Here is a 144,179-nt window from a genome sequence, read left to right as displayed (position 1 = left end):
AAAGTCGTGAAAAGACTTTAATACTTTTTAAGGGTCTTAATTTTCCCAAAATTGATTTATCACCTTTTAATACTTTTCAAGACCCCGCGGATACCCTGATATAAGTCGCAGTTATTTTTTAAACATTTAATTACCGTAATAGCCGGGTCTCATATAATGGCCGGGGCTTTGTACGTGAGGAAGATGAAGATAAGCTAATAGATGACATAGCATATATTTTTGATGTACAAGTCGTTTCTGATTATAGGTCGCATGGCCAGACAAACGACTAAAAAAAGCACGACTTATAGTCCGGAAAATACGGTAAATGTTTAAGACACATTACTGTTGAATCATGGGAACTGATATTTTCACCTCGTGCACAGAGCTCATGTGATTTGTGGTTTAATTAATTTTCTATATTTATGACATTATGACATCTCCATGTATGTGTAACATCCTGTAGAAACTGAATTGCCTTTCGGGGACAAATAAAGTTTTCTCCATCTATCTCTGATCCGTGGGTTCACACTCACACTTGCACTTCATGTCCCTGCCAGCGTTGACGCCCTCGATGTCCAGCTGGAAGACGGAATGAGAACGAGACGAGCGCTCGTTTTGAGCCGTCTGGGCCGTGGCGCGGTTGTGGTTCGCCAGGGCGATCAGACCGAGGACCTGGGGGCGGAGGCAGAGAGGTATTTTATTTTGAAATAGTAAAGAATGTGCATGGTTCAGATTAGTGATGTCACGATTAGACATTATCTTGGTACGATTATCGTCAGAGAAATAATCACGGTATTACGATTATCACAATTATTTAATTTCACAACAAATCAAGTAGTCAAAATATATAATTACACTAATTATTTACACAAAATAATTTAGGTAATATTGAAGTCATTAATTGTCATCGATACCAAATCAAACCACATTCCCACCAATTCAATGTTACATTAGGTAAATTATCTTAATTTAAAGCTGCCCTGTGGAGTTCTGCTCATTACGAGCCATCAGCCGTGTTTTTTTTCGAGTAGGCTACTGCAACAGTCAGCCTGCGCCGTTCGATGACGTTAACCCCCCCTTCCCCCCCTCCCTCCCCGAACGGTAAGTGCAGGTAACCAGGCAACCAGGTGACTGGCGAAGTAGGAAGAGAAAAAAAAGTTGTGGTCATTCAGCTTTGGCATTTATTTAGGGGTGTGACCTTATACATGTGTAAACGTTTAGTAAAAAAAAAAAAAAAATCCCTAAACGATATCTAGGCCTACACGCAATTTATTTTCATATTTTTATACATAGGCCTACATTTTGGGGGGGGGCTGGGTGAAAAATAGTCCCGCACACTGTCTTAATTTAGAGAAAACTATGATTTAATAAAAATGATGCTGTGACGCGCTTCCCTCCTCCAAAATGTGTGTAAGTGCGTTTTTTCTTTCCTTTTTTCTTGTCTTTTTTTTTTTTTTTGCGAGCGAGTGTGATGGCGCCGCCACGCCGGGTCAAACATTGCTTTTCTGGTTGCCAAAAAATATTCTAAGCAAATATAGCCTCCCTAAACACAAACAAATAACCTTAAACGGATTGAAAAGGGGTCTCGGGACATTGAAGACGGCCGAGGACTGACGAGACGTCAGCTGGTTGCTCCTGCCCGGTCTGTCCTCCTCTCATCAGCACTTCAGCACCTGTCCTGGGCTGCACCGTGTCGGCTCAGCTCAGCTCGCTCCTCGTTTTAAATGACTTTACTCCTCTTAAAAGTAGCGTAAACAATTTACTGTTCTGATCACTCATACGCGTGTATAGTTAGGCTATACGTTGCATTATTATTAGTTATAGCTACTTCAAAAGTAAAGGACGGTGGAGCGAGCCAAGCTGTAGCCCAGGACAGGTGCTGAAGTGTGGGAGAGGAGGGAGAGACTGGGCTCCGCGGGGCTCTGGCAACTAGCGGCGGATCAGAGAGGGTGGAGGACCGACATGACAGGGGGTCTGGGTCTCCTGGTACCTGTGCGGTCCAGGACCGCGGAGGTCAGCGAGAGGGGGGGTACGGTGGTCGACTCTGAACGCGCTCACCGGGCGGATCTCTCCAGTTACGGTGCGGTGCGTGTCGGGGGGAGGGGGGCGGGACGAATCCGCCGTCGGGTCTCCTCCGCTCCGGTGGCTGCAGTGTCAGTGCTTCCACCGGCTGCATATCAGACTAGACAAAAATAAGATCACATGTTCTTCTTCTCTTCTGTTTACCAGCGCTCTAAACCCTACGTCAAATCCGAACGTGTTGCGTTGCATGCGTAATTCCCTGTGCGACAGCGCGGGAAAGTCGCTCCTCAGAGGCAATTGCGCTCCTGGGTAAACCAGGGACTGTTGTGTGGTGGAGATGCGTTCAATGATCATCCTAATAAGTCGTTTGGCAGTGGCTGCAATGTAACGGACATTGTTTTATATGTATAAACTCCACAGGCCAGCTTTAAACCAGTATCTGTGCATTTCCCTATTTTGGCGCTTATTTGCCTGATCCACCTTTTTCCGAACGTCAAAAACGTAGCCGGTTTTGCTCTTCCGGTGGAATTTTATGTTTACGTTTCCATGGTTTCGGTAGTCGCGGTAAATGCATGGATTTCTTTTCTTTTCTTTTTTCAATGAAAATCTGTAAAACGCATGGATCATCACACCGGCTTTTAACAGTGGATATCACACAGACTGACATCCGTGTTAAAAGCCAGCGTTAATAGATCCATGCGTTTACCGCAACTATGACAACGACTGAAAACCATGGAAACGTAAACGTACAATTCCACCAAACCGGCAAAACCGGCTTCGACCACAGATGACGTTCGGAAACTTGTGGATATGGTTCCAACATAATCTTTTTTGTAAAGTGGCGGTATTTAGGAATCATGACGATGAATTAATTGTGGCGTTTAATACCGTGGTTATTTGTGAAAACAAGTAATCGTGACATCCCTAGTTCAGATGTGTAAATTAAAAAAAGAGAAGAATATCTGCCCGTCGTACCTGATCCTCGGTGACGACCTTCTCGTAGGTCAGGTTGGTGACGGTCGTGTCGTTGTTGCTGAGCTTTCTGATCTCGTTTTCTGGCCTCTTACCGGCCTTCCCAGTGTAGAGCAGGTCCCGTAGAGTATCGTTGTAGATCTCTACAAAACTGGCCGTGAAGGTGAACTAGGGTGAAAACAGAAACAGGATTACATCTCCATCTCTGACAGCCAACAGGACAGGCTTCCTACAGCTTAAGCCAAGTTAAATTTAAGACTTTAAGACTTTTTTAAAGCCACTTGAAATGAAATTTAAAGCAGAAGTAAGCAGAATATTTGTGTTAATATAAGTCTTAAATAGTTGTATCTTCCGACAGCAATCACTTCTATAGAGTGTTTGGTCTGAAACACGGGTCTGTCAGTCACTCTGCTCCGAGCCGAGGAGAAAACTTTTCTTGTATCCTACAACCTTTATCCAATGAGGAGAGAGAACGGCATAAAGGGGCAGTCCTCTCTGTGTGTGCAGCCAAGGGATGCGCCTGAATGTGGTGACGTAGGGACGAGGACTGTTATGGTGCGTTCAAGGCAACCCGTAACTTGTGTTTTTCCGACCTGTGAAGTCGTACCAGTTCGATCTGGTGCGAGTTCACGGGTCAGAAGTTACGAGTGGCCGTTATAGTGACTTTCACAGGTAAAACAGGTCGGAGAAACACGAGTGGGTTGCCTGGAACGCTACAAAGTCGTAAGTTGTGACTTGAAGCTGTAATTTACGGTTTCAAAAGCCTGCCTGGAACGCAGCATTAGCCAAAACCACCGGATCACTTACTTCTGCTTTAATAATGACTTACAATAAACACAAATGCAGAAGAAAAAAAAAAACACCACATCAATTACATAGGGTTAGGGACAATTTTGCCCACTTCCAAGGTAAAGCGACTGCTACATGAACATTGGATTGTGTTTCTTTCCAGCTGTCCTTTCAAAATAAATGCATAAAAAGTCCGGAAAAAAAAAAAGACTGACTTTTGAAAACCGTAAATTACAGCTTCAAGTCACAACTTACGATTTTGTAGCGTTCCAGGCAACCCACTCGTGTTTCTCCGACCTGTTTTACCGGTGAAAGTCACTATAACGGCCACTCGTAACTTCTGACCCGTGAACTCGTACCAGATCGAACTGGTATGACTTCACAGGTCGGAAAAACACGAGTTACGAGTTTCCTTGAACGCACCATAACAGTCCTCGTCCCTACGTCGCCACATTCACGGCGTCCCTTGGCTGCACACACAGCCCTGCATGCCGTTTTCTCTCCTCATTGGATAAAAACTGTAGGATACGATAAATGTTTTCTCCTGGGCTCAGAGCAGAGCAGAGTGACTGGGAGACCCGTGTTTCGGTCCAAACACTCTATAGAAGTGATTGCTGTCGGAAGATATAACTATTTAAGACTTATATTAACACAAATATATCACTTACTTATGCTTTAATGAATTCAATGCCTTTTAAGACTTTTTAAGGACCCTTAAGAACCCTGCAGAAACGGATCAGAAGCAGCCAATCACCTCCCAGCCTTGTGATCCCAGCTTCTCCGCTGCTTTGAAGATCTGCTGCACGGCTCGGGGAATGACGCCTCTGCTCTCGTCGTGCTCGCTTCCCTCCATCGTGTAGGTCTTCCCGCTTCCCGTCTGGCCGTACGCGAAGCAGCAGACGTTGTAGCCGTCGAGCGCCGACTGCACCAGCAGAGAGATCTCGTCAAACACCTGAAAACGAAGCCAGAGAAAACTCAGTGAAACTTCCTGCTTCAGTCACAGCTGGATTTTTTTTTTATATTGTGATGTTTGTTTCTGTTGATTACCTCCTGCTGTGAGGCCTTGGGGCCAAACACTCGGTCAAAACTGAAGTTGTAGTTCTTCTGGGTGTCGGCCGTTTTCCCTGTGTGAGACTGAGCAGCAGAGAAAGAGTTCAGTTCTGGATTCATTCACTCACACACAGAAAAACAACCGTCACTTGTTCTTTTATCTGTGAATGTGATGCCACCGCAGGCTCCTCACCTCCTCCGTTTTGGCCAGCGTGATGGTCTTGTCATCACTGGCTGGGAGCTGGATGTGTCTGCTGAGGCCTCCATCCACCAGAGGGCGCACTCGGCAGAAGACTCTGATGTTACCCTGCAAGAGAAGAGCCATGGACACACTCAGGTTGTGTCCGAAATCATTCCCATCTCCCTACTCACTATATAGTGAATTCAATATAGTGACTCACTGGTCAAATAAAACACTTTCGGACACTACTCCGCCGCACAGTTAATTAAAACGTTCCGACCGCGATCGTAACGGCCGGCGTAGAAACCATGGATATAGAAATATTGAAAAAATTGAAGCAGTTCAGAGACGAGTAACCAAATTAATCCCAGGTCTGAATGTGATGTCATATGAAGAAAGATTAAGGCACTTAAGACTGCCAACTCTTGGGTGTAGCATAGACCTACGGATGTACCAACATAAAAAGAGGAGTAAAGCAATATATTAAGCGGTAATATATATATATATATTTAAGCATCAAAAATGTTCAATCAAACCCACATAGTTTGTGTCACAACTAAGCATAAAGTCTGCTAGCTTAATGCTAACGTATAATGTAAAACCTCATAGACGGGCTAACATAAATTAGCCTCGCTATCCAGAGTCTGTGGTCAGTTTATAACGCTTGTTAGGAAATTAGCTCCGATGTTTGTTGTGGGAGTCTGTGGAAGCCGCGACCGGACAACTCTGACAGCTGGACACATTTATTGAGGCTGCTGCACTACTGCATTTATTTGGTAGCTACACCGGTCACTACTGCATTTATTTGGTAGCTACACTGGTCGCTCTGGGCCGCTGTGGTAACGGCCATCCATGACCACCCATCCGTGCATGATGGGATATCTTGCTCCGGTTAGTGGCCATCGGATGTTCACTACATTTCGCGGTGAATTGTGGGATAGATTCAGAAGGGGATTTCGGACACAGCCTCAGTGTTCAGTCGGAGAAGGGAAACCGTGAACCCAGGGACCGGACTCGAGGACTCACCTTGAGCTCCTGGATGGTGTTGTGCAGCCGCCGTCGCTCCATCTCTCCAGCGTGAATCTCGTCCCGCTGCTGGGCAACCGTCTCGGTGAGGGAACGGACCTCCTGCTCGGCGTCTGCGAGCGTCACCTGCACCCGGGACAGAGTCGACTCCTGGACGGACATCTTCATCTGGAGCCGAAAAACAAACAACAACTTCTGTCACATTTTGAATTCAATAAACACCGATGACACCCGGTGATTCATCTGAATGTGGCCAGTTAGAGCAGAAGTAAGCGATCCGGTGGTTTTGTCTAACTTCCTGTCAGCCGATGGAGTTAGCAGCCCCCGCCCTCGTCCCTACGTCACCACATTCACACGCATCCCTTGGCTGCACACACAGAGAGGACTGCCCCTTTATGCCGTTCTCTCTCCTCATTGGATAAAGGTTGTAGGATACAAGGAAAGTTTTCTCCTCGGCTTACAGCAGAGCAGAGTGACTGACAGACCTGTGTTTCAGACCAAACACTCTATAGAAGTGATTGCTGTCGGAAGATACAACTATTTAAGACTTATATTAAAGGGACAACGAGGAGTTTTGTTAAAGTGAAGTGTTTTCACTCTACATTTATGAGCCTCCGCACCGTGAAATTCTTTGACCGGCGCAAGACAGACTCATGTTTTGATTCACCAAGAATTAAAGTCAGAGGTTGGAAGACGATCACATACCGTCGTAGTTCCCACCATAAACGGCGATTCGGCGGCGTTATTCTCATGACTCGCCACGAAACCGAAAGTAAAGAAACGCTGGTCGGCTCGCCCAGCATTTCCACCACCACTAATAATAACAAAATAAAACGATATATTTATCGAAAATGGGCCCATTAACTCATTGAGTGCCAACCACGTAATTTCTCGTTTTTCGTTCCCATGCGTTGAGTGCCAAAAACGAAATTTTTCGTTTTTTGCTTTTTTTTTTAATTATGAAAATAGACACTTTAATACACATTATATGTAAATTTGGGGACTCTACGACGAGGAGAACTGAAATAGATGACGATCAAAGTCACATGACAGCTCATGATCTGGAAGTTTTTATCATAACTCAGCTTCTGCAAACGGAGTTCTGCATGTGGATGCAGCAGCTGCTCCGCTGCTGCTCCGCTCTCACCCGCGAGGCTGCAGCAGCTGGGAGCTGAACCAGGAAGCTCTCAGCCCACTGTCCCGCCCGGTCTTCATCTGGAGCAACACCGTGTCCTCCCCAAAGTCCTCCCGCGGTAAAATCTGATGGTCTCTGGACCAAAGCAGACCGGCACCACCGACCCGTACCACAGAAGGACCGCGACCACCGGCGGGACCGGTGTTCGCGAGCCGCTGTGGCCGGCAGAGCCTCACGTTCCGCGGCGAGAGGCTGTGACACGGCACGGTGCGTCTGTGTTATTGTTGTTTAGTGGCGCCCCCCCCGCCCCCGATGGTGGTTTTGTGAATAGAACAACAATTGTTGTGTATATTTATCTTATACGAGCCCTTTGATCCAGAAATGCGAGTGTCTGAAGAGCGACAGACACAAACAGCGCACCTTTCATAAAAGACGCTCTATCTCCTTTTCTAGAAAAAAAGGAGGGATTTTGGTGAAACCCAGCCATGTTTAGCTTGACTTTTCTCAGGAACGGAGGCACGTAGAAACAAACGGTTTGTGGCCATTTGAAGGATAAAGTTAAACCTTTCAAATGAGCTACAGTATGTGTTGGTGGCAATAATATAGAATACACTATGGCTCTAAAATAAAAAGTCAAATATGGTCTAATTTGCCGGTACACTTGACTAAAACTTTGGAAAGGAGCGCGGCACTCAATGAGTTAACAAGTGTGGGTAGCGTAGATTCATCCACATTAACGTGAGACTTTTTTATAACCAAATAGAAACTCTTCGTTGTCCCTTTAACACAAATATTCCGCTTATTTCTGCTTTAAGACGGACAAATCATTTTACGTAACGATGCTGCACACCCAGAATAAAACGACTCTTGTGATTTGACGTGGTACCTTCAGAGTCTGCAGCTCGGCCTCTTGACTGTCTCGCAGCGTCTCCATGACTTTGTATTTACCCTCCAGGGTGGAGAGTTCCTTCTGGAGACCGTTTCTGTCACTGCTGACTTTGGTCAGTTCCTCCTGTACTCCCGACAGTTTACGCAGCTCCTCCTCATACTCCCTTTAATCAGATTATAAACACATGGATTAGTAACATGAAATGTAACGGGAGCATGTTTAGTTGAACATGAGAAGCTTCTCGCACCTGATCTGCTCCTGCCGTTTCTGCAGCTGTTTCTCCACCTCGTGCAGTTTGTTTTTGTTCTGGGTGAACGAACCTTTCAGATCCTCGTTCTCCTGGTTGACAGATTTGATCTTTGTCTCGTAGTTGCGGACCTTGTCCTGCATGTCACTCACTTTGCCTTTTAGGTCCCATGGCGGCCGGCGGGAACCTGCGCCCCCACCTGGAAACAAAAGCATCATCACCGGGTGTGACAGGACTCCTCCTTGTCACTTGTCAGAGTCAAACTACTTCCCCTCTGTTGTATATTCAGTCATTAAAGGGACAACGAGGAGTTGTGGAAAGCAGTGTGTGTTTTCATACTACATTTACCATGAGCCTCCACGCGCACTGTGAAATTCTTGGACCGGTGCAAGATGGACGTCGTGCCAAGAATGTTTTTCATTCATCAATAATTAAAGTCAGAGGTTGGAAGACGATCAGATACCGTCATAGTTCCCACCATAAACGGCGATTCGGCGGCATTATTATCATGACTCGCTGGGCAGCGTCCGCGAAACCGAAAGTAAGGAAACACTGGTCGGCTCGCCCAGCATTTCCACCATTAATTAAAGCAGATATCAGTGGAATGTTTTTGTTAATATAAGTCCTAAATAGTCCTATTTTCCGTCAGCAATCACTTACATGAAGTATTTCAGCCTAAACACGAGTCTCTCCGTCACTCTGCTCTGCTGTAACCCGAGGAGAAAATTTTCCTTGTGGGATACAAGTGTTATCCAATGAGGGGAGAGAACGGCATGAAGGGCTGTGTGTGCAGCCAAGGGATGCGCGTGAATGTGGTGACGTAGCACGAGGACCAATTGATGCCTGACAAGGGCGGGGGCTGCTAACTCATGGTGCGTTCAAGGAAACTCGTACTTTGTGTTTTTCCTTCCTGTGAAGTCATACCAGTTCGATCTGGTACGAGTTCACGGGTCGGAAGTTACGAGTGGCCGTTATAGGGAACTTTCACAGACAACAGGACGGTAAAAACACGAGCTACGGGTTACCTGGAACGCTACCAAGTCGTAGTTGTGACTTGAAGCTGTAACTTACGGTTTCAAAAGCCTGCCTTGAACGCAGCATTAGCCGAAACGGCCGTGCCGATGATATCTGCTTTAAAATAACGATAGAGGCAAAACAATATATTTATCGAAAATGGAGCCATTAAGTGTGGGTAGCGTAGATTCATCCACATTCATGTCAGACTTTTTTATAACCAAATACAAATTCCTCGTTGTCCCTTTAACTAAGCACCAAACATTCATGTAATTGCTATGACATGATTTCATGAGGACACAAACATGTGATGTGGATTTCTCACCTGCTTTCGTACCAGCAGATGCAACAGGTTGTTTCACGTTTCCATTTTTTGCTGCAACCGAAGCTACAGACGGTTTCAGGACACCTGAGACAAAAAGCAGAAAATCTTTCACCACTGTCAGGAGGTAAACCTGTGCAACGCTGCTTTACACATCTAATCAGTCACTGCTCCACATATAATATAAAGGTTCATGAGCACAATCCTGACTTGAAAACAAACTGTTAAACATCCAGCAGTGACTTTACTCCCGCACCGAGCCAACAGATCATCTCACCTCTGGAGGGAGCAGCAGCCACGGTGGCAGCTCCCACGCCTCTCGCTGGCCTCGCTGTGACGGACAAACAGAGATGAAGAAAACCATGTATAATAACAGCAAAAAGAAATCTTGATATAAAAGGAAAATATACAAGCTTGGAGAAATAAAAGAGATCAAACTGTGCCGACTCTGAAATGTTACCAGAGATGAATAACACCAGATATAAATCCTGAGAAATCCCTGCATGAAATGTTTTGTGCATTTTCTGGTCTTTGTGAAAAACTGAAATATTCTGAGACTAAATTTGGAGCAGGTAACTCACAGATCGGCGCCCGGGAAGAGGCCAGAGGAGGCCGTCTGCTACCAACGACCGTAGCTGCTGCCTGGGGTTTGACGGTCTCCGGGTCCTTGCGGAGCTTCTTCTGCAAAAAAACACAACCAGCGGCGTGAACAAAGAGCTGTGGAAATGACTTTGCATGTACAATCATCTCAGGGATGAACATTTACCAAGTCTGCTGGATGTGCATGTGGACAAAAGCTCATTTACAGAACCCAGAGAGCAGCGTAAATCTGACTGAATCCATTACCAAGCAGATGAAGATGTTGGTGGTTTTTTTTGGTACAAACCTGAGCAGGCGCAAAGTCTTGGCCGCTCTCTGAGGCGCTGCCGGCAAGGGCTCTCTTGCCAGACATCACTGGTAATCGGGACATGCTCTGCTGAGAGGTCAGAGGTAAACCATGGTCAGATCAGGACAACATGTCAATCTTTTTTCTTTTTTTTTTAAAAACAACTTTATTGACAACAAGAGTATACACAGGACTGAATACAGTTAGATGAAATAAGTGTATACAACATTAATACACAACCAAACAATCATAAATACGCCAGGGGATGACAGCAAGACAGAAAAAACATAAACTTAAATAAATATTTTGTAAAGCTTACAAAGATCATAAGTTTTAACAGCTTTTTTATTCTCACAATCACAGAGGGAGGAGATATATTGACCAACATATGCAGACAGTTCCAAGAAGTTTGGCTTCTTACCAGAAAATTTAGACCTATGTATATAAAATTTGGATAAGATAATTAACAAATTAATCATATAAAACTGAGAATTTAGTTTTTTATCATATTCAGTGTAGCCAAACAAAACATTTTTCCAGCATAAATTAAACTGGGGATAAATATGATCACTGATAAAGCGTGCCAGTCTGCTCCAAAGTTGTCTGGTGTGTGGGCAAGACCAAAATAAATGAACCAAGGTTTCATTGACAGAGACACAGTGGGTACAGTTCACATCAATGTCCTTCTTAAGCCTTTGTATATAATGATTAGTTGGGTAAAATCTATGAAGCATCTTAAATGAAATCTCTTTGACCTTGTTGGTTAAAAAAAACTTATTAGGTAGTAGCCAGACTTTTTCCCAATTAATATTTCCAACAAATGTAGACCAGTAGGATAAAGCAGAGGGTGAACTTACAATGTCTTGTTGAAATAGTTGACGAATAAACTTATTTTTATTTTTATTATTACCTGTGAAACAAGCTTTCACCATTTCAGTAATGTTTAAAGACATGGGCAAGTTGTTGTTTACATTAAGATTTTTAAAGAGAGAAATAATACCCGAGGGCACAGCATCAAAAACAATAGAAAAATCCTTGGGTGTGACAGGGATTCCATACCGTTGCATAAATTCAACATAACTGTAAAGACGCCCATGTCGGTCAAACAACTGACTCAGTAAAAGTATATTGTTATCAAACAACATGTCAATCTTCTGCCAACAAGGAGCACAGACTGTGACCACCATGTCTCTCAGATCAACAACAAGTAAAGCAAAGACAATGCTGGAAACCATCTTTGTTTTTGAGCAGGAATAACAGGTTTAAACTAATTTCAATATTCGTCCTGCTGTTAGTCTGATGAAGACCCGCTGCCTTAGATCAGATGTAACATTATAATAAATGTCTTGGTGTGTGTAATTAGAAGAGAGGAGGAAAATCTAATTTCAACGTTAATCTCGTTAGATTCAGATTCACAAAGACAGTTTACGTTAAAATGCTAAATCTAATATGAGTTAGCGTTAGGACAGACACAGTAACATAAATGATTCTCCAACATTAATCAGTGAAGAGGATCGTTCGGATTCATCTGTTGATTCACATTTAGCTTCTACTTTTACAGCAACAACAAACCAGAGCTACGTTAACGTTAAGTTACAGCAGAGATAAGACAAGACAGACCGACACGACACTATCTTTTGAAACGGAACCAAACATACAGTAGTGCTTCTCTAACTTACCCAAACATAAGATGTGTCGTTTAGATAACTTGTAAAATAACAATGACATTTCATTAGTTTGATTTTTGCCACAAAAACGGCGAATCAAAGTTCATGTTATTAAGTTACCGAACTAACGTTAGCTCGAGCAAACACAAACAGTGAATGGAAAACAGCAACGATAAACCGCTGAATCAACCGTTTACGTGTTGAATATAAGCAGATGTTTGTAAAAACCGTTTATCAACCCGGGAGATGTGAAAGTATTTGTTTTAATTTATGAAAACATTTCATTTACCTGAAAACACGGTTCTGTCGTCTCTTCTTGCTGCTGTGTCTTCCACCGTCTCCGACCGTTTGAATTTGAAATCCAACTGTTTTGGTGGGCGCTTCGGATGCGCTGCCGTGATTGGTCGAGACAGCACAAACCGCTTCGAATCCGCTGCCGTGATTGGTCGAGACAGCACAAGCCCCGCCTCTGTGTTTTTGTACGCTCGTTGTGTTGTATGGAGTGTCCCGCTCGGGCGGCTTATACACTTTTAGCACTGTTCACAACCCTGGTGGTGGTGGTGGTGGTGTTGTTTTAAGTATTGAACGCCACAGTAGGAGTCACTCACCAACCGTTAAGAAACGTCGGGCGGCTTTTTACGATACACGACATTTTGTGAACGGTCTCATTAAAAGTTATAAATACATGTAGTATAGCCGTTAACTCTAATTTCGGGGTTTGATGAGCTGTAAATCGACCTCAGTTTGTTGTTTTCGTGTTATCGTAACAGCGCAATGTGACGGAGGTAAGCTTTATCTTTTATTTTTGAAATACACCGGAAGTACAACAAGCTAGTAACGTATCTAGCATCTAGCTTGACTTGAATATGTTTCTGTGGACTTGAAGATGAAACCATTTCTCACTTATTTTTATCATTGTGCTTACAGTAAAACTTTTTTGGAATGATGTTCAACACTTTGTGCAAGTGAAAACAGGAAGAATGATCAGTTTCCAGGAAAAACACATCTTTATTTATTATGAATGAAGACCAAGACAAAGACTTTTGCTTTTTCTGTCAGTTAATCTTGAATTTGGGGAAATTTCACATCCACAAAAACAAATGGGCCAAATCCAGACCGAACATTGTAACTACCTACTACATGAACTGCACTTTTTTTTTTCTTGTGAACACCCACACAAGAGATTAAATAGTGAGTCTCCACACCAGATAGTTGGACCAGTCGCAGCCTGGTCAGGTGCTACATGAACTGATGAAGCCTCTTGGATGAGAGGTGAAACGTCTTCCTAGACAAATAACTAAGTCCAGTTGCTTTCGATTTAACCTCCTTTGAAATACTATGACCTGGAAAAATGAGAATATGCACCGGCTTCATGAACTGCACTGTTATGCTGCCACAATCAAGGACATAACAAATAAGAAAGCCGCCAAAACGTAGCTACTCTATATGGAGAAATTTTCTGTAAGTGACTTGTAAAGGCCTCTGGCTGTCTTTTGTTTTTTGTTGTGTTTTTTTGTTTGCTTTATTGTCTCTCTTTCTGTTCCCATGGATGTAGTATACTGATGTATGCAATTTCTGTGTCGCACAATAAAAGAAAAAAAACAAACAAACACCCACAACACCCCAGATATTAACACAACTAGGGATATTTTTTAAATGGTAGCAATGTATGAATTAAATCTGTTGCGTTATGCATTAAAAAAATAAAAATAAAATCTAGTTTGACAGTGCTGGGGTAGTTCCCCGATGTGGCCACAAGATGGCAGACAAACACACCACTACGTTGCACGTACACGGTGTAGTGAGCTCATCCACAGACAAAGTACACCTGTACACATTCAGGCCGAAGTAAAAACAGAATAAGACGATGTAGTAACGGTAAAACAACTTGTTATTTATTATTTTTCAGAACTTAAAGAAGGATATAAGGACCAGACCAGAGTTTTGTTGTGATGAAGAGAAGAGGACAGTCACACCAGGTGTGTTCAGCAGCACTGCAGGTGAACTCCAGGTGAAGCAGTGAGGTCCCAGAGTGGATTCAACATCACAGGTGACCCCTTCTTCTGTTTCACATCCAGTGTTTGGGAGGAGAAGGAGGAGTAGGGGGAGCTAAATGTTTTTTTTCTTCTATATAAATAAGTGGTGTAAAACCTCAGTCCCCTCTCCCTGCTAATTTGGGATGAATCATACATTTATTAACATCCCATAGGCTATTGATATATTGTAATTACATCTGTAGTTCACAATTGAGGCTCTTATTATGGGGGAATTCTTATCATTATCCGACATGAATTTATTTCCTTGCAAGGAAAGGTCAGTTCTACCAGAGTGGGTGATGGTAAAGAAAAGACCAAGACAATGGGGAGACCGAAACACTTATACCTGAGGAAACGCCCCCTCAGGTATGCCACACCCCTTCGTCTGCTGCAGGGGCCGGTCCAATACTCAGACAGTGTGTTTTCAATGCTCTTTTGTCTGTTGCAGGTATTGGCACCGACCCCTGAGGGTTTATTTTCACACCTGGGGCATCCTGCAGGGTTACATGTTAAGAGGTCTAGACATTAGAATACACAAATGGGTAACAAACAAAGGAGTTCTGATACCCTGGGAGGAAAGCAGGGGGTGGGGACGTCTCAAGTGATTAAAACAAAAGAATATTCAAATTTACCATTACAATTGATATGTTTTATTAGTTTATAGCCTCATGACTTTGACTTGACAAATAGGCAGTCATATTTACACTCATCTTTCATCACTTTATTATCATATTGTGGCCAGATGCAATGCTTTGCTTCTTTCAATTCCTTGTTTATTTATTAAGTAAAATAAAGTTCTTCGAGCCCTTCACTACCAGCTCCAAACTATGGAGAGCAGAAGATACCAAAGAGCCACACAAACAAGCTGTAGAGGAGAGACAATGAACAAGAGTGGAGGGAGGGCATCATAGGAAATGTACTGGTTGTGTTGTATGTTTATTAGGTCTGTCAATCAATGAAAAAAAACAAAAACGTAATAATCGCACAATTTTCTGTAATCGTGATTAATCGTGATTAATTTACCAATGAATTAATTGAATTTTCTTTACTTAAGACTGAAGCTTATAACAAATATGTATTTATGTAAAATCATCAAATTAATGTAGATTAAACACAAAGGTAGTATATTTAAATTCAATGACTATTTTAATGACTTTCTTTAAACTTCTTTAAACGCAACACTTTTGAATGGTCCAAAACACACACTATGGCCCAATTCCGATTCTATTTTTCATCCCTACCCCTAGCCCTTGCCCTTAACCCTTGCCCTTGAAACGGAGCTACAAGGAGTAGGGTTGAAAGTCAACCCCTACGAATTGGGACACCACTTCAACAATCACATACGTCATCAGTCGTCTCTGCTGGCTTTCACATAAGCAGACGTGACGAGCTTTTGCCACAAATCCTCTAGTCAGAACCACGTTAACTTAATAAAATAAAATAAAATTTAATGAAGACTGATCGGTTCATTGTAAAACATTTATTTATTGATGTAAATGTGGTGATTTCTGTATAGGCTACAGATCCCCCAGGCAGCTGCTCCTGTGTCCAAAACACATGAGGCTTCACTTTTAATTCAAACAAATGAATGCGACAATTGTTACATTTCATCAATGAGACTAGCATTTATCTCCTAAAAAGAATGTAACTACGCGGCGGTAAACCTTTAAAACCCTGCGGGTAAGTTAATTAGCGGTCGTCTTTACTACCGGGACGAGGTCGGGAGGTTGGCCGGCTGACAAGCTCTCCGGACGGGTGGTGTCTCCGTGACGAGCCGCTGATCTGCTCTGGAGCTTCACTTCTCCGAAAAACATCGGAGCAAACGTCTAAACAGCCTCATCTGGATAAACCGACCGCACATTGGAATCTAAACAGCTCCTTTCTCTCATGAAAAAATATTAAAACTTAACAAAATGACGTAATAACAGCGCTACAGCGAGAAATAAATCAGCTGCCGGTTGCCGCAAGATGCATTCTGGGAAACTTGCCATAGCCCTCGGTCCGTAGTGTGCCCCTGAAAAATCTCCGTTTCGAGGGCGAGATAGCCCTACCACTTCCCCCTAACCCTCGTCTGAACCAGAATCGGGACACCCCTACCACTTCACGTGAACACGCAAAACGAAGGGCTAGGGCCACGGGCTCTAGGGCTGAGGGGAGAATCGGAATTCGGCCTATGAAACATCCAGATACCTCCATACTGCTCGTCCGTACTGACCCAAGTGTCCTGAAGCCAAGACATGAAAAAGTTGTTCTGAAAAAAATAATTTGATCCCAGTGGTTCTGTTGATATTTGTGCACATGCGCGACATTTGCTGTGAGATGTTCTTCTGTGTTTACATCCACGGTTTATAACTATAGGCACTCTAACAAAGATGAACGAACATCTCGCGCTCATGCGCACAAACGTCAACAGAGCCACTGGGAGCTACTGCCACAACAAGGCTGAAAACAGAGATCAAATTAATTTTTTCCGAACAGCTTTTCATGTGGCAGCTTCAGGACACTTGGGTCAGTAGAGAGGAGCAGTATGGAGGTATCTGGATGTTTCATAGTGTGTGTTTGGACCATTCTAAAGTGAACTCTATCCGCCGCCATTATATGAAAACCCGTCACCAGCCGGACCCCCCCTGCAACTCCTAAAGCATTTTGATGACGATGAAAGTTCTCCAAACCCTTCGTTGGCATGACGGTGAGTAGAAAATTGGTGAGTTATTTATTTTGGGCGAAGTATCCCTTTAATTGTTAAAAATGTGTTAAATGTTTGAAATATTTGCAAAAAATTAACATGTTAACTTTGACACACTAATGTTTATATTTTCTTATATATATATATTTATAGACAGTGAAGCATGAAGCAACGGGGTAGCTGTTATTAATGGCTAAATAAACTATTTACATATAGTCAGGAATCATCAGGTGACTTGTATGTGACAGACGGTTCATACAGATTTCCTCTCTGCTGTTCATTCTCAGATTCAGAAAGTCCCAACAGTCCTGAAGACGATGATCCAAAATCCAGGTGTTTGCTCTTTGCCTTTGAAAGCATCGTCACTGTACTTTCAGTCTCTAAACCAAAAAATACGTGTTGCAAAAACCTGTTGATCACATGAGACTGAGAGGAGAGATGAAACCACAGATGATTTCCTCCCGCAGGATCTCAGTGACACTCTAAAGGGAACATCTGAGGGACGATGCTGCATCGTTGACTGAGCTGATGGACAGGTGTGTGGCAGCCGACGAGTCCATGTCAGACAAGTTGCTACTCTGCAGCCTGGACTCCTTCTTCTTCAGCTGGCCCTCCCTCGGCTGTGGAAAAACCCAGGTTGAAAGACTGCAGCTCTTTGGCCTCCTGTTGGCCCGGCTTCTGCCCCCTGGTGGCCTGGAGAGATGTGGCAGCACACAGACAAGAGACTTCAGTTCAACACACAGGAGCTGAGAGCTTCATGTCAGACAGAGCTCAGGTCAACAAAGGAGAGTCTGGTACCTTAAGGATGAGACAGATGACGGTGATGAGCAGCAGCAGCAGACCAAGAGTCAGGACGACCAGTCCGATGATACGACCCGTTGGATCTGATGGATCTGATGAGACACATTCAGTCATCACGTTACATCACATGACATGAGTACAACAGCTTCATTAACCTGGCAAATCCAACCTGGTGCTACAATTTACTAATATTTTAGGTCTAATAGAATATATCGGAAGATTTTCTTTTGAATTGCTCCTGTTTTGCAGCAATGATGAATGGGAGCAGACCGATCTTACGCTGTTTGGGCTGTTTACATCCCACAAAACCACAATTTTTTTCCACAGACAGCGTCAGATGGCTGTTCAAACATGCACAGGGATTTGTTTACTCCAAGAAAGCCAACATTTCAGTAAAAAGAGCTGCAATACAAAGTCTTGTTGGATGTAAACAGTACTATACAGAACTACTGCATAACAGTCTGAGACATTAAAAAGAAAATCTTCAGGGGCGGTGTTTAGCTCAGTTGGTAGAGCACCCGCCCCATGTGTTGAGGCTGAAGTCCTCGCTGCAGGCGGCCCCGGTTCGAGTCCCGCTTCGGACGGCCCTGTCCTGCATGTCATTCCCCCCCATCTCTGCCTCCCATTTCCTGTCACACTCTCAAATGTCCTATCTAATAAAGGCATGAAAAAAGCCAAAAAATATACTTTAAAAAAAAAAAAGAAAATCTTCAGATTCATTCTTTTAGACCTAAAGTATTAGAAAACTGTAGAACAAGGTTGAATTTGACTGGAATTGTCCTTTAATCGGACCTCTGTGATGTGTCTGAAGTGACCTCAACATGTCAGTTCTTAGAGAATAAGCACAGACAGGTGAAATGTGCTTCAACTCACCTGAGACGGTGAGGGACAGTCGACGGCTCTCAGAGGAGAAGTTGTGAGAGAAAACGTAGAGGTGATAAACACAGCTGTAGTTTCCTTGGTGGGCGGGCTCTGCAGCAGGAAACAGGAAGGAGGCGGAGTGATTGACAGCTGGCTGGGTGTAGTTGTCCGTTGTGTTGGAGGAGGTGAAGGTGAGCTGGAAGGAGCCTCCTGGGTACTGTGGCTGGATGGAGCAGCTGATGGTGAAGTTGGAGCCCATCAACACTCCTGAATAACCCTGCTGCTGGGCCTGGGAGACCCCGTACATGGAGGACACAGAGATGATTGGCTGGACCAGCAGGTCTGTAAACAGAGAGATGAAATCAGTTTCTAAAAGTACTCTAATCTTCACTGAAGAGATAACAAGACAATATGTATATTTTGGGGGGCTTTTGCCTTTAATCAATAGTGTAGAGAGACAGGAAATGGGGAGGCAGAGAGAGGGGGAATGACATGCAGCAAAGGGCCGCCCGAGTCGGGATTCAATACGGGGCTGGCTGCAGTGAGGACTGTAGCCACTGCACATGCAGCACCGAGCTAAATGACGCACCTAACAAGACAATATTGATCTTAATTTAGGGCTGCAGCTAACAATTATTTTCATCATCAGTTAATGTGTCGATTATTTAAACGATTAACGATTAGTTGTTTTTTTCAATAAAATGTTAAACATTTTTGAAAAATAAAAATCAGTATTTCCCAAACCTCAAGATGACGTGTCCACAAACCAAAGAGATGCTCAGTTTGTTGTCGTAAAGAAACAAAGAAACCAGAAATATTCACATTTAAGAAGCTGAAATCTGAAAAATTTGACTTTTTATTCTTAAAAAAACGACAAACCGATTATTCGAATATCAAAATAGTTGACGATTAATTTTATAATTAAGTATTGTTTGTTTGATTAATTGTTGCTGCTCTATCTTAATTATTCTATTATAAATCAACAGTAAACTGAACTCCCGGTGCAGTTATAATTAATTATTAATTTTTATTACTGTAATTTCCCATCAATGGGATCAATAAAGTATCTATCAATCAATAAATTAATACGAAAACAAATACAAATGAGGTGCACGAAAAAACAAGCTAGTCGCACCAAATTTCCCTCTGTTGTATTTTTATTTAGATTTAATTAAATGTAGACCGTGTTGATTGAAGCTGCAGCCAACGTGTCTGGCTGTGGTAAATAATCCTCAGAATGGGTTTCTCATGGCTCCAATCCCGTTCTTCCTTTGGAGTGAGCAGCGTGTCAGACACACAGCCAAAAAACATCCAGAGAGCATCGTGGTTCACCGATGAGTATGATTTATGGTCAGACAGGAAAATCTAAATAAGATGTAATATGATGCTTCTGGTGGAGAGACTATGTGTCTGTTCAGTCCAGTGATGCTGCATTAATTGGATGGACCAATTTATGATAAAGTTGTTCTACAACTTAGGTTCAGTGGAGACGACCGACTGTCACTGTAGTATACGGAAATATTACTAACTGAAGGACTTACCTGAACAGGTGATCTCCACAGTGGAGGAAGAGGAAGCTGAATCTGAACACTCCCTCAGGGTTGATCCATACTCAACACAGCCAGTGTCGATCTCCCACACAGACCTCTCTGTGGACTCCTCTCTTCTTCTTATTGAAACAGCAGAGCCACAGTCCAGCTCTCTACAGGCTACAGATGCTGCCTTCAGGTTCCAGTAGCTGCTGTCCACTGGTCTCCACTCTCCTTGTTTCATCTGCAGTTCACCTGCACAGCGACTGGCTCCTCCCACCAACCTGACAGGCTCTGAACACAGAGAAGAGAGTGAAGAGTAAAAGAAGTGAGTTTAATTAAAACAGAAATGAAGCAAATCCAACCTGTAGCTCCACTTGTACCTGAGCAGGTGAGTCCAACAGCTTTGCCAGGTGAGCAGCTGGTTCTAGTTGAGCCTGAGCTTCTACAGTCCAGGAGAGCTGACTCGTTGCCTCCACACTGGAACTCTTTGGTCCACATTGGAGCCTCCACTGCTCCATAGAGCGCCCCCTGGAGGACTGAAGGAGCCCCACAGCCAAGCTCCCTACAGACCACCTCTGCATCCTGCTGGTCAAAGTCATCTTCACACACTGAGGACCACCACTGGTCAGACTGGTTGGACTTGACCTCCAGTCTGCCTGAACACGCACTGGTCCCATTCACCAGCCTGACAGAGTCTGCAGAGAGAGACACAACATAGACAGGACAGATTATGCACTGCTGATGTTTGTATCAAAAGAGTTCATATATCATGAAATATTAGAAAACAAAGAAATTCTATATAGAATCAGATGTTCAGCAGCAGTGACCACCCCCATATAGTCAGAATGGTATCTTTTTTCATACGCATATTGTGCGACGATTTGACAACAAGGTTGGCAGAATCAGACTCAACAAATCGACAATTCAGGGTCTATCCTATAAACACTGTATACAGTATACTGTATGTATACACAGTATGTGTATATAAAAAGTGACTTCCAAAAATTCACACCACTTTTTTAAACACGGTTTGAAGCTAAATGTGACAAAATGTTGCTGTTATTTTCAGCATGAGCAGCTTTACAAACGGCACCTCATATACACATAACAAAGATTAAACAAAACAGTAAATGATCGGCTCTGACCTCCCTCAAGTGAGACCCTAAAATGTGGACATAACATGGATACACAATATAATATGCGTGTTAATCCATTAAACGAGGCCCAATTAAACACAAAGGAGAATGGAACAAGGAACATTGCTGATCTCTCCCACAGAGCACATTGATGAGAGGGAGAGTTTTGTTGGGACAAGGGCCTTGATAGAAACGGGGTTACCCCAAAAAGGAACGCAGGGAATACAGGCTCATTAAAGAAGACCTAAGCAAGATTTTTACCATGGCTATGCTACATTTTTACCTTGATTAAAAAGCTCCGGAGTAATTGTGATACATGACCTGTAACTTGTTACGAGTGAGAATGTAGTTTCTTTGCCTTCCACCTGGTGTCTCATGGCTGAAAACCAACCTTGCAACATCAGTGTACCTGGCCACCGCCCCGGTGTCCCGCTCTCATCTCTGCGGCACCGCGATGCAAACGCTCTGTAACCCGCAATCTTTGGTTTATGACAGTAAGACTACACAAGCATACACGTCATAACATTGTAGGCCTATATATTAGGGATGGGACTTTTTGTCGACAAATCGACAAAAAATCGACACATGCTCCCCTCGACAAAAAAAATGGAGTGTCGAAATGTCGAGGGGGCGCGGCTTGTGGGATTTCCATGTGTAAATTGCCTTTTGTCTTTCAATATTTCCTATTCAAATAAACAGCAGAAATTGCCACTTTTCCCCTAATGAAATAAAATATTTTAAATAAAACAAATCCACTTTTTCTAAATGGGATAGCTACTTGACCCTCATTCTGCTTCACATGTGACGGGAGCGTGCGCGCATGCTGACAGGCGACAGAGTGAAGAGATCAGCTGTCCAGGCTCCCTGCAGTCTAGGTGATGGTGCTGTTGATGACGAGTCCGGCTCCGCAAAAAGGGCAAAACCATCGGCAAAACATGTGGATGCAATGGTTGCATTCTTCGTAGAGGACCGCGGACATGCACGGAAGAAAAAAAAAGAAGAAAGAAACCGAATGCGTGCTGCCTCGTCCGCTCGTGCCGACAGCAGCGTTAACAAACCACAACAAAAGCACGTGTAGCCCCCCCCCGTCCGCATATCTGCTGCTGCTGTTAAAAAAAAAAGGGCCGACAATTCGACAAAAAGTCAATATCGTCCGGCTGCGGACACAAATGGGCGTTACTGTCGCCCCGTTGTCGAGGCCAGGAACGCCCCCTTCGCAGCCAGGAACGCCCCCCCCCCTCTCCCCTTCTTCTTCGTCTACCCGTGCTTGTCAACATCCGGGGGTTAATAGCTGGGTTAACATAGCCACATCCGCTAGTCAGTTTATACGACAGGTAGCGTAGAGCTACCATTAGTAAGCTAAGCAAGATAAAGAACGTTAATTTTAATTTAATCTTTCGTTTGATTTACATAGTCAGTTTGATTACGATCGAGATTTTTTTTTAACTTGATTTAACCTAATGGATTAAATTGACCGAATCTGTTCCCTTCGTCTTGACTAGGCTACTCGTTCTGTCCTCTTTTGATCCTCCTCCATGTTTTTCTTTCCTTTCCTTCATCCTTCCTTTTGACCCATCTGTTCAACTATCTTACCTCCATTTACCTTCCTTTCCTCCCAGGTTGGCATTTCAGTCTTTCCAGCTCACATTCGTTACAACAGTAACAGCTGTACAGTATAAGTAACTTACTGAAAATAAAGTTGTTTTAAAACAGTATTTCATTTCAAGAGTTTATTTCTCCACGTTTTGAAAACACAACATCATTTATTTCATTCAAAAGTATTTTTTGACAGTATTCCAAGAGTTCATATTTTTTCATTCATCAATAATCACACCCATTAACAAACTGAAGTGTTCTGAAAGCTCTGAATTTGCTGTTCATATCATTTACATGGAGCTGGTAAGCTCGCTGCTGAAAGGTCACCACTAAGAACATCCACTGGAAAATGAAAACATGAGTCTGTCTTGTGCCGGTCAAAGAATGTCATGGTGTGTGCTTTTCCAAAACTCCTCATTGTCACTTCAACTAAATTCACTTTACAGAAACTGAAAACACTAACACTGCCGGAAGACCTGAGGTCCACAGAGAATGGGTTATGTTAATATTTTTAAAAGCAGACTCAAGACCCACCTCTTTAATTTAGCTTTTAACTAACGTCTTAGTTTTATAGTCAAATGATATTTTAGCCAATTTTTATCCTCATTTTCTTTTGAGTTCATTTTTAGCTATTTTTAATAGTAGTCCTTTTATTTTATTTTTCTTTTTACTTTATTTTATACATTTTTATGCTCTTAGTCTGTGTAGTTTTGTTTAAATATTTCCCAACTACAGTGGTTTTATGTTTTATTTCATGTCTCCAGTGTTTCCTCAGCCATCTGTGCTGGGGGCTGTGATCGGCTCTCGCTGGGATGTCTCTGACTTGTGGTGCTTGTGGTCAACCCGATGGAGGATCTATATTCAGCACATCCTCCCTTAATTCAGGCTGCAGATTGCTGAGGGATGGTGGGCAGTACTGCAGGGACTGCAGATGGATGCAATCAAATGATACAAAGCCACTTCTGTGCATTACCTCTGTGTTGCGCACACAGATATCCAACTCGCACCGTACCTGATGGTTGGGCCCCGATGTCAGCTTCTGCACATGAATGGGGGCACTATTGCTGCTAAAGGATTTTACGACAGCGAAGATGCCCCTTTCAACATCAAGAAGCTGGCATGGCAGATGACGGGTGGCTGTAATGTCCTGGACTGTTGTTGGGTGGCGTCGTCTCATATGTAGCTTCATATTTTTTTTATTCATTACAACCGGGCACTTTGTGCACTTCACCTTCCTAACTCTTGAGCGTTTACCAACAGATTTTAGTGGCTGAAACTCGTCCTCTATTGGGGCATGCAAAGTGTACAGTGGTCCTCCTGAAGGCGATGGAGGAAGAGGAGGAGGTTGACCTGGTGCTGGCTGCAGTGGTCCTCCTACAGGCGACGGAGGAAGAGGAGGAGGTTGACCTGGTGCTGGCTGCAGTGGTCCTCCTACAGGCGATGGAGGAAGAGGAGGAGGTTGACCTGGTGCTGGCTGCAGTGGTCCTCCTACAGGCGACGGAGGAAGAGGAGGAGGTTGACCTGGTGCTGGCTGCAGTGGTCCTCCTGAAGGCGATGGAGGAAGAGGAGGAGGTTGACCTGGTGCTGGCTGCAGTGGTCCTCCTACAGGCGATGGAGGAAGAGGAGGAGGTTGACCTGGTGCTGGCTGCAGTGGTCCTCCTACAGGCGATGGAGGAAGAGGAGGAGGTTGACCTGGTGCTGGCTGCAGTGGTCCTCCTACAGGCGATGGAGGAAGAGGAGGAGGTTGACCTGGTGCTGGCTGCAGTGGTCCTCCTACAGGCGACGGAGGAAGAGGGGGAGGTTGACCTGGTGCTGGCTGCAGTGGTCCTCCTGCAGGCGACGGAGGAAGAGGAGGAGGTTGACCTGGTGCTGGCTGCAGTGGTCCTCCTGCAGGCGACGGAGGAAGAGGAGGAGGTTGACCTGGTGCTGGCTGCAGTGGTCCTCCTGAAGGCGATGGAGGAAGAGGAGGAGGTTGACCTGGTGCTGGCTGCAGTGGTCCTCCTGAAGGCGATGGAGGAAGAGGAGGAGGTTGACCTGGTGCTGGCTGCAGTGGTCCTCCTGAAGGCGATGGAGGAAGAGGAGGAGGTTGACCTGGTGCTGGCTGCAGTGGTCCTCCTGAAGGCGATGGAGGAAGAGGAGGAGGTTGACCTGGTGCTGGCTGCAGTGGTCCTCCTGAAGGCGATGGAGGAAGAGGAGGAGGTTGACCTGGTGCTGGCTGCAGTGGTCCTCCTGAAGGCGACGGAGGAAGAGGAGGAGGTTGACCTGGTGCTGGCTGCAGTGGTCCTCCTGAAGGCGATGGAGGAAGAGGAGGAGGTTGACCTGGTGCTGGCTGCAGTGGTCCTCCTGAAGGCGATGGAGGAAGAGGAGGAGGTTGACCTGGTGCTGGCTGCAGTGGTCCTCCTGCAGGCGACGGAGGAAGAGGAGGAGGTTGACCTGGTGCTGGCTGCAGTGGTCCTCCTACAGGCGACGGAGGAAGAGGAGGAGGTTGACCTGGTGCTGGCTGCAGTGGTCCTCCTGAAGGCGATGGAGGAAGAGGAGGAGGTTGACCTGGTGCTGGCTGCAGTGGTCCTCCTGCAGGCGACGGAGGAAGAGGAGGAGGTTGACCTGGTGCTGGCTGCAGTGGTCCTCCTACAGGCGACGGAGGAAGAGGAGGAGGTTGACCTGGTGCTGGCTGCAGTGGTCCTCCTACAGGCGACGGAGGAAGAGGAGGAGGTTGACCTGGTGCTGGCTGCAGTGGTCCTCCTACAGGCGACGGAGGAAGAGGAGGAGGTTGACCTGGTGCTGGCTGCAGTGGTCCTCCTGAAGGCGACGGAGGAAGAGGAGGAGGTTGACCTGGTGCTGGCTGCAGTGGTCCTCCTGAAGGCGATGGAGGAAGAGGAGGAGGTTGACCTGGTGCTGGCTGCAGTGGTCCTCCTGAAGGCGACGGAGGAAGAGGAGGAGGTTGACCTGGTGCTGGCTGCAGTGGTCCTCCTACAGGCGACGGAGGAAGAGGAGGAGGTTGACCTGGTGCTGGCTGCAGTGGTCCTCCTACAGGCGACGGAGGAAGAGGAGGAGGTTGACCTGGTGCTGGCTGCAGTGGTCCTCCTACAGGCGACGGAGGAAGAGGAGGAGGTTGACCTGGTGCTGGCTGCAGTGGTCCTCCTACAGGCGACGGAGGAAGAGGAGGAGGTTGACCTGGTGCTGGCTGCAGTGGTCCTCCTGAAGGCGACGGAGGAAGAGGAGGAGGTTGACCTGGTGCTGGCTGCAGTGGTCCTCCTACAGGCGACGGAGGAAGAGGAGGAGGTTGACCTGGTGCTGGCTGCAGTGGTCCTCCTACAGGCGATGGAGGAAGAGGAGGAGGTTGACCTGGTGCTGGCTGCAGTGGTCCTCCTGAAGGCGATGGAGGAAGAGGAGGAGGTTGACCTGGTGCTGGCTGCAGTGGTCCTCCTGAAGGCGACGGAGGAAGAGGAGGAGGTTGACCTGGTGCTGGCTGCAGTGGTCCTCCTGAAGGCGACGGAGGAAGAGGAGGAGGTTGACCTGGTGCTGGCTGCAGTGGTCCTCCTGAAGGCGACGGAGGAAGAGGAGGAGGTTGACCTGGTGCTGGCTGCAGTGGTCCTCCTACAGGCGATGGAGGAAGAGGAGGAGGTTGACCTGGTGCTGGCTGCAGTGGTCCTCCTACAGGCGATGGAGGAAGAGGAGGAGGTTGACCTGGTGCTGGCTGCAGTGGTCCTCCTGAAGGCGATGGAGGAAGAGGAGGAGGTTGACCTGGTGCTGGCTGCAGTGGTCCTCCTACAGGCGACGGAGGAAGAGGAGGAGGTTGACCTGGTGCTGGCTGCAGTGGTCCTCCTACAGGCGATGGAGGAAGAGGAGGAGGTTGACCTGGTGCTGGCTGAGGGTGGCAGGTGCTGAGGTGTGTGAGCAGTTTGCTTCGCCTTGTAAACAGCAGACCACAAGCACAGCAGTGGTAGTGGGGCTCTTTTTTACATCCCAGTCTGCATGTATACATTACTAGATCTGAAAGAAGACAAAAAACAAACCAGGCTTTAATATCTGGTCCAAACACATGCTTTCTTGACCTCCGTGTGATAACAACAATGGTTATGACAGCAATGTATGAGCAAGCAGTAAACATACCTCCATGCTGTACCACTGTTTTTAGGTGTGATTGTAAATGGGTCTCCACTTTAGCAAAATCACCCTTATAAAGTGGGCAAAAGGGGCAGCGAAAAAATTGGCATCCATCCTCTTGACTTCCTCTTGTTGCTTGGAGCTTGTGGCCACTCGACAAAACTGACAGATGTAGCTGTATATTATAGACATATGAAAAACATTGGTCAGTTTCAATTTAGTTTCATCCTTCTAACACAAACACAAAGTGTAATGTTTCTTCAATGATTCGATTTGTCTAAACAGTGATAGGGCGTGAAAAATATGATTTATATAGCTAAACTCTCATTCAAATTACGTGCAGGTTTTCTTCCCGGACATAGAATGTAAACAACTTGACGATTCGGTCTATAAATAATCTACTTGTAGAAGACTGTTACCTATCACCACAATGTTCTAAAAAAGCCATGGTAACGGACTCCATAATAAAGCAACGTGGACACCACCATACTTCAAGCGTTTAATGGACAGAGCAGCGCTACCTGGAGGCTCTGCAGCCTAACGTGTGTACATATCACCAGTTTTATATCAATAAATGCATATTTTACAATGAACCGATAAGTCTGCTTTGAATTTCCCTTTCTTATAAGTTGTATAACCTGGCAGCATTTTTAATTTGTAAATTTTATGACCTACATATTTCCTAGAAGTTGCGCTTCCGGTTGTAAACATGAAACACATACGCACGTAATCAGAAACCGGGATACTTATCATGTATACAAGGAAACTGAATAACCGGGTTTCTCTAAGTTCATGTAAACACCCATACCCCGAATTTGATCAAAAATCGGGGTACATACAAAACACAATTAAAATCGGGGTACTGAAGTGCATGTAAATATTAATTCAGACTAAAAAAAAAAAATTATGGAGAAGCAATACTTTCATTCTGTAACGTTACACCTCAAAACGCACCGTGGATGTATTATTATTATTATTGTTAAATATAGCTTTCAATAAATACTCTACATATTCAACCTTTAAATTTAAATAAATGGAGCAACAACAATTGACATTGTTAAATGGTTTTTTATTATTTTGATCGCAATTATGAGTGCAGACCTCCATGAATCCGTGAAAAATAAGGTGGATAGGCTAACATAGCCGCGTTGCTTATGGACGAGATAAGGATTAGGCTAGCTGCTAATGAGCAATGCTTGTCGCTATATCGAATTTGGATACAATAACAACACAACAGTTACGTAAGTCACAAAAATGAGAATACTTTCCAGTAAATGATGTAAAAATGAGCAATAATCAACTTACTGGCGGGACCATTACGTTTTCTCCGGGAGACAGGACAGAGACGTTCGGATAGGAGAGTCTACCTCGTGGTCTACCTGTGCTTGAACGCGAAATGGCGGCGTTCCCGACCCGATCAATGTTGGTCTCTTTGATGAAATCTAACAACTGTGGCAGTAGCAGAAGTTTGTTTGAATAAAAAACCATGGTTGGACAGTAGCAGTGCTGCCTTGGGGTCAGTCTATGCACAGAAAACACCACATTTACATAAATAAATAAATACTTTAAAACGAGCCAGGCCTGTCTCAGAGCTGGCAAGACTCTCCGGTGGCATATTGAACGATTACTAAATGCCGGTAACGGGACGAGAGAGCAGTCAAAACGGCAGCTCCAAGCTAGCTACAGCGAGGGTAGGTTCATTTCCTGTTTACAAAGTAAAAGCACCTAAGCGATAAAAGGCAACGGGTATTTTATTTTGTGAAAATAACCGGAAGTGCGTTGCTCACTACGGCTAGTTTTACTAGCGCCAGAGAACGCCGACTTCGTCGGAACAAATTTGTAAACAGCGGGTATTTTGTCAGATTTTCAACACAGTGGGGATCTAAACGACCACTTTCTCGCCTGAAAATGTTTCAAATGTTGCTAAAGTTATATATTTACAGAGTTTAGCAGCAGCTAGCCGCTCGCTAGAATGCTACTTCAACCGGAAGTACGTCACATGAAAGGCTACCAGCCAGGAACGCCCATAGGCGTTCCCGTGTCATGACGGGAACGCCCCTGTCCGCAGCCAGACCCTTCTCCAAAAAGTCGACACATGGGCCTCGACTATCGATTTTCCAAATCCTGTGTTGTTCCCATCCCTACTATATATGTTATATAACGTTATCCACCACTCCATGGCGGAGTTAGGATTAGCTCACAATCACCAGGTGTGTAAACATGGAAATAAAATTTTGTGTAATTATATCATCGTTTGCATAACCCATATATATATATTAGGGGTGCAACGGTACAGGTAGCCCACAGTACGATACGTACCTCGGTTTTTGGCCACGGTTCTCGGTACGGTTTCGGAATGTGTTTTGTGCAGAGAACTTTTTTTTTCTCCCAAAATAATGTTTAAAATTTATATTATTTCTAATATTAGGCTACTACTATTTATAGTATTTCCTTGTAGAGCTCCCCTCTCTCTCTCTCTCTCTCTCTCTCTCTCTCTCACACACACACACACACACACCTGGGGTCCGTTTCAGGAAGCAGGCTCAACAAACTCTTGAGTCAAATCCCGAGCTCAGGGTTGATTGAGCCTGAGCTGGAAAACAGAACAGCTGATCAGAAATAGTTCAATCAACCCAGAGTACGTTGAGCCTGAGGGAGGCGCGTTCACCGTGAGCACAAGAAGCCATCATCAGCCTGTCAGGGAGCAGGTTTGCTTCACAGCACATGTTGCCGTAGCGACTGACTCAGCATTACGCTGATCCTGCTCTCTGAAACAGAAAACTCTGTCAGTCAACTCCTCCTGCTCGATATCGTCTTTCTATCGCACGCGAGCACGCGGATATGCGACCACACACGTGCAGTGTGCGTGGACAGAGTCCTGCTGGAACTCTAATAAAAGCTAAATGTGCTAAATCGCGCTAATAACTAATTAATTTCCCCCACGAACGCGATCAGCGACCGCTCATGCTGCCGCCTGTGTGTGTGTGAGCTGCTGCACTTTCAGGGAGTCACTGTGAGTGTATGGAGGCTCAACAGTGATTGGACATCAACTCGCGGGGGCGGGCTTTCGCCTTAAACGGCCAGGCACACACATACACGGCACAGCTGCCTGTAAAGCAGTGAGAGCTGATGCAGCTGAATCTGAAATACCGCGGTCCAAGAGCGTATTGCACCGTGCAGGCCGTACCGAACGGTTCGGTATTTTACCGAGAACCGTTGCATCCCTAATATATATATATATATAAAACATCTTATGAAACATCTTATTGATCAGCCATTTGAATGGCATCAAAGTATGGAAGTTGATTGTTTTTCTGTTTCCTGTTTCCTGTTTCCTGTCATGATGTCATGATGCAGTGAGATTGCATGCTCACACCACTGGACACTATCCACTAAATATCTTTTGAATCCTACTTTTTTTTCTGGCTTATATATTCTTTTAAGCAAGTTAAAGCAGAAGTAAGTGATATATTTGTGTTAATATAAGTCTTAAATAGTTATATCTTCCGACAGCAATCACTTACATAGAGTGTTTGGACTGAAATACGGGTCTCTCAGTCCCTCTGCTCTGCTCTGAGCCCAAGAGAAAACATTTATCGTATCCTACAGTTTTTATCCAATGAGGAGAGAGAACGGCATGCAGGGCTGTGTGTGCAGCCAAGGAACGCCGTGAATGTGGTGACGTAGCGACAAGGACTGTTATGGTGCGTTCAAGGAAACTCGTATTTTTCCGACCGTGAAGTGGTACCAGTTCGATCTGGTACGAGTTCACCGGTCAGAAGTTACGAGTGGCCGTTATAGTGACTTTCACCGGTAAAACAGGTCGGAAAAACACGAGTGGGTTGCCTGGAACGCTACAAAGTCGTAAGTTGTGACTTGAAGCTGTAATTTACGATTTCAAAAGCCTGCCTGGAACGCAGCATTAGCGAAAACGACCGGACCACTTACTTCTGCTTTAAAGGGATAGTTCAACATTTTGGCAAATTGGCCCATTGCCATAATTGCTATAGTCATAGCAGTAGGTTCGTTACCTTTAATTGTAGGTGTAAGCTATTAGTACAGCGGAGCGCAGCAGCTGGCTGCTCAGAGCTACGCTATGGAGGCTAACGGAATTTCTTGGTTTCCCTCATTAAACTCATCAAATACAAAATCCCAAAACTCCACAGCGCTTTTGTAGACAAGTTGTGACCTGCACAACCACCACGCTATGAGATAATGACGGAACGATACGAAACGGAGCCGTTTTCGAGGTAAATTCATACAAAACCGCTGATGCGCGTTGCGTTCAGGGACAGTTTTTCAGCAAGCAGTCTCCGTATTTACCCTGTATTTACCTCGAAAACGGCTCCGTTTCGTATCGTTCCGTCATTATCTCATAGCGTGGTGGTTGTGCAGGTCACAACTTGTCTACAAAAGCGCTGTGGAGTTTTGGGATGTTGAATTTGATGAGTTTAATGAGGGAAACCAAGAAATTCCGTTAGCCTCCATAGCGTAGCTCTGAGCAGCCAGCTGCTGCGCTCCGCCGTACTGAAAATAGCTTACACCTACAATTAAAGGTAATGAACCTACTGCTATGACTATAGCGATTATGGCAATGGGCCAATTTGCCAAAATGTTGAACTACCCCTTTAAGCAAAGGATTCACAAAATTCTTCATCAATTTTGGCCAGAAGATCTCTTTTTGAGGTGTATATCTGCTTGGCTTGCATCAGCCAGGCTTCCGGCCTCGCAAACTCAATCCTCACCTGATTCTATTTTACCATGCCGCCTAAAGGAAGCTCCAACAACAGCTCAGAGGAGACCATCTACATGGCTCAGGTGCGTGAATTACTTGAGCAGCAAAAGGACTTCTATAAAACACTCATTGAACAACAGGAGAAAAATTTCAGATCATGTGTTGAAATTTTTATTGACTCATCAAACAAAAGAGTCGGGGAGTTGCTGAAAGAAGTCCAAGACCTCAAGGTTAGCCTGGAATTCACCCAAAAGGAATTTCAGGACTACAAAAATTATTGCAAGACATGGTGTGATACCTGTAAAGAAACTAAGAATGATGTTGAAACAGTCTGCAAAAGCCTCATCTCACTCAATGACAAAAGTGACTACCTGGAAGGACAGTCAAGGCGTAACAATATTGTCATTGATGGCATTATTGAGTCAGCTAACGAAAAATGGTCTGTCTGATTCTGAGGACAAAGTGAAGAAACTACTATCTGAGAAGCTCCAGATTGACCCACACAAGATTGAGTTGGAGAGGGTCCACAGATCGGGGAAGCCGTCACCATCCTCCACCAGGCCTAGGCCTATCACTGTCAAACTTCTACGTTATAACGACAAACTGGAAGTCATCAGCAAAGCCAAAGCCCTGAAAGGTACGAACATTTTTATTAATGAAGATTTTCCTGAAGCTGTCCGACAGAAGCGAAAAGAACTCCTCCCGGCCATGTGGGCTGCCAGAGAGCGGGGGGAGATTGCCTACCTACGGTATGACAAACTTATTGTTCACCCACCATCCCAGAAGCCTGCACCAGGTCAAAGAAGTAACAATGCCCCAGCATCAAAGCATTAGAAGCCATGTACTTTATGCATACACATTTACATATATTCACATCTAGAGTACGCTTACACTTGCCCTGACATGCATACACACATACACTCACAACCCCCCCCCTCTCTCTCCTTCTCTCTCTCTCTCTCTCTCTCTCTCTCATTTTATTTATTAACCTCAACATGTTGTTCAGTATTTTTTTGTACCCATTAACACTCTCATTCTTATGTCTATAATGCACCAAAGCTCTCTTTGTTATCACTGTCAGACTCAAACTTCCTCCTCCATCATCCAGTGCTCTTGTTGTAAAATGTGTTACCACCTGAGATGCACACCTGTCAGTGAACATGAAATGGACAAATGGAGTTCCTGGACTTGTGTAAACTGCGTATCTATGTTTCCTTATCATGATGTTAACGATGATGGTCTGATGGCTGATATAAATCCTGATTACAGAAGGACAATTACTTTTGATCATATGGTCTTTAATCCTTTTGAACTGAACCCACAGAGTGATACAAAATTTATGGAGCCTTTTGATCCTGATTCTAATTTCTTTAACTCACTAAATTCAAAAGTTTTATCTTGTGATTATTTTAATATTAATAGATTTAATGGCTTATTATCTGAGCCCCAAACAAAAATATTCTCCACTTTTCATCTAAATATCCGTAGTCTCTCCAGGAATTATGACTCACTCTGTCAATTTTTGTCTTCATTAAATCATGAGTTCTCAGTGATAGCTTTTACAGAAACTTGGTTAACTTATGAATCCACATCTTTCTACAGCATCCCAAATTATCATGCTCTCCATCGTTGCAGAAAGACTAGAAGTGGTGGAGGTGTATCTATATATTTACATATTAAATTTAATTACAGTCTTAGAGATGATCTTATGTTGAATTCTACCTGTAATGATGTTGAATCCCTTTTTCTTGAAATACCCTCATGTGATGATTTTTCTGGTAAAAATGTTATCATTGGTTGCATCTACAAGCCTCCTGATACAAACATTGGGGATTTTAATTCTAGTCTTGCTTGTGTCCTAGAAAAAATTAACTGTGAAGGTAAAGTATGCTTCCTCATGGGTGACTTTAACATTAATCTCTTTAAAAATGTGTCTCATTCCCTTACTGCTGATTTTCTGAATTTACTCTATGCCAATTCCCTATACCCTCTAATCACTAAACCTACTAGGATAACTCCCTCATCAGCAACTCTGATTGATAACATATTTACCAACTCTCTCAGTGATATATGGAGGTCTGGTGTCTTTTACTGTGATATATCTGATCATTTTCCAGTATTTCATCTTACTACAACCACTATAGAAAAACAACAGAAAATAGAGAAATTGCCAAGGATGCGAGTCTTCAACAAAAGAAATATTGACAAATTTGGGAAGCTGATTGGTGATGTCCCATGGGATAATGTGTATATGCACGATGATGTTGAACTTGCTTATCAGTCATTTATGGCTATATTCAACTCTGTCTTTAACAAATGTTTTCCACTGATTAGTATGCTCACCAAAAAAGAAAAATCATTCAGCAAACCCTGGTTTACTCCAGGTCTTCACAAGTCTGCACTAAAAAAGAATAGAATGTACAGAAAATTCATGACAAATCCATCTCCTTTGAATGCTGCTAACTATAAGAGATATAGAAATAAATATAATCATTTAATTAGAATTGCAAAGAAAAAATACTACACTACTAAATTTGATGAGGCTTCAGATAATATTAAAGAAACATGGAAAGTCATCAATCAGCTCCTGCATAGGAAAAAGACATCAGCCACTTTCCCCTCTCAGTTTACTGATGAAAATAGAGTTTATACAGACTCATTTGATATTGCACGTGCTTTTAATCATTATTTTGTCAATATTGGGTCAGCTCTGTCAGAGAGGATACCTCCAACCGGGTCTCCATCTGAGTAGCTGAGGGGTTGTTATCCCTCTCTCCAGAGTTTTGAACCTCCTACTGAGAAGGAGATCATGGACATTGTTGTCAATATGAATGATTCTGCTGCTGGTCATGATGAGGTCAGGACATGTGTTATCAAAAAATTTATTCCCTCATTTATCAAGCCCTTGACCTATATATTTGTCAAATCTGTAGAGTCTGGAATGTTACCTAATGACCTAAAAATTGCTAAAGTAACCCCTGTATTTAAATCTGGTGACAAAAGTTCTTTCAACAACTATCGCCCAATCTCTGTCCTTCCATGCTTTTCTAAGATTTTGGAGAAATTGATTTACAATAGAATGATGATCCATCTGCAGAAGTTTAACATCCTCTATGAACACCAGTATGGATTTAGGAAAAATTATTCAACAGAAATAGCTGTGCTCCAACTAGTAGACAAAATTCACACTGCGCTAAATAATAACGAATATGCTTTGGGAGTTTTTCTCGACTTATCCAAAGCTTTTGATACTGTTAATCATAATATTTTACTACTAAAACTGTCACACTATGGCTTTACTGGAATCACTTATAAATGGTTGTACAATTATATTCATAATCGTCAACAATATGTTATCAATGGATCGACATCTGATAGGGCGACTATAACATGTGAGGTTCCACAAGGTTCTGTTTTAGGACCACTCCTATTCCTTATTTACATCAATGATCTGATTGCAGCGTTATCCTCCATGTTCCCTGTACTTTTTGCTGATGATACCAATTTATTTGTTTCACATTCTAATTTCTCCACACTGATGGCCAAAGCAAAGTCTGACTTAGAAAAAATCTTCAAATGGTTCCAGACAAACAAATTATCTTTAAATTTTAAAAAATCTAATTTCATTGTATTTTCTTCAAAGAGCAAAAAATACTGTATATCCAACTCTTGTCTCTCCATTGGTAATAACGCTATCTCTCAGGTTTCATCTACACTCTTTCTTGGAGTTTTAATTGATGAAACCTTAAGTTGGAAGACTCATATTCAGTCTATCTGTAATAAAATATCCAGATCTGTTGGTATCATTGGCAAGATTAAAAGTTTGGTTCACCAGAAGTGCCTATTAACCCTTTATTATAGCTTAATGTATCCTTACCTCATATATTGTAATGTAATTTGGGGAGCTACCTATCCCACTCATTTACACATGCTTTATATTCTACAAAAAAAGTTCTGTAGAATTGCTACCAATAGCAACCACTTTGAACCCTCTGCCCCTCTCTTCAAACAGCTCAATATCTTACCAATTTTTAATATAAACATATATCAAACTTGTACTTTCATTTATAAAATTGTTTATATGCCTGTATCATTCTCCATGCCTTGTAAAGATTTTTTTCTGACTAATAGTGATGTTCATAAATATAATACTAGACATGCCAAAGATTTACACCTTCCTATGTTTCGTACCAAGCTTTGTCAATTTTCTGTTAGATATAAAGGGGCCCAGCTTTGGAACAGCCATATTCAAATTGTATTTCAATCCACCTCCCTGCAGAATTTCAAACAAAGGCTCCGGTCATATCTGATGAACCAAACTCATACCTGACTGCAATTGTCTGTTCTTCTTCCACTATAGTGATTTTTTGAGCACAAGTGCACACACACACTTACCCCTTGGACGCACTGCACGCGGAAGCTGGGCGCGCGCACTGCGCGCGGCTTCTCGGGCGCTTGGGTGGTCGCACTGGGAGCATACTTCTCCTCTCTCCGCGCCGGTCAGACATCGACTGCAGTCGTTCATACTCGTATTCACTCGGTTTTCCACACACACGTCATTTTAAACATGTGTCTGTGTGTCTCATGTGCAGACGCAACGGTCAAATATGTATAGATGGACAAGCAACAACTTAGTTAATCATCATTTAATTATTTTATTTTGAAAATTGACCGGATTCTCTCGCCTTTTCTGTGCCCGACTTCCTGTCTGGTACGACCACGTCTGTCCAGCTTGACAGACGGCGCTCTCGGCGCTAGAAATGAACCGAACTGAAGCGCTCCAGGCGCGCGCACTGCGCTCCACAGCGCGAGATGTGCGGCCAGGCAGACCTGTTAACATGTGCGCCGAACTGAAACTCCCTCCGCTCCAGGGCGCTGCGCTTCGGTTCCGCGTCTAGTGCGTCCAAGCTGTTACACATACACACTCACATTAATTTGGGGTCCGCCCGCTATTCAGACATCCCGCTATTCCGATATGTCACTATTTAGACATCCCGCTATTACGACATCCCTCTATCTAGACATGCCGGTAGTCCGACACTTTTTGATACCGCTATTCCGACACGTCTTTTTTTTTTTTTTTTTTTTTTTTTACAGCTGCGATACCCAGGCGCGTCTCTCTCTCTCTTTTCTTTTCAGCATGTCTATCACTGGTTTGATGAGGGAGTGATGTTCTTAATCTCAACAACTCAACTATCAAGCAAACAAAACTGACACATATGATAAACAAACAGAACTATGCTGCAGTTTGTTTGTCAAGTTAACCTGTCACCTTCAGCACCACGGACAGCGCCGCGGATGAGCCGCGGAGCTGCAGCTGTGAGCGTCTGGGCTCTGGGCTTAGGGCCTGGGGCCTCATTTATCAAAACTGTAAGTAAGCAGTGTAAAACTGCTGCTACTAAATGTTTTGCTTAGGCCTACGGTGAAAAGACAGCCCAAAATATTTACACCTTTTTCAGATCTATCAAACTGTGCGTGCACAACTCTGCACCTCAACTTTGATAACTGGATCCAAGAATGGTGGTGAACACACCTCCGTCCCCGGAATGCCTAGACACAACCATATGGTCAGCACGTGCATATTAATTAGCCATGTGCGCTCTGTGGAGCGACAACAAAGTGACAACGAAGACAACGGGCGGAGGGAGGGGGAAAGAAAGCGAGATACATGGCATCGGGCAATAAATCAGGCAAAAACCTCCCAAATCTCAACAAAAGGGAGCAGAAAAAAGAATAATCTTATGTAATCTGCCCCTTTATTCCAGACAATCTTTTTTTTCTTCTTTTACTTAATGTAAAGCAGCAGGATAAACTCAGGTGACAGAATAACAACAGTCTCAGCCCTGCAGATCAGTGTCCGCTGCTGCCGGTGTGTTTTTAAACTTGGAGGGTTTGTTTTTTCTTCTCTAATAGGCCTATGTATTTGTGTATGAGTCTCGGATGAAAAAAAATAAATAAATCAGAAGGACACGTCTGACTATAACGTAATCAATCAATGTCGGAAAAGCGGAATGTTTGAAAAATAGTAAAGTGCCGCTACTCCGACAATGAAAAAAAAAAATGTCGGAATAGTGGGACGCTTAAAAAATAATGTTAATGCCGCTATTCCGACAATTAGAAGTCAATGTCGAAATAGCGGCATGTCTGAATAGCAGCATGTAACCCATTAATTTAGTTATGTTCTATATTGTGATTTTTGTAATTACTTTTGTTTTCTGATTTTATACTTTTTATATTTTGTTTGTTTTGTTTATTATTGTGGTCTCTTATTTTTTGTTTTTATGAGGTGAGATTTCTCTTATAAACCCATCTGGGTTTCTTTAATCTCACCTGCACAACTGGTTTGCTGTTTTTATGCTGTTTTTTCTTCTTTTGTCAATTGTGCAAATAAATAAAATCTAAAAAAAAAAAAAAAAAATGGTTTGTTGACTAAAGACATTGCAATATTAAATGACTTGTTTTCAGAACTTCACTCACATACAAAAAGAACATGTCACTAAACGTTTCTGCACCACAACAAAGGAAGGAGACACTAAACCTGACTGTCACTGGTGATGTCACTGAAGGACTTACCTGAACAGGTGATCTCCACGGTGGAGGGAGAGTAATCTGAACCTGAATATGAACACTCCCACAGGGTAGATCTAGACTGAACACAGTGAGTGTCGATCCCCCACACATCCCTCACTGAGGACTCCTCTCTTCCTCTTATTGAAACAGCAGAGCCACAGTCCAGATCTCTACAGGCTACAGATGCTGCCTTCAGGTTCCAGTAGATGCTGCCCACTGGTCTCCACTCTCCTCGTTTCAGCTGCAGTTCACCTGCACAGCGACTGGCTCCTCCCACCAACCTGACAGGCTCTGAACACAGAGAAGAGAGTGAAGAGTAAAAGAAGTGAGTTTAATTAAAACAGAAATGAAGCAAATCCAACCTGTAGCTCCACTTGTACCTGAGCAGGTGAGTCCAACAGCTTTGCCAGGTGAGCAGCTGGTTCTAGTTGAGCCTGAGCTTCTACAGTCCAGGAGAGCTGACTCATGGCCTCCACACTGGAATTCTTTGGTCCACATTGGAGCCTCCACTGCTCCATAGAGCGCCCCCTGGAGGACTGAAGGAGCCCCACAGCCAAGCTCCCTACAGACCACCTCTGCATCCTGCTGGTCAAAGTCATCTTCACACACTGAGGACCACCACTGGTCAGACTGGTTGGACTTGACCTCCAGTCTGCCTGAACACACACTGGTCCCATTCACCAGCCTGACAGAGTCTGCAGAGAGAGACACAACATAGACAGGACAGATTATGAACTGCTGATGTTTGTATCAAAAGAGTTCATATCATGAAATATTAGAAAACAACACGGTGATGACAAGGTTGGCAGTAGAATCAGACTCCTCTAAATGAAATCGACAACGATTCAGGGTCTACCATATATATATATATATATAGGCTCTGACCTCCCTCAAGCGAGCCCCTATAATGTGGACATAACACGGATACATAAACCGATTGAATGAGGCCCAATAAAACACAAAGGAGAATGGAACAAGGAACATTGCTGATCTCTCCTACAGAGGGAATACAGGCTCATTAAAGAAGACCTAAGCAAGATTGTTCCCATGGCTATGCTACGTTTTTACTGTACCTTTATTAAAAAGCTCCAGAGTAATTGTGATAGTTAAATACATGACTTGTAACTTGTTACGAGTGAGAATGTAGTTTCTTTGTCTTCCACCTGGCGTCTCATGGCTGAAAACCAATCTTGCAACATGAGTGTACCTGGCCACCGCCCCGGTGTCCCACTCTCGTCTCTACGGCACAGTGCCGCAAACGCTCTGTAACCCGCAATTTTTTGTTTATGACAGTTAAGACTACACAAACATACACGTTGTATCATTGTATATATGTTATATAACGTTATCCACCGCTCCATGGATCGATTTTTCGCCGGCTTCATAAAAAAAAAATGCACTTGGCCAGGCGGAGAGGGGAAAAGCGACCAGACTTGTAGACTAGTTCCTCTTTAGGAGTAGCTCAACAATAAGTAAACATGAAAATAAAATTTTGTGTACTTATATAATCATTTGCATAACCCCTATTATATATATATATATATATATATATATATATATATATATATATATATATATATAAATAAAACATCTAATGAAACATCTTGTTGATCAGCTGAATGGCATCAAAGTATGGAAGTAGATTTGTTGACTAAAGACATTGCAATATTAAATGTCTTGTTTTCAGACCTTCATTCACTCACATACAAAAAGAACATAACATGTCACTAAACGTTTCTGCACCACAACAAAGGAAGGAGACACTAAACCTGACTGTCACTGGTGATGTCACTGAGGGACTTACCTGAACAGGTGATCTCCATGGTGAAGGGAGAGGAAGCTGAATATAAACACTCCCTCAGGGTAGATCCAGACAGAACACAGCCAGGGTTGATCTCCCACACATCCCTCCGTGAGGACTCCTCTCTTCTTCTTGTTGAAACAGCAGAGCCACAGTCCAGCTCTCTACAGACTACAGATGATGCCTTCAGGTTCCAGTAGCTGCTGTCCACTGGTCTCCACTCATCTTGTTTCAGCTGCAGTTCACCTGCACAGCGACTGGCTCCTCCCACCAACCTGACAGGCCCTGAACACAGAGAAGAGAGTGAAGAGTTAAAGAAGTGAGTTTAATTAAAACAGAAATGAAGCAAATCCAACCTGTAGCTCCACTTCTGTCTTGTGGTAGCATGAAGAATTACACTGGTATAAAACATTAGGGAGAAAACAAAACCTTGATGTGCTGATGGAGCAAACCCTTCGATCTGCTGGAGATGTTCACAAAGTAAATGGAGATTTGTTAGTGGTTGTTCCTCTTCCATAAGCAGCAAACAGACCAGACTCAGATGATCTGGAGGCTCAGCAAGTCAGTAATGTGACTCTCAAAATCACTCTATTGCAGGACCTTCAGTAACCCTTGTAAACTATCCTCAATCCTGAAATAGATCTATGTAACCCCTTTTTCCCTTAGTGTTTATAAACTACACTGTGGTCACACCCAATAAAATAAAACAGGCCCTAGGTTCTCAGCTAAAGATGGTGAATTCGCTGTGGTTCTTATTTAAACACCCCTCCTTGAACCGCCACCTTACCGTGGTGGAGGGGTTTGAGCACCCGAATGATCCTGGGAGCTATGTTGTCCGGGGCTTAATGCCCCTGGTAGGGTCTCCCAAGGCAAACAGGTCCTAGGTGACGGGTCAGTCTAAGAGCGGTTCCAAAACCCCTTATGAGTGGAACAATATCAAGGACGTTCACGTCGCCCGGATCGGCGTCACCGGGGCCCCACCCTGGAGCCAGGCCTGGGGTTGGGGCTCGCAGGCGAGCGCCTGGTGGCCGGGTCTCCGCCCACGGGACCCGGCCGGGCCCAGCCCGAAGGAGCGACGTGGGCCCGCCTTCCAGTAGGCCCACCACCCGCAGGAAGGACCATGAGGGGCCGGTGCCGTGTGTTTTGGGTGGCAGCCGTGGGCGGGGGCCCAGGCGACCCAATCCCCGGACAACGACTCTGGCTTTAGGGACATGGAATGTCACCTCGCTGGGGGGGAAAGAGCCTGAGCTCGTGCGGGAGGCTGAGAGGTATCGACTAGAGATAGTCGGGCTCACCTCCACGCACAGCCTGGGCTCTGGAACCCAACTCCTTGAGAGAGGCTGGACTCTCTTCCACTCTGGAGTTGCCCATGGTGAGAGGCGGCAAGCTGGTGTGGGCTTGCTCATAGCCCCCCAGCTCAGCCGCCATGTGTTGGAGTTCTCCCCACTGAACGAGAGGGTCGTTTCCCTGCGCCTTCGGGTCGGGGATAGGTCTCTCACTGTTGTCTCGGCCTACGGGCCGAACGGCAGTGCAGAGTACCCGGCCTTCCTGGAGGCCCTGGGAGGGGTGCTGGAAAGTGCTCCAACCGGGGACTCCATCGTTCTGTTGGGGGACTTCAACGCTCACGTGGGCAGCGACAGTGTTACCTGGAGAGGTGTGATTGGGAGGAACGGCCTCCCCGATCTGAACCCGAGCGGTGTTTTGTTATTGGACTTCTGTGCTAGCCACGGTTTGTCCATAACGAACACCATGTTCAGGCATGAGGGTGTCCATCAGTGCACGTGGCACCAGGACACCCTAGGACGGAGGTCAATGATCGACTTTGTAGTTGTGTCATCTGATCTCCGGCCGTATGTCTTGGACACTCGGGTGAAGAGAGGGGCTGAGCTGTCAACTGATCACCACCTGGTGGTGAGTTGGATCCGCTGGCAGGGGAGGAAGCTGGTCAGACTTGGCAGACCCAAGCGTATCGTGAGGGTCTGCTGGGAACGTCTGGCAGAATCCCCTGTCAGGGAGGTCTTCAACTCCCACCTCCGGGAGAGCTTTGACCGGATTCCGAGGGAGGCCGGAGACATTGAGTCTGAATGGACCATGTTCTCCACTTCCATTGTTGACGCGGCCGTCCGGAGCTGTGGCCGTAAGGTCTCCGGTGCTTGTCGTGGCGGTAATCCCCGAACCCGGTGGTGGACACCAGAAGTAAGGGATGCCGTCAAGCTGAAGAAGGAGTCCTACCGAGCCTGGCTAGCTCGGGGGACTCCCGAGGCAGCTGACGGGTACCGGCAGGCCAAGCGGACGGCAGCCCGGGCGGTCGCGGAAGCAAAAACTCGGGTCTGGGAAAAGTTCGGGGAGGCCATGGAGGAGGACTACCGGTCGGCCTCGAGGAAATTCTGGCAAACCATCCGACGCCTCAGGAGGGGGAAGCAGTGCTCCGCCAACACTGTTTACAGTGGAGGAGGGGAGCTGTTGACCTCGACTGGGGATATCGTCGGACGGTGGAAGGAATACTTCGAGGATCTCCTCAATCCCACTGACACGCCTTCCGTCGAGGACGCAGAGGCTGAGGACTCAGAGGTCGATTCATTCATCACCCAAGCTGAAGTCACTGAGGTAGTCCGGAAGCTCCTCAGTGGCAAGGCACCGGGGGTGGATGAGATCCGCCCTGAGTACCTCAAGTCTCTGGATGTTGCGGGGCTGTCGTGGCTGACACGCCTCTGCAGCATCGCGTGGCAGTCGGGGACAGAGTCTCTGGACTGGCAGACCGGGGTGGTGGTCCCTCTCTTCAAAAAGGGGGACCGGAGGGTGTGTTCCAACTACCGGGGGATCACACTCCTCAGCCTCCCGGGGAAAGTCTATTCCAGGGTGCTGGAGAGGAGAATTCGGCCGATAGTCGAACCTCGGATTCAGGAGGAACAATGCGGTTTTCGTCCTGGCCGTGGAACGCTGGACCAGCTCTACACCCTCCGCAGGGTGCTCGAGGGCGCATGGGAGTTTGCCCAACCAGTCCACATGTGTTTTGTGGACTTGGAGAAGGCTTTCGACCGTGTCCCACGTGGCATCCTGTGGGAGGTGCTCCGAGAGTATGGGGTCGGAGGCCCTCTGCTGAGGGCTGTACGGTCCCTGTTTGACCGGAGCAGGAGCTTGGTTCGCATTGCCGGCAGTAAGTCAGACCTGTTCCCGGTGCGTGTTGGACTCCGGCAGGGCTGCCCTTTGTCACCGGTTCTGTTCATTATTTATATGGACAGAATTTCTAGGCGCAGCCAAGGGCCGGAGGGGGTACGGTTCGGGAGCCACTTAATTTCATCTCTGCTTTTTGCAGATGATGTGGTCTTGTTGGCTCCCTCGAGCCAGGACCTTCAGCATGCACTGGGGCGGTTTGCAGCCGAGTGTGAAGCAGCTGGGATGAGAATCAGCACCTCTAAGTCCGAGGCCATGGTTCTCGACCGGAAAAAGGTGGCTTGCACCCTCCAGGTCGGGGGAGAGTTCCTGCCTCAGGTGGAGGAGTTTAAGTATCTTGGGGTCTTGTTCACGAGTGAGGGGAGAACGGAGCGCGAGATCGACAGGCGGATCGGTGCGGCGGCCGCAGTAATGCGGTCATTGTATCGGTCCGTCGTGGTGAAGAAGAAGCTGAGCCGAAAGGCAAAGCTCTCGATTTACCGGTCGATCTACGTTCCCACCCTCACCTATGGTCATGAACTCTGGGTCATGACCGAAAGAACGGGATCCCGGATACAAGCGGCCGAAATGAGTTTCCTCCGCAGGGTGGCGGGGCGCTCCCTTAGAGATAGGGTGAGGAGCTCTGTCACCCGGGAGGAGCTCGGAGTAGAGCCGCTGCTCCTCCACATCGAGAGGAGCCAGCTGAGGTGGCTCGGGCACCTGTATAGGATGCCCCCTGGACGCCTCCCTCGTGAGGTGTTCCGGGCATGTCCCACCGGGAGGAGACCCCAAGGAAGACCCAGGACACGCTGGAGTGACTACGTCACTCGGCTGGCCTGGGAACGCCTTGGGGTCCCCCCGGAAGAGCTGGAGGAAGTGTCCGGGGAGAGGGAAGTCTGGGGATCCCTGCTCCGACTGCTGCCCCCGCGACCCGACTCCGGATCAAGCGGATGAAAATGGATGGAAAATGGATCTTATTTAAACAAGGGAATGTATCATTAGAGTGGGAAAAAGGAAATAACTAGTGCGGTGCCTCCACTGAAAACTTACTATGCTAGGTGTTAGCAAAGATTATGTAAGCCCTCAGAAATACAAATTACTCTAAAAAAAAAAAAGTTAAACAACCATATGTAAAGGTAAGACACAAAACATTTATTTTATTTAACCTTTTAAATTGTTTTTGGAATGATACCTTTAAATTTAGCAATGCTTCAGAAAATAGAAAAGAAAATAAACAAAACACTTGTACCCTTTAAATCAATAGAACAGTTTTTAGTTTACTTCAACCAACCAATAAGTTTTAATCAGAAGAGTGTTTTTAACCCTTTCAGTTACCTCACTTAACTGAAATGAAATGTTTTAACTTTGAGCTCAACCCAATCTTTTAAATGAAAACAATAATAAACCTATGGATGAGGTTTTTATCTCATTTATAAACATGAAGATTTATAAACATGAATAATAATAATAATGAAATAATTACCTAGATGTGTTCTTAATATTTCAACTGCATTCACTGTGTTCAAAGTGTGATTTCAATAACCCAAATGCAAAGAAATATCAACCTGGTGCTTTTGTACACTCAAAACACAGTAATTGTACCCACACTTTTTTTGTTTTTTATTTAAACAAATGCATTTACAAACTAGTCAGGCAAATATTATATCTGTCCAAAATTTAACAAGAGCAGACATCATGTTTCAGAGATAAGAATTGAGAATAACATTAAATAAACAAAAATTAAGATAAGTGAGTAAAAAACAAAACAAACACATATCAAATATATAGAAGGGAAGAGGAAAAGAAAAAGAAAAAGAAAATAAATAAATAATAACATACATTACATCATCCAGGATTAAAACTATTGTTACGCTACATTAGTCAGATCATTTTTGAATATTGCATAGAGGTCTTTGGCATGTTTGGACTTAATATAGAGATGGAATTCATTTAAAAAGTATGTGAAAATGGGTGGAGTTTTGGGTCCATGGCACTGGTCCGACCTCCCATTAGTCCGACCTCCCATTAGTTCGACCTCCCATTGGTTCGAACTCCCATTGGTCCGACAATCGGAGTAATGAGAGTTCGAACTAATGGGAGGTCCTCATTAGTTCGAACTGGACTAGTTATTAGTCCAACTCTCCATTCTTACCGTTCACTATGCATTTATATAATTATTCATATAGGCTCCACCTGTCAATAAGACACACGTGGAAGAAGAGGTGCAGTTTATTGTGTTTTACCAACGAGGAGCTGTCATTACGCACGACTTTTACGCACTGCTGCGCGCTCATTAGTGTCCGTAATTAAACCTTGACACGCATATCAAATCAAACTTACATTACAGACAGGTGGATTGGGTTCTCTGTCTCTTTCTCCCACTCCGAACAGACAGACGGACGCAATCAGAAAGGAAACGGAGGCTGCGCATTGATCCTTTTTTCCTTTCTGGGATCAAACGGATCATGTGCATAATTAACTGCAAAACAAGCACTTCATATTAATAACATATAACGCTCATTATGCTTCCAGCCTGTCTAGCCTCTACCTGCTGTTTTTACTAAACTTAACCAACTCCTTTCTTCATTGCCTGAACCTAACCAAAGCCAAATTTACTTTTTTTTTCTCTCTCTCTCTCAGTCTGCTGTCAGCAGCAGCGGCGGCTGCAGCAGGCTCGCGCCCGTGAAGTGAGCTCAAGCCGGCCAGGTTCAGCCGTGCTCGAGCAGAGGGGGGAGAGAAAAAAAAGTGTATTTCTTTTACTCTGTACTCTGAGAGGGGGGCTTTGATTATCAGTTTACACATCTTGATCAGCATTTATGATGGTTGTGCGCGATCTGACATGATCTGGCTCTCTGACTGAATATGGTGATATTCTGGGCCGCGCGTGTATGTGTGTGATGTGCGTAGAGAGAGAGAGAGAGAGAGAGAGAGAGAGAGAGAGAGAGAGAGCGAGCTGCATGCTCCTATCAATGGAAGAGCTTGTCACAAAGTAGCGACAGTTCGAACTAACGGGACCACCCATTGGTTCGACCTCCTATTGGTCCGACTTGTGGTTGATTTTGTCGGAGTAACGGGAGGTCGAACCAATGGGAGGTCGGACCAGTGGGTATTTTTTCGGAGTAACGGGAGGTCGAACCAATGGGAGGTCGGACCAATGGGCAGTTCCCGGAGTTTTTAGATATTTGGCTTTGTGAATAAAGAATTTGGCTAAAGGATTAGTAAGACATTTATCGTTAAGTCCAATTGTTTGTCTTTTAATATAACACCATAGGTAATACTGTTGTAGTTTAAGTCTGGCATTGTTGGTTCTTTTCTTTTCAACCAGTCTGTAAATAATTTCCAGAACAGCTGGGTTTTACAGCATGTAATAAAGAGGTGCTCTGTTGTTTCAATATCATCTTCACAGAAAACACATAAATTACTTTCAAATCCAAATCTTAGTCTTAAAAATTCACTAGATGGATAGAAATTATTCATTATTTTATAATGTATTTCTTTTGTTTTGGGTGGAACTGGGTATTTAAAAAATTTCACTCTTAATTGAGATACGCTAAATTGATCAAAAGTATTTCTAATTTTATTTCTATTAGCTTGAGCAGGGTATAGATCATGGGTTAAAATAGATCTTATGAATTTGTTTGAGCACTTTTTGTCGAGGAAATTAATATCATTTATGACAAGCTTAGGGAGACAAGATGGGGACTGAGAATACAAATAAATATTTTTGGCTAGGGAAAGAAATGCTTTTGGTATGGCTTTGGTAAGAGACTTAAAATTTTGGAGATTGCAATTAAAGTCATATTTATCACAAAAGTTGTCATAAGATAATAAATCTCCATTTCCATCTAAGGTCGCTTTCACACCTGAAAGTCCGGACCACGGTCCGGACCAGAGGGAAGAAATGATACATTGTTGCAATTAAGTTTTGGTCCGGTCTGTGTTCACACTGTCCCTTGTCAAAACGCACCTTTTTTGTAAACAAATGACACGTGGTCTACAGGTCGTTCAGCTATTGGTCAGAAAATTTGTGAGGGAAAATCACTTTCATCATGTCATTTTTTTCCTATTCATCAACAATGGGGAGCAGCAGCTTTGACAGTTCTCTGTGGCAGGCTTTCACCGCACCCTGCTGTCCTGCATGCACCTCTCTCTCTCTCTCTCTGTGTGTGTGTGTGTGTGTGTGTGTGTGTGTGTGTGTGTGTGTGTGTGTGAACGGCAATAACGGAGAAAGAGCGCTATACGGACATGAATGAATGAAACGATATTGCGTTGGTCGAGCCAAAAGCCGAAAAATCTATTCATGGTTGACGCAATTTATTATGGGAAACACTGCTGTTTCGGTTTGCTTCCTGTATTTGGTCCTATTAAAAGTCCGATTGCGTTCTCACCTGAAGCGAACCGGACCATGGTTCACTTCGAACCGGACCGAGTCCTGACTTTTTTGGGGGACCATGGTCCGCTTGTTTGGTCCGACAAAAGTCCGGACCGTGGTCCGGGGGAGTGTTCACACCTGAAATTTTGGTTCGGACCAAACTGAAAAGTCCTAAAGTCCGGACCAAACGAGGCTAGTGTGAAAGTGACCTAAAAGATCCATTATGCACCAAATATTCTTATCCATCCAGTCTCTATAAAATATAGATTTTCTTTTATGAAGAATATATCTATTATTCCACAGTGGGGTACTGTGAGGTGTAAAGTTGTGCTTGTAAAGCAATTTCCAAAAAAGTAGAACCTGCTGGTGATATTTTGCCAACTTGGTGGGTAGTTTGCTTATGTTGTAATCACATTTTAAAATAAACTCTACACCACCCATCTTATCAAATATAGTTTGAGGGAGTATGTGCCATATACTGATCGGGGATTTTACATATTGTTTCAGCCAGTTCAATTTCAGAGTTATATTCATACATTCAAAGTCTATTGCTTTTAATCCCCCTTCAGAGAGATCTTGGACTGTCGTTGCTTTTTTGATATAGTGAGTTCGATTCCTCCATATAAAATTAAAATTAATTTGGTTTATGGATTTAACAAAATCTGAACAGAGTGCTAAAGAGGATGCAGGATGAATACCTCTTGTCATGGTTTTGGTTTGATTTGGATTTTGTGTTGGCCTGTGCTTGTGTTTCTCTTTTTTTTTCTTCCCTCCGTTTAGGTGTGTGGTGACAGGGGGCGGAGCTGACCCACTTCCAGGTTGCACACCTGCATCCAATTCCACCTTCATCAAGCTCCTCAAAAGCTCCTTCGCCAGTGCACCCAGCTGCCAGATTATTCCGTTCCATGCGGTAGTCACCACTCATTCAGTAAGTCTTGCCTGTCCTGCCAGCACTTTTTAGTAATTCCTCCGTTTTTGTTTCCCTGTTTTCAGACAGCCACGTTTTGGAGTCCACCGTGCCTTGGGTCAGCTCGTCCCCTGCCGCCACCACCTTTTCAGTTCTCGCCCCTCAGTTGGTGGTTGTTTTTCGTTTGTACTTTTGGACTAACCATTTTTTGTTAATAAATTCTTTTCATTACTTGCACCCCCGAGTCCGGCTCCACACTCTGGTCCAAAACCCTCCCACTTGACAGAATAATCTGGCCAAGATGGACCAAGAGGAGTCGGACCGCTTCAACAAGGCGATAACAGCTCATGGTGTTTTGCTCGGACAGCATGAGTCGGCGTTTGCTCACATAATTGAGACTCTACAACAATTAACCACGAACGTGGCGGAGATCGGCGGACGTTTGGACAACGTGGCAGCGCAAGTCTCGAACCTCGCTGGAGCTGCCCATGGACTGGGTTCGCCATCTGATGCGCCAGCTGCGGCCGGCACCAGGGCCGCATCCCCCAGGTTCGAGGCCACCCTGCCTCCTCAGCCTCGAGAGCCTTACATCCCCATCCCCAACAGGTACACAGGAGATTTAGGGACATGTGCTACTTTTTTGCACCAGTGTAATTTAGTGTTCAGCCAACAGCCTAGTACCTATGCTACAGATCGGTCCCGGGTCGCATTTATAATGAGTCTGTGTTCTGATAAAGCTGCAGCATGGACCCTAGCTATGTCAGAGAACAACCCTTTCTTGTGCTCAGACTTTGAAAGTTTTACAGAAGAGATGCGGAGAGTGTTTGACCACCCAGTGAGAGGCAAGGAGGCAGTCAGCCAGTTAATATCTCTTAAACAAGGCAGAGAGTCAGTATCCCAGTATTCTCTGAATTTTCGCATCCTAGCTGGGGAGAGTGGGTGGAATGAGGTGGCGCTCCAAGGTATATATTTAAAGGGGTTATCTGATGAAATCAAGGATGAGTTAGCGGTCCGGGACGAGACCAGTTCCTTAGAGGAACTTATTAGTTTAGCCATTAGATTAGATAACAGACTGAGGGAGAGACGCAGGGAGAGGTCTGAGAGGCAGAGGGTGGTTTCCGACTCTCCCAGCCTTCGCCATCGTCTCCAGCCGGTGGTTCCGGAGTCTACAGCCAGGGTTCCCAGCAAGCCACCTGGAGAAACCACACCACCCAACTCTTCAGTGGAGCCTATGCAGTTGGGACGCTCTGGATTGCTACCAGCAGAGAGACAGCGTCGGTTTCAGCTGGGTCTGTGCCTCTACTGCGGGCAAGAGGGACATCATCTGGCAACCTGCCCTACCCGGCCAAAAGAGCTGGCTCACCAACCGGTCGGGGGGCGCTGGTGAGCCGCACGACTCAATCCCCTCTCCACACCAGTCGTCTTCTGCTTAAAGGTACCCTACTCCGGTCATTAGATTCGCTTTCTGTGGAGGTTTTAGTTGATTCTGGGGCAGATGATAATTTTATGGATGAGGGTTTGGTTTCCACACACAACATCCCTCTAGTGAAATTACCCCAACCCAAGTCAGTTCTAGCTTTAGATGGCCGCTTAATCTCCTCTGTAACTCATACCACTGTTCCCATTACCCTTGTACTGTCAGGCAACCACACAGAGGAGGTGGTATTTCATGTCATGTCTGCTCCCTCCACGCCTGTGGTATTGGGGTTACCGTGGTTAAGGCTCCATAACCCCACTATAGACTGGTCCACTATTTCTGTCACGTCATGGAGTAGGTTTTGTCACCTTCATTGTTTGAAGTCTGCTATTCCAGCTAGTGTAGCTGAGGTTCCTAGTCCCATGGAGGACATTGACTTATCAGTGGTGCCTAGTGACTATCATGATTTAAGTTTTGTTTTCAGTAAGGATAGGGCCCTGTCCTTACCCCCCCACAGACCCTATGATTGTGCTATTGAGTTGCTGCCAGGCGCCCCCCTTCCGACCAAGAAGCTCTACAATATCTCCAGACCAGAGAGAGAGGCCATGGAGACCTATATTCATGACTCTCTGGCAGCGGGTCCCATCCGGCCCTCGTCTTCTCCAGTCGGTGCAGGGTTCTTTTTTGTGGCAAAGAAGGACGGGTCACTTCGACCCTGCATCGACTACAGAGGTTTGAATGACATAACTGTTAAAAACAAGTACCCATTACCTCTGATTGACTCTGCTTTCTCTCCCCTGCGTGATGCCGTCCTGTTCACGAAACTGGACCTCCGGAATGCCTACCACCTGGTAAGGATTAAGAAGGGAGATGAATGGAAGACTGCCTTTAACACTCATTTAGGACACTTTGAGTACCAGGTAATGCCATTCGGCTTAACGAATGCGCCCGCAGTTTTTCAAGCTCTCATGAACGATGTTCTTCGGGATATGCTTGATAAATTTGTTTTTGTTTACATTGATGACATTTTGATTTTCTCCCAGAGTGAGCAGGAGCATGTCAGTCATGTCCGGGCAGTTCTCCAGAGACTTTTAGAAAACAAACTGTTTGTGAAAGCTGAAAAATGCCAGTTTCATGCTCCCTCTGTTGGGTTTCTGGGGTATGTGGTTGGGCAGGGCCAGTTGGAACCCGATCCGACTAAGATTCAGGCTGTTTTGGACTGGCCAACTCCAGAGACCCGAAAACAGCTCCAAAGGTTTTTGGGTTTTGCAAATTTTTACAGGAGGTTCATCAGGAACTACAGTAGGATTGCAATACCATTAACTCAACTCACCTCAGTTAAGCGTCCCTTTTTGTGGACTCCTAGTGCTCAGGAGGCATTTGATGTTTTAAAGACTATGTTCTCCACTGCTCCTGTGCTCATTCATCCAGACCCAGATTTGCAGTTCATCGTGGAAGCTGATGCCTCCGACACAGGAGTTGGGGCCATTCTCTCCCAACGTTCTCCTGAGGATCAGAGGCTCCACCCCTGTGCGTTCTTCTCACGTCGTCTGACACCTGCAGAGAAGAATTATGATGTGGGGAACAGGGAGCTTCTTGCAGTTGTGCTGGCCCTGCAGGAGTGGAGACATTGGTTGGAAGGTGCAGTACATCCTTTCATAGTTTGGACTGACCATAAGAACTTGGCTTATCTTCATTCTGCACGTAGGCTCAATAGTCGTCAGGCCCGGTGGGCTCTGTTCCTGGGAAGGTTCCACTTCACCCTCACCTACCGCCCTGGGTCCCGAAATACAAAGCCTGATGCCCTGTCACGCCAGTTCGCACCGGTGGTTGAAGAGACTCCGGCTGAGAGGATCCTTCCGCCCACCTGTGTGGTTGGAGCAGCCAGGTGGGAGATCGAGAGGGTGGTCCAGGAGGCCCACCAAGATCATCCACCACCTGATGCCTGTCCACCAGATCGCCTTTTTGTTCCCTCCTCCCTGAGGTCTCCTGTGCTCCAATGGGGGCACGCCTCCAAGGTGGCGTGTCATCCGGGATATCACCGGACGCTTTCCCTCCTTCAACAGCGCTTCTGGTGGCCGTCCATGAGCACTGACACCAGGGAGTTTGTTGCTGCCTGCTCTGTCTGTGCCCGAAGCAAATCCTCCAACCGAGCTCCAGCTGGCCTCCTGCGTCCCTTACCTGTCCCTCAACGACCCTGGTCTCACATTGCTGTGGACTTTGTCACGGGGTTACCACCATCTGAGGGTAATACGGTAATTTTAACCATTGTTGATCGTTTCTCCAAGGCAGTCCATTTTGTTCCTCTGAAGCAGCTCCCCTCAGCATTGGATACGGCTGACCTGCTGGTGATTCACGTTTTCCGCCTCCATGGGATCCCCTCAGACATCGTTTCAGACCGGGGCCCCCAGTTCACCTCCCGGGTGTGGAGGGCTTTCTGCCAGGCGCTGGGGGCCTCTGTCAGTCTCTCTTCTGGGTATCACCCCCAGACCAACGGCCAGACAGAGCGCGCCAATCAGGATTTGGAGGCATCCCTGAGGTGTGTTGCAGCTCAACGCCCAGCCTCCTGGTCCACCCATCTGACATGGGTGGAATATGCCCATAACACCCTGGTCCATTCTGCCACAGGTATGTCACCGTTCATGGTTTCTCTGGGTTTCCAACCCCCTCTTTTTCCTAGTCAGGAGACTGAGATCGCTGTGCCATCGGTCCAGGCCCATCTTCAACGTGCCCGTCGGGTCTGGCAGGAGGCCCGGGCTGCCATCATACGGACCACGGAACGTAATCGCCGCATCGCCGACCGCCATAGGACTCCAGCCCCAGAGTATCAAGTGGGTCAACAGGTATGGCTGTCGGCTAGAGATTTACCGCTGCAAGTGGAGTCCAGGAAACTCGCCCCCAGGTACATTGGTCCATATCCTATTGACAAGATCATTAACCCCTCTGTGGTCAAACTTAAGTTGCCTCCTGCTCTCAAGATCCATCCTGCCTTCCATGTCTCTCTTCTGAAGCCCGTTGCTCTGAGTCCACTTAGCCCTCCGGCCGACCCCCCCCCTCCCGCCCGTATCATTGATGGGCACCCTGCACACACGGTCCGCCAGTTGCTGGATGTCCGTCGCCGGGGCCGTGGTTTCCAATATCTCGTGGACTGGGAGGGGTACGGTCCTGAGGACCGGTCATGGGTGAGCAAGGCTCTTATTTTGGACAAGACTCTCCTTCGGGACTTTTATCGACGTTGCCCTGGGAAACCTGGTGGGCCGCCAGGTGGCGTCCGTTGAGGGGGGGGTACTGTCATGGTTTTGGTTTGATTTGGATTTTGTGTTGGCCTGTGCTTGTGTTTCTCTTTTTTTTTCTTCCCTCCGTTTAGGTGTGTGGTGACAGGGGGCGGAGCTGACCCACTTCCAGGTTGCACACCTGCATCCAATTCCACCTTCATCAAGCTCCTCAAAAGCTCCTTCGCCAGTGCACCCAGCTGCCAGATTATTCCGTTCCATGCGGTAGTCACCACTCATTCAGTAAGTCTTGCCTGTCCTGCCAGCACTTTTTAGTAATTCCTCCGTTTTTGTTTCCCTGTTTTCAGACAGCCACGTTTTGGAGTCCACCGTGCCTTGGGTCAGCTCGTCCCCTGCCGCCACCACCTTTTCAGTTCTCGCCCCTCAGTTGGTGGTTGTTTTTCGTTTGTACTTTTGGACTAACCATTTTTTGTTAAACTCTTTTCATTACTTGCACCCCCGAGTCCGGCTCCACACTCTGGTCCAAAACCCTCCCACTTGACACCTCTAGAGATGCTTTCCATTTTGGTGAGATAAGTTCTACCAAAAATATATAAATCTCTCTGCAACCAAATGTTAAGTTTTTGCTTACATTCCTTTAGTTTGTTGGTCAGGTTAAGTAAGTTTCGTTCATTTTGGTTTTTTGTTACATAGATACCAAGATATTTTACCACAGTTTTAACAGGTATATCACAAATTACATTTTGAGCATTTTCATGGATAGACAATAGTTCACATTTTTGGATGTTAAGGAATAGTCCAGAGGCTCTTGAGAATACTTCAATGTTCTGTATGGCAACAAGACTCTGATGTTCATCCTTTAGCAGCAAGGTTGTGTCGTCCGCAAACTGACTTATTCCAAGTTCTGTTCCAAGTACATTAAGTTTTTTCAACGTTTCACAGTTTTTTATCATTATAGCTAGCATTTCTGCAGCTAAGATGAATAGTCCTGGGCTTGCTGGGCATCCTTGCCGGATTCCTTTCTGGACATTAAAACGAGGTGATGTTCCATGAGGTAGTGAAACACAACTATTGATGTCCTTGTAAAAACATTCAATGACTTCTATGAAACAGTTCCCAAATCCAAAAGCCTTCAGAGTGTGAATCATGAAAGGATGTTCGACTGTGTCGAACGCTTTCTTAAAGTCCAGAAATAAAATGAATCCTTTATCCTCAATCATATCACTGTAATCTAAAATATCTAAGATGAGTCGGGTGTTATTATGGATAGATCTGCCATTTAGGGAACCTGACTGAGTTTCGCTAATAATTTGAGATAAACCTTCTTTAAGGCGACTTGTGTATATATGTGCTAATAGTTTATAATCATTATTAGGGCCACGGGCAATCGCACCGGGCACTACTGTTATTGTGTGGATTTTTTCCTAGTTATTATTTTTCCACTTCCGGCCGACTTTCGGTTCAAACGTGCGGCTTGATCGGGATCGGTGTGCAATTACTTTTCTCAACAGTTTACGAATTTTTCGCCACGTAAGTCGCGAAAAACTGCGCAAAATTTTTGCATGTAAGTCACACACTAGAGCAATGAGAAAACACCTCGCTGAAATGTCGGATTAAAAACGTGCAGCGTCGGTCGCCACCGTCACATGATTTTGTCAACAGACCAGCTGAAGGGAGTGACAAGAGATTAGACAGAAACGGACATGTGGCGTTAAATGTATGTGCTGAAATACCCACGCGGACGTTCTTTATTGATAAACAGATCAGCGCCGTCCAGCGGGTCGAGGCACTTGAAGAAGTTTACAAAGTGACGGTAGATTATTACTGTGCGTCTGCTCCGACCCCATTATGAAATATTGGCGGCGATAATTAAGAAGCAGCGGCCACCACAACTAAATGTAGCGAAAATGTTCAAAAGTTGAAGCCTGGGGCTGCTGAGGTCGTCATCTGGTTGAGGAGGAAGAGCAGCTTGTTCCAAAAAGAAATGTTGTAGCCATATGTGCTGCAATAATGTGTGCTTATCAGTTGTTCAATAACTATAAACAACTAAAAGTATTTTATTTGTATTTTCTTAACATATTTTCAGACAGTGTATAGTTTTAAAGTGGCACCTCTGTAAATACAGCAGTTATAGCAAAAAAAAAAAAAATATATATATATATATATATATAGAGCAATAAATAGGTCTAGGGCAGAGTCCTGCACGGGTCCAATTTTGGAAACCCGCACCCGCCCGACCCGTTGGTTTTTAAGCCCGTGTCCCGACCCGTCACCCGTGATTATTTCTGACTACAACCCGGATCCGACCCGCCCGTCAATATTAAGACCCGTTGCCCGACCCGCTGCCCGTTAGATCGCCCTCATCACCGGCGATAACGGGGGTACAGCCGTAGCTACTCTTTAGAAAAAAGAAAAAAGAAAAGAAAAGAGAGAGGGGGGGGGCGTACTCTTTCGCGGCTATTTCCGGAACGGAGAATGATAGCGACGTAATTCTTTTTTTAATGAAAGCAGGACACTTCAGCCTTTACATTGATCCCATCGGTGTGTTTGTAGCTTTTACCCAGAAGCCGAGCAGTCAAGCCATGACAGGCTAAACTCCAGGGAAAGCTGTGAGCGGTCACACGAGCGGCCAAAGATCGTTTATTTACATCAAGATGCTGCTCTGTTGTTGCCGTGTGTGAAAAAAAAAAAAGATTTGCTACGCTGGTTCATGCAGCTGCGCGTGAGTTTTTCTCTGTAGGCCGACACATACACCCGCTACCCACCCGTGTTCATTTGAGTTCCGCCCGTGCCCGACCCGTGAATTTTCACAAGACAGCTGATCCACCCGTTGAACACCGTTTTTGCGGGGTACCCGTCGGATACCCGCGGGGATCCGACCCGATGCAGGACTCTGGTCTAGGGGAGTCATGCTATCCGCGGGCGGGGTTAGAGTAGTTATCGTCCATTTATCGTTATCGAGGCAAACTGAACAATATATCGTGATATTGATTTTAGGCCATATCGCCCAGCCCTACTACACACATAATTTCGGCCACGTTTGTAGACGAGCTCATCCTTGATCTCTTAATCTGCTCAAAATATCAGAGAGACTTACAGAATTTAAACTCTGAGCCTCTAAGTGCGGCCACGTCTGTCTCTGCTCCTCATTGACTCCAATACAAATATTTTCTGAGAGAAGCAGAACGGCCTGATGTTTTAAAACTGCCAGCGTCGCCAAAATATTTACTGTAGAAACACCAAATCATACCAAAATTTTCAGGAAGTCCTTAGAGCAACGTTGATCTGTGTTTTGTTCTGATAGGAGTTACCGTTTTCTCACCCTAAGCCTAAATGTGAGACCGGTGCAGAGGCAGAAAATGGCTGTTTTTCTCCACGTTTCTGTCTGTCTCAGCCTGCGGGGGCCCCTATCGCCGTGGTAACCTCTTTGATCCTCAGGCCAGAGCTCGTTAACTTCATAAACAATCCACCTGGCGCTCGTTTAAATGTTTATAAACACAGACACAGCTAAATCAGACTGACACAGGATGCAGCTACTAACTAACTATGTGTCAAGTCAGTCACACACACACACACAGACTCTAGAGCCAGCTTCATGTGATTACAGTCACACACACACACACCTTCATGTGATTAAAACACAGTTAACGTGCAACAGAATTTAAACTTAAACCATGATTTAATCTGGTTTTAAAGTTAAACCTTGTTGGTGTCAAATGCGTCAAATGCCTCTCGTGGGAGCAGCTGATAGAGTCCCCCCCAGCTGAAAGCAGCCCACCCCACCAGCCAGAGGGTCCAGGACCATAGGGACTGCAGTGGAGGAAGGCTGCCTTAACACCCTGCACAATGGCACCCAGTACACAGAAGTTAGACAGGACCAGTCAGCCCATCACCTGGTCCGTTCACCAAATCAGTTTATGCTACTGTGATTTATGTAGCCTAGTTAAATACTACAGTAATCATCATAGTGTATGGCAGAAAAGACCATTTAAATCTGTATCAAATATCGATTAATGAATTAATCGATAATTTGCATGTTGGTCTTGGTTAAGTACCACCTTGAAAAAAAAAACAATGTTTTGTTGCTTAAGCTATTCAGTCATTCAATGGTATACTAAAATCCATGTGAAAAAAATGCTTCTCACTGTTCTCAGGTCAAATATTTATATGCGATTAAAATGCAATTAATTGCGATTAATTAATTACAAAGCCTCTAATTAATTAGATGAATTGTTTTAGAGCTCTCTCCTCTCCTCTCCTCTCCTCCCCCCCCCCCCCCTCTCCTCTCCTCCCCTCTCCCCTCCTCTCCTCTCCTCAGTATATTTTTGAACTGCCATTTTCTGTTGTACTTTGTAGTTTGGCCTTGGTGTCTCGCACTCTCTCTGTGTTTCCGCAGATCCACCGGAGCTCCATCTCTCTGCACCAGCCACCGCCTGCATCGCCCCCCTCCCTCCCCTTCCCCTGCTGTTAGACCGGCCTCCCCTTCCTTCCCATGGACCAGTCTGCCACCCAGTCCTCCCATCGAGCTGGCCAGCTCTCCCTGCCCCCTCCGCCCCCTCCCCTCACCAGAGACTGCCTTCATCAACTCCTGCTAACATTTCCATATTTCGCACATTCTGTGACAAAATGTAAACTGTTTTCTTGTCTGTAACAACATCTATTGCACGTCTGTCCGTCCTGGGTGAGGGATCCCTCCTCTGTTGCTCACCCTGAGGTTTCTCCGATTTTTCCCTGTTAAAAGGGTTTTCCATGGAGTTTTTCCTCAGTCGATGTGAGGGTCTAAGGACAGAGGATGTTGTTATGATGGGATGTAAAGCCCTTTGAGACAAACTGTTTGTAAAAACGGGCTATACTAATAAAATTGCCTTGCCTTGCCTTGCCTTTTAATTGAGTCCTGGCCCTATTACACAAGATAAACAAACACACACACACACACACACACACACACACACACACACACACACACACACACACACACACACACACACACACACACACACAGTTAACCTAATGTGGTTACAGCTCTTCCATATCAGTGCTTATAGAAAGATGATCATGTGTCTGTCTGATCAGCTCTGTCTTGACCTTAAGATCGTGGGTTTGATTCCCATGTTGACAGAGATGGCAAAATCGGCAGTAGCCCCGTGGCCCATTCAAAATTTCCCGAGAGGAAATTTTCTAGTTTAACAATGTAATAGGTCTCAGATTGTCTATGATTTTGGGATTTTTACCTGGCTTTGGAATTAAAACTATAACCCCTGTTTCATACTTGTGGGAAGATTGTGTTCATTGAGAGCTTCAACTAAAACTTTGTATAAAAATTCTCTAATTATGTCCCAGAAATGTTTGTAGAAATTGGCTGTCAAACCATCAGAGCCTGGGGATTTGTCCAGATGAAGGCGATGAAGTGCATTATCTAATTCTTCAATTGTTATTTCTGCATCACAGAAATGTTTGTAATCTTCGTTGATTGTGGGAATTTTGTCTTTAATTAAATCAAAAAATGTTAAGCAATCTTGTTCAGAGTATGATTTTTTATATAAGTGATTATAGAAGGAGAAGATTTCATTAGAAATCATTTTGGGATCTGAACATTCTTCATTTTCAATCAATAATGTCTTGAAAGTATTTTTTCTTGACGTCTTTTTTCTAGTCGGCAAAAATATGAAGTGTTTTGTTCTCCTTCTTCTATCCATTTAGCCTTTGAACGGATATAAGCTCCTTTGGCTTTGTGTATAAAGATGGTATCAAGTTTGCTATGTAATTCCATCATTTTCTGTTTGTCTTCTTCTGTGTGACTACTTTTGTTACAAAGTGTGTTGAGGTTTTTAATTAGCTCTTTTTCTTCTTTTCTCGCCCTAAGAGCTTTTTTTCAGGGTCTTTTATAGACGCGTCCACCATGGCTCTGATGTTCCCACAATACTCTTCATCTTTTAGTAAATTTGGGTTAAATTTCCAGAAACCTTTATTCATTTTATTATTAATATTAGGTTTCAGCTCTAAATGAATTAGACTGTGGTCTGTTAAAGGAGCGATATCCATTGATATTTCAGAAACATATTGTGATAAACCATATGTAAGTAACCAATAATCAATTCTAGACTTACATGTTTTGTCTGGTTTAAACCAGGAGTATTGTAACATCTCAGGGTTCTTGGCTCTCCAAATATCTTCTAACGACAGTGTGTTACAAAAATCCATGACTGTGTTGTTAAAGTGATGAGTATTAAATCTCGATGGGCATCTATCTTTCCAGTCATCTGGGCTCATATTAAAGTCACCTCCAACAAGGATATAATCAGTAGGATATATACTTTTCAGGTCCTCAATCTCAGTGCAAATAGTTGCCATCAAATCCTTGTTCCGGGAACTTATATTATAACCATACAGATTGCAGATGATAAAAAAATTATCCTCTATGTTCATGACTATCACTATCCAATGATCATTTATATCTACTTTGTGAGATATGACTTTTCCTGGGCAGTTGTTAAATAAAACAGCAACTCCACTTGAGCGAGAGGAACCATGGCCAGGGGCGGAGCTAGAGGGGAGGCCGGGGTAGCACTGGACCCCCCTGAAATCTGATTGGACCCCCCAGGTGCCACCCCAGATGACTGACATGTCGCAGCACCGCAGGACGTAATGTTAAAAGGAGCAATTGCATTTTGAAATGGGTGAAGCCTATTGACTGCTGTCCCTCCTGTACAGTAGTTGGCGCTATATACCACAATGACTTGTAATCCACCTAAATAGTAGAAGAAGAAGAATTGCCACAGCAGAAAATTTGAACTGGGGGGCGGGAGGGCTGCTGAGTTGACTCGAACCCAGGGTCGCTGCAGCGTGCGTGCTCTCTACCAGCTGAGATACGCCGCTCATGGTTTTAATCAGAGATTAAATCAACAATACACTGAATGCTGAGAACTTACCGCAGCTGCACCTCATAAACATGCTGTGGGTTTTTAAAAAGAAAAGCCCCTGGGGAAGATAACAGGACACAAAATAACACTGGATCTGAAACAAGAAGAACCGGTAGGTAGCCTAGGCTACTAATTCAACCTCGGAGTCAATGGTAAGTTATATAAATCACATTGTTAATAATATAGGCAGGGTGCGATTTGCCGGGGGGGATGGTGGGGATCCCCCCCCCCTCTCTGGTCATATTATCCCCGGTGGGGATACGTGTTGTCTCCCCCTCTGGTCAGTAATATCCTACTTTAGATCAGGTCTACATCATTTGAACCGCGAGCCTTCTCATCCCCCCTACAGTAGCGCACAGCGTCTCCCAGACCGTCATATGTAGCCTAGGCTACTGTAAATTCTCTAAAAAAAAAGAAAAGAAAAGAAAAAAAGGCGAGTCTCGAGATGCCGGTTGCACTGGGTCGGGTCTGTCTCCAGGTTTCAGCAAATAAAAGCCGGTCTCAAGCCGGGTCTGTTCTACTACTTAATGTTTGCGTGCAACAAAGTCACTGTTAACAAAATCAACATCTAGTCTGTCCCTTCAAAATAAAGTTAGTGACGTGTCTGTTGGGAGCAGCTGCCAACAGATGCGCAGCGGACAGTTTCCTCATCACTAAACCTGGGCCACCATCCGATCCTCCCTCGGGACAAAGTCTCTTGGACATATATTGTAGCCTATATTCTGTGTTTTTCTTCTCTTTAACCGTCTCATTTCAGTTTTTGTCGGTTGGCAATCATCTGGTGCACCCGCTGTTTCTCTCGCGCTCGCTCACTCACTCACTCTCGATGCGCCTAAATGTTATAAAACAAAATAAAAAGGAAAAAAAACACAGATGCGCAAATTGAAATGACCTATAGGCTACTGTAGCCTATTCAATGACCACAGCTGATCACAGCTTGTTGTGACACACCTGTCACGTCTCTATGAATGAACACAAATAGGCTACAGGCTTTCTTTTATTTATTTATTTTTGCCGCGGTCCGACCGCATCGGGTCCAGGGTCAACACTGGTCAGACCTGGTCTGGTCTCTGCTCATTTATTTGCTCAAACTTGGAGCCAGGTCCGGTCTGGTTGAGAACGGTAGTTGTCAGGTGCGGAGGTACGGTGCGGCGAGGGGGGGGGGGGTTCCTATAGTCACTTTTGTCGCCTAACCCTATAACCTAACTGTGTAAGTAACTGTGTTGAGGGAGTAAATGTGTAAGTAACTGTGTGAGTGTGAGTAACTGTGTTCAGTGAGTAACTGTAAGTGAGAACTGTGTTCAGGGAGTAACTAACTTTGTGAGTGAGTAACTGTGTTCTGTGAGTAACTGAGTAACTGTGTTCAGGGAGTAACTGTGTGAGTAACTGTGAGTGAGTAACTGTGTTCAGTGAGTAACTGAGTAACTGTGTTCAGGGAGTAGGCTAACTGTGTGAGTAACTGAGTGAGTAGGCTAAATATCTGTGTAAGTGAGTAACTGTGTTGAGGGAGTAACTGAGTAACTGTGTTGAGGGAGTAACTATCTGTGTGAGTGAGTAACTGTTCAGTGAGTAACTGTGTTCAGTGAGTAACTGTGTTCAGTGAGTAACTGTGTGAGTAACTGTATGATTGTGAGTAACTGTGTGTTCAGCAAGTAACTGTGTGATTGTGAGTAGGCTGTGTGAGTAATACAGTATGTACTTAAATGTATTTCAACATTTAGAGACTCTGATTACAATTGATTGTTCGAGAAACAAATTCATCGACATAGTCTGTGGACCCCCTGAAATAGCTTTGGCCACCCCCTGGCCACCCCAAGGATAAAAGTCTAGCTCCGCCACTGACCATGGCTGAATATAATTTTATCCCCCCATTGATTAGACCAGAACTTCTCATCATTTTTTTCAGAATGAGTTTCCTGTAGGAATGTTATATGTGCTTTTAAGCCCTTGCAGAACAAAAATATTGCTTTTCTTCTATCTTTGTTTTTTAGACCTCTAGTATTTAAACTATTTAGCGTTAACTGACATGTAAGAGAAGACATGAAAGAGAAAAGAGAGAAAAAAAAAGAAAAAGATTTACACAGACAAAAAAGTGTTGGTGTAGTGTGTAGATTCTAGTGTTTCTAGCTTAACTCTAGAATAAAGTATCTTTTAGAAAAGGCAGTGTCCCATAGTGAAAATTCTGTTCAAAACTTCCTGAATATTTTTTTTTTTTGATAAATCAATAATAACTTGCGTAAACCAACTATTGCATGAACCTTTAAATGGTTGATACGCCCACACATGTATGCATATTCTGCCATGTGAGATGGCCTGGTACTGAATTAAGACGTTATGGCTTTAACTGTCATGAAAATAACACCATAATCTGAACAATTAACAGTCATTCAATATCCAAAGTACCATGCTGATGAAACGAGTTATCAGTAATCCAACCTTATAAGAAAGTTGTTTACATATGGAGGCGCACTGAAATAGGACTGATTTTACCTAAGATTATGGCACTGGAATAGGGCGGTTGTTGACGAAACCAATGGGACCTCGGAAAAAGGCTGGCTGACGCGCGATCTTGCTTCTTTTATTTTCGGCCACACTGTGTCTCGCGCCTCCTTGTCAGCTTTGGTCAGGTCCTCCGCGAAGCGAATTCCGTGCTCCCTGCATGCTGCGTGATTCTTGGATGCTCGCCAAGTTGTGTTGCGGTGGATCCTCATGGTGAATTGCACGATGATCTGTCGATTTTTTCCGTCAACGTTCCTCCCGAGGCGATGTGCAGAATCGACGATGTCCTCCATCTTCTCTGACCATTGTGGTGTGATTTTAGACAGGATTCTGATCACTCTCTCCCTGGTGTTTTCTCCCTCCATCTCCTTCAGACCATGGACACGGAGATTCCAGCGTCTCTTGTATCTTTCACATTCCAGTAGTCTCATCCTGAGGTCTTCATTTTCAGTTGTGACTGTAGAGATTTGTTTGTCTAGAGCTGACACTTTTTCCTTGCAGTCTTTGATTTCTTTGAAGTTAAAATCCAGACTTTTGGCCAAGTTGGCAATTGCAAGTGTGTTTTCTTTCAGCCTGGAGTTAAAACCTTCCACCATGGATGTTAGACTTTTAACAGCCATGAAAATGGCAGCGTTTGATACCTCATCTTCTCCATCGCAGTCAAAGGAGGGAGAGTCGTCATCATTTGTTTTTTTCTTTCTGATCGGCCCCGGGATCTTCGTTGGGGTTTCGCGGTCTCTTTTGTTGCTCACCGTGCTAGTGCTCGTCTCCATGCTTGAGCTAGCATAGTCTTGCACGTCAAGTGCTTTCTTCGCAGAAGTCGCCATTTCTTCTTTTTTTTGGTCGGTGAAATAAAATCTAAAATCGAAGTAGTTGGTTTGTGCACGTTTTTAGCGTCTTCTCGATTAGGAAGCGTAGTTTTTCATTTAGATTTAGGGACTTTGCCAACAGAGCAGAGTTAGGTGCGTCTGGTCAGGTCGCCATCTTGCCCCCAAAACCCCAATTGTACCCACACCTGTACCACAGTATTTTCCACAGTTCACATGAATGATAATGATACCAGAAAAAGTCTAACCCAAGCGCTTGGATAATTTTCCCTAACCGTTGGGGCCCATTTGAAGCGTTGGTGCACATGAAGTTTTATCCAGTTGTGAGAAGAAGAGTTAACTTTGAAACCGAGTCTGTTTTAACACAGTCCCGTGCCTGTATCCTGAACTCGGTATCGTTCCAATGTCAAGTACTCACGCAACCTCTCAGTGTAGAAGCAACATGGCGGTGTAGCCAGCCAGGCCGCAGAGCGATGTCCAGACAACTCCCCGCCGACTCCCGTAGCTCCGGCTACCTGCGACACGTCCTCGTTCCCCGCTGTCGACTCGTCCGCTCGTCCGGTCCGTCCTCACACCCGCACGAATGTCCGGTGGCGACTTCCTCGTGTCCGTGCTGTGCAGCAGTCTGGTTTCTCTGCCGAGGAGCTAACTGATCGCAACACTGCTAAGCTGTATGGAGATAATGTTGGAGACCACGCTGTCGCGGCTCGTAAAACTTCACCGTCATGTAAAGTAAACACAGTCGACTGAGATACGTGAAAAGAATATTCTGACCGGTTAAAGTCTCTCTGGCAGTGCAATATCTGGGCCAACCTTTAGTCCAAGTCTCCAAACATCATCTTCTTTCTCTCTGCTGAGGAAAAACGCAGCCAGCTCCTTCACTGTTCCTCCCGGAGAATGTTCTAGTCTCTTTTTTATTAAACAGGAAAAGTTAACCTTTATAATTTTTTAAAAGACCATAGAATATTTTTAAACAATATAATACATGAAATACAGAGTTATATGAATATATGAACACTATTTATTTTAATAGGACTATTACAAAAACATGAAAAACCAGAGGATTCTGGGAAATGAAGTCCTACTTTACTTTGTCTTCTAGAAGCAATATAAAAGGGATAATCTGTATATTTTTAACATGACTAAGATTGTAGAAACCCAGTAATATAAAGAATGAATGTTTATACACATTTTTAGAGGTTTTTAGAGAACCCTACATCTACTTTTTTTTTTTTTTTTTTTTTTACTTTTTCAGTCCTTGAACTAAATGTAAATGAGATGATCTGTGACTATGGAGGAGAAGGACCATCAGCCGATGATCAGTGGGGACAGTGAAATCATGCAGTCATGCTCATGTCAGTGTTGAGACATAGACACCACACTCATCCATCCACCAGCACCTTCATGTGTCCTCATCCTCTCTGTTTACCTGTGGAGCTGTGGCTTCCTTCAGCCCAGAGTCCTGAGGAGAAAATCAGAAAGGAAACATCGGTGAGATCTGTGAAGACAGCGACGTCACTAAGAAGCAGAAACAGTCGCACCATCAAACAGAAACAGGTCAGGAACAATGAAATTAATCCCCAACACATCCATCACAGCAGCATCAGCTCCCACAATCCCCCCAAAACAGGCCCCTGTTTTGTGAATGGAATAGCTCCGGGCGGGCCGGTGTTGTGCCGTCGTATGCACCCTTGCCGTGAAAAGCACCCCCTCGCGGGAGCACGCCTACGCCACTCCTCTGTTGGAAAAGTGAAGCAATTCGCCTCAATATCGCAAACAAATGCTGGGGGAAATACTGTCTCGTGATTTAATTATTTGTAAAGGTAATAGAAGAGAATGGCATTGGTTCGTTACATTATTTAAACCTCTACCAAAGAGTGCAAATGTTCTTCTTTTTTTTTTTTTTTTTTTTTAAAGTATATTTTTCGGCTTTTTGCCTTTATTTGACAGTGATGACAGTAGAGATAGACAGGAAATGGGGAGGCAGAGAGAGGGGGAATGACACGCAGGAAAGGTCTGCCCGACGCGGGATTCGAACCGGGGACGCCTGCGGTGAGGACTGTAGCCTCAACATGGGGCGGCAGCTCTACCCACTGCGCCACGCACCGCCCCTGCAAATGTTCTTCTTAACACAAAATCAACACAAGGAACGCAAACCAACACGTTTTCAACCTCAGTGAAATTAGTTTTAAGACCGCAGTGAAGTTAGTTTTAAGTTGGATATTTGACAGACACTTGCTCCTTCTCAACCCATTAAAAATTCATAGAAAATATAAGATGTGTTCAAATGCAATAAAAAGAGGTATGTGTCATAGAGGAGGCTGAGATCTTCTGTTCTGTGTTTATTTTTGAGCAAATAGGTCACATGACCTGGGAGTTATTGAGCTCTAACGCTCATATTTACAGTAGGCTATAATATAAAAATTCATATAAAATATGAAATGTGTTCAAATGCAATAAAAACAGGTGAGTGTCATAGAGGAGGCTTAGATCTTCTGTTCTGTGTTGATTTTGAGCAAATAGGTCACATGACCTGGGGGTTATTGAGCTATAAGTCTCATATTTACATGAAATAAACTAATAGCCTATAATAGGCTATTTAGAGATGTCAATCCAAATAGGTCATCTCATGTTGTTGTACTTGCCACGATGTGCACCCCTGGTTAACTTGAACTAGGAAAGGTCCACAGGATGAAACTCACTCTGGTTACACATAATACTCCCATCTCTAGACTGTGAAAAGCATTTGACTTGGGGTGCACATTGTGGAACAAGTGGAACAACACAGCCCTGCCCTGAAAAGCACCCCCCCTGTATTTCTTTTTGGTTGATCCCGATAACACGTAGCTGGTGTGAATCCTTGGGCCCTAGTTTCCTAGACCGAGCGAAGTCTAAGCGCAGCGCAGCTTCGCCACGCCAATGAGGCGTGCCCAGATCCATTTTGCAAGTTTGGTGAGCAGCGCAGTCCGACTTAGGCCAGCGCAGACCCTCCCCTCGTCCCTCCTACCGGCGCAAACGGCAAAGGGGGAGGAGAGAGGGCGGGAGGGAGACAGGAGGAGGAGAGAAAGGCCGATTCGGATCTTCACCAATCAAATGAGCTCCTCTCCTCACCTTTAACTGCGGCACGGGCGATGCGCAAGTTTGTCATTTTATACTTTGACATGGACGGAGGAGACAGCGACGCCAGAGGCCGAACCTCTCCCAGGAGGAAACAGCTGTTTTGGTCCGGAGGTCCGAGCTCAGAGTGGCCGAATAATGAGTTCACTAATATATATAATAATACTAATACTAATACTAATATCCTTAATCAAGTTTGATCTGATACACTGAGAACCGCTGCCCAGTGTAAAAAACAACAACTAATAAACTAATAAAGAAACTCACATTTATTCAAACCCTGTGTAAGAAAGATGAGAGGTGTACACTAATCACAACATAAACAAACACCATGCGCAACAGGGATGGAATCAGCGTAAAGGACGCTCTCTCTCTCTCTCCCTCTCTCTGTCTGTCCGTCTCTTTTTTTTTTCTGTGATGCTTAGTTTAGGCTATATACTGACTATCTGATACCGAGGATGTTGTGGTGGGCTAAGAGAGATGATGATTTGTGTTTTGTTTTTCATTACGGCTGCGTGGCGATGCGGTCGCTCGCCCGCTAATAAATTAATAAGTAAATAAATAAAGCGATCATCACAACGGCACAGTGCGTATCTCAACACGGCAGCGACATGCAGTCATCCACCCTCAGTCCTGCTCTTGGGACATCCACAGCTGCTTTTCAGTGCCAGTTCGTCCCTGCTGTGTTAATTCAGGTGGAGTTTCCATTACGCACCGACAGCCTTTGATCTGACGTCAGATGTGACGGGACAATCTATATAGATATAAATTCACGTGTTGATTCCGTTAGTTGCATTAAATAGTGGTTATTGTGGATATTTATTGCATTGAAATGTGCCTGGAACTGTGGAGATCTGCCTGTGAGGTCTTGGTGACGTGTGTGCACTGCAGGTCAGTCAGCCAAACTTCCACTGCACCTGCTGCGCTCCGCCCTGCGCTGAGAGTAGACCTGGTTGGAGGTGGCGAGCTTTCAGCGCAACCTCGGCGGGACATTTTCGCACGAAACTTCCACTGCGCCAAGCTGAATCTGTGACGCCTCCCCCTGCTGCGCGGCCACGCCTATCTCAGCGCAGCGCGATCTGCCAATCTTCCAATCTGACTTTGCGCGAGGCTGCGCTGGTCGAAACTTCAATTACACCGGCTGCGCTACCTTGCGCCACCAAACTAGGGCCCCAAATCTTCATGTTATGCACTATAGCCAATTGACCTTTCGCAAAGGCCCCGCCCCCCTTAGTTACCGTTGCTAGCCCGACAAGCTTCTCGACGCTGCCCGAGTGTCAACAGTGTTTTTATATTGAGCGTCTTGAGGCATCAGAGTCTCAGAGGCATATGAGCGCTATATTTATGAATATTAATAATCACTAAACAATCTGACACCACTACGAAATTGCGTGGTCACAATGTAAACATAATGGTGATCAAAATACGGCTTTTATCGATTCATAAATTGCATCATGTGGCGCACCTGCAAGAGAATACGGGTAACAGGACGTGGTGTTTGTGTCGCGGCCGAGACCAGAGCTTCTTCTTTTCTATTTTTCTCCCCACCGGGAGGATTCAATCTGTGGAAGTACACTATAGTAGGCCTACAGTGTTTCCTCATACCTACAGCTCCTTCTGTTTTTTAAATTGTCACAAATACACCGCTGCATGTCTTCTGTTCATTCATCTCCTCATAGCGCTGTTTGTTATTGACATTCACACACACAGAGCGAGAGAGAGAAACGCACATGCTGCAGCAGTGCGTGGTGAAAGTTGTAAGGTCCGATTGCCCCCCCCCCCCTTAAAAAAAATCCTAGAGGAAGCACTGTAGTAGTGAGTGATATCGGATACAGCCCTAGTCCTGCTAGTTTACCTTGGAGTAGATGGAGGCTATGTATGCTTGTTTATTTTCATGACATTTAGCTGGGAGTGGGAGAAGGGTCCGGCTGCGGGGTTGGGGGGGGGGGTTTCCACCCATTGTAGGCTCCTCTCCTGTTGTGTTTTCAGCTTTGGGAAGGGGAAGAACACGACTCCCCCAGCCAAACTCTTCGGGTAACTACTGTCTGACAATACACTTTGCTTGTCGGAGGTCCGAAGCTTGACGGACCTTGTTTACATAGTAACGGTTGCTATGATGTCTGATTGGACAATGACCGTTCGGGGGCGGGGTTTGCGAAAGGTCAATTGGATGTTAACTAGGGATGCAACGGTACAGGTAGCCCACGGTACGATACGTACCTCGGTTTTTGGCCACGGTTCTCGGTACGGTTTCGGAATGTGTTTTGTGCAGAGAACTTTTTTTTTCTCCCAAAATAATGTTTATAATTTATAATATTTCTAATACAGCTCTCCTCTCTCTCTATCTCTCTCACTCACACTCACACACACACAAACACACACACTCACACACACACCTGAACTGTCTGTGAACAGCCCCTAGCTCCTCCCTCTGCACACTAGTCTTTCAGTAGGTGAACACTCTGAAGCCACTTTCAAACAGAGATCGCGCTATATTGCCGTCACTATGCAGCAGCCACAGTCTCTCACTGGGAAAGAAGGAGTTAGTCTATTGTGTTTTTTTTAAACAGCCTTTCACCACCTCTCTCATCCCTGTCAGTCAACTCCTGCTCGACCTCGGTCTCTCTATCGCGCGCGGACACGCGGGTACGCGACCACACACGTGCAGTGTGCATGGACAGAGTCCTGCTGGAACTCTAATAAAAGCTAAATGTGCTAAATCGCGCTAATGACTAATTAATTCCCCCGCGATTGCGATCAGCGACCGCTCATGCCGCCGCCTGTTTGTTTTCTTTTTTTTTTTCCCTCTTCTGTGTGTGAGGCTGAGCTGCTGCACTTTCAGTTGCAGGGGGGGAGTCACTGTGAGTGTGTGGAGGCTCAACAGTGATTGGACATCGACTCGCAGGGGCGGGCTTTCGCCTTAAACGGCCAGGCACACACATACACGGCACAGCTGCCTGTAAAGAAGCAAGAGCTGATGCAGCTGAATCTGAAATACCGCGGTCCAAGAGCGTATTGCACCGTGCAGGCCGTACCGAACGGTTCGGTATTTTACCGAGAACCGTTGCATCCCTAATGTTAACACATCTTCCCCTTGCTGTCTCGGTCCACCTTTCTAGTATAAGAATCTGAGCTTTACTGTTTGACCCTTAGAATTGAGGTGGCCTCATGCACTTATGTTGTGTTGACGACTCTTCTGTTCTCCTTGATCAAGTAAATATAGTACAGCGGTTAAGCCCTCAAATCAAGGGGAATTGTGCACTTTTTGAAAGAAACATGAAACTTCTACCATAGTTAGTTTATACCATGAGGTTTATTTTAAGATCGGGAGGGAAGTCAGATTTGACCTCTGAGGCCCGGGAGAGGTCAAATCCAAGATGGCCGCCAATAATATTCAAAAATGCCTATCGCTGGAACCAAACACAGTCGAAAAACACTTAAGGTGTCATTTCCCACTAATTTTTGGGTGCCCATTCTGTTGGTGATACCTTTGAGACCAATAGAATTCAAGAAAATGCATTTAGATCAGTGGCGTCATTTCAGTTTTAGACAAGGTATGGCAAGGACCAACCCCTCCCCGGGGGGTCCGGGGGGTAGAGCCCCCCGGCGGAAAATTTGTGCGCATTGTAAATTGAAATGCAGCAATCTGGTGTGATTTGAGAGCAAAATCACGAAGTTTTCTCAATTATCACTATCAATGCTATGGATTGGATGATACTCACAATACCCCACACACGGGTTCATATAACTTATTTATCTTTGGAAAATAAATCATTAGTGGGTCTGAAAAAGTCAAACAGAGCTCTGGTAGCTGATGTAACAGTGTGATAAATAATTTCCCAGGACAACTCAAGCTTTTCCAGGACCTTTGACACTTTTTCTCAATTTCCATGTGTTTTCCATGACTGGATAACCATTTTCCAGGTTTTTCCAGGACGCGTGGGAACCCTGACTGACAAGTATTTTCTTGTTAAAATCCATTTGTAAATTGCCATTTCTTTTGTGTCAACAAATTATTGCCAACATGAGTTTATTCACTGCTAATCTACAGTAGGCCACATCTTTCTACAGTAAGAACAGCAAAGTTTAACAGCAAAATCAGAATAAATTTAATCTGGAAACAAATTAAAATTTTCACAACTAAATTGAATGAGTGATTCCTCCTGTTGCTGCTGTGATTCACTACATTCAGGTAGCCTAATGTTAGAGATGTGCTTGCTTGGGACTTGTTTAGAAGTTTTTGTGATTTGTGACAAGATAAACAGCCTCCACACTCCACAGACAGCTGTCATTAGCCTGTTCTTAACAAGATCACTGCAGCAGCTTCACAGTGTTTCTCAAATAAGAGCTTTCATTTTACTGTGCTCTAAGTAGCTAGTTTTAGCCAAACAAACACTGAAATATGACTCATATTTAAGCATGTGGAATAAGTGGTAGGCTAAGTTGTTAGCAGGCACCACTGGGAAGTCATGTTGATGGCTTTATAACTCACGGAGGTTTTAGTCGCTCCACATTCACGTCTGCAGCACATGGAGTTATACAGTCAGAGTTAACATCTATGATGCAGCGGCGTGCACTCGTACACGCGCTCTCACATACACAGCGCACGGCGCGAGGCAGCCCCGCCCCTCAGTGAGACAGAGAGAGAGGAGCAGAGAGGAGCAGGAGCGACAGCATGGTGTTCAGTGAGAAAGAGGAAACACTATCGCGAATCGGTCAGAGAGAATTACAACAGGACACTGTACGCCGTCCCGGTACGCCGCGTATAAAGTCCCGGTACGCCAGGGGTTAAAATCTATAAGTGCCAGTGCTCCGAACATTTTCTGCCAAAGTCAAGGTATGGCGAGTGCCATACACCGCCATACCCAAATGACGCCACTGATTTAGATCAATGTGGAGGTCAAATAATGCAGACATAGGGAGGTGAACGGTGCAAAAAGGTAGTTTATTTCCAAAATAATAGCCTAACAGTGATGATGATGTTAATAATGATGATAATAGTGCCAATAATAATAATCATTATCATAATAAGTTCTTTTTTTTAACTGATTTATTATTAACTCATTGGCTGCCAGCCATTTTCAGAGCAGAGAGCTGCATACTGCCAGCCGTTTTAGAGCATTTTTTACAGATCTTTCAAGACCCACAGAATATTGTGTTCATGTAAACATGTAAACACCAAAACTACCAAGAGAAAGAATAGACTCTCTTCTTTCATTAGGAAAAAAAAGTTTGTTTCTACCTTTTTCCATTCTTTAATAAACACCTGTTTTTGACCAAAACACCTGTTTTTGACCAGAACACTGAGAAAACAAGCTTTTTGTGGAAAGAAACATGTCAAGCAGAACAGTGACTTTGAAGTTAATATACAACAGAAACAACATGTCTATAGACATCAATGGCAGCCAATGAGTTAAAGAGACACTGTCTCTCGGCTCTGTTCGTGGCACTAGTACACCACAGCCGCTTGTTACTCTCTCCCTGGCTCTCAGGCTCCGGTCCACTTGGTGCTCCTCCTCCTCTATCCTTGCCTGACTGAGGGCTGCCACCGTGCCCCTGGTCCACCGGTGAGGGATGAGGGGGACTGCCAACTGGGGGCCCACGCCCTCAGACCGACAAAAGCTTGGATCATGGGCTGACTTTCAAGAGATCGCAGCGAGGGAGCTGCTCTGCTACGTACAAAACCCTGACCCAGAATCAGGTCGTCTGCAAGTGATTTAGCACCAGGTTCTCCACAAACATGCGGTGCGAGATTGGAGAGGACCGGCAGATCACCATCCGGCCACGCGCCAACCCTGTCACCAACGGCTCTACTCGCTGTAATCAAAACCCGGTTGTCAGGGGGTTTCGCTAGATAGTAGGTAGGGACAGTGGGAATCTCGTTCATCCATTCATGTGTGTCACTAATTAGATGACGAGGCATTTGGCTACTGGGTCATACGGCTTTCCGTGTTTACCTGCACGTCAGGCGCCATCGTGAGTACTACGACATGATACAGCCCATACGGACCCATTTCTGCATCAGCAGCTGGTCCGCCACCTTCTATAATCATTACGAGCCCAAACTGCCCCCAGCTGACCGCCAGCCGGTGGGATGCAGCCAGGCGGGGTTCCCGTTATAGAGGGCCAGCCAGCGTCGTGTAGAGGTCCCCTCAGGGCACCAGCCACCCTTGCGGCCGTCCCTCATCACTTTGAGGACCAGCTCGGCTCCTGGAGAGGGCCGTAGTCCTCAATCCTGGAACGGCCATACCTAAAACGTGACGTCAGCCGACTGCCTTCCACTGATTGGGCAGAGCGTTGTCACTGGAAGAGTCGTGAGCGCGATGTCCGACATGAGAATTCATCTGTACCGAGACCGTTGTTATTCCTTCACCCGAGTTAAATGATGCTGTGTGGAAAACCACGCTGTGGTCCGTAATCGAGGAACAGACAAGTGAGTTTGGAGCTGACGAGAAGATCGAAAATAGAGAGAGAAACAGTGTGGCCTTGCGATCCCCCCACCCCTGCTGAGGAGGAACTAGAGAACTCAGCTGTAATGGAAAAGCACCTTTACTGAGCCGTGCCGTGACTGTGTAGTGGAAAAGTGCCAATAGTTACTCCGTTTACCTGCACTTCATTAAATTTCTTCACTTTGACATTCAAAGTAGAGTTCTCAACGGGCCTGAAAATTACAACCCGACCTGACCCGGCCCGTGGGTTTTAAGCCCGGACCCGACAGAGCTCGATACACCAGCATTAGTTGTCTGGCCAAACCCAGCCCAGCCCAACAAAAAAAAAGAAAACTAAACATGACATGCTTTCTTTGCAGCGAGAGCAGATGGTGCCAGTGACGCAGCAGCACCTTATCAGTGGGTGAAACTGATTCAATTTCGGCCACAAAAACATTGTGGTTTTTTGGAGATACACACAGCATCTCGTGCCAAACCAACCCGACCCATCGGCCTTACTCGGGTTTGGGTTGAAATTGAGAACTCTAATTCAGAGTACTGGGCGAAAGCACATTGTGTCAACTCCCCTCCATGGGCCTTCGCAATGCTTCCACACAGCGTCGGACACCACCCCTCTCTCCGCGGAAAGAGGAGGGCGACAGTATTATTAAATTGCAGATTTGCACCTTTACATAAATGCATTTTCTTGAATGTGTTCTGGTCAAAAACAGGTGTTTTTGGCGAAACCAGCCAATGTTCTACTGCCGTTTACTAAAGAATGGAAAAAGGTAGAAACAAACTTTTTTTTCCTAATGAAAGAAGAGAGTCTACTCTTACTCTTGGTAGTTTTGGTGTTTACATGTTTACATGAACACAATATTCTGTGGGTCTTGAAAGATCTGTAAAAAATGCTCTAAAACGGCTGGCAGTATGCAGCTCTCTGCTCTGAAAATGGCTGGCAGCCAATGAGTTAATAATAAATCAGTTAAAAAAAAGAACTTATTATGATAATGATTATTATTATTGGCACTATTATCATCATTATTAACATCATCATCACTGTTAGGCTATTATTTTGGAAATAAACTACCTTTTTGCACTGTTCACCTCCCTATGTCTGCATTATTTGACCTCCACATTGATCTAAATGCATTTTTTTGAATTCTATTGGTCTCAAAGGTATCACCAACAGAATGGGCACCCAAAAATTAGTGGGAAATGACACCTTAAGTGTTTTTCTACTGTGTTTGGTTCCAGCGATAGGCATTTTTGAATATTATTGGGGGCCATCTTGGATTTGACCTCTCCCGGGCCTCAGAGGTCAAATCTGACTTCCCTCCCGATCTTAAAATAAACCTCATAGCATAAACTAACTATGGTAGAAGTTTCATGTTTCTTTCAAAAAGTGCACAATTTTCATGCTTAGCCACTGTACTACCAGGGTTAAGAGAGGTCTGGCATACCTCCAGTGTCAGGACAGGAAATAACTAACTTTTTTGCATCTCCTAAATGAGTCCAGTATTTTCAGCAGCCAGGACCCTATTGTATTTAGGTTCCGGGCTGCTAAGCAGCCAGGACCCTATTGTATTCCTAGGAATTCTTTCTTCTTCCAAGGAAGTCATACTTCCCATGGGCGAAAACTCGCCAGACTTTACAGAAATGTCCGGCCCCGTGGGGGGGTGCGTGGCGCGGCGCAGTGGTAAAAGCGGGCGGCCCATGTAGAGGCTACAGTCCTCACTGTAGAAAACTGAATTTTAGAGAACATTTTGAATTCTGCTCTCAAGGGAACAACTGCAGTCAATGTAAGAGTGGCATTTTTAAATATCATATTTTCTCCTATGAAGCAAAACTTATCGTTAAAAAGAAATCACCAACATTTCCATGTTGTCAAGATGCAATTTATGTATTGTCATGTGTCGATGGTAAAAAGAAGGAGGAACCCAAACCGTCCTGCTGTTACTCAGCTGGTTTATTAACTGGCTTCGTTGCTACAGCTAACTGCATAACACAGGTACGTACAAAACAACGTCCTCGCGTACACGCCACGTCGTGACGTCACTACGGCAACTGTATGTTTTATCACAACATCTCCCCTTTTTTCCAAAAGTTTAAACTCAACAATTAAACCAGATGTACATAACATCAATTAAAGATAAACATGAATATAACAGTCTCACTCTAGGACTTTGGGGTAGACTGCCCGCCGTCCACAGCAACGTGGGGTTTATTCTGCCCCCGATAGTTGCTGTTCCTATGATGTGTGTGTGTGTGAACAGTTTTCAGAACAGTCTCTGGGTGGTCGATGCATTACATCAACATTACTTTTTGTGATCTCAGGCGCTTATGTAATTCGAATTCCTATTTATCCTGTCAAATATCAGATACTCAAAACATAACACTGGAACATAACTTTAACCAAGGAACATATAATGTTATTTTCCCCATATATATATATATATATATATATCATATCTATAGAATTACTCAGGAAAACAGGAAACAGTGTGAAGGTGAGTGTCATTAAGTGTTCAAGTGTCTCTATATCTGAGAGGTACTCTGACCTCTCGACCTCTGGATGTCACCTGAACAGCCCCGTGTGGGGATGACTGAGGTGGTGAACGCATCACAGGTGGATCTTTCAGTCTCTGGACAGAAGCAGGGTCTCTGTAGCTGGGTCTAGCCACAGAAGGAGGGCTGCTGGGCAGCTGCAGCGGAGGTCCCTCAGGCTGCAGCTGCTGCTGGTCTGGAGGGTCAGCAGGCTCCGGGACTGCCTGCAGATGTCTTCTATTGCGTCGCAGCACTGCACCGTTGTCTGTCTTCACAATGTAAGACAGACAGACGAAGGCCTAATCCACACGAGCCCGGGTATTTTTGAAACCGGAGTTTTGCTCCGCGTCCACACCAGTGGTGTAATAAAAACACTCCGTACACACGCAACCGTGAAATCCGCTACCAAGTGACGCAATGCACGTGTGGAAGGCTGTTTTAACCAATCAAAATACAGTGGAAACCGCTTATGGATCAAAAGGCTTGGGAGGAATCATTTCTATACAAATGCTGTTTAAATAATTCGTTATCAAGAAATCCGCTTATAGTGTTCATTTTTGGTCATTTTATGGATGAAAACATACGCAAAAACAATTTCAAAACTACGTGCAGCCTTAGCTATTTATTATTTATTTTCGGCGGTGTCCCTTTGACGTGCACTGCTGCAGCAGCCTGCACATGTTGCTGGCTGTGTCTTGACTCTTGTGCTGTGTGTTGTTGTGTGCTGTGTTATTGTGCTGTGTGCATCACCTGGCTGCTGAGCCACATGACTGTTGGTGCGGCGCAACTCTTTATCACTGGCTGTTGTGTTGTCTGTCAAAACATGGATGAATGAAACATATCCACTTTATATCGACCGTGGACGTCACGAATGGGGTCCGCCCGCTATTCAGACATCCCGCTATTCCGACATGTCACTATTTAGACATCCCGCTATTACGACATCCCTCTATCTAGACACCCAGGCGCGTCTCTCTCTCTCTTTTCTTTTCAGCATGCCTATCACCGGTTTGATGAGGGAGTGATGTTCTTAATCTCAACAACTCAACTATCAAGCAAACAAAACTGACACATATGATAAACAAACAGAACTATGCTGCAGTTTGTTTGTCAAGTTAACCTGTGACCTTCAGCACCACGGACAGCGCCGCGGATGAGCCGCGGAGCTGCGTCTGTGAGCGTCTGGGCTCTGGGCTCAGGGCCTGGGGCCTCATTTATCAAAACTGTAAGTAAGCAGTGTAAAACTGCTGCTACTAAATTTTTTGCTTAGGCCTACGGGGAAAAGACATCCCAAAATATTTACACCTTTTTCAGATCTATCAAACTGTGCGTGCACAACTCTGCACCTCAACTTTGATAACTGGATCCAAGAATGGTGGTGAACACACCTCCGTCACCGGAATGCCTAGACACAACCATATGGTCAGCACGTGCATATTAATTAGCCATGTGCGCTCTGTGGAGCGACAACAAAGTGACAACGAAGACAACAGGCGGGGGGGGGGGAGCTAGATACATGGCATCGGGCAATAAATCAGGCAAAAACCTCCCAAATCTCAACAAAAGGGAGCAGAAAAAAGAATAATCTTATGTAATCTGCCCCTTTATTCCAGACAATCTTTTTTTCTTCTTTTACCTATGTTAAAACGATGTAAAGCAGCAGGATAAACTCAGGTGACAGAATAATAACAGTCTCAGTAGCTGCAGATCAGTGTGCGCTGCTGCCGGTGTGTTTTTAAACTTGGAGGGTTTGTTTTTTCTTCTCTAATAGGCCTATGTATTTGTGTATGAGAAACAGTGTCTCAGATGAAAAAATAAAAATAAATCAGAAGGACACGTCTGACTATAACGTGTAATCAATCAATGTCGGAAAAGCGGAATGTTTGAAAAATAGTAAAGTGCCGCTACTCCGACAATGAAAAAAAAAAAATGTCGGAATAGTGGGACGCTTAAAAAATAATGTTAATGCCGCTATTCCGACAATTAGAAGTCAATGTCGAAATAGCGGCATGTCGGAATAGCAGCATGTAACTGTCACGAATAAATGTTCGGCTTTTGGCTCGTTCCTCATCTCCGCATAGGCTCTTTTTATCACTGCATGACAGCAGCGCGACCCCCCCTCCCGTCGTACCCGGTCTGACAGTGACATAGGCTATTGCCTGTTCATTCATGAAAATCATCCCGAAAAACTCTCAATCAGACAAGGTGGGGAATAAGAAACTGCGGCGCTACTGTAGTAGTTCTGTCATTTTAAAAACAGCTGATCTGTAGCGTCACCGAGGTAGAGCGGAGACGGAGACTGTCAGACGTGTGTGTCAGTACTCCTGCGTCTAGCTCACTTTTAGTTGTTTTTAAGGGGCTTTTATTTCAGTATCTTTTAGTTGCTTTTAGTCTTTTTATACTCACAGTTACCATACTGTGTGTTTTTAAGACGATCAGTGGCTATTTGATCTGCTTTTACTGGATACACCGACAGCCGGCGACCTACAAGCTATAGCCAAGCTAGGCTAAGCTAGGCTAAGCTAAATGGCTACCTCCATGTCCCCGGGGGATCACAAACAACTGAGGAAAGCCCACAAAAAGATTGCTGACCTGAAAGAGGATGTTCGCCGACTTTCCCAGGAGCTGAGAAGGAAAGAGGACCTGCAATCACTATGAGGCTCTGTCGCAGCTTGCTGGCGCCCCGTGTGATGGTCGGGGTCCGGGCTCGGCTCCTCCGACCGGCGCGGCGTCCACAGCCTCCCTCCCCGGGGGCGCACCACCACCCAGGCCCGCGGGTCCCTCGCCATCGGGGGGAAGCAAGGCAGCTACCCTGCACCACCAGGTCGGTTCAGCCTCCCCCACGCTGTCTTCTGGAGGTCCCCACAGCCGCTCTGCTGCTGCCTGTGTTGTCCCCCCGCTGACAGACACCACAGCCTTCCCTCCACTCACGGCGAGCTGCCCTCCAGCAGGTGGGCATCAAACCCGGGGCTGTCCGCCTCCGCCGCCCAGCTCCTCATCCCAGCGCAGGCGGCTCGTCGAGGACGCGGTGCGCTGGCACTCATCCCGTTCCCGTTCTTCCCACCAGGCGAGGGATCACACCCGGGGTCCTGGTGTGGGTGGCGGGGTGGCTGAGCTGGCTTGCCCCCCTGAGGACCGAGCGGTCGCGCCCACAACCCTGGTCACCGTTGCGGACATCACCGGGAAAATTCCGGACATCCTGAGCTCCCATCCGCAGGCAAGAAGGATTATCATCCACGCAGGGGCAAACGACATCGCCAGGCAACAGTCCGAACTTTTAAAACAAGATTTTATCCACCTTTTTAACTCCGTCTCACAGTCCCAGGTGACTGTTTTTATCTCCGGCCCCACCCCCACCTGCGGCAGAGGGATCGGCAGCTTCAGCAGGCTGCTCAGCCTCAACACCTGGCTCTCCTCTGTCTGCAGCTCACACCAGGTAGGCTTCGTCAACAACTTTGACATTTTCTGGGAGAGGCGACATCTTTTTGGGTCGGACGGGCTCCACCTGAACAGGACAGGTGCCCGCATGCTGGCTGCCAACCTGGCATACGGCACACAGCATGCCAATCAGCCCAAACCCGCACCAGCTGCTCTGTCCCCCTCCGATTGATGTCCCCCTGGTCCATGCTCCTACGCATTCAGTTCCACCTTCCACCATACACTCAATACCGGACTTGGACCTCTGCACATCAACACTTCACCCATTCCCGTTATCATTACACACCATCACCACATCAGACACTACCACACCCACTCTGTGAACTTTCACAATCTCAGATCACTCACACAACAATCCACCTCTCCCGTCAACAAGCCACCTGTCACCATCAACATGGCACTTTTTAATGTTCGCTCTCTTTTAAACAGAACCTTTTTAATGAATGATGTGATTTTAGACAACAAGTTAGACTGTCTTCTTTTAACCGAGACATGGCTTGGCACTGACGCACCTGCTGTTCTCACTGAGGCTTCCCCACCAAATTATAATTTTTTATTCTCTACTAGAGAGGGTAGAAGAGGAGGAGGTACGGCATCAATTATTCATGGGTTGCAGTGACGTCACGTCAAAGGGACCGCCGCCATATTTGTGTCCGATTTGACAGGTCTCCTCATATGACAGCATGCAAACGGCAGGATGGAAATGACAGTTTCTTGACAAAATGACAGGGTTTCATACATCCTGTCTGGGTTTATATCTCTATAACAACAGACTAACTCTATATTATCCCACTTATTACACAGTTTATGAATTAATTAATTAATTTGAGACGTAATGTTGATCAAAGTCCTTAGTCCGGTCACTTCTCCGCTGTTTGCTCCTCACCCTCCTCCTGTCGACTCGTGTGTAGTTGTTTTCAACGAGCTTCTGATAATCAATCAGTAGATTGATGAATTATCATGTAAATGTTACGTTGTGCGCATTTATGTCGTCCTGTCTGTCATAAGAGATTACGATACGGGACACGTTCGTGTCACGGACACGCGGTGGCACAGACACAGCTGGTCACAGCTGTGACACTGCGCTGGCCCGTCCGCTCTGTCCCCTCTGATCGCAGGTTTGATTCCAGCAGCGGTGAGGGAGGCAGAGAGCCTCCACTCTCCCTCTAACAAGCTACAAGTCATTTTTCTAACATCACAATTAGTCTGAAGCTGGTAAAAATGAAACACAAGGTAAAAATCCTTGATAGTTCTTCTGCCCTGCTCCGCTGATCAGAGCGGCGTCCCTAGCAACGGCCCGTTTTACTTAGCAACGGTCTGTTATACAGAAATAAAAGACCCTAAATGCAGAATCAGTGAGTAATTAATAAGAAAGTAATCAAAATACAGAATTCAATATATCCATGTTATTTAAAAAAAAAGTGAATCCCCTCTTTTTGTGAGACTTGTCACAGCCCACGCTGCCACTGATAGATGCCTGCAGTCAACTATTTATTCCGCCTAAAACTTTACGTCTTTTGGGATGGAATAAAACTGCAGTCCGGGGTTTTTTTGGCGACTGCTATCACATTCAACAGCACAATATAATCCTGGCATCTTTCAAATAACGTCAATTTTCGGTCTCTTGCTGATTTCCTCCTACTACTCCACTTGTTCTGGTAACGTGACGCTGTGATCTGTGCCCAGATTGCCCTGATTCGGACACGAATATGGCGGCGGAGAAACACAGTGACGTCATGTGAATCTAATGAATAGAGGATTCACTGAACTCAAATGGAGTGTTTTTTAACAGTTATGCATCATTTGAATACCATGCCTTTACTTTTAGCAGTCCTCCAATTCTTGGTGTTACTGTATACAGACCACCCCATTACTCGAGCTCTTTTATCAGTGAATTTTCAGAGCTTTTATCTATTATTCACACCTCTTTTAGCAGGATTTTAATAACTGGTGATTTTAATTTACACGTTGACGACACCTTGGATCCTATATCCAGAGAGTTTTTAAATCTTTTAAGTTGTCTTGATTTTAAGCAGCACGTCGCACAGCCAACTCACAACAGAGGACACACCCTGGACCTGGTCATAACCCATGGCCTGTCCATCGGTGTGTCCTCTGTTGTCGACCTGGCTGTGTCTGACCATTACTGTGTGTTTTTTAGCATCACCAGTTTTAACCGAGAGGAGGCCCCAGTGAGAACAGTGAGGAGGCGCTATCTTACTTCTGAAGTGGCTGCAAATTTTATGGAGATTTTACAGAGCACTCCTGCTGAAATTTTACCTGCACCTTGTGATTTTATCGTTGATAATTTTAACAGTAGACTGAAGTCAACTCTGGACTCAGTAGCTCCACTTTTAACTAAAACAGTAAAAAGAAAACCAACACCCCCGTGGAGAAAAAACAATGAAATCAATGAACTGAAAAGAAAATGCAGGAGTGCCGAGAGAAGATGGAGGAAAAGTAAACTGACAATTCATTACGAGATTTTATGTCAACAACTCAAAACTTACAATAATGCAGTCAAAAAGGCACGAATTTCCCATTTCTCACAACTCATCACCATCAATAAAAACAACCCCCGGTTCCTCTTCTCCACTTTTAATGTTTTAACAGGTGCTAATTCTAATAATGTTTTTAAGGCACCAATAGATGATCTTTGTGAGAACTTTGCAGACCACTTCAGAACCAAAATCAAGGACATCAGATCCTGCCTTTTATCCCATCAAGTTTTATCTGTTGACACTGAACTGTTGTCCTTGCCTGAGGAAACACTGGAGAGTTTTGCCCTGGTTGATGCAAGGACGCTTGGTCGAGTTTTCTCCCAAGTAAACCCAACAACCTGCCTTTTAGATCCCATTCCCACATCACTCTTAAAATCATTTTATGGATTCTTCGAGGAACAGTTTTTAAACATCATGAATTGCTCTCTTCAGACGGGTGTCTTCCCCACCGCCTTTAAAACGGCGGTGGTGAAGCCCCTTCTGAAGAAGAGCAATTTAGATCCAAGTGTTCTTAATAACTACCGACCTGTATCCAACTTACCATTTTTAAGTAAAGTTTTAGAAAAACTGGTTTTTAACCAAGTTAATGAGTTTTTAAACAGAAAGAACATTTCAGAAAAGCATCAGTCTGGTTTTAGGAAATACCACAGTACCGAGACAGCACTTTTAAAGATTTTAAACGACATCAGGTGGAATTTAGATAATAAAAAGCTCACAGTGTTGGTTCTACTGGATCTAAGCGCTGCTTTTGATACAGTAGACCATCACATTTTATTAAATAGGCTTAGACACCTGGTGGGCCTCTCTGGTACTGTTTTTAACTGGTTTTGTTCTTATCTCACAGACTGATGCTTTTATGTAAGTATGGATACATGTTCCTCGGAAATCCATGAAATTGGATGTGGGGTTCCCCAAGGGTCAATTTTAGGTCCACTTCTTTTTAATCTGTACATGCTGCCCCTTGGGGACGTCATCAGGAGGCACGGCATCAGCTTCCATAGTTATGCTGACGATACGCAACTGTACATCGCCGTGTCTCCTGATGACACGGGGCCAATTGATGCCCTTTTTAACTGCATTTTAGACATCAAGTCATGGATGGCAGTGAATTTCCTACAGCTCAACCAGGACAAAACTGAGGTTTTAGTCATTGGTCCTGAAGGCCAGAGAGAGAAACTTTTACCAAAACTACAGGATCTTAAACCAACACAGTCAGTAAAAAATCTGGGCGTGATTTTTGACTCTGAGCTGAATTTTCTTCCACATATCAAAAATATGACAAAAATAGGTTTTTATCATCTTAAAAACATAGCCAGAGTCCGCCCGTTTCTCTCTCAGGCCAGTACGGAGGTGCTGATGCATGCTTTTATCACCTGTCGATTAGATTATTGTAATGCCCTGCTCTCTGGTCTTCCCAAAAAGAGTATTTTTAATCTCCAATTATTACAGAACTCAGCCGCACGAGTGCTGACGAGGACCAGAGGGCGGGAGCATATTACACCAGTTTTATAGTCGCTGCATTGGCTCCCCGTACGCTTCAGGATCGATTTTAAGGTCCTTTTAATAGTTTTTAAATGTCTTAACGGCCTTGTGCCCTCTTATTTATCTGACCTGCTTTTACCATATCAACCCACGCGGACCCTGAGGTCCTCCGGCACCGGCCTTTTATCCATACCAAAACCCAGAACCAAAACCCATGGTGAGGCGGCTAAATCGCGCTAATAACTAATTAATTTCCCCCGTGAACGCGATCAGCGACCGCTCATGCTGCCGCCTGTTTGCCCCCACCCCCCTTCTGTGTGTGTGAGCTGCTGCACTTTCAGTTGCAGGGGGGGAGTCACTGTGAGTGTGTGGAGGCTCAACAGTGATTGGACATCAACTCGCGGGGGCGGGCTTTCGCCTTAAACGGCCAGGCACACACATACACGGCACAGCTGCCTGTAAAGCAGTGAGAGCTGATGCAGCTGAATCTGAAATACCGCGGTCCAAGAGCGTATTGCACCGTGCAGGCCGTACCGAACGGTTCGCTATTTTACCGAGAACCGTTGCATCCCTAATATATATATATATATATATATATATATATAAAACATCTTATGAAACATCTTGTTGATCAGCTGAATGGCATCAAAGTATGGAAGTTGATTTGTTGACTAAAGACGTTGCAATATTAAATGACTTGTTTTCAGACCTTCATTCACTCACATACAAAAAGAACATGTCACTAAATGTTTCTGCACCACAACAAAGGAAGGAGACACTAAACCTGACTGTCACTGGTGATGTCACTGAAGGACTTACCTGAACAGGTGATCTCCATGGTGAAGGAAGAGGAAGCTGAACCTGAATGTGAACACTCCCTCAGGGTAAATCCAGACTGAACACAGTCAGTGCTGATCCTCCACACATCCCTCCGTGAGGACTCCTCTCTTCTTCTTATTGAAACAGCAGAGCCACAGTCCAGATCTCTACAGGCTACAGATGCTTCCTTCAGGTTCCAGTAATCACTGTCCACTGGTTTCCACTCATCTTGTTTCATCTGCAGTTCACCTGCACAGCGACTGGCTCCTCCCACCAACCTGACAGGCTCTGAACACAGAGAAGAGAGTGAAGAGTAAAAGAAGTGAGTTTCATTAAAACAGAAATGAAGCAAATCCAACCTGTAGCTCCACTTGTACCTGAGCAGGTGAGTCCAACAGCTTTGCCAGGTGAGCAGCTGGTTCTAGTTGAGCCTGAGCTTCTACAGTCCAGGAGAGCTGACTCGTTGCCTCCACACTGGAACTCTTTGGTCCACATTGGAGCCTCCACTGCTCCATAGAGCGCCCCCTGGAGGACTGAAGGAGCCCCACAGCCAAGCTCCCTACAGACCACCTCTGCATCCTGCTGGTCAAAGTCATCTTCACACACTGAGGACCACCACTGGTCAGACTGGCTGGACTTGACCTCCAGTCTGCCTGAACACACACTGGTCCCATTCACCAGCCTGACAGAGTCTGCAGAGAGAGACACAACATAGACAGGACAGATTATGCACTGCTGATGTTTGTATCAAAAGAGTTCATTTATCATGAAATATTAGAAAACAACACGGTGACGACAAGGTTGGCAGTAGAATCAGACTCCTCTAAATGAAAACGACAACGATTCAGGGTCTACCATATATATATATATATATATATATATATATATATATATATATATATATATATATATATATATATATAGTATATATAGGGTCTGACCTCCCTCAAGCGAGCCCCTATAATGTGGACATAACACGGATACATAACAGGCGACAGAGTGAAGAGATCAGCTGTCTGGGCTCCCTGCAGTCTAGGTGATGGTGCTGTTGATGACGAGTCCGGCTCCACAAAAAGGGCAAAACCATCGGCAAAACAGGTGGATGCAATGGTTGCATTCTTCGTAGAGGACCGCGGACATGCACGGAAGAAAAAAAGAAAAAAAAGAAACCGAATGCGTGCTGCCTCGTCCGCTCGTGCCGACAGCAGCGTTAATAAACCACAACAAAAGCATGTGTAACCCCGCCCCGTCCACCCGCATATCTGCTGCTGCTGTTAAAAAAAAAAGGGCCGACAATTCGACAAAAAGTCGACACATGGGCCTCGACAATCGATTTTCCAAATCCTGTGTCGTTCCCATCCCTACTATATATGTTATATAACGTTATCCACCACTCCATGGCGGAGTTAGGATTAGCTCACAATCACCAGGTGTGTAAACATGGAAATAAAATTTTGTGTAATTATATCATCATTTGCATAACCCATATATATATATATTAGGGGTGCAACGGTACAGGTAGCCCACAGTACGATACGTACCTCGGTTTTTGGCCACGGTTCTCGGTACGGTTTCGGAAAATCCGTGTATCATTCGTTCATTCGTTTTTCAAAATAAAACCAAAAATAAGAAAACGAAAAAACAACTCTTTTTCTCAGTATTCGTTTCCAAAACTAAAATGAAAAACGGATAACGACTCGTTTTTTCAGTTTTCGATTTTATGCTCAAATGAATAATGGAAAAAAAACGGAAAAAATCGAGCGTTTCTCGTTTCATGTTTCATGCAATTTTGATCTGAAGTGCAATGAGCCGGAAATGACCGTGATCCGGAAGTGACAGTCTCTGCCTTTACTGCTAGAGCCCGCAAAGTAAAGGATAATGTATAGTTCGGAACCTGAAGGGGTTTATTTCTCCATAACAACCGACCAACTATACATTATCCTGCTTATTACACGGTTTACGAGTGAAATTAATTTGAAACATATGTTGATCAAAATACATGTCAGCCCGAGTCAAAACGTAACCTGTACTGACGTAATTGACTATATTCATGGAGACCACTGACACCTGTGTGATTGAGTGGCTCACAGAGGTAGACAGGTAGTTTCTGATGCATGGACTTTTGCTGAAGCAGGATCAAGTCCGGCTCCACGCGAATATGTGAAGATTATTTTTTCTTCACTTTATTTTTTTTCATGTGGCTGGTACGTAGTGCTCACTCACAGCAGCATATTCGCTGCAGTAGATGTGAACTGTGGCTTGAAACTCGCTGTTACTGTAATATGTTGTGTTGTGACGGAAGCGCAAAACAGCTGCAGCTGTTCCGTACGGTAACCAGTTAAATCAGAAACCAGTTGGGCCATAACACCGGCCAGATGCTGCTCTCTGATTGGTCCATCGCTGCGACCGTCGTCAAGTATAACAGACCGCTGCTAGGGATGCTGCTCTGATCAGCGCAGCTAGGAAAAGAGAAACTATGCAGGATATTTACCTTTTACCGTCATTAAACAGCTTCGGACTAATTGTGATTTTAGATGTGTGATGAAATGACTTGTAACTTGTTACAAGCAGAGTGGAGGCTGCTTCCACGTCGTGGCTGGAAACCAAACCTGCTGATCAGAGCCTCTGATCCGTAGACTGTATAAAAAGCTCTGACCCGGTGTCAGCTCTCCTCTCGTCCCGGTGGCACCGCGAGTCCGCGACACAAACGCACCCCGTAAACAGTAAATCTCTTGTTTATGACAGATACCACTACACACATTGTATCAATCGATCCACTGATTGATTATCAAAATTCCATACAACCTGTCGGGGTTTATTTATCGCGAATATGCTGCTGTGAGTGAGCACTACGTACCAGCCACATGAAAAAAAATAAAGTGAAGAAAAAATAATCTTCACATATTCGCGTGGAGCCGGACTCGATCCCGCTTCAGCAAAAGTCCATGCATCAGAAACTACCTGTCTACCTCTGTGAGCCACTCAATCACACAGGTGTCAGTGGTCTCCATGAATATAGTCAATTACGTCAGTACAGGTTACGTTTTGACTCGGGCTGACATGTATTTTGATCAACATATGTTTCAAATTAATTTCACTCGTAAACCGTGTAATAAGCAGGATAATGTATAGTTGGTCGGTTGTTATGGAGAAATAAACCCCTTCAGGTTCTGAACTATACATTATCCTTTACTTTGCGGGCTCTAGCAGTAAAGGCAGAGACTGTCACTTCCGGATCACGGTCATTTCCGGCTCATTGCACTTCAGATCAAAATTGCATGAAACATGAAACGAGAAACGCTCGTTATCCGTTTTTTTCCATTAGGGACTGTTCGTTATTTATCATCAGTGCCACCGGAGGGATTCACAGGACTTTTTTTTTTTTTTACATGACCCCCCTGTCGGAGTCAGTAAATTTTAACATGACCCTGCATTAAGCCTTATCAAAAGATACATGACCCCCCCGCCCCAGCCATCGACACGTGACATCGCATCACGTAGGGCGTGACACTACATTATTTCATTTTGACAACTATGTGTGCAACACCTTCTCATCAATCCATGCCATTTATCAGCTGTTATTAAAACCCAACTCATCAATAACAGAATCGCGATTTTGGACCAGCTCACATTACACAACAAGCCAATTAATCCACACTCAAACCGAGGCAACAATAATGTGAACCGTACTCAACAACAACGTATTATTACAAGGTTTACGACAGATATGACAGACAACCGTGTGTGTGTGTGTGTGTGTGTGTGTGTGTGTGTGTGTGTGTGTGTGTGTGTGTGTGTGTGTGTGTGTGTGTGCGTGCGTGTGCGTGTGTGTGTAAGAAAGAGAGGGAAAGAGAGAGAGAGAAAGTACGTAAAACCAGCTAGCTGTTAGCTACCGTAGCTCAGGCGTCGGTCTCCCGTCAGGTAAAAGCTGCCGTTTATTCCTCAAATGTAGTTCATGAAGTTGTCTCCGGTACAGTTATCCATCACTGCAGTTGAATTAGCTGCTAAACTGCTGGACGCTAAAACCGAGGGGGGAGGGGGGGGGGGCGTCTGTTTGTTTACAATTCACAAAAGCAACGTGAACGTACGTGCTGCTCAGACTATGTAGAGTTACGCAATGAGGCAGGCAGGCAGCGTAGCCTCTGTACGGTACTGAAGTTAAACTCACTCAGCCATAAAAGACGTGCTAAGCCGCGGGCAGAGCCCTTATTGAGTTCTTGGCGAAGCGGTTAGCATCGTCGCCTGCGGTGCGGGAGACCCGGGTTCGAAACCAACTCAGGGCAAATCAGGGCAACATAAAATAACGTTGTGATTCGGGGGCCGTTGCTCTCATTGTCATCAGTGCTTGCAGCTTTGAAATGTCCCGTTTTTGTTTTGTTTTTGTTTTTTGCGGGCATTGCAGTGTCCTCCAGACAAAATGTTGAATGACCCCCCCTCACTGACCTTTTTTTTTTTAGTGGACCCACCCCTCAACAAAGAATATTATGACATGACCCCCCCCCATTTTCCTCCGGTGGCCCATTCCATAAATAACGAACGGTCCCTTATTCATTTGAGCATAAAATCGAAAACTGAAAAAACGAGTCGTTATCCGTTTTTCATTTTAGTTTTGGAAACGAATACTAAGAAAAAGAGTTGTTTTTTCGTTTTCTTATTTTTGGTTTTATTTTGAAAAACGAATGAACGAATGATACACGGATTTCGGAATGTGTTTTGTGCAGAGAACTTTTTTTTCTCCCAAAATAATGTTTAAAATTTATATTATTTCTAATATTAGGCTACTACTATTTATAGTATTTCCTTGTAGAGCTCCCCTCTCTCTCTCTCTCTCTCTCTCTCTCTCTCTCACACACACACACACACACACCTGGGGTCCGTTTCAGGAAGCAGGCTCAACAAACTCTTGAGTCAAATCCCGAGCTCAGGGTTGATTGAGCCTGAGCTGGAAAACAGAACAGCTGATCAGAAATAGTTCAATCAACCCAGAGTACGTTGAGCCTGAGGGAGGCGCGTTCACCGTGAGCACAAGAAGCCATCATCAGCCTGTCAGGGAGCAGGTTTGCTTCACAGCACATGTTGCCGTAGCGACCGACTCAGCATTACTCTGATCCTGCTCTCTGAAACGGAAAACTCTGAGTTTCCCTCATCTCTGTCAGTCAACTCCTCCTGCTCGATATCGTCTTTCTATCGCACGCGAGCACGCGGATATGCGACCACACACGTGCAGTGTGCATGGACAGAGTCCTGCTGGAACTCTAATAAAAGCTAAATGTGCTAAATCGCGCTAATAACTAATTAATTTCCCCCGCGAACGCGATCAGCGACCGCTCATGCTGCCGCCTGTTTGCCCCCTCCCCCTCCCCCCTTCTGTGTGTGTGAGCTGCTGCACTTTCAGGGAGACACTGTGAGTGTGTGGAGGCTCAACAGTGATTGGACATCAACTCGCGGGGGCGGGCTTTCGCCTTAAACGGCCAGGCACACACATACACGGCACAGCTGCCTGTAAAGCAGTGAGAGCTGATGCAGCTGAATCTGAAATACCGCGGTACAAGAGCGTATTGCACCGTGCAGGCCGTACCGAACGGTTCGGTATTTTACCGAGAACCGTTGCATCCCTAATATATATATATATATATATATATATATATATATATATATATATATATAAAACATCTTATGAAACATCTTGTTGATCAGCTGAATGGCATCAAAGTATGGAAGTTGATTTGTGGAGCACATTAATGAAAAATCGTTCACTTTGTGGTACAAGCGCCAAATTTGGTACACAAGTGCTTTTGGACCTACTATCTCATAAAAGTACGTTGCCCACTTGAACAAACAAAGTGGCCACCATTTTTCAAGATGGCCGCAATTCGAAGTGGTTTGAAACAGCGTTTGAACTATATTTTGATTGAATAGTCCTATTCTGATGGTTTATACATTGAAATATGTGTTTTTGCACATGAGAAATACAACTCTGCATTTAGAAAATCAAAATTATTGAATATTATTATGATACAATGCGAATTAAATGAAAAAAACACTCACAAACAAAGACATTAGTTTCACTTAAAGCTTTTGGACCTGTAAGCTACTTGTAGGGGAGGCCACGTAGAGGCTGTCTTTGTCTCCCCCATTTTTTTTTTTTTTTTTTGTATAGGCTATTTTTTTTTTTAATTTTTAGATAACGGTATAAAAACACAGAAAAGGTGTCAAAGCATAGGCTGCATGTTTTACGATCCAGAACTTGAATCAACATAACTTAAAAAATAATAATACAAATATCCAACTCAAACATTCAACTTAGACTTGGTTGTTCTATTTTCTTAGCCCTCACATGCACAGGCACACAACTGTGTGCACTTCAGGCCGAAGCGATAGCATTTGCATCGTCCTTGGCATTCAGTCTTGCAGCCACATTTTGTCAACTGCTCACAAGTCTGAGCAATGGGTGGAAGGGTTGTCCAGAGAACTTGCCAGATCTGACCATCTTTTTGCCAGCCCCAGTTGGCAGGACTTTCAGTTTGCATTTTGCACACTGTTGCTTGGCCCCATATGCAGGCAGCTTGGAAAGCAGACCGTTTCACATGCTGAACGAGGGATGCGCTTGTTGGTGGAATGGCATCATAAGACCTTTGCTTCCGAGCAAACAAGTCCAGTCTTGCCTCATCAACCTTGCATGTAGTACTTTGCTTGTCATACATGGTGATGACAAACTTCTCAAGGATGTTGAGGTCTGCATCTTCTATGATAGGTGGGTATTGGCTGAGCTTTTTGAAGACAGGACTAACTTCAGGGCAAACCTCCCATGCTTGCCATGCACTTTTCTTGCTTTTACCACGGAAAGCTGACACAACATCGCAGCCAGTGAAGGCATGGAAGAACAGCATGCCACTGGATTTCTCTGGGCCAAGACTCACCACCATATCATGAATTGGCAACTACCTAATGGACTGACCCTGGCCAAATTCTATCCAGATCTTTTCCAAGCCTGCATCCTGAAGAGTCGCAAAAACATTGACTGCAACCACAAGAATATCTGTGTCGCATGCCTTAATCAACACAGACTTTATCTGTTGCTTGGCTGCATGAAGAGCATGTGTGAAGATTCTGGAGTCAGCTTCTTCGTGGTTGCAAGGACTTAAACCTTCAAGGCTGCCCTACACCTAGCCCGATCGTTCATCCAGTGCCATAAATCCTGTGCAATCTGTACACCATCCAGGTAACTAAAGCCCCGTTACCCTTGGCTCGGCTATCCCGCGCTGGCACATCCTGTCAATTCAGGTGCGGCTATCTAACTACAATACTACAACTAACTAAACTTCTAGTTGAGTCTATACAGGGGCTTATTAGATAGCATTTGGGACACTAAAGTATACTACAACTATAGTGAGTACACCACGACAACAGTTAGTAAACTACAACTACAGTTAGTACACTACAAGCTGACACTGAACCCCATGCTGAGTCTCACAGCAGTGATGTCACCAGTGTGCCCTGGTTGTGCTTTGACATCACTAACCTAACTAAAACTATAACTAAAATTACTAACCAATAAATGTTGACCACAGAATTTTAATGAATTATCATTTATATTGCTAAATTAGTACTTTTATTTCAGTAAAGAACGCTTGTGTTGCTGTATGTGTGTGTGTGTGCGTGTGTGTGTGGTGAGTGACAGTCAAAAGTTTGGACACATTTTCACAAATGATTCACACAAAAAACACATCCCTCAGAATTCTGCAGATTTTCACTTAAGATCATTGCAGAAAACTGAAGAAAAAACGCGAAAACGCTACTTTTTAGTCATTTAATAGCCATTATCTTGAAAATTGGTGGCCATATTGGAATTCAATTGACACCATCGAGTTATTCCAGTCATAATACATTCATTTTGATGCTTGGATCATTAACATTCTTCTGTTAATTCAAGTTCTACCTCGAAAACCTTTTTTTTGGCGTTTGACGAGGCGGCCATCTTGAAAACTGGCGGCCCTCTTGGATTTTCAGCTGGGCAACGTACTTTTATTAGAAGGTATGTCCTGGACATCATTTGTACCAAATTTGGTGCTTGTACCATGAAGTGAACGATTCGGCTCAAAAATGGACTTAAGCAGCCCCACTAGCACCACAACAAAGGAAGGAGACACTAAACCTGTCACTGGTGATGTCACTGAAGGACTTACCTGAACAGGTGATCTCCATGGTGAAGGGAGAGGAAGCTGAACCTGAATGTGAACACTCCCACAGGGTAGATCCAGACAGAACACAGTCAGTGTAGATCGCCCACACAGACCTCAGTGAGGACTCCTTTCTTCTTCTTGTTGAAACAGCAGAGCCACAGTCCAGATCTCCACAGGCTACAGATGCTGCCTTCAGGTTCCAGTTGAAGATGCTGCCCACTGGTCTCCACTCTCCTAGTTTCATCTGCAGTTCACCTGCACAGCGACTGGCTCCTCCCACCAACCTGACAGGCTCTGAACACAGAGAAGAGAGTGAAGAGTAAAAGAAGTGAGTTTAATTAAAACAGAAATGAAGCAAATCCAACCTGTAGCTCCACTTGTACCTGAGCAGGTGAGTCCAACAGCTTTGCCAGGTGAGCAGCTGGTTCTAGTTGAGCCTGAGCTTCTACAGTCCAGGAGAGCTGACTCGTTGCCTCCACACTGGAACTCTTTGGTCCACATTGGAGCCTCCACTGCTCCATAGAGCGCCCCCTGGAGGACTGAAGGAGCCCCACAGCCAAGCTCCCTACAGACCACCTCTGCATCCTGCTGGTCAAAGTCATCTTCACACACTGAGGACCACCACTGGTCAGACTGGTTGGACTTGACCTCCAGTCTGCCTGAACACAGACTGGTCCCATTCACCAGCCTGACAGAGTCTGCAGAGAGAGACACAACATAGACAGGACAGATTATGCACTGCTGATGTTTGTATCAAAAGAGTTCATATATCATGAAATATTAGAAAACAACACGGTGACGACAAGGTTGGCAGTAGAATCAGACTCCTCTAAATGAAATCGACAACGATTCAGGGTCTACCATATATATATATATATATATATATATATATATATATATATATATATATATATATAGTATATATAGGGTCTGACCTCCCTCAAGCGAGCCCCTATAATGTGGACATAACACGGATACATAATATTTGTTTAAACCGATTGAATGAGGCCCAATAAAACACAAAGGAGAATGGAACAAGGAACATTGCTGATCTCTCCTACAGAGGGAATACAGGCTCATTAAAGAAGACCTAAGCAAGATTTTTCCCATGGCTATGCTACGTTTTTACTCTACCTTTATTAAAAAGCTCCAGAGTAATTGTGATAGTTAAATACATGACTTGTAACTTGTTACGAGTGAGAATGTAGTTTCTTTGCCTTCCACCTGACGTCTCATGGCTGAAAACCAATCTTGCAACATGAGTGTACCTGGCCACCGCCCCGGTGTCCCACTCTCGTCTCTACGGCACAGTGCCGCAAACGCTCTGTAACCCGCAATTTTTTGTTTATGACAGTTAAGACTACACAAACATACACGTTGTATCATTGTATATGTTATATAACGTTATCCACCGCTCCATGGATCGATTTTTCGCCGGCTTCATAAAAAAAAAAGCACTTGGCCAGGCGGAGAGGGGAAAAGCGACCAGACTTGTAGACTAGTTCCTCTTTAGGAGTAGCTCAACAATAAGTAAACATGAAAATAAAATTTTGTGTACTTATATAATCATTTGCATAACCCCTATTATATATATATATATTTAAATAAAACATCTAATGAAACCTCTTGTTGATCAGCTGAATGGCATCAAAGTATGGAAGTAGATTTGTTGACTAAAGACGTTGCGATATTAAATGTCTTGTTTTCAGACCTTCATTCACTCACATACAAAAAGAACATGTCACTAAACGTTTCTGCACCACAACAAAGGAAGGAAGACACTAAACCTGACTGTCACTGGTGATGTCACTGAAGGACTTACCTGAACAGGTGATCTCCACGGAGGAGGAAGAGGAAGCTGAATGTGAACACTCCCTCAGGGTAGATCCAGACTGAACACAGTCAATGTCGATATCCCACACAGACCTCCGTGAGGACTCCTCTATTCTTCTTGTTGAAACAGCAGAGCCACAGTCCAGCTCTCTACAGGCTACAGATGCTGCCTTCAGGTTCCAGTTCCAGCTGGCCACTGGTCTCCACTCATCTTGTTTCAGCTGCAGTTCACCTGCACAGCGACTGGCTCCTCCCACCAAACTGACAGACTCTGAACACAGAGAAGAGAGTGAAGAGTAAAAGAAGTGAGTTTCATTAAAACAGAAATGAAGCAAATCCAACCTGTAGCTCCACTTCTGTCTTGTGGTAGCATGAAGAATTACACTGGTATAAAACATTAGGGAGAAAACAAAACCTTGATGTGCTGATGGAGCAAACCCTTCGATCTGTTGGAGATGTTCACAAAGTAAATGGAGATTTGTTAGTGGTTGTTCCTCTTAAACAGACCAGACTCAGATGATCTGGAGGCTCACCAAGTCAGTAATGTGACTCTCAAAATCACTCTATTGCAGGACCTTCAGTAACCCTTGTAAACTATCCTCAATCCTGAAATAGATCTATGTAACCCCTTTTTCCCTTAGTGTTTATAAACTACACTGTGGTCACACCCAATAAAATAAAACAGGTCCTAGGTTCTCAGCTAAAGATGGTGAATTCGCTGTGGTTCTTATTTAAACAAGGGAATTTATCATTAGAGTGGGAAAAAGGAAATAACTAGTGCGGTGCCTCCACTGAAAACTTACTATGCTAGGTGTTAGCAAAGATTATGTAAGCCCTCAGAAATACAAATTACTCTAAAAAAAAAAAGTTAAACAACCATATGTAAAGGTAAGACACAAAACATTTATTTTATTTAACCTTTTAAATTGTTTTTGGAATGATACCTTTAAATTTAGCAATGCTTCAGAAAATAGAAAAGAAAATAAACAAAACACTTGTACCCTTTAAATCAATAGAACAGTTTTTAGTTTACTTCAACCAACCAATAAGTTTTAATCAGAAGAGTGTTTTTAACCCTTTCAGTTACCTCACTAACTGAAATGAAATGTTTTAACTTTGAGCTCAACCCAATCTTTTAAATGAAAACAATAATAAACCTATGGATGAGGTTTTTATCTCATTTATAAACATGAAGATTTATAAACATGAATAATAATAATAATGAAATAATTACCTAGATGTGTTCTTAATATTTCAACTGTATTCACTGTGTTCAAAGTGTGATTTCAATAACCCAAATGCAAAGAAATATCAACCTGGTGCTTTTGTACACTCAAAACACAGTAATTGTACCCACACTTTTTTTTTTTTTTTTTAATTTAAACAAATGCATTTACAAACTAGTCAGGCAAATATTATATCTGCCCAAAATTTAACAAGAGCAGACATCATGTTTCAGAGATAAGAATTGAGAATAACATTAAATAAACAAAAATTAAGATAAGTGAGTAAAAAACAAAACAAACACATATCAAATATATAGAAGGGAAGAGAAAAAGAAAAAGAAAATAAATAAATAAAAACATACATTACATCATCCAGGATTAAAACAATTGTTACGCTACATTAGTCAGATCATTTTTGAACATTGCATAGAGGTCTTTGGCATGTTTGGACTTAATAAATTTTAGGGACTTAATATAGAGATGGAATTCATTTAAAAAGTATGCGAAGATGGGTGGAGTTTTTAGATATTTGGCTTTGTGAATAAAGAATTTGGCTAAAGGATTAGGACATTTATCGTTAAGTCCAATTGTTTGTCTTTTAATATAACACCATAGGTAATACTATTGTAGTTTAAGTCTGGCATTGTTGGTTCTTTTCTTTTCAACCAGTCTGTAAATAATTTCCAGAACAGCTGGGTTTTACAGCATGTAATAAAGAGGTGCTCTGTTGTTTCAATATCATCTTCACAGAAAACACATAAATTACTTTCAAATCCAAATCTTAGTCTTAAAAATTCACTAGATGGATAGAAATTATTCATTATTTTATAATGTATTTCTTTTGTTTTGGGTGGAACTGGGTATTTAAAAAGTTTCACTCTTAATTGAGATACGCTAAATTGATCAAAAGTATTTCTAATTAGGGCCACGGGCAATCGCACCGGGCACTACTGTTATTGTGTGGATTTTTTCTTATTAGTGTGAATGCTGGAAGCATTCACACTATTGTTATTCGGTTCGGCCATTTTCTGCCTTTCTTCGTCATGTAACTAGTCCTTCATACTTTGTGCTATTTCAACAATTCAAATATCAAAATGTTCAGCCTTTTCAGGACAGGTGTGCTATGTCTTTTCTCTTTTCAACTATTCATACTTTTTGCAATATTCAACTATTTCTGATTTTTTTTTCCCCATAGAGAATGCATTGGAACAGTCTTGAAACTCTTCAAATCTTCTTACTTCTTTCAGCCTTTAAAGCGTCCACATACTTTCAGCTAGAGACTTCATTCAAATTCTGAGCTGTAGACAAACTTCTAATGTATTCATCCTGTATTTACAACTTTTTCATAGCTTGTACCGTTTTTGAGATAAATCCTTTAAAAGCACATGAGGATTTCTGACAAATTTCACACTTTTCAATGAGTGTGTATGGGGTTGGGTCAGAGTGAGTGACATCATCGTTAGAGTGAGAGGGATCGAAAAAACATTCAGGATTTTTTCTGGATAAATTGCCAGCACGGCCACAAATTAAACTCTAGACACATGATTTCCTCACCGGTTTGTAGCCACACTTGTTGTGTCTCATTTAATGTGCTCAAAACAGCAGACAGACTTACAGAATTGTCTCAGTGAGCCTAATTGTGCAGCTAGACCCACTCCAGTGGCTCATCCACTTCAATATAAAAGTAGGAGCTGATTTTTTTAGAAAAGCAGAAATGCCCCCCTTTTCTACCTTGCGACCCTGAGAAAAGTTTTTGCCCTACAAACATTTAATGCACATCAATGTGCTCAGGAAGGTCTCCTTCCCCAGTAGTCATGGCCACATTCTGATAAGAGGTACGGTTCTCTTTTTATGGGCTGTTTTGGGAAGCTGCTCAGAGCACAAATCTCTCTGCTCTGCTCTGCTCTGTGTGCAGTTGGTCCAGCTGTAGTGGCCAGCTCGTTATCAAAGTCTATTAATAGAACAGGTGCAGGTGCAGCCTGGCTGCTTGTTAAGATGTTTTTAAACACAGCCCCACACACACACATGATAAACCAGACTGACAGAGGATGTCCACGCACAAACACAGGCATCACACTCACACAGACAGACACACACAGACACTCACATACAGTCACACACACACACATACACAAACAGACAAACACACAAACACAACACTGTTCCACACAGTAAAATGTAAGCATGGTAGTCGCCATGGTAACTTCTGAGGGCAGGCTGCCAATCAATCAGATCATTAGGGAGGGAGGAGTTCTGTGGCGCTTATCAACAGTTTTACTTTCTGCACATGTACACGCAGACAGAGAGACCGTCAGACTCACACACACACACACACACACACACACAGGTTTTCAGCTCAAATTCATCAGGCTCTCAATTATTTTATACTTTTGATGTAAACATCTCCAACAATTTATATTTTTCTCATGAATTTAAGTTCAGACGTTTAGTCTTTCCAACTCTATTAATAGTAGTACAATTACAGGTGGAGCCTAGGACATAAGATGCAGCTTTTAACATGTGTCCTATCTATCTATCTATCTATCTATCTATCTATCTATCTATCTATCTATCTATCTATCTATCTATCTATCTATCTATCTATCTATCTATCTATCTATCTATCTATCTATCTATCTATCTATCTATACTCCTCCCTATTTTTTAACCCCTCTGTCTCCTTTTTTTCTTTCTTTCTTTCTTTCTTTCTTTCTTTCTTTCTTTCTTTCTTTCTTTCTTCTACTCCTTCATTTGTATTTTACGTAACTTTTTATATCCTTCCCTCTCTATCCATCCATCCATCCATCCATCCATCCATCCATCCATCCATCCATCCATCTACCTCTTTCTATCTATCATCCCCCTCTCTCTTTTTCTTCTTTCTTTCTTTCTTTCTTTCTTTCTTTCTTTCTTTCTTTCTTTCTTTCTTTCTTTCTTTCTTTCTTTCTTTCTTTCTTTCTTTCACTCCATTTCTGTCTTTTTACTTCTTTGTTTGTTTGATTGTTTCTTTCTTTCTTTCTATTCCTTTTCTCTTCCTTTGTTTTTACTCCATTTCTTTCTTTCTTTCTTTCTTTCTTTCTTTCTTCCTTTCTTTCTTTCTTTCTTTCTTTCACTCCATTTCTGTCTTTTTACTTCTTTGTTTGTTTGATTCTTTCTTTCTTTCTTTCTTTCTACTCCTTTTCTCTTCCTTTGTTTTTACTCCATTTCTTTCTTTCTTTCTTTCTTTCTTTCTTTCTTTCTTTCACTCCATTTCTGTCTTTTTACTTCTTTGTTTGTTTGATTGTTTCTTTCTTTCTTTCTATTCCTTTGTTTTTACTCCATTTCTTTCTTTCTTTCTTTCTCTCTTTCTTTCACTCCATTTCTGTCTTTTTACTTCTTTGTTTGATTCTTTCTTTCTTTCTTTCTTTCTTTCTTTCTTTCTTTCTTTCTTTCTACTCCTTTTCTCTTCCTTTGTTTTTACTCCATTTCTTTCTTTCTTTCTTTCTTTCTTTCTTTCACTCCATTTCTGTCTTTTTACTTCTTTGTTTGTTTGATTCTTTCTTTCTTTCTTTCTGTCCTTTTCTTTTTTCTCTCTTGTTTCAATCTTTCTTTCTTTCTTTCTTTCAACAATTTCTTCAGCTCATTCAGCATTGCTTCCAGCATTCACACCATTTCCATTCTTGGAAATGTTTTTTCTAGTTTAGTGTGACTGCTTCCAGCAGTCACACTATTGTTCTTCTGTTCGGCCAATTTCTTCCGCCTTTTTACGGTCTTCTTCTAGTCCTTCATACTTTGTGCTATTTCAACAATTCACATATCAAAACGTGCAGCTTCTTTTGAACTTTATCGGCATTACTTTTCTCTTTTTTACTATTTATACTTTTTCAAATATTTAACCTTTTCTGATTTTTTTCAGCTTTATAATGTGTGTGTATTGCGTCTAACGAGCAGAGCCAGAGTGGTGCCAGAGTGGGGAGAGGCAAAAAAACATTCTAGAGTTTTTCTGGCTAAACTGTCAGCACGGCCACAAATTAAACTCTAGACAAATTATTTTCTCCAGTTTTGTAGCCACACTTGTCTTCTGGCTAAAATTCTGGTCAAAAATGCAAAGAGACTTAGCTAATAATTTAAAATATTTTTTAAATGCAGCCAGGGAGCTCTCTGCTCTCATTCAGCCCAATGCATTTTTTTTGGAGCAGCAGGAGAAGGAGCTCAACTTTGTAACTTGCTGTTAAGTGCTTTTTAATTCATTTTAATTCACCAAAAAATAGTCACAGGTCACAAAAAAGTCCTCTTCTTACTTGGTGTGGCTAATTTATACTAATTTCTTTTTATTTTAAGCATCATGGAAAAATCTCACATTCATGAAAGTCTCAACCTCTTCTCTCCACAACTCTACTCTAGTGTGGAGGTTAAGGTGCCTGCTTCCCAACCCCAAGGTCACTGGTTCAAATCCAGGTTGAGCACTCTTGTTATGTGATGTTGAATTCTGCTCCCCTCCATCACCCTCAATTGGTTACAGGTGTTCGTTAAGAGACGCATTAATTGCTTCTGCCACCGTTTGCAGCACATCATCACATTACAATGGCAACATGCTTATGTCTGTGCTCTCTGTGGCGAAGTGGCAGAGTAAAGGTTTATTGATCATGAGGTCATGGGTTCGATTCCTTACTTCTTTTTTTAAGCAGAAGCCAGTGATCCTCTTATCAAAGGTTTTCTTTACCCCTCACATACTGTCTCTGTCTGTAGCCTAGTGGTTAGCTTGCTGGTCTGAAGACCTGAAGGTTGCTGGTTCAAATCTTGCCTCAACAACAATTATAGTGAATTATTTTCCCAGTCGTCCTCTGTTGACTTCTGATAACTTGCTTCATGTTGAAACTGCTGCTCTCAGCCTGAAATTCACAGAAATGTTCATTCTAAGTCATTCAAGCTTGACTCTCAAGCTTTCTTGATGTTGACAGTGTGCAGATCATTAACAGACAACAGTCTCTGCAACTGTGTGCGCACTGTGGCCTAGAGGCAGAGTGGAAGTCTAATGACCATGAGGTTGTGGGTTCGATTCTGACCTTGGTCAAACATTTGTATGGTGATCACTGCTTGCACTATTTGCTAATTCTGCAACAGCGTTCAGTTGCTATCAGCAGTCACACCATTTCCATTCTTGGAAATGCCTTTTCTAGTTATTATTAGTGTGAATGCTGAAGCAGTCACACTATTGTTCTTCTGTTTGGCCATTTTCTTCCGCCTTTTTACGGTCTTCTTCTAGTCCTTCATACTTTGTGCTATTTCAACAATTCATATATCAAAACGTGCAGCTTCTTTTGAACTTTATCGGCATTACTTTTCTCTTTTTAACTATTTATACTTTTTCAAATATTTAACTTTTTCTGATTTTTTTCAGCTTTATAATGTGTGTGTATTGCGTCTAACGAGCAGAGCTAGAGTGTAGAGAGGCAAAAAAACATTCTAGAGTTTTTCTGGCTAAACTGTCAGCACGGCCACAAATTAAACTCTAGACAAATTATTTTCTCCAGTTTTGTAGCCACACTTGTCTTCTGGCTAAAATTCTGGTCAAAAATGCAAAGAGACTTAGATAATAATTTTAAATATTTTTTAAATGCAGCCAGGGAGCTCTCTGCTCTCATTCAGCTCAATGCATTTTTTTCACATCAGCAGGAGAAGGAGCTCAACTTTGTAACTTGCTGTTAAGTGCTTTTTAATTCATTTTAATTCACAAAAAAATAGTCACAGGTCACAAAAAAGTCCTCTTCTTACTTGGTGTGGCTAATTTATACTAATTTCTTTTTGTTTTAAGCATCATTGAAAAATCTCACATTCATCAAAGTCTCAACCTCTCTTCTTGACAACTCCACTGTAGTGTAGGGGGTAGGGTAACTGCTTGCCAACCCTAAGGTCACTGGTTCGAATCCAAGGGAAGAATTCTTGTTATGTTATGTTGAATTCTGCTCTCCTTCCCCGCCTTCAATTGGTTACAGGTGTTTGTTATCTCCTTGATTACTCGTACCAGTTTGCAGCACATCATCACATTACAATGAATGACAACAGTCTTGAAAGCAGTGTGCTCTCTGTAGCCGAGTGGCAGAGTAAAGGTTTAGTGATCATATGGTCATGGGTTCGAATCCTGCCTCAGTCATTTCACATCATTGCTTGACTTTTGATTCCAATTATTCAGCTGTCATTGGACAGTCTTTGATTCCTCATAGTATAAAGCTCATTGTAACTCAGGTTCTCTGTGGCCATATGGTTAGTGTGTTAGGTGTTGTGCTATTTCAACAATTCATATATCAAAACGTGCAGCTTTTTTTTAACTTTATCGGCGTTACTTTTCTCTTTTTAACTATTTATACTTTTTAAAATATTAAACTTTTTCTGCAAATTAAACTCTAGACAAATTATTTTCTCCAGTTTTGTAGCCACACTTGTCTTCTGGCTAAAATTCTGGTCAAAAATGCAAAGAGACTTAGATAATAATTTTAAATATTTTTTAAATGCAGCCAGGGAGCTCTCTGCACATCATCACATTACAATGGCAACATGCTTATGTCTGTGCTCTCTGTGGTGAAGTGGCAGAGTGAAGGTTTAGTGATCATGAGGTTGTGGGTTCGATTACTGGTTCAAATCTTGCCTCATCAACAATTATAGTGAATTATTTTCCCAGTCGTCCTCTGTTGACTTCTGATAACTTGCTTCATGTTGAAACTGCTGCTCTCAGCCTGAAATTCACAGAAATTTTCATTCTAAGTCTTACTTGGTGTGGCTAATTTCTGCACTTTCCTTACCTTTTTTTTTTAAGCAGGAGCCAGTGATCCTCTTATTAAAGGTTTTCTTTGCCACTCACATACTGTCTCTGCCTGTAGCCTAGTGGTTAGCTTGCTGGTCTGAAGACCTGAAGGTTGCTGGTTCAAATCTTGCCTCAATAACAATTCTAGTGAATTATTTTCCCAGTCGTCCTCTGTTGACTTCTGATAACTTGCTTCATGTTGAAACTGCTGCTCTCAGCCTGAAATTCACAGAAATTTTCATTCTAAGTCTTACTTGGTGTGGCTAATTTCTGCACTTTCCTTACCTTTTTTTAAGCAGGAGCCAGTGATCCTCTTATTAAAGGTTTTCTTTGCCACTCACATACTGTCTCTGCCTGTAGCCTAGTGGTTAGCTTGCTGAGCTGGAGACCTGAAGGTTACTGGTTCAAATCTTGAATTACTGTGTTTGTTTTTAGATATCTATTGAGGTGTTGTATGTATGTGTTGGAATGTATGTTTTTATGTTTTTAACACACCTAGACTGCAACCAAATTGCCCAAGTTGGGACAAATAAACTACTTGACTTGACTTGACTTGCCTCAATAACAATTATTCACAGAAATTTTCATTCTAAGTCATTCAAGCTTGACTCTCAAGCTTTCTTGATGTCAGAGTGAGACAGAGTGCAGCTCATCAACAGACAACAGTCTCTGCAACTGTGTGTGCACTGTGGCCTAGAGGCAGAGTGGAAGTCTATTGACCATGAGGTTGTGGGTTCGAGTCCAACCTTGGTCAAACATTTGTATGGTGATCACTGCTTGCACTATTTGCTAATTCTGCAACAGCGTTCAGCTGCTGTCAGCAGTCACACCATTTCCATTCTTGGAAATGCCTTTTCTAGTTATTTTTCCACTTCCGGCCAGATTTCGATTCGCTACATATTATATATCAAAACGTGCGTCTTGATCGGGATCGGTGTGCTATTACTTTTCTCAACAGTGTACGAATTTTTCGCGACGTAAGTCGCGATTTACTGCGCAAAATTTTGCATGTAAGTCAATGGGACGGGCGAAAAAAAAAGAGTGAAAAAGACCAATCATTGGAGTTTAACAAACGTCTACTGCTCAGGTATACTTTCACCTAGAGACTCCATTTAAACTTTAAACAGTAGACACAAGTCTTGTGTATTGTCGTATTACTCCACGTTTTGATAGGTCATATAGTTTTTGATCAATCCCTGATCAATGACCATGATCATTTTTGGAGAAATTATGAGATTATAATGGGTGTGTATTGGACAGAATGTTCGTGTCAGAGTGCGTGACATCATCGGTTAGAGTGGGAGAGAGTGAAGAAACATTCTGTATTTTTTCTGGATAAACTGTCAGCACGGCCACAATTTACACTCTACAGACATAATTTTTTCAGAATTTGTAAGACAAACTTGTTATCTCTCATGTCATGTGCTCAAAATATCAGAGAGACTTACAGAATTGACAGAATCAGCCTCTGAGTGCGGCCACGTCTGTCCCTGCTCCTCATTGAGTCCAATACAAATATTTTCTGAGAGGAGCAGAACGGACTGATGTTTTAAAACTGCCAGCGTCGCCAAAATATTTACTGTAGAAACACCAAATCGTACCGAAATTTTCAGTAAGTCCTTAGAGCAACGTTGATCTGTGTTTTGTTCTGATAGGAGTTACCGTTTTCTCACCCTAAGCCTAATTGTGAGACCGGTGCAGAGGCAGAAAATGGCTCTTTTTCTCCACGTTTCTGTCTGTCTCAGCCTGCGGGGGCCCCTATCGCCATGGTAACCTCTTTGATCCTCAGGCCAGAGCTCGTTAACTTCATAAACAATCCACCTGGCGCTCGTTTAAATGTTTATAAACACAGACACAGCTAAATCAGACTGACACAGGATGCAGCTCATAGTCACACACACACACACAGACTCTAGAGCCAGCTTCATGTGATTACAGTTACACACACACACACACACACACACACACACACACACACCTACACACACACACACACACACACACACACACACACACACACACACACACACACACACACACACACACACACACAGTTAACCTAATGTGGTTACAGCTCCTCCATATCAGTGCTTATAGAAAGATGATCATGTGTCTGTCTGATCAGCTCTGTCTTGCGCTTAAGATCGTGGGTTTGATTCCCATGTTGACAGAGATGGCACAACCCGCAGTAGCTCCCGTGGCCCATTCAAAATTTCCCGAGAGGAAATTTTCTAGTTTTATTTCTATTAGCTTGAGCAGGGTATAGATCATGGGTTAAAATAGATCTTATGAATTTGTTTGAGCACTTTTTGTCGAGGAAATTAATATCATTTATGACAAGCTTAGGGAGACAAGATGGGGACTGAGAATACAAATACATATTTTTGGCTAGGGAAAGAAATGCTTTTGGTATGGCTTTGGTAAGAGACTTAAAATTTTGGAGATTGCAATTAAAGTCATATTTATCACAAAAGTTGTTATAAGATAATAAATCTCCATTTGCATCTAAAAGATCCATTATGCACCAAATATTCTTATCCATCCAGTCTCTATAAAATATAGATTTTCTTTTATGAAGAATATATCTATTATTCCACAGTGGGGTACTGTGAGGTGTAAAGTTGTGCTTGTAAAGCAATTTCCAAAAAAGTAGAACCTGCTGGTGATATTTTGCCAACTTGGTGGGTAGTTTGCTTATGTTGTAATCACATTTTAAAATAAACTCTATACCACCCATCTTATCAAATATAGTTTGAGGGAGTATGTGCCATATACTGATCGGGGATTTTACATATTGTTTCAGCCAGTTCAATTTCAGAGTTATATTCATACATTCAAAGTCTATTGCTTTTAATCCCCCTTCAGAGAGATCTTGGACTGTCGTTGCTTTTTTGATATAGTGAGTTAGATTCCTCCATATAAAATTAAAATTAATTTGGTTTATGGATTTAACAAAATCTGAACAGAGTGCTAAAGAGGATGCAGGATGAATACCTCTAGAGATGCTTTCCATTTTGGTGAGATAAGTTCTACCAAAAATAGATAAATCTCTCTGCAACCAAATGTTAAGTTTTTGCTTACATTCCTTTAGTTTGTTGGTCAGGTTAAGTAAGTTTCGTTCATTTTGGTTTTTTGTTACATAGATACCAAGATATTTTACCACAGTTTTAACTCATTGAGTGCCGCGCTCCTTTCCAAAGTTTTAGTCAAGTGTACCGGCAAATTAGACCATATTTGACTTTTTATTTTAGAGCCATAGTGTATTCTATATTATTGCCACCAACACATACTGTAGCTCATTTGAAAGGTTTAACTTTATCCTTCAAATGGCCACAAACCGTTTGTTTCTACGTGCCTCCGTTCCTGAGAAAAGTCAAGCTAAACATGGCTGGGTTTCACCAAAATCCCTCCTTTTTTTCTAGAAAAGGAGATAGAGCGTCTTTTATGAAAGGTGCGCTGTTTGTGTCTGTCGCTCTTCAGACACTCGCATTTCTGGATCAAAGGGCTCGTATAAGATAAATATACACAACAATTGTTGTTCTATTCACAAAACCACCATCGGGGGCAGGGGGGGCGCCACTAAACAGCAATAACACAGACGCACCGCGCCGTGTCACAGCCTCTCGCCGCGGAACGTGAGGCTCTGTCGGCCACAGCGACTCGCGAACACCGGTCCCGCCGGTGGTCGCGGTCCGTCTGTGGTACGGGTCGGTGGTGCCGGTCTGCTTTGGTCCAGAGACCCTCAGATTTTACCGCGGGAGGACTTTGGGGAGGACACGGTGTTACTCCAGATGAAGACCGGGCGGGACAGTGGGCTGAGAGCTTCCTGGTTCAGCTCCCAGCTGCTGCAGCCTCGCGGGTGAGAGCGGAGCAGCAGCGGAGCAGCTGCTGCATCCACATGCAGAACTCCGTTTGCAGAAGCTGAGTTATGATAAAAACTTCCAGATCATGAGCTGTCATGTGACTTTGATCGTCATCTATTTCAGTTCTCCTCGTCGTAGAGTCCCCAAATTTACATATAATGTGTATTAAAGTGTCTATTTTCATAATTTAAAAAAAAAGCAAAAAACGAAAAATTTCGTTTTTGGCACTCAACGCATGGGAACGAAAAACGAGAAATTACGTGGTTGGCACTCAATGAGTTAACAGGTATATCACAAATAACATTTTGAGCATTTTCATGGATAGACAATAGTTCACATTTTTGGATGTTAAGGAATAGTCCAGAGGCTCTTGAGAATACTTCAATGTTCTGTATGGCAACAGGAATCTGATGTTCATCCTTTAGCAGCAAGGTTGTGTCGTCCGCAAACTGACTTATTCCAAGTTCTGTTCCAAGTACATTAAGTTTTTTCAACGTTTCACAGTTTTTTATCATTATAGCTAGCATTTCTGCAGCTAAGATGAATAGTCCTGGGCTTGCTGGGCATCCTTGCCGGATTCCTTTCTGGACATTAAAACGAGGTGATGTTCCATGAGGTAGTGAAACACAACTATTGATGTCCTTGTAAAAACATTCAATGACTTCTATGAAACAGTTCCCAAATCCAAAAGCCTTCAGAGTGTGAATCATGAAAGGATGTTCGGCTGTGTCGAACGCTTTCTTAAAGTCCAGAAATAAAATGAAACCTTTATCCTCAATCATATCACTGTAATCTAAAATATCTAAGATGAGTCGGGTGTTATTATGGATAGATCTGCCATTTAGGAAACCTGACTGAGTTTCGCTAATAATTTGAGATAAACCTTCTTTAAGGCGACTTGTGTATTATGTGCTAATAGTTTATAATCATTATTTAACAATGTAATAGGTTTCAGATTGTCTATGATTTGGGGATTTTTACCTGGCTTTGGAATTAAAACTATAACCCCTGTTTCATACTTGTGGGAAGATTGTGTTCATTGAGAGCTTCAACTAAAACTTTGTATAAAAATTCTCTAATTATGTCCCAGAAATGTTTGTAGAAATTGGCTGTCAAACCATCAGAGCCTGGGGATTTGTCCAGATGAAGGCGATGAAGTGCATTATCTAATTCTTCAATTGTTATTTCTGCATCACAGAAATGTTTGTAATCTTCGTTAATTGTGGGAATTTTGTCTTTAATTAAATCAAAAAATGTTAAGCAATCTTGTTCAGAGTATGATTTTTTATATAAGTGATTATAGAAGGAGAAGATTTTATTAGAAATCATTTTGGGATCTGAACATTCTTCATTTTCAATCAATAATGTCTTGACAGTATTTTTTTCTTGACGTCTTTTTTCTAGTCGGCAAAAATATGAAGTGTTTTGTTCTCCTTCTTCTATCCATTTAGCCTTTGAATGGATATAAGCTCCTTTGGCTTTGTGTATAAAGATGGTATCAAGTTTGCTATGTAATTCCATCATTTTCTGTTTGTCTTCTTCTGTGTGACTACTTTTGTTACAAAGTGTGTTGAGGTTTTTAATTAGCTCTTTTTCTTCTTTTCTCGCCCTAAGAGCTTTTTTTCAGGGTCTTTTATAGACGCGTCCACCATGGCTCTGATGTTCCCACAATACTCTTCATCTTTTAGTAAATTTGAGTTAAATTTCCAGAAACCTTTATTCATTTTATTATTAATATTAGGTTTCAGCTCTAAATGAATTAGACTGTGGTCTGTTAAAGGAGCGATATCCATTGATATTTCAGAAACATATTGTGATAAACCATATGTAAGTAACCAATAATCAATTCTAGACTTACATGTTTTGTCTGGTTTAAACCAGGAGTATTGTAACATCTCAGGGTTCTTGGCTCTCCAAATATCTTCTAACGACAGTGTGTTACAAAAATCCATGACTGTGTTGTTAAAGTGATGAGTATTAAATCTCGATGGGCATCTATCTTTCCAGTCATCTGGGCTCATATTAAAGTCACCTCCAACAAGGATATAATCAGTAGGATATATACTTTTCAGGTCCTCAATCTCAGTGCAAATAGTTGCCATCAAATCCTTGTTCCGGGAACTTATATTATAACCATACAGATTGCAGATGATAAAAAAAATTATCCTCTATGTTCATGACTATCACTATCCAATGATCATTTATATCTACTTTGTGAGATATGACTTTTCCTGGGCAGTTGTTAAATAAAACAGCAACTCCACTTGAGCGAGAGGAACCATGGCTGAATATAATTTTATCCCCCCATTGATTAGACCAGAACTTCTCATCATTTTTTTCAGAATGAGTTTCCTGTAGGAATGTTATATGTGCTTTTAAGCCCTTTCAGAACAAAAATATTGCTTTTATTCTATCTTTGTTTTTTAGACCTCTAGTATTTAAACTATTTAGCGTTAACTGACATGTAAGAGAAGACATGAAAGAGAAAAGAGAGAAAAAAAAAAAGAAAAAGATTTACACAGTGTCAGGACTGGCTCCTTTTCCTGACAAACAACACGCGGAGAGGGGAAGGTGCCGACAATAGTCTTATTTATTTATAACAACAATCAAAGGTAAACAATCAGTAGTGGAGGATATCAGTGGTGAGTGCGGGTGCATGGATGGATATGTAGGTGTTGTCTGTGCATTAAAACCACGAGGACAGTCGCAGCGGGGGAGCTGCAGGACGCCAGGTCATGAATGGGATGAGAGAGAGGGAGACGGCGATCTCCACCCGGCTTTTAGGAACGTAGCCACGCCCCCCTACAGCACGCACACCTGAGTCCCATGAGCAATCCTGAGGGAAGGAGAGACAGAGAGCGAGAGGGGAGCCGCACACACACACACACTCACACATACACACAACCACCTGGGGTTGTCACACCCCCCCCCTTAAGACGGGACCCCAAAGGGGAACCGGCACAATAAACCCCCAAGCTAGTAAGGGTGGCAGGACCAGCTACATGTTACCCATTTACAGTTGTAACCATACTCTAAATAACATGAACTACATGAACAATTCCCACTGCAAACCCCAACCCAACTCACCCAGCCATCCCAGAACTCTGCAACCTGGTACCGGGGAAGCCTATTTAAGAGTTTGAAAGGATGGAGGAGCAGGAGTGTGAAAGCGGGGATAAAGTTACATGTCATCATACATACAAGATTAACAATGCACAACTGACCCAATACCCCATTAACTCTAAGGCAGAGGCGCCCTAGACAAAGCATCTGCCAGGATATTATCTTGCCCTTTAATATGGCGTATGTCTAAATCATAACCCTGCAAAAAGAGAGACCACCTGACCAGTCTCTGATTTGGAGTTTTCAGGGATCCTAAGAATGTCAAAGGGTTGTGATCTGTGTAAACAATTAAAGGTGCCGTCCCACCTACGTACACCTCAAAATGCTGTAAGGCCAAAATGAGACCCAGAGCCTCCTTTTCTATCACCGAATAATTGGCCTGATGTCGATTGAACTTTCTTGAGAAAAAACAGACTGGTCTCAACAACCCTTCGTCCCCTCCCTGGAGAAGGACGGCACCGGCCCCGACCTGGCTGGCATCAACCTGTAAGACAAACTGTCGGTCAAACTGGGGAGCAGCCAACACAGGACAGGAACACAGTAAAGACTTTACATTCTCAAAGACCTGCTGGCACGCAGTAGACCACACGAACTTAGCTCCACCCTTCAGTAGCTCAGTCAGAGGAAAAACAACAGTAGAGAAATTTCTGCAGAAACTTCTATAGTATCCAACCAGACCCAAAAACCGCTGGAGCTCTTTCTTCGTAGTTGGCGGTGGAAACTCAGACACAGCTTGCACCTTAGCCTGAACAGGAACAACATTACCCTGACCAACCACACGCCCCAAATAAGTAACAGTGGCTCTAGCAAACTCACATTTGGCTAAATTTACTGTCAACTGGGCCTCAGCCAACCTCTCAAACAACTCATTCACTCTCTGCAAATGTGAATGCCATGTGTCACTATACACAACCAGATCATCCAAATACACTGAACAGCCCTTTAACCCATGCACAACCCGGTTCATAAGCCGCTGAAAAGTGGCCGGAGCGTTCTTTAAACCAAAGGGCATAACAGTATATGAGTAGAGGCCTGCAGGAGTGACAAATGAAGCAATTTCTCTCGCGCGCTCTGACAAGGGCACCTGCCAATAACCCTTGAGCAGGTCGAACTTGGACACAAACTTGGCAGACCCAACCATGTCTATGTAACAGGGTTAATATTAAATATAATTATATAAAATTGTAGTTGATTTTTTTAAATATATTTTTATCTGTTTTTTTATTCATTCATTTTTTATTATTTTGTTTTATTTATTACCTGACGTTTTATTTTATTTATTTGTATTTTGTATTATTTTCTTTTGGGGCCCCCTGCCCCTGCATTCCTCCCTGGGCGGCCCCACCCCCATACATAAATGTAACCGTTGGTTTTGTTTTGGTCACTTCTCGTCTGGTCAGTTTGTTGAGAGGGGTTGGGGAGACGGAGCTGATTGTGTTTTGTTTTTGTTTCTTTCAACTGGTCAGGTATGTTTACTTTTTTTAACTGGTCACTTCTCGTCTGGTCAGTTTGTTGAGAGGGGTTGGGGAGACGGAGCTGATTGTGTTTTGTTTTTGTTTCTTTCAACTGGTCAGGAATAAAAGAAATAACCTCTAGGAGGACTGTGATTATTTGCACAACAACGCAGAGTACTCCACGAACCGGTTACACTTGGTGCCGTGACCCGTCGTATCTCCGGTCAGTGTCGTCTGATCCACCGGGTGCTGCTCCGGGCTCTCTCCCCTCCTCCCCTCCATGGTATCGACAGGAGCCAACGGCTGACAGCCAACGGTTCTGTATCACGATCCTCCTCCACGGTGTTAGCAGGGAGCTAACGGCTGACAGCCAACGGTCCTGTCTCGCGACCATCCTCCACGGTGTCAGCGGGGAGCTAACGGCTGTTAGCCAACGGTCCTGTCTCGCGACCATCCTCCACGGTGTCGGCGGAGAGCAACGCTCGCTAGCTGCGGTCCGGTCTCGGGGCTTTCCTCCTCTCCTCTCTCGGTGTGGCGGCGGCGGTCCTGGCTCTCAGCTCTGCGGCTCCACGGCTCTGTTCCTCGGCGGTGGCAGGCAGTGATGCTCGGCAGCGGCTGCTGCTGATGAACCGGCTCTTCTCCGCGGTGTCTGGCGCAGGCTTCGCTCACCAGCTGACTTCGTTGACGCTCGGCTCTAGCCGGAGGTTTGTTGACCCCAGGGATTAAAGCCGCTATACGCGATGTTTGAAGTTAATCAGACTGTATGAACTCTCATTGGGAAACTGTTCAACATTTCCATCTGAGTTAGCTGATATTAAGTGAGGGTTGTATTTTTATTTACTCCTATTGAGCGAAGAAAAGGATAAAAAGGGAAAATTGTCTTTATTTTTTTTGTAAAAAAAAAAAAAAAAAAAGAAGTTTTATTGTCTTGTGTCTTGTGTGTATTGTCTGTGTTTGTTTTTTGTGTGAAAAAAAAGTTGTGTGTGTATTGTCCTTCCTGTGCTATTATTTTGTTTGGGAAAAAAAAAAAAAAAATTCTTTTATTTTCTTTGCTACTTGGCTATAATGGCAGGGGAGGGCACTTTTAGGGTTCATACCAACTTTGGTCGTGGCGTTGGTCATGGGCATGATGTCACACTGGGGAGGGGCCAGCAGATTGCTTCACTGTGTTTTGGCAGAGGTAGGTCCATGTCCCCCGGTGCTCTCAACTACGCACCTGATCAGTCCATTTTTGACCCGTCATTAGCTCCCACTGCTAGCTCCACGCCACTTACCCAGTCTGCCCCTGAGCCTACACAAGTCGTCCCCGTTGAGGCCCTTGGTACCTTAATCACAGATTTAGCCAAGAAAATAGGAGACACTATTTCAGCCAACCTTAGCACTATGCAGCAGCCCAATGCAGATCAGGTCCAGTCTTCCACGAGTCAGTTGTCCAGTGATGCTAGTTTGTCGCAGCTCAAGGTCCTTGTGCAGTCTGACGTCAAAGCACCACCTTACTTCAGAGGTGATCACACTGATTTGTTCTCTGTTCATGAATGGGAGGATATGATGAACTGTTACCTGAAAAGAGTGAAATGTGACACACCTGCTGAAATGTGTGATCTGATAATGTCGAGACTAACAGGTAGAGCCAGAGATGTGGTTAAAGTGTCCCTTCGCAGTTGTAGTGGACTGAGTGCATCTGACCTGCCTTTAGCTGTGTTTGACATATTAAAGCGTAACTTCAGCGAACTGTCATATTCTAACCTGCCCATGAGAGATTTCTACAGCACTATTCCTCGTGTCAGTGAGAGTGCTATGGATTACTGGATCCGCCTTAACAAATCCATTGATGCCGCTGATGAGTGCCTTCGTAGAAGAGGTAAGTCTGTTGAGGACCCCAGCACAGAGGTAGTCATGATGTTTATCAACCATTGCCCCGACCCAGGTCTTGCCATGTCTTTTCAACTGAAGGCTCCAGAGCAATGGACTGCAGCCGAGGTTCAGGAGCGTCTGGACAGCCATACAAGACGTGTGAGGACGGCAGCAGCCCAGACTCATCATGCAGTGGGTTTGTCAGCTTACAATCAGAGTCCAGTCACTGAGTCTTTTAACCCTCCCAGCTCCGGGTTGTCTCAGGGTGAGTCATCAGCATGTCAGTCAGGGCTCACACCTACATCTTTGCCTCCTCCACTCTTGGTCTGTAGTCATCTTGGGTCGGGCGAAATGGTGAATCCGCACAAACCCGCTTCTTTGAACCCACTATGTGCAAGTGCCTCTGACCCGCCCCCTGCTGCCGCTGTTCAGCCAGCTGCAGAGTCTGGCGTCCAGCAGGTCGTGGCCATGTTTGACAAAGTTCTGTCTCTTTGTAATGCTTCTCTTGCTACTAGCCAGAGGGTTGCCAACTTTCAGCCATTCAGCTATCAGCCCGCCCAGAGGCAGTTCAATCATCACCGTAATCAGCAGCGCTCAGGACCGTCTTCATGCAGAGTTTGCAGTTCAAGCGACCATTCAAACCAAGCTCACTGCAGAAAGTGCAGATTGTGCTACCATTGCTTTCTCCCTGGCCATATTAGACAGATGTGTCCACAGCTCTCCGGCTCCACAGCTGCAATGCCTCCTTCTCCTTCCCCGGCTGATTTAAACTAGGGCGCCTGTGTGTTGAGAGGGGTAGCATGGGCATTGCTGAGGAAACCCTCGCTGTTGATAGGGATGTGCAGTCAGTTTACGTGAATTGCTGTAGTAATCTTCCCAGTGACAATACAGTGATTGTTGTTGGTTCTCACAGAGTTGAAGTGGCTAGTGATTTGTTCTATGTTCCGGTTTCCGTTGGGGGTCAGACCACTTTGAAAGGTATGCTTGATTCTGGGAGTATGTCGTGCACGCTCAGTGCGGAGGGGGAGTCCAAGCTTAAAGCTGCGGGTGTTCTCTTGAGTCCTCTGTCTGTTCCTGAGAAAGTGGTCCTTGTTGGTTGTGGTGGTCTCACAACACAACCCAGTTGCATTTATGAGTTGGCTGTTGAGATTTTCAGTTCAAAATTCATTGTGCCTATTTTTCTTGTTCCAGGTCAGAGAGACGACCTCATCATTGGAAGTAATATCATCAGACCATTAGTACAGGGGCTGAGATCAGATGAGAAATACTGGGAGCTGATTCGTTCCAGGAACTCCGACCCTGAATGTGAACAGTTCTTGCAGTTACTCAGCTGTATTACCCGCTGGTCAGGTCCTGAACTACCTGAGAAAGTTGGCACTGTTAAGCTGCGGCAGGCTGTCACTCTTGCTCCCCAGCAGGAGTATTTGGTGTGGGGTAAATTGCCTGGTAATGCTCCTGTTTCACCGGGGAGCGCTGTCATAGTGGAGCCCACGTCTTCTCGTTCTGCTCCAAAGGACATCATTGTTGGTCGGGTTGTAGCACCTATGTGGGGCGACCGTTGGGTCCCTATGAAAATTCTTAATCCTACTATGAGCCCTGTCACACTGCGCAGGAATGCAAAGGTGGCAGATGTTTTTCCATGTGTTGCAGTGGAGGATCTTCCTATCTCCCAGGGTGTGAGTAGGCCTCAGTCTGGTCAGGTTCATGACTGTGCTTCCGCTTCAGACACTACTTCTCCTCCCTCTCAGCAACTTAAAGCCTGCGGCTTGGCTGACATTGATCTTGAGGGCTGTGATGTGTCAAATGAATGGAAAGAAAGGCTGGCTGATCTTGTGCTTACTTACCAGGATGTGTTCTCCAAGGACAAGCTGGATTGTGGGGAGGCAAAGGATTTTGTCCATCGTATCCATCTTACTGATGATCGCCCTTTCCGGCTGCCTTATCGCCGTCTTCCTCCAGCACATTATCACAAACTGAGAGAGGCGCTGTCTGAGATGGAGATGAAAGGCATCATCAGTAAGTCTGTTAGTGAATATGCCTCACCACTGGTCCTGGTCTGGAAGAAGTCTGGGGACTTGAGGATCTGTACTGATTTCCGTTGGCTCAATGCCAAGACTGTCAAAGATGCACACCCGCTGCCCCACCAGGCTGATTGTCTTGCTGCTCTTGGGGGGAACGCCTTTTTCAGCACCATGGATCTTACATCGGGGTTTTACAACATCCCCCTCCATGAGTCTGACAGACGGTTCACAGCCTTTACAACACCCATGGGCCTTTATGAGTATAACCGGCTTCCCCAGGGCCTATGTAACAGTCCGGCAACCTTTATGCGGATGATGATCAGTGTCTTCGGTGATCTGAACTTTTCCAGCCTCCTTTGTTATTTGGATGACCTGCTTGTTTTTGCTCCTTCTGAGGAAGAGGCCCTGAAACGTCTTGACACCGTCTTTTCACGTCTCAGGGCTAACAACCTGAAGCTAGCACAGAAGAAGTGTCATTTTCTCAGGAAGTCCGTGAGGTTTCTTGGTCATGTGGTTGACAACAGTGGTGTTTCGGTTGACCAAGAGAAAGTGAAAGTGATCTCTGCTTTTCGGAAAGAAGATCTCATGAAGGACGATGGTTGCACTCCATCTCAGCGGAAAGTCAAGTCTTTTCTTGGCATGGTGCTCTATTACCAACACTTCATTCCTGGCTGCTCTTCCATCGCTAAGCCACTTTACGCTCTTACTGCTGGTCAGAAGAGAAAAACTAAAGGCTCCTTCGGCCGACGTAGAGCTGGAACTTTCCGTGAACTGACCTCAGAAGACTGGACTCCTGCTTGTGAGGCCGCTTTCGAAGGTCTGAAAAACTCGCTCCTCAACAGTGTGGTACTGTCACACCCAGACTTTGATAGACCTTTCATCCTTTCCACCGATGCGTCTCTTGATGGTCTAGGGGCTGTACTTTCACAAGTGCCGGCTGGCGAGGAGAGAGCGAGACCCGTTGCTTTTGCAAGCAAATCCCTCACTCGCAGTCAAGCTAATTATCCAGCTCACAGGCTGGAATTCTTAGCTCTGAAATGGGCTGTGTGCGAAAAGTTCAGTCATTGGCTCAAGGGTCATAAGTTCACTGTGTGGTCAGACAACAATCCACTCACATATATACTGACCAAACCGAAGCTTGATGCCTGTGAGCAGCGTTGGGTCTCTAAGCTGGCTCCATATTCCTTTGAAATCAAGCACATTCCTGGTCGCTTGAATGTAGTAGCGGATGCACTCAGCAGGGATCCTTTTGTGAGGCCTTTAAAGGAGAGGCTGTTGTGTGAACCTTACTCTGGGCTACTTGGTCAGGCTGAGGATGTCGACTGCGGCTGTGTGCAGGACACCTTCCGTCTTACCTGTCAACCTCTGTCCTTGGATAATTCTTCTCCTTCAGCTGCCTTTAATGGTTCTCTGTCTGAGGACGACGTCTCTTCTATCCTCTCCTCTTTGGATGACTGGGACTCTGCCCCTAGACAGCGAGCAGCCTCCCTTGCCGATCATCTGACCACTTTAACACCTTCAGGTCAGGATGTGCTTCCTTCTTTATCTCTCAGTGACCTTCAGTCTCATCAGCAGCGAGATTCAGTCATTTCCAGGGTTATTTACTATGTTGAGCGGAAGCGTAGGCCCTCCAGACGTGAACGCTGCAATGAAAGTCAACTCACCATCAGACTCCTCAAACAATGGGAAAAACTGACACTCTTGAATGGCATCCTTTACAGGGTCACAAAGAACCCGTTGTCCAAGCATAAGCGGTTTCAGTTTGTTGTGCCCGATTCGTTGAAAGCTGACGCCCTGTGTGGTGTTCATGACCATGCTGGTCACCAGGGTCAGCCCCGCACACTTTCGTTGGCTCGCCAACGCTTTTTCTGGTATGATATGGAGAGATACGTGCGCGATTATGTGAGGTGTTGTCACAGGTGTGTTCTCAGCAAAACCCCTGAGCCGTCTGCTAGAGCCCCGCTGGAGAGCATTAAGACCACTGCTCCTTTGGAACTTGTATGTGTGGACTTTTGGTCAGCTGAGGGTAGTGATAACAAGTCTGTTGATGTTCTGGTGATCACTGATCATTTTACGAAGCTTGCACATGCGTTCCCCTGTCAGGATCAGACTGCCAAGAGAGTGGCAAAGAAACTGTGGGACAACTTTTTCTGTGTCTATGGCTTTCCTCAGCGCTTGCATTCTGACCAGGGAGCGAATTTTGAAAGTGAGCTGATTGCTGAACTCTTGAAGCTGTCAGGGGTTGAAAAGTCACATACATCACCATATCATCCAATGGGAAACGGTTGCACTGAACGGTTTAACCGCACCTTAGGCAACATGCTGAGATCTCTTCCTCCTCGGTCCAAACAGAAATGGCCGCAGATGATTCAGTCCATGACGTTTGTTTACAACTGCACTGTTCATGAGACCACAGGGTTTGCACCTTTCTATTTGATGTTTGGAAGGGTCCCCAGGCTGCCAGTCGACCTCATGTTTAAGAATGTGTTCCGTGACGTGACTGTGTGTGACTATGATGTGTATGTGAAGTCTCTTTTAGAAGATCTGCACTGTGCCATGGCTTTTGCTCAGGAAAACTGCACAGCTGAGCAGAAACATCAGTGTGATCAGTACAACAAACGGGTCAAAGGTCAGTCTCTGTCTGTCGGGGATCGGGTGCTGCTGGCGAACAAAGGTGTCACTGGGAAGCGCAAGCTTTCTGATAAGTGGAAGCCGTCCGTCTGTACTGTGGTTGCTGCAAAACCTGCTTTGCATATTTACCGTATCAGAGATCAGGACGGATGTGAGCGCGTTGTCCATCGAAATTTACTGCTCCAGGTCAACTTTTTGCCTTTGAATGACACTCATGACACTCATGATGATGTCGCTGTTCCACTGTCCACACCTGCCCGTAGTGTAGCTGATGTCCCTTCCCAATCTGGTTGGCATGATACTGAAACGGCTGCGTTGGACACTGCAGCTGCAGCAGCTGAACCGTCCCTGGCTGGTTCCCTCTTAGACATAAGTGAATGGGAAAACGGCCGCACCGCTTCATGGGTGCACGAGCAGTCCTCTATTGACGACCCCCCTGCCCAGGACAGTCTGTTGGCCCCTCCCCCTCTGGCCTCCCTGGCCCCAGCCGCTCCCACTGGTGTCATAGACCCCCCACCTGCTAGTGTCCTAGACCAACCTCAAGTTTTTTCTGCTCCCCTGCCATGTCCACCTCCTGCCAGTTCAGGTTCTTTTCTGAGACGTAATGTAGAAGATGGACTCACCTCACGGTTTGGCAGAGTAATCAGACCTGTGTGTCGTCTCATTGAGTCCATGACACAGCTTGAGACCTTGTTAGGATTTGAGCAAAATTCTAATGCTGTTATTAATGTGTGATATGTGAGGTTCATTAACATATGTGAGGTTAATTTGTACAAAAGTCATATATATTGTACTCTTTATTCTTGGTCTCTCTTTATATTGATGTGATTACCACCAATTTGATAACCTTTTATTTTTTTTATGGTCTTGGAAACACATTTTTGGCCTGTTTGTGTGGTGTATAAGGCACTTCATTTTGTCTGTGGAGTAATTTGAGCTTTTGCTAGGCGCCGAGCGAACCTCTTATTCTCCTATCCTTTCCATGGGAAGCTTATGTTGCTGAGTGTATGTTTAGATATATATTTAGGCCTGTTTTTGTATGTGTTATTTTTGATATGCTACTAAGAATTTTATATAATTCTAGGGGGGTGAGTGTAACAGGGTTAATATTAAATATAATTATATAAAATTGTAGTTGATTTTTTTAAATATATTTTTATCTGTTTTTTTATTCATTCATTTTTTATTATTTTGTTTTATTTATTACCTGACGTTTTATTTTATTTATTTGTATTTTGTATTATTTTCTTTTGGGGCCCCCTGCCCCTGCATTCCTCCCTGGGCGGCCCCACCCCCATACATAAATGTAACCGTTGGTTTTGTTTTGGTCACTTCTCGTCTGGTCAGTTTGTTGAGAGGGGTTGGGGAGACGGAGCTGATTGTGTTTTGTTTTTGTTTCTTTCAACTGGTCAGGTATGTTTACTTTTTTTAACTGGTCACTTCTCGTCTGGTCAGTTTGTTGAGAGGGGTTGGGGAGACGGAGCTGATTGTGTTTTGTTTTTGTTTCTTTCAACTGGTCAGGAATAAAAGAAATAACCTCTAGGAGGACTGTGATTATTTGCACAACAACGCAGAGTACTCCACGAACCGGTTACATCTATACAATCGTCCATGCGCGGTAATGGAAATGAATCGGACTTAGTGACAGAATTAACCTTCCTCATATCGGTGCAAAATCGCAGAGTCTTATCAGATTTAGGCACCAACACACAAGGAGACGCCCAGCTGGACGCAGATGGAATGGCAATATCATTTTTCAGCATGTAATCAATCTCAGCGTTCAAATGCGTCAGCTTCTCAGGACCCATGCGGTAAAACCGCTGTCTGATCGGCTGCGCTTCCCCCACATCAATATCATGTACAATCCAGGAAGTACGAGAGGGAACATCACCAAAAAGCTGCGGAAATCTACCGATCAGCTCCACCAACTCACCACGCTGCTCTTCAGACAGATGTGACAAAAGGGACTGCAGATTACACAAAGACTCAGAATTCTTCAACCTACCACTCAACAAACTGTCATCAGGCTCAGGAACGCCGTCTGTCTCCTGCGCCACACTACAGGTGTCCACAGCGAGCGCTGCACCAACGTCACCTTTTACGCACTCACCATGCCCCGAGCGCTGGTAATATGGCTTCAGCAGGTTCACATGATATAACTGGGACGACTTCCTTCGACCTGGTGTAGCGACAAGATAGTTAACATCAGAAATTCTTTCAGACACAGTGTATGTGCCAACAAACTTAGCCTGGAATGGCGACGTGACCAGCGGAGTCAGTGCGAGGACCTGGTCCCCAGGACTATACTCATGACGCACCTTACCCCGGTCATACTGGGCTTTCATTTTCACTTGAGCCTGCCCCAGCTTTTCCTTTGCCAACAGACCCGCCCGAAACAATCTGTGCCGAAAACCATTAACAAAGTCAATCAGGTTTCGGGGCGCCTCGGCAGGAACCAATCTACCCTTCAGCGCTGCCAACGGCCCGCGCACCGAGTGCCCAAAAACCAATTCGTTCGGACTGAAGCCCGTGCTCTCCTGCACGGCCTCTCGAGCTGCCAACATCAACCAGGGGAGCCCCTCCTCCCAGTCCCGATCCAACTCTGTACAGTACGCGCGCAACAAGGACTTGAGCGTCTGATGGAACCGCTCTAACGCGCCCTGACTTTGCGCATGATACGCAGTGGACTGGTTATGGCTCACCCCCAGCGATTTCAACACTTCCGCAAACATATGCGAGGAAAAATTGGACCCCCGATCACTTTGTATGACCTTGGGTATCCCGAACACTGAAATGAACTGTGCAAGTGCTTTAACTACCGCTTTGGTGGTGATGGTTCGAAGCGGATAAGCCGCTGGGTATCGAGTACACTGACACATGACAGTCAACAAATACTTACACCCCGACTTGGCACTAGGCAACGGCCCCACACAGTCTATTATCAGATACTCAAACGGTTCACTCACCACAGAAATGGGCTGCGGTGCTGGCTTTACGCACTGGTTGGGTTTCCCCGTCAGCTGGCAGACGTGACATGTTTTAATATACGCCGCCACCTCTTTTTTGGCCCGCGGCCAAAAAAAATGTTTAAGCACAGACAGATACGTTTTACGCACCCCAAAGTGACCACTTTCATCATGTGCCGTTTTCAAAACGTGGGAACGAAAATCCTGAGGCACCACCACCTGAAACACAGGCGCTCCCACAACATCCTCATCACAAGGCAACCATTTGCGGACCAACATCCCATCCTGCACAAAATAGCCCTGGGCTACATCACCAACCTGGTGACGCGGCACAACCTGATCCCACAGTGAGGACAACGAAACATCCGATTTCTGAGCCTTAATCCACTCCTCTCTTACCACAAGTGGAGGCAAATCAGGCAGCGCAACCGGTTCCACCGAGGCCGCAGCCTCCGCTGGCACAGACGCACATTTACTCTGAGCGCGCGTCATGGCACAAACAGGAAAGACTTCAAGCGCTGAACTGTCAGACGCCACCGGTTCAGACACCACCACAGGTGGCGGGGGACCACTGGGCCAAACCCGACCACCACAAATATCATTTCCCAGAATCATTGACACGCCTGGCAAAGGCAACTCAGGCCGCACGCCCACAGAAAACACACCTTTAGCCAGATCACAATCCAACACCACATCATGGCGTGGCACGGGAACGAAGCCAAGCTCCATCCCCCGCATCACAATGAAATCTCCAGACTGCGTATCAGAGGAAAAAGGGAGCACAGACTGCACAATGAAAGAATGTCGGGCCCCTGTGTCACGCAACACTCTCACAGGAACACATTCAGTACTACCCACCAAGGACACACGCGCCTTTATGATGAAAGGCTCAAACCCAGACTTGTCACTGACGGTCGCCTCCACCGCCTTTTTTTCTGGCACACTTGCACACAACATAGCAGGAGCTGGGGAAGGCGCAAAATTTTTTCGCCTGAGCAAAGGACACTGGTCCTTCCAATGACCTTCCCCACGACAAAAATTGCACAAGTTTGAACGTCCTGGGCGCACAGAGACAGGCGCGCCACGGGCCGGAACAGGTTTGGAAAAACGGCTGCGCGTAACCCTACTGTCATCCACAGCGCGCTCGCGCCCCTCAGCAAAACCAGACTTGTGCGTCAGCAAGAAATCATCAGCCAACTCAGCTGCTTTAAGCGCAGTAGCTGGCCCTCTTTCATTTAAGTAGGCGGCTACGCGCTGAGGAACAACATTTTTAAACTGCTCCTTGATTATCAATTCACACAGACCATCAAATGATAATTCCATCATTTTCTGTTTGTCTTCTTCTGTGTGACTACTTTTGTTACAAAGTGTGTTGAGGTTTTTAATTAGCTCTTTTTCTTCTTTTCTCGCCCTAAGAGCTTTTTTTCAGGGTCTTTTATAGACGCATCCACCATGGCTCTGATGTTCCCACAATACTCTTCATCTTTTAGTAAATTTGAGTTAAATTTCCAGAAACCTTTATTCATTTTATTATTAATATTAGGTTTCAGCTCTAAATGAATTAGACTGTGGTCTGTTAAAGGAGCGATATCCATTGATATTTCAGAAACATATTGTGATAAACCATATGTAAGTAACCAATAATCAATTCTAGACTTACATGTTTTGTCTGGTTTAAACCAGGAGTATTGTAACATCTCAGGGTTCTTGGCTCTCCAAATATCTTCTAACGACAGTGTGTTACAAAAATCCATGACTGTGTTGTTAAAGTGATGAGTATTAAATCTCGATGGGCATCTATCTTTCCAGTCATCTGGGCTCATATTAAAGTCACCTCCAACAAGGATATAATCAGTAGGATATATACTTTTCAGGTCCTCAATCTCAGTGCAAATAGTTGCCATCAAATCCTTGTTCCGGGAACTTATATTATAACCATACAGATTGCAGATGATAAAAAAAATTATCCTCTATGTTCATGACTATCACTATCCAATGATCATTTATATCTACTTTGTGAGATATGACTTTTCCTGGGCAGTTGTTAAATAAAACAGCAACTCCACTTGAGCGAGAGGAACCATGGCTGAATATAATTTTATCCCCCCATTGATTAGACCAGAACTTCTCATCATTTTTTTCAGAATGAGTTTCCTGTAGGAATGTTATATGTGCTTTTAAGCCCTTTCAGAACAAAAATATTGCTTTTATTCTATCTTTGTTTTTTAGACCTCTAGTATTTAAACTATTTAGCGTTAACTGACATGTAAGAGAAGACATGAAAGAGAAAAGAGAGAAAAAAAAAAAGAAAAAGATTTACACAGACAAAAAAGTGTTGGTGTAGTGTGTAGATTCTAGTGTTTCTAGCTTAACTCTAGAATAAAGTATCTTTTAGAAAAGGCAGTGTCCCATAGTGAAAAATTCTGTTCAAAACTTCCTCAATATTTTTTTTTTTTGATAAATCAATAATAACTTGCGTAAACCAATTATTGCATGAACCTTTAAATGGTTGATACGCCCACACATGTATGCATATTCTGCCATGTGAGATGGCCTGGTACTGAATTAAGACGTTATGGCTTTAACTGTCATGAAAATAACACCATAATCTGAACAATTAACAGTCATTCAATATCCAAAGTACCATGCTGATGAAACGAGTTATCAGTAATCCAACCTTATAAGAAAGTTGTTTACATATGGAGGCGCACTGAAATAGGACTGATTTTACCTAAGATTATGGCACTGGAATAGGGCGGTTGTTGACGAAACCAATGGGACCTCGGAAAAAGGCTGGCTGACGCGCGATCTTGCTTCTTTTATTTTCGGCCACACTGTGTCTCGCGCCTCCTTGTCAGCTTTGGTCAGGTCCTCCGCGAAGCGAATTCCGTGCTCCCTGCATGCTGCGTGATTCTTGGATGCTCGCCAAGTTGTGTCGCGGTGGATCCTCATGGTGAATTGCACGATGATCTGTCGATTTTTTCCGTCAACGTTCCTCCCGAGGCGATGTGCAGAATCGACGATGTCCTCCATCTTCTCTGACCATTGTGGTGTGATTTTAGACAGGATTCTGATCACTCTCTCCCTGGTGTTTTCTCCCTCCATCTCCTTCAGACCATGGACACGGAGATTCCAGCGTCTCTTGTATCTTTCACATTCCAGTAGTCTCATCCTGAGGTCTTCATTTTCAGTTGTGACTGTAGAGATTTGTTTGTCTAGAGCTGACACTTTTTCCTTGCAGTCTTTGATTTCTTTGAAGTTAAAATCCAGACTTTTGGCCAAGTTGGTAATTGCAAGTGTGTTTTCTTTCAGCCTGGAGTTAAACCCTTCCACCATGGATGTTAGACTTTTAACAGCCATGAAAATGGCAGCGTTTGATACCTCATCTTCTCCATCGCAGTCAAAGGAGGGAGAGTCGTCATCATTTGTTTTTTTCTTTCTGATCGGCCCCGGGATCTTCGTTGGGGTTTCGCGGTCTCTTTTGTTGCTCACCGTGCTAGTGCTCGTCTCCATGCTTGAGCTAGCATAGTCTTGCACGTCAAGTGCTTTCTTCGCAGAAGTCGCCATTTCTTCTTTTTTTTGGTCGGTGAAATAAAATCTAAAATCGAAGTAGTTGGTTTGTGCACGTTTTTAGCGTCTTCTCGATTAGGAAGCGTAGTTTTTCATTTAGATTTAGGGACTTTGCCAACAGAGCAGAGTTAGGTGCGTCTGGTCAGGTCGCCATCTTGCCCCCAAAACCCCAATTGTACCCACACCTGTTCCACAGTATTTTCCACAGTTCACATGAATGATAATGATACCAGAAAAAGTCTAACCCAAGCGCTTGGATAATTTTCCCTAACCGTTGGGGCCCATTTGAAGCGTTGGTGCACATGAAGTTTTATCCAGTTGTGAGAAGAAGAGTTAACTTTGAAACCGAGTCTGTTTTAACACAGTCCCGTGCCTGTATCCTGAACTCGGTATCGTTCCAATGTCAAGTACTCACGCAACCTCTCAGTGTAGAAGCAACATGGCGGTGTAGCCAGCCAGGCCGCAGAGCGATGTCCAGACAACTCCCCGCCGACTCCCGTAGCTCCGGCTACCTGCGACACGTCCTCGTTCCCCGCTGTCGACTCGTCCGCTCGTCCGGTCCGTCCTCACACCCGCACGAATGTCCGGTGGCGACTTCCTCGTGTCCGTGCTGTGCAGCAGTCTGGTTTCTCTGCCGAGGAGCTAACTGATCGCAACACTGCTAAGCTGTATGGAGATAATGTTGGAGACCACGCTGTCGCGGCTCGTAAAACTTCACCGTCATGTAAAGTAAACACAGTCGACTGAGATACGTGAAAAGAATATTCTGACCGGTTAAAGTCTCTCTGGCAGTGCAATATCTGGGCCAACCTTTAGTCCAAGTCTCCAAACATCATCTTCTTTCTCTCTGCTGAGGAAAAACGCAGCCAGCTCCTTCACTGTTCCTCCCGGAGAATGTTCTAGTCTCTTTTTTATTAAACAGGAAAAGTTAACCTTTATAATTTTTTAAAAGACCATAGAATATTTTTAAACAATATAATACATGAAATACAGAGTTATATGAATATATGAACACTATTTATTTTAATAGGACTATTGCAAAAACATGAAAAACCAGAGGATTCCGGGAAATGAAGTCCTACTTTACTTTGTCTTCTAGAAGCAATATAAAAGGGATAATCTGTATATTTTTAACATGACTAAGATTGTAGAAACCCAGTAATATAAAGAATGAATGTTTATACACATTTTTAGAGGTTTTTAGAGAACCCTACATCTACATCTACTTTTTTTTTTTTTTTTTTTACTTTTTCACTCCTTGAACTAAATGTAAATGAGATGATCTGTGACCATGGAGGAGAAGGACCATCAGCCGATGATCAGTGGGGACAGTGAAATCATGCAGTCATGCTCATGTCAGTGTTGAGACATAGACACCACACTCATCCATCCACCAGCACCTTCATGTGTCCTCATCCTCTCTGTTTACCTGTGGAGCTGTGGCTTCCTTCAGCCCAGAGTCCTGAGGAGAAAATCAGAAAGGAAACATCGGTGAGATCTGTGAAGACAGCGACGTCACTAAGAAGCAGAAACAGTCGCACCATCAAACAGAAACAGGTCCGGAACAATGAAATGAATCCCCATCATATCCATCACAGCAGCTTCAGCTCCCACAATCCCCCCAAAACAGGCCCCTGTTTTGTGAATGGAATAGCTCCGGGCGGGCCGGTGTTGTGCCGTCGTATGCACCCTTGCCGTGAAAAGCACCCCCTCGCGGGAGCACGCCTACGCCACTCCTCTGTTGGAAAAGTGAAGCAATTCGCCTCAATATCGCAAACAAACGCTGGGGGAAATACTGTCTCGTGATTTAATTATTTGTAAAGGTAATAGAAGAGAATGGCATTGGTTCGTTACATTATTTAAACCTCTACCAAAGAGTGCAAATGTTCTTCTTAACACAAAATCAACACAAGGAACGCAAACCAACACGTTTTCAACCTCAGTGAAATTAGTTTTAAGACCGCAGTGAAGTTAGTTTTAAGTTGGATATTTGACAGACACTTGCTCCTTCTCAACCCATTAAAAATTCATAGAAAATATAAGATGTGTTCAAATGCAATAAAAAGAGGTATGTGTCATAGAGGAGGCTGAGATCTTCTGTTCTGTGTTTATTTTTGAGCAAATAGGTCACATGACCTGGGAGTTATTGAGCTCTAACGCTCATATTTACAGTAGGCTATAATATAAAAATTCATATAAAATATGAAATGTGTTCAAATGCAATAAAAACAGGTGAGTGTCATAGAGGAGGCTTAGATCTTCTGTTCTGTGTTGATTTTGAGCAAATAGGTCACATGACCTGGGGGTTATTGAGCTATAAGTCTCATATTTACATGAAATAAACTAATAGCCTATAATAGGCTATTTAGAGATGTCAATCCAAATAGGTCATGTCATGTTGTTGTACTTGCCACGATGTGCACCCCTGGTTAACTTGAACTAGGAAAGGTCCACAGGATGAAACTCACTCTGGTTACACATAATACTCCCATCTCTAGACTGTGAAAAGCATTTGACTTGGGGTGCACATTGTGGAACAAGTGGAACAACACAGCCCTGCCCTGAAAAGCACCCCCCCTGTATTTCTTTTTGGTTGATCCCGATAACACTTAGCTGGTGTGAATCCTTGGGCCCTAGTTTCCTAGACCGAGCGAAGTCTAAGCGCAGCGCAGCTTCGCCACGCCAATGAGGCGTGCCCAGATCCATTTTGCAAGTTTGGTGAGCAGCGCAGTCCGACTTAGGCCAGCGCAGACCCTCCCCTCGTCCCTCCTACCGGCGCAAACGGCAAAGGGGGAGGAGAGAGGGCGGGAGGGAGACAGGAGGAGGAGAGAAAGACCGATTCGGATCTTCACCAATCAAATGAGCTCCTCTCCTCACCTTTAACTGCGCCACGGGCGATGCGCAAGTTTGTCATTTTATACTTTGACATGGACGGAGGAGACAGCGACGCCAGAGGCCGAACCTCTCCTAGGAGGAAACAGCTGTTTTGGTCCGGAGGTCCGAGCTCAGAGTGGCCGAATAATGAGTTTACTAATATATATAATAATACTAATACTAATACTAATATCCTTAATCAAGTTTGATCTGATACACTGAGAACCGCTGCCCAGTGTAAAAAACAACAACTAATAAACTAATAAAGAAACTCACATTTATTCAAACCCTGTGTAAGAAAGATGAGAGGTGTACACTAATCACAACATAAACAAACACCATGCGCAACAGGGATGGAATCAGCGTAAAGGACGCTCTCTCTCTCTCTCCCTCTCTCTGTCTGTCCGTCTCTTTTTTTTTTCTGTGATGCTTAGTTTAGGCTATATACTGACTATCTGATACCGAGGATGTTGTGGTGGGCTAAGAGAGATGATGATTTGTGTTTTGTTTTTCATTACGGCTGCGTGGCGATGCGGTCGCTCGCCCGCTAATAAATTAATAAGTAAATAAATAAAGCGATCATCACAACGGCACAGTGCGTATCTCAACACGGCAGCGACATGCAGTCATCCACCCTCAGTCCTGCTCTTGGGACATCCACAGCTGCTTTTCAGTGCCAGTTCGTCCCTGCTGTGTTAATTCAGGTGGAGTTTCCATTACGCACCGACAGCCTTTGATCTGACGTCAGATGTGACGGGACAATCTATATAGATATAAATTCACGTGTTGATTCCGTTAGTTGCATTAAATAGTGGTTATTGTGGATATTTATTGCATTGAAATGTGCCTGGAACTGTGGAGATCTGCCTGTGAGGTCTTGGTGACGTGTGTGCACTGCAGGTCAGTCAGCCAAACTTCCACTGCACCTGCTGCGCTCCGCCCTGCGCTGAGAGTAGACCTGGTTGGAGGTGGCGAGCTTTCAGCGCAACCTCGGCGGGACATTTTCGCACGAAACTTCCACTGCGCCAAGCTGAATCTGTGACGCCTCCCCCTGCTGCGCGGCCACGCCTATCTCAGCGCAGCGCGATCTGCCAATCTGCCAATCTGACTTTGCGCTAGGCTGCGCTGGTCGAAACTTCAATTACACCGGCTGCGCTACCTTGCGCCACCAAACTAGGGCCCCAAATCTTCATGTTATGCACTATAGCCAATTGACCTTTCGCAAAGGCCCCGCCCCCCTTAGTTACCGTTGCTAGCCCGACAAGCTTCTCGATGCTGCCCGAGTGTCAACAGTGTTTTTATATTGAGCGTCTTGAGGCATCAGAGTCTCAGAGGCATATGAGCGCTATATTTATGAATATTAATAATCACTAAACAATCTGACACCACTACGAAATTGCGTGGTCACAATGTAAACATAATGGTGATCAAAATACGGCTTTTATCGATTCATAAATTGCATCATGTGGCGCACCTGCAAGAGAATACGGGTAACAGGACGTGGTGTTTGTGTCGCGGACCGAGACCAGAGCTTCTTCTTTTCTATTTTTCTCCCCACCGGGAGGATTCAATCTGTGGAAGTACACTATAGTAGGCCTACAGTGTTTCCTCATACCTACAGCTCCTTCTGTTTTTTAAATTGTCACAAATACACCGCTGCATGTCTTCTGTTCATTCATCTCCTCATAGCGCTGTTTGTTATTGACATTCACACACACAGAGCGAGAGAGAGAAGCGCACATGCTGCAGCAGTGCGTGGTGAAAGTTGTAAGGTCCGATCGCCCCCCCCCCCCCCTTAAAAAAAATCCTAGAGGAAGCACTGTAGTAGTGAGTGATATCGGATACAGCCCTAGTCCTGCTAGTTTACCTTGGAGTAGATGGAGGCTGTATGCTTGTTTATTTTCATGACATTTAGCTGGGAGTGGGAGAAGGGTCCGGCTGCGGGGTGGGGGGGGGGGGGGCTTCCACACGGTTTGACCCATTGTAGGCTCCTCTCCTGTTGTGTTTTCAGCTTTGGGAAGGGAAAGAACACGACTCCCCCAGCCAAACTCTTCGGGTAACTACTGTCCGACAATACACTTTGCTTGTCGGAGGTCCGAAGCTTGACGGACCTTGTTTACATAGTAACGGTTGCTATGATGTCTGATTGGACAATGGCCGTTCGGGGGCGGGGTTTGCGAAAGGTCAATTGGATGTTAACACATCTTCCCTTTGCTGTCTCGGTCCACCTTTCTAGTATAAGAATCTGAGCTTTACTGTTTGACCCTTAGAATTGAGGTGGCCTCACGCACTTATGTTGTGTTGACGACTCTTCTGTTCTCCTTGATCAAGTAAATAAACTCCTTCAGCATAAGACATACAAGACTCTGGTACTTCTTCTTCACCGGCATCACCACAAATTCCTCCCTTACAGTCCATCTCTGACTTCTCCAGCTGGTTTGGATGAAAACCATCTTGGCTCAACCCAAATATGAAGTTACACTTGATCAAATCAAATGTTAATGAGTCACGTTCCTCAGTTCAAACCATGATTTTCCATGATGCAGCAAGGTATAAAAGGGAGGAGACAACTGAACCCTATAAGCTCCACCTGTGTGTGTTCACCTGTGTGCATCTGCATCACCTTGTTCCTTTGTTCTCCTATGGGCTGGCACAGCATTGTGCTGCTGAGTCTGTCCTTTGTTTGGACAATTTTTAGATTAAAAAATTGCCTTTCTGAATACCAGAAAGCTTTTAAAAAGGCTAAAAGTCAGTTCTTATCTCACCTCGTGTCGGTCAACAGTCAAAAACCCCAGCTTCTTTTAAGCACCCTTAGTTCCCTTTTAAATCCCAGACACCAAACAGGTGCTGTGCCTTCTGCAGAGCTGTGTGAAGAATTCCTTAGGCTGTTTAATAATAAGATCTCTGATGTTAGGTCATCTTTCCCACCAGCAGCTCCGGACCTTGTCGCCTCCCCTGTCTGCTCCACCTCTTTTTAGAATTTCGAACAAATATCCCTGAAAGCCCTGTCTGATACAGTCCAACATCTGAAACCCTCTTCCTGTCCTCACAACAGCCTCCCACCTTGTCTTTTAAAGGATGTTTTTGAGATAATTGGGCACTGTATATTAAAACTAATTACCTCATCCCTGTTAACTGGATGTGTCCCCCCTGACCTGAAGCATGCTATGGTCCAGCCTCTTTTACAAAAACATAACCTGGACCCCACTGTTTTAGCTAACTATAGGCCCATCTCTAAACTTCCCTTCATTTCAAAGATTCTGGAGAAAGTGGTACTGAATCAGCTTCAAGCACATTGATCTTAATGGTTTGTCCGAAAAGTTCCAATCTGGTTTTAAATCCTATCACAGCACAGAAACAGCCCTTTTACGAGTTTTTAATGATATGAAAAATATGATTTTAACTGCTGATACTGGCATGTCTGCTGTCTTGATCCTACTGGACCTGACAGCAGCATTTGACACGGTGGATCATAGTATCCTATTGATAGCTTTCAGTCACGTGACTTCCCAGGGACCTGGCGGTCAAAAGCAACATTCCAAAATGGCCCCGCAACGGACTTTCTATGGACAAACAACCAAGTAATTAAATCATCTGCCAGCAGCTGAGAAAGAAAGATATAAAAACAACTTTGAAGTTTTGGGCACTTGTGACCCATATTCAACACCAGCTGCTGTATACCAGCTGTTTAAGATGACCAGTTCCCTGTCGAAGCTCAAGTTGGACGATGTTTATTTACCTGGTGGAGAATCCATCATCCTCCACCGCTTGCAACCAATATTTCCAGTGTTATGGCTCAACTGGTTTCTGATTAAAAACCCCATTTTGTAGTTTTAAAATGATGTTTCTGAACTCATTGAAGTGGTAGAAATGTAACTGTAACTTTCCTGGGCGGGAACACCGTCCTGGTACCGCAGCTCCGCTGAGCTCCACAGTCTGAGCTCCAGCCCACTGAGCCCAGGCTCCCTGCTCCTCTCACCCACAAACCAGCCCTGTGCTGGGCTACACGGTGACCAGCTGCCCCCCCCCCCTCGAAGCTTTGCTACGCACCACTATCGACGGCAACGATGACGGAAAAGGCTATTGGGGGAAACCCCCAGTGCGCAGTTCGCATTGATCCTTTTTTCCTTTTTGGGGTCAAACGGATCATGTGCATAATTAACTGCAAAACAAACAAATACTTCATATTAATGACATATAATGTTCATTATGCTTCTAGCCTGTCTAGCCTCTACCTGGTCTTTTTACTAAACTTAACCAACTGCTTTCTTCATTGCCTAAGCCTAACCAAAGCATCTCCCTCAGTCAGCTGTCAGCACGAGCGGCGGCTGCTGCAGCCTCGCGCCCCTGTGAGCTCAAGCCAGGTTCAGCCGCGCTCGAGCGGCGCGGGGGGGGGTGTATTTCTATTACTGTGTGGAGATCTCCAACAACGAAGTTGGGGAGAAAGCAAGTGGGACAGATCTACCCAGTCCCTGAGCAGCACGTTTCACAGACAAGCCACAAAGCAGAATGTAAACAACGTCACGCGGTTCAGCACCTTGGACAGCTGCGGGGGGAGGGTGTCGGAACAGCGGGGTGTCGAAGTGGAGGTGTGTCGGAATGGAGAGCTGTCTCCCACGGCAGGACCGCCCGCGGCGGCAGCGACATGGGAGTCGGGACCGACCGCGGCGAGGACGATGGTAACGGGACCGGTATTGTATTAGTTCGTAACTTCAACATGACAGGCTTTGTCATAGTGTGCACTGCAGTAGAGTAGTGTGGCGCTGACTGTCCGTAGATTGGCGGAACAGGTTCACTCACAGAAGCATATTGGCTGCAGTAACATGTGAACTGCGGCTTGATTTGTGAATTTGTGACAAATCTGCGGACGGAAGTGCAGCACAGCTGTTGTTCGGTACGGTAACCAGTTAAATCAGACACCAATTGGGCCATAACACCGGTATTTTTGAAGCAGCAGGGAGCAGTGTGTGTTTTTCTACGTTGTCCTAAGCCGCAGACGGTGGGGAAGTGGATTGTTTTGACCGCCAGGGGGGCGTTCCATACGGGCCGTGACGTCATATGAAAACTATCAATTGACACGTCTAGAATCCTGTGTAGGGATCAGTGTCGCTTTGAAATGGTTCCACTCATATCTTTGAAAAGAAAGGGAAGTCCGCACACCAGAGATGGCTCCCATCAATTTATTGTGTAACGTTTCGGGGCAAGCCCTTCGTCAGACATCCAAGGGCTTGCCCCGAAACGTTACACAATAAATAAAGACTTCCCTTTCTTTTCATTGAGTATTTACCTTCTAGTCCAGCACCCAGGCCTACAATTTTTTGGGATGTGCGTGTTTTTCTACTTTTTCCACTCATATCTTTCCAACCGTATGTGACAGTTGAGGTTCCTGTCACTATGCCTCCAATTGATCATGTGCCCTGGCTACTTGGCCAAGGGGATGTCCCTTTGGGTGACTGGCAAGCGCGCATGACTCTTACCCGGGAGGTGTAGGTTCAATCCCCGCCCGGGCCCTCTTCACCTTGCCACACGTAGCTTCTCAGTCTCAGTCTGGGACAATACTCCTCATTGGAAAACATCTCCTTTACACTTCCTCAAGGCTCTGTTCTGGGTCCAATCCTGTTCTCTTTGTACATGCTGCCCCTGGGTTCTATTTTTAGAAAGTACAATATCTAGTTTCATTGCTTCGCTGATGATGTACAAATCTATCTGCCCCCGAAAGCAGTCAACAACGACTCTGTACAGGTCCTACTGGATTGTCTGCAGGAAGTCCAAGCATGGATGCACCAGAACTTTCTTAGACTAAATCACAACAAAACTGAAATTATTTTATTTAACAGTCACAGTGATATAGTTCATTTTAACAGTGCCATCGGTCCCCTGTCCTCCTATTGCCACTCCTCTGCCAAGAATCATGGGGTTATTTTTGATAATGATTTTAAGTTTGACAAGCAAATCAGCGCTGTAGTCCGGACGAGCTTTTTCCACTTACGACTGCTCGCAAAGACAAAGGCATATCTTCCACATGAGGATCTTAATACAGTAATCCATGCTTTTATCACTTCTCGTTTAGACTATTGCAATTCCCTGTATGCTGGCATTGACATGTTTTTAATACACAGATTGCAGGTTGTGCAAAATTCTGCTGCACACCTACTGACAGGGAAAAAGCGACAGCATCACTTTACCCCAATTCACAATTCACATTTACACTGGCTTCCTGTCACTTTTTTTTTTTTTTACAATATCTTTATTGGATTTTCATTTTTATAGAAAATATATATATATATATAAACATATATATACGTACAGGAACACAAAAGACAACAACAGGTGTATAAAATGATGCCATGGTACAGAAGTGTATAAACATACACCATCAGAAGGAGTTTACATACTATACACACTTCCATAGAACAGTGTAATCAACAAGACGAAAACAAGGCGGTCAGGGCCTCCCTTAGGAGGCAAATAATCATGAGTTTATAGAAAATACATTATCATGTAGTCCAGAAAACTGGAGAAGAAGAGGCTGGGTCGTGCAGAGGATGCGCCTATATTGTTCCAGGCCCGTCCATCAGATGTGACAGATCATTGTCCTTCATGTAGTTGATGAAGCGACCCCATATCATTTGAAATATCTCCTGTTTGTCCTTAAGAGTGTAAGAAATTTTTTCCAGAGGTAAACAAGAGGTTAGTTCCCTAAACCACACAGCAATTGATGGTTTACCAAAGCTTTTCCATGATATGGCTATTGTCCTTTTTGCCTGTAGAGAACACATGTTTATAAACATTTTTTCATGTTGCTTAATTCTGTGTCCCTCTGGGTAAAGACCTAAAAGAAAGAGCTTAGGTTCCAGTTCTAATCTAATTGAGAGAATCTCCTGTACATACAGACAAACCTCCTTCCAAAACTCCACCACTCTTGGACACTGCCAGAGGCAGTGAAATAAAGTGCCCTTATTTACCCCACATCTATTACAGGTATCTGGGATATTCAAATTAAATTTATTTAATTTTACCGGAGTAATATACACCCTCATCAACCAATTATATTGTAGGAGTCTTAGGCGTGTATTACCTGTCCCTGTCTGAGCTGTTTTACATGCTTTACGCCAATGTTCCAGTGACAGTTCCTCCTGTAGATCTGTTTTCCATGCATTCAATTTAGACTCAGAAGAATCAGGAGAGAAATCCTTCAATAAATCATAAAATTCAGAAATGATACCTTTTCCAAAAGGATTTTTTGTAAAAATTTTCTCCAAAATTGTTAGTGGGGGACAAAGCATATACTGGGCTTGATTTGTTTTGATAAAGCTCCTTAGTTGAAGATATTTAAAAAAATGTTTGCGAGGGATGTTATATTTTCTAATCAACTCCTCAAAGGTCAAAATGTTCCCATCATTCCCATACATATCTTTTACTTGTTTTATCCCTCTATCTGCACACATTCTGAAACCCGCATCAGCTCTCCCTGGTCTAAAGAAGTTGTTGCCCCAGATTGGGCTGAAGTAAGAAAGGGAGGGGGGGTCTTTTAAATATTTCCTAACTTCTTGCCAGACTCCAATCATATTTTTAACTATAGGATTAGAACATAAAATTTTGAGTTTTTTAGGTTCATCTGAGTATAGATAAGTGGGGAATGGGAGATTTAGGGAGTGTGATTCGATATCCTTCCATGATAGGGGCCCATCTGTGGTGAAGTAAAACATAAACATTCTTAGCTGTACTGACCAAAAGTACCACAACAAATTAGGGCACTGTAACCCTCCTCTATCGTAGGGTAGGTATAAAAGAGACAGACGAAGCCTAGGGCGTTTATTATTCCATATAAAGTTATTGAAGATTTTTTTCATTCTGGGGAAAAAGTCTGGAGGAGGCGGCAGGGGGATATTCTGAAATAAATATAAAAGTTTGGGGAGAATGTTCATTTTAAGTATATTAATTCTACCAATCAGAGAAATAGGAAGACCGGACCATCCAGCAATTGATTTGGATATAGATACCAACATTGGGCTGTAATTAGCTTTTACTAAGTTTTCCAGTTTGGGAACAATTTGGATACCCAAGTAAGTAAAAGAATCCACAGTTCTAAAATGACGAACGTAAGTGGGTGGATCTGACCTCTCATTTGAGTTAAGTAGCATTATGGAAGATTTGGAATTATTAATTTTATAGCCGGACAATTTGCCAAATATCTTAATTAGGTTCAGGAGGGATGGTATTGATTTATCTAAATTTCTAAGGAAAAGAATGACATCATCTGCGTAAAGAGCTATTCGATGGTCAGATTCTCCGATGCCTATCCCCGTGATTCCATTATGTCCTCTCACAGCAATGGCGAACGGTTCTATTGCAATTATGAAAAGTAAAGGGGACAGTGGGCAACCTTGTCTACAGCCTCTTTTAATTTTTATCGGTTTCGAAATGTTGTTGTTTGTAATAATTTCTGCATAGGGATCATTGTACAAAAGTTTAACCCAATTACAAAAACCCTCCCCCAGGCCAAAACGTCTAAGAACCTCAAATAAATAAGACCACTCCACCCTATCGAAGGCTTTCTCAGCATCTAATGCTAAGAAAGCCGTGTCTGATGCCCCTCTCAGGTTGTGTAAAATGTTCAAGACCCTTCTCACATTATGAAAGCCGTGACGTCCGGTCATAAATCCATTTTGATCTGCCATTATTAAACCTGGTAGTATAGGTTCTAGTCTTTTGGCCAGAATTTTACAAAGAATTTTTAAATCTGAATTCAGGAGGCTGATCGGTCTCATATTTTCACACTTATCGTTGGATTTACCCGGTTTCGGAAGAAGAGTAATCAGAGCACCTCTAAGGGAGGGAGGGAGTATCCCATTCTGAAAGGATTCTAAAAACATTTCCAAAAGGGGAGTTCTAATTTTTGATTCAAATTTTTTGTAGATGTCTATGGGCAAGCCATCCGGGCCTGCTGCTTTTCCAGACTTCATGCATTTTATTGCTGCCGAGATTTCTTCCACTGACAAACTTCCCCCCACTGCTGCCCCTTCACCTTCCTCTAATTTGGGGAAGTTGAGACTGTCTAAGAATGGCGATGAGCTCTGGTCAGCTAGCCCGCCATCTACTTCAGAGCTGTAGAGTCTTTCATAAAAATCACGAAATTTATTATTTATGGTAACCGGGTCTGTGATGCATTCCCCCTTCTCATTTTTAAGATTGGTGATAGATCTTTCAACTTGAAGTTGTTTTAAGCGCCAAGCCAGAATCTTGCCTGCTTTTTCACCTTGATCAAAGATACTTTGTTTAAGTTTTAAAAGATTAGCAGCGGCCTTAGAAGCTGAAATTTCATTGAACTGAGCTCTCAGTAATAAAAGATCCTGATGGATCTTAGGACAGGGGTTTTTAAAGTAAATATCCTCCATAATTTTAATTTTTGCCTCTAGTAACACAATTTTTTGCTTAGCTTTTTTAAATTTAGAGCTAGTAAAATTTATTATCTGGCCTCTGAGAAAGGCTTTGAAAGCCTCCCATCTAGTGCATGCTGATGTCTCATATGTATTAAACAAGAAATATTCATCTATTTGTTTTCCCAAAAAGGTTATTAAATCTGGGTCTTGGAGCCATTTCTGTTGAAATGACCATTTGGGGGGATCACATAGGTGTCCTGACTCCACATAAACCAGGTTATTTGAGGCGTGGTCTGAAATTAAAATGCTATCATAATTACAGTCTTGAATTTTACCTAATAAGCTGGCAGAAACTAAAAAGTAGTCAATTCGTGAATACGTATGATGAGTCTTGGAGAAGCAAGAGTACATTACCACACCAGGGTTTCTATCTCTCCAGATGTCCCTCAGGTTTAGATCCTTAATGAATTGATGAATAATTGCTCTGCTTTTACTATGGGAAGAATCTAAATGTGTTGATCTGTCTTTATTAGGGTCGAGTGTACAATTAAAATCCCCAGCAATGATATAATACCCATTGAGTGATGCTAAAGTTAGAAATAAGTTGTTGAAAAAATTTGGATCATCTTGATTTGGTGCGTAAATATTAACCAAATTGAGGCACTCATTGTAGAGCGTTCCTTGAATTATCAGAAATCTGCCAAATTTGTCAGACAATACCTTAGTGACATTCAGTGGAATGGACCTATGAACCAAAGTCATGACCCCCCTTGCCTGGGAGTTGAAGGGAGCTGAGAAAACTGTCCCCCGCCACCTCCTCCTTATCCTAGAATCCTCATTCGCTGCCAAATGCGTTTCCTGCAGAAAAATAATATTAGACTGTATGTCTTTTAATCTTCCCATTACTTGCTTAACTTTTTTGAGTTTTTGCAACCCTCTGCAGTTCCAAGAAGTGAATTTAACTACTACCCCACTGGACATAGTATCTAACTTGAAGTGGACTACTCATGATAAAGTAAAAAGGAATGTCTATACGCCGCCAAAACAACCGTGTAAAAGAACTCCTTGAACAACAAACAAAAACCCGGTGTCCCAAAACCCGGGATTCAAACCCTTCCCCACTTGTACACCCCAGTAGACTTGGAGACCATTCCACTCTCGCTGAGGAATGGTCAAGTGTCGCTATCCACTCCAACTCGATAGTGGTCTCCCCCTCCATTATGAAAGGGAAAAGATTATATAAAACTAAACTCCATTATCCATTACTGTTGTAAGATGAAACAGAGAAAATAAAGGTAATCTCGGCAGCACCATTACAGGTCACAAGAATGTGAATAAAGTGGCAAGTAAAAAGTAATTAAGAAAATAAATTAGAACCCAATAATAAGTTGTAAATACGCAGGTTAGGTTTTTCAGAAAATAATTGCCCAGTTAGTGGTAAATATGGTACAAATGAACCTGCTTCCACATGTGTACAACCAAACACATACACTGAGAAAAAAATAAATAAAAAAAATAAGTAAGTAAAGAACCGTAAAAAATTAAATAGCTTACACAAATTAATTATTAAATTAAATTATAAATATCCTTAGATTATTCAGCAAATAAATAAATAAAATGTCTTGCTGTGCCAGAGATTCAACCGGAAGTACAAAAGTAAACATATAACATTTCGGTACTTCTAGCGCCTGTTTTTGTACGTCTTTTGGAGGGCATCATGTTAATAGCAACAGTTTTTTCCCTGGCCTATCTTTGGCTTTTGATCACCGGTCCAAGGCATGTAAACGGACTTTACCGACCGCCGTTCGCAGTCAGCCCAGAGAGGCTCGCCTATTCGCGGGAATACCTGCTGGAGCTGGGCCGCCGTGAGCCACTGACGGCCGCTCAAATATCCCCCCTCACAGACAATATACCTCTTGAATTACTCCATGGACACAAAAGGAGACGGATACGGAGGAAAAGGGGGTCAAGAGGAGGGATACGGAACAGGCTGAGGAGGAGAGGGAGCCGTCTACCTTTACCTGCAATAACGCTGTCAAACGTAAGATCGCTGCGGAATAAGACGGAGGAGCTCTCCACGCTCATCCAGTTTGACCAGGATTACCGGCAAACTAGTCTCTTCTGTTTCACGGAGACATGGCTGACGGAGGACACGGAGTTCTATCTGGATAGTTTTAAAATCATCCGCTTTGACAGAGATGCAGCGAGAACACGGAAGTCAATTGGGGGCGGGCTCTGTATGGCTGTCAGTAACAGCTGGGCAACAAACGTCACAGTGAGAGAGACTGTCTGCTGCAAACACTATGAACTGATGACTGTGTCGTTCAGACCACACTATTTACCACGAGAATTTTCCCAGATCACTGTCATTTTAGCATATGTTCCAGGCCCTGATTTTAACCTTGCTGCTGAACATTTATCTGACTACTATAACAGAGCAGTCAACCAAACTGGAGAACAACCTGTATTTCTACTGGGGGATTTCAACCGGTGTGATGTCACCACACATCTGCCAGATCTAGAGCAGTATGTTACGACCCCCACCAGAAAACAGAGTATATTGGATATGTGCTATGGCAACATTCCTGGTGCATATATCTCAAAACCACGACCCCCACTTGGCCGTTCTGACCATAATGTTATTTTATTGCTTCCCACATACAGATCAAAGCTAAAGACAGGTGAAACCATCACAAAAACAATAAGAGTCTGGAATGATGAAACAACTGAAGCACTGAAAGGCTGCTTTGAATTGACAGACTGGGACTTGTTTTTTGATACCTGTGGCAATGATCTCAACATGCTTACCGATGTGTTAACCTCCTATTTTTCTTTTTGTGAGGACACAGTGACACAGACTAAACAGATAACTATTCACCCAAATAATAAAAAATGGGTTACAAGGGACATGAAAATCTGCCTAGTCCAAAAGAAAGCAGCATTCCTGCAAGGGGACACACTCAGAGTGAGGGAGTTGGAGAAAGAGTTCAGAAGGATGGCTAGGCTTTCAAAAATCAGCTACAAGAACAAGGTGGAGCAAAAATTAACATCTGGAAATGCAAGGGAAGCATGGCAGGGTCTAAATATTATGATGGACAGAGTTGCCAAACCCGTAGTGGCCAGCCGTCCGGACCCCGCCCCCTTTGCAGAACAACTCAACATCTTCTTCGGCCGGTTCAACAACAACTCTCCATCCGACTTTGACTGCTCAACCACCATCTCCCCCCACCCAGCCATCACCATCAACGAGCAGCAGGTAACCTCCATCCTTCGCCGGGTCAAACCACATAAAGCCTCTGGCCCTGACAAGCTCAGAGGCAGGGTACTTAAGGACTGCTCTGCTCAGCTAGGTGGAGTGGTCACAAGACTGTTTCAGTGCCTTTTGGATTCGGGAAACGTTCCTAATAATTGGAAGGAATCCACCATAATTCCCATCCCCAAAAAAACACCAGCTAAGGAGCTGAAAGACTACAGACCAGTGGCCCTGACCTCCGTGCTGTGCAAGTGCATGGAGAGAGTCCTGTGTGACCTCCTGGCTAAAATGCTGTCACACAAAATGGATCCTTTTCAGTTTGCCTACAGGGCAAAAAGGGGTGTCGAGGACGCAAGTCTCACATTGCTGAATACTGTCACTAAACATCTGGACTCTCCACACCCTCACACCAGGATCTTATTTATGGACTTCTCCTCTGCTTTTAATACTGTGCACATAGACACCCTGCTGTATGCTCTTTTAGATCTCCAAGTTCATCCCACACTGGTTTTATGGATCAAGAATTTTCTAAATGACAGGCCACAACAGGTGCTTTTAAATGGTTTTAAATCAAAGAAGCTGATTTTAAACACAGGTGTTCCCCAGGGTTGTGTTTTATCTCCTGTTCTCTTCTCTGTGTACACAAACAACATCACCTGTAACAGCGAGGGGATCAGCCTTTTTAAATATGCGGATGACATGGCCCTGGTGGCTCACCTGACCGACACCACTGCTCTGGACCGGTATCAGCAGGCTGTTGAAAACCTGGCACAGACTTTTAACCAGCTTTGTCTTGAGCTAAATGTCCAGAAGACCAAAGAGCTGTGCTGTGGGGGCAGAAGGGAGTCAGCAACTGCTTTTTTTAAACCACTCAGCATCCAGGGTCAGCTGGTGGAGCAGGTTGAGTCTTTTAAATACCTTGGAACTGACCTGGACAACTGCCTCTCCTTCTCTCAGCATGCAGACACCATTTTTAAAAAATCACAACAGCGCCTCTACCTGCTGAGGAAATTAAGGACTTTCAACGTCAGCACACATGTTTTAACTCTGGTCTACCAGTCCCTCATTGAATCCCTACTCACCTTCAACATCTCTTCCTGGTACAGCCTCCTCTCATCCAAACACAAGATCAAACTTTCCCGCACAGTTAACCAGGCCAGCAAAATCATTGGAGCACCACAAACCCCCCTCTCAGAACTGTATAGTCGGTCTGTGATCAGGAAGGCCACCCTGATCACAGAAGACTCCTCCCACCCCCTTCACCACTGCTTCCAGCTGCTGCCATCAGGCAAACGCCATAAGGTCCCACTGGCCAGGAAAAACATCTACAAAAAATCCTTCATCCCCTCTGCAATAACCATCCTGAACAATAAGAAATGAACATTTTGCTGCTTTTAACAGCCCCCCCCCTCCTCTTTTTAGAATGATTGCACAACATTGTTGTTTTTAATGTCTGTTTGTTTCTTAGTGTTTTTATTGAGCCTGTCAAAGATGAATTTCTGTCACTCGTGACAGACAATAAAGTTTATCTATCTATCTATCTATCTATCTAAGCAATTCTGGCAGGGTCTCATCCCAGTTGCCTCCTGGGAGATCGAGTCTAGATCTCGGCCAGAGAAATTCCAGATCAAACTCTTCCAAACTACGGCACACTAGCCACTAGCTCTAACCAACTTTTAAAAGTGTAACTGAGAGACCCGTTAACTATTCCTGTGTCGGGCATCAAACGCATTGCCAACTATCGGCAAAATTAACGATTTCACAAGAGCTGTTTACATTAGCTCCGATTGCCAACGGAGGCTAATTGTTATGCTAATACAAGTAGCATTGACTCCCATAGCAATTCAGCTTGCCTAATCGCTACCAAGGTATAAGTATCAGGCAAAAATAAGTGAATTATGAATGCAACAGAAATAAACCAAGAAAAGAAAAGAGGGAAAAATACGTTTTCACAAGCACTGCTTACATTAGCACCTACTGACAACGACAGCTAAGTTGTTGTGTTATGCTGAGCAGTAAAAGTTATCACATTGCAGCTACTCATCACGTCTTCTCTCCTCTTGGATGCGTCTGATAAAGTCCTCCACGTCTGATGGTTTATCAAAGGACCGTGTGTTGCCATTGTGGGTTAGCAGCAACTTTGCAGGGAACCGTATTCCATGTCTGATTCCCATGTCACGGAGCTTCTGCCTCACGGCGTCAAATGCCTTGTGCTTCTTGTGAATCCCAGCTGCTAGGTCGGGGTAAAACCGAACTGCTCTGTCTTTGTAGAATATCTGTTTCTTGCTTCGGACCGCATTCAGAACTCTCATCTTGTCTCTGTCGTTCATGAACTTCATAATTAGTGTTCTTGGGGGCGCAGACGGGTCGCTCCTCGGACCCACACGGTGAGCTCTCTCCAGGGTTAGTTTTGTGTTAGGTGAAGCTAAGCCCAGGGCCTCGGGGATCCACGTCTCGAGGAAAGAGCAGGCATCGTTGCCCTCCGAACTAGAGGCTGACACGGGAGTGTTTTTTCAATCCCGTCCCGTCCCGCTCCCGCAAAAAAAATCCCGTCCCGTCCCGGTCCCGTGACAAAGTAAAAAAAAAATCCTGTCCCGTTCAAATCCCGAATAAATCACTCCCGATCCCGTCCTGTTCCCGATTTTTTTCTATGAACACAGTCATCATAGATCCCCCCTCCCCTCTCTCTCCCTCAGCGCACTGCAGGCTGAATGACAGACAAAACAAGACGGTAGATGTGGCGTCAACACATCTACCGTCTTGTTTTGTTATTTCAATTAGTGATAATGAACGCCCTCCTCGTCCTTTCTCTCTCCCTCTCTCTCTTTTTCTTTCTTTATTTTTTGCTTGTGTGCATCAGCTGTTTAATGCGAGGTGGAGATTACGCCGCCGCCGCATCAGCTGACTCCTCTGACTGGCGGAAAACGTTTAATTGCCTACTGGTATGTTGATTTACACAGGTTACACACCGCTACGTAGCCACGACAGTGATCACTGAGGGTGTGCGGTGTGACTCCTCTGAGTCAGTCTGACTGGCCGAAAACGTTTCCCTACCGGTATGTTGATTTAGGTAGCCTACACTGCTACGTAGCCACGACAGTGATCACTGAGGGTGTGTGCAGTGTGCATCAGTCCACACACTTAAAACTTGTGGACCGTTTTGAGCGCACCATCCTGGCTTGTGCTTCTTTGAATGTTGCGCTTTGACTCCCGGTCCCGTTCACTCCCGTTTACATTTTTTCCCGTCACGTCCCGATCACGTGATTCAAAATAAATTGACTCCCGAATCACGGAATTCCCGCGGGAATCCCGTGTCCCGCGGGAATCCCGATAAAATGTCAGCCTCTACTCCGAACCCTCTGGGAGGTTAACCAGCCTTAGATTAGATCTTCTAGATCTAGCTTCCAAGTCAACGAGTTTATCCTCCATATCTTTGTTTTTATTTTCGAGGCTGCGGACCCTGGCCACAAGGCTGCTAACAACATCCTCCGTCTCGGAGATGCGGGTCTCTGTATTCTTAACACGTTCCAAGCACTCACCAACTTCTTTTCTCACTCCTTCAATTGCTGTCAGGACACCATCAAACCTGCCGCAAAAGTCAGTTTTTAAGTTTCTGATAGCTTCAAGGATAGGCTGGGTGGTTGCTCCTTCATCACTGTATGCGTTAGCATTCTTCTCCGCCATTGGGCTAACATTGGTAGTAGCGGTGCCACTCTGTTTAGCCGGAATGCTACTCTGTGTAGCCGGACTGCTACACTGTTTAGCTGGAGTAAATTCTATTTTAGGTTGTGAAGCTTTGCCGCGACCTCTTCCCCTGCCCTGCGAAGCTGCCATCAAGGCGGTTCCTTAAGCAACTCATCCGCTTGCTCTCGGAGTCAAATAGTTTAGTTTAATATAGGAAATTTGTCAAGATTTTACGGAGGGGCGAGACAGCCGTCCACCTAGCGCGCCGCCATACCGGAAGTTCCGAAAAGGCTTCCTGTCACTTTTAGAATTAATTTAAAAATTTTACGGTAACACTTTACAATAAGGGTCCCTTAATTAACGTTAGTTAGTACATTATTAAGCATTAATATATAAACTAATGTGTTAATTAATGCTGAGTAATGCATACATAATGATAACTAATAACATTATTCAACTTTTATATATACTTTTATATATACTATATTATACATTATTCATTTTATTATTACTTAATAATGTATTAACTAACTTTGAGTAGTAAACATTAATTAACTGCTTACTAATAGGCTACGTTAATTAATGTGTTTCCTAATCCTAAGTAGGCCTAATACAAAATACTGATTGTTAATATATCTGTAAACAGTTAATTAATGCTTAATAATGTACTAAGTAACGTTAATTGAGGGACCCTTATTGTAAAGTGTTAGGCCTGGCGCCACCCTACCTGTCAGACCTTCTTGTTCTTCACCATGCCCCCCGAGCACTGAGGTCTGCTAATCAGCTGCTCTTAACTATACCAAGAGAAAAACTAAAAACGAGAGGAGACGGAGCATTCTCTGTGGTGGCCCCGACATTGTGGAACAGCCTACTTTGCATGTTAGGACTGCACAAACACTCGAGCACTTTAAAATCTCTTTTAAAAACTCATCTTTTTTCTGTGACATTTTAGGTTTTATGTGTTCACTTTTCACAGAATTTTCATATTTTTGGTTTTTGGTTTGAAACGGAAAACCAAATGACCAACTTACTTTCGTTTTCTGACAGTTCGGTTTAAAGGAAATATCAAACTGACAAAACGTACACGGACTCACGGACCCACGTCCCTCAGTCCTACCTGAGCTCCACAGCAGCAGCAGCAGCAGCAGCTGCTGGTGATCGACGTCTGTCTTCATCTCCGTCTCCTCAATAACTGATAAACTCGTCCTCTCCTTGTCTGTTATCCTCAGGTTTCATCTCCTCACTAGCTCCCTGTGGTCAGTAGCCTTCATCTTATTAAACATCACATGACTTGTTATTTCCTGTGTGGAAATTTCCTGTGTGTGTGTGTGTGTGTTACTGAATGGTGGTATCATAACACATCTGCTGCTTTCTCAAGCTTCTTACAGTAAGTCACATATACTTTCATCTGCTGCATACAGTATTTTCACAGTCAAATTCATGTACAACTAAGATTAAACATAGTAAATTAACCAAAACCAAACATAAACAAACAAACAAACAAACAAACCAAGTGGTCGGAATGAGTGCGACTGTAAATAAACACTTTGTTCATCTTTGCCTCCAACACAAAGAACAACAGGTGTGTGTTGTGACGATGCCCAGACGCCTCATCTGGATGTAAGGGTCCATGTTGGTGAAAAGTTGGTTAAATACGAGTCCTGACCTCAGGTGTGATCCTGAAATTATTTTAACTCCACATGAATAATATTTTTTATTTAACCTTTATTTAACCAGGTAAATCATATTAAGATGTAGAATCTCTTTTTCAAAAGCG

The 144,179-nt window shown here is 44.2% G+C and overlaps 3 protein-coding genes and 1 long non-coding RNA gene across 4 annotated transcripts in view; all 4 read right to left on the bottom strand.

Annotated features, from left to right (window-relative positions):
- kifc1 (kinesin family member C1) overlaps nt 1–12,538 on the bottom strand; it is a 24,038-nt gene extending 11,500 nt beyond the window's left edge. The window contains exons 1-13 of the mRNA XM_085790284.1: nt 12,472–12,538; nt 10,516–10,605; nt 10,211–10,310; nt 9,907–9,960; nt 9,633–9,716; nt 8,294–8,492; nt 8,044–8,209; nt 6,023–6,190; nt 5,009–5,122; nt 4,813–4,899; nt 4,520–4,717; nt 2,980–3,144; nt 516–654 (exon numbers count right to left, since the gene is read on the bottom strand). Of these exons, the coding sequence (XP_085646410.1) occupies nt 516–654; nt 2,980–3,144; nt 4,520–4,717; nt 4,813–4,899; nt 5,009–5,122; nt 6,023–6,190; nt 8,044–8,209; nt 8,294–8,492; nt 9,633–9,716; nt 9,907–9,960; nt 10,211–10,310; nt 10,516–10,599 (1,558 nt within the window). The 5' untranslated portion in view covers nt 10,600–10,605; nt 12,472–12,538. The remainder of the gene's footprint in view (nt 1–515; nt 655–2,979; nt 3,145–4,519; nt 4,718–4,812; nt 4,900–5,008; nt 5,123–6,022; nt 6,191–8,043; nt 8,210–8,293; nt 8,493–9,632; nt 9,717–9,906; nt 9,961–10,210; nt 10,311–10,515; nt 10,606–12,471) is intronic.
- A 4,245-nt stretch (nt 12,539–16,783) lies between these two features.
- Nucleotides 16,784–40,065, bottom strand: LOC146977861 (CD5 antigen-like). The gene is made up of 8 exons (XM_085790617.1): nt 40,047–40,065; nt 38,623–38,937; nt 38,246–38,533; nt 20,479–20,793; nt 20,108–20,389; nt 18,579–18,908; nt 17,703–17,797; nt 16,784–17,597 (listed from the first exon to the last, which is right to left on the bottom strand). The coding sequence occupies exons 1-8, from the start codon at nt 40,063–40,065 to the stop codon at nt 17,478–17,480; spliced, it is 1,764 nt and encodes a 587-aa protein (XP_085646743.1). The 3' UTR covers nt 16,784–17,477.
- Nucleotides 40,066–83,662: 43,597 nt separating this feature from the next.
- LOC146977859 (scavenger receptor cysteine-rich type 1 protein M130-like) lies at nt 83,663–143,666 on the bottom strand. The gene is made up of 5 exons (XM_085790524.1): nt 143,520–143,666; nt 124,638–124,670; nt 91,890–92,180; nt 84,081–84,395; nt 83,663–83,745 (listed from the first exon to the last, which is right to left on the bottom strand). Exons 1-5 carry the CDS (start codon nt 143,575–143,577, stop codon nt 83,663–83,665), a joined length of 780 nt encoding a protein of 259 aa, XP_085646650.1. The 5' UTR covers nt 143,578–143,666.
- Nucleotides 138,725–140,039, bottom strand: LOC146977860 (uncharacterized). Its single transcript, XR_015037026.1, has 3 exons — nt 139,982–140,039; nt 139,801–139,828; nt 138,725–139,720 (listed from the first exon to the last, which is right to left on the bottom strand). It is a non-coding gene; the product is annotated as an uncharacterized LOC146977860 (long non-coding RNA).
- Nucleotides 143,667–144,179: the final 513 nt, after the last annotated feature.

The sequence above is a fragment of the Trachurus japonicus genome, chromosome 11 (genome assembly GCF_045865225.1).
Source record: "Trachurus japonicus isolate A0001 chromosome 11, Traja_1.0".
Lineage (NCBI taxonomy): Eukaryota > Metazoa > Chordata > Actinopteri > Carangiformes > Carangidae > Trachurus > Trachurus japonicus.
The sequence above is the reverse complement of the archived record's forward strand: the minus strand, read 5'-3'. Positions and strand labels throughout refer to the sequence as shown.

Coding starts and splice junctions, on each gene's coding strand:
- LOC146977859 (XM_085790524.1), bottom strand. CDS start 143,577: ATGAAGACAGACGTCGATCACCAGCAGCTGCTGCTGCTGCTGCTGCTG. Junction 124,671..143,519: donor GCTGCTGCTGTGGAGCTCAG/GTAGGACTGAGG, acceptor TTTTCTCCTCAG/GACTCTGGGCTGAAGGAAGC. Junction 92,181..124,637: donor AGGAAGCCACAGCTCCACAG/GTAAACAGAGAG, acceptor CTCTGTGTTCAG/AGCCTGTCAGGTTGGTGGGA.
- LOC146977861 (XM_085790617.1), bottom strand. Junction 18,909..20,107: donor TGTGGAGATCACCTGTTCAG/GTAAGTCCTTCA, acceptor CTCTGTTTACAG/ACCTGCTGGTCCAGCCAATC. Junction 17,598..17,702: donor TCATCTGTCTCATCCTTAAG/GTACCAGACTCT, acceptor ACATCTCTCCAG/GCCACCAGGGGGCAGAAGCC.